General features: G+C 38.2%; 1 protein-coding gene across 3 annotated transcripts; it reads right to left on the bottom strand.

The window, feature by feature from the left end:
- Positions 1–17,839: 17,839 nt before the first annotated feature.
- Positions 17,840–103,428, bottom strand: ZFR (zinc finger RNA binding protein). Of its 3 annotated transcripts, XM_032337678.1 has the most exons (21): positions 103,280–103,428; positions 102,887–102,986; positions 82,995–83,018; positions 81,242–81,524; positions 78,841–78,985; positions 76,258–76,476; positions 69,294–69,541; positions 66,123–66,314; positions 65,363–65,654; positions 63,047–63,240; positions 61,233–61,352; positions 59,954–60,099; positions 53,908–54,070; positions 52,648–52,853; positions 51,102–51,252; positions 47,741–47,882; positions 43,052–43,149; positions 42,090–42,185; positions 24,446–24,557; positions 24,237–24,334; positions 17,840–19,377 (listed from the first exon to the last, which is right to left on the bottom strand). In XM_032337678.1, the coding sequence occupies exons 1-21, from the start codon at positions 103,314–103,316 to the stop codon at positions 19,198–19,200; spliced, it is 3,246 nt and encodes a 1,081-aa protein (XP_032193569.1). In that variant the 5' UTR covers positions 103,317–103,428; the 3' UTR covers positions 17,840–19,197. The 3 variants fall into 3 exon arrangements, with proteins under 3 accessions (XP_032193569.1, XP_032193570.1, XP_032193571.1); XM_032337679.1 differs by lacking the exon at positions 82,995–83,018; XM_032337680.1 differs by lacking the exons at positions 17,840–19,377; positions 24,237–24,334; positions 24,446–24,557; positions 43,052–43,149 and having other exon boundaries at positions 42,089–42,185.
- Between the last annotated feature and the right edge of the window lie 9,698 nt (positions 103,429–113,126).

The following is a 113,126-nucleotide window of genomic DNA, read 5'->3' as shown; positions in this document are numbered from 1 at the left end:
AACTGATTGAAAAATTCCTGTCATGCTGAGGTCAAATAATTCTCCATCTATTAATAAACACAGATGGAAGCCCTTAGACATTGAAATATTTTAATTTACACACAGTAGTTAAAGTCACTCTTTTGTCCTAATGCTGCCCTAAGCTTACTTGGAGAATTATAAATAAGAACAAATCTTAGCTCACATAGAAACAAGTGCCCGACCAAAGGCAGTGCTTCCCACAGACAAGTGAAACCTACAGCGTACTCTGAAAAAGAGGGTTGCCTCTGGTGGATGGCTGGGCCTAGCCTAGCCACATTTGCATTTCCTCTTCTTTGGAGTCACTGGAAGCAGCCTGTCCGTGAGTCTTACTCATCTTTATCTTGTGCGGGTGCACAGTAGGAATTCACTTAATATTGCCACCTAGATGAGTGAAATGTAATCAGATGAAAAGCATCCCAGCCAGCAATTGATTATTAGGTGGGGGGGGGGGAGCAAGAGTTCAACTATGTATCATATTTTATATATTATGTTATATTGCATATATATAATATCCAAGGACTAAGAGGCACGTGTTATTGAATGGCCACTTGCCCAACTTCAGTTTTAGCAAATGGTCTGGATCTGAAGATTTACCCTCTTCTTTCGCCTAAAATAGAAAATTCCTTAGCCTCTTGCCGCAGTCAGGGCTCTTTCAACCTTCCTGTGAGGTTGGTGAGTAACAGAGCTGGATCAAGAAGCATTTGGATCATTCTCAATCTTGTGGCACTACAATATGAGGGCCTGCTAGGGAGACTCAGAAATTGTAAACAAGGATGTTCTGGTAATTTCTTCCCCCACAAAACACACAACTTAAGATGGTCACGTGGTAGGGGTTCTTGGTGAGCCTACTCTATGATCTGATTCTCATCAGAACACAAGTTCATGGCCTGATTGGTTTTTAATTAATAAGGATTTAGTAATGGCTCATTCTGACTTGTCTCCCAGCCTCTCCCAATAAGACTGGAAGTTAAAAAAAAAAAAAAAAGGTTGGGGGGGTGGCACCTGGGGGGCTCAGTCAGTTAAGCGACAGGCTCTTGATCTCAGCTCAGTCTTGATCTCAAGGTCATGAGTTCACTCCCAGCATTGGGCTCCATTCTCCTGGTAGAGCCAGATAAGTAAATAAATAAATAAATAAGATCAGAAGTTCCCTAGGGCATGCATAGTTTCCTTTATAACTAGCATTTAACCATGAATTGGATGCTACAATATTAAGTAAGACTTTAGTGAGGAGGGGAGAAACAAAGATTCTCACCCATTAAGGGGTGGGGGGAGGATGGGGGTAAATTGATGGAGCAATAAGGACGGCAACTTTGCAATATCCATCAAAAACTGTATCAATAATTTCACTTCTGAAACATACAGTTTCATACATACATTTCTATATGCAACCTATAGATACATCCATACATGTGTGAAATGCCATATGCCCAAGCCTACTCATTGTAGCAACTTTGTAACAGTGGAAGTTTGGAAAAGTCTAAAGGTTCATCAGCAGGGATAGGTTGAATAAATTAAGGCACAGCCATAGAGTGGGATACTATGGAACTGTAAAAAAGAATGAAAAAGTTTTTAAGTGGAGGCTATAAAATTTTGTAAATATTCTGGGGTTAGGTGCTTGGTTTCAAGCACCTGGCTCCAGCAATTCATAGGTGTGTGACTTTCAATTAGGCATTTATCTGCTTAGGTCTCAATTTTCTTGCCTATAAAATGAGGGTCATGGAGGAGGCTGGCTGGCTCAGTCTGGATAGCATGAGACTCTTGATCTCAGGGTCATGCATTTGAGCCCCACATTGGGTGTAGAGATTACTAAATAAACTTTTTTAAAAAAAGATTTTATTTATTTATTTGACACAGAGAGAGATCACAAGTAGGCAGAGAGGCAGGCAGAGGGTGGGGGGAAGCAAGCTCCCTCCCAAGCAGAGAGCTCAGTGTGGGGCTCGATCCCAGGACCCTGAGATCATGACCTGAGCCGAAGGCAGAAGCTTAACCCACTGAGCCACCCAGGCGCCCACTAAATAAATAAACTTTAAAAATATTTAAACTGAGGGTTATGAGGATTATGATGGCATCTACCTCCTAGGATTGTTGTGAGGATTAAATAAATTAATGAATACACAGTTATTACATTGTTACATGTTGTTACATAGTCCGTGATCAAAGCAAGGGGCAAAACAGTAGACAGAATAGGCTACCATTTGTGTACAAAAGTAGAAATAAATACTGTATATACCTATGTCCTTGCATTTAGATAGAAATAAAAGGAACTATGACATCAATTGTTTTTAGAAGGGGAACGTGGTATTTGGAAGAAAGATTGAAAGAAGAGTTTTCACTGTATACTCTTACAAAATGATTTATTTATTTTAGAGAGAAAGAAAGCATGAGCAGGGGGAGGGGCAGAGTGGGGAGGGAGAGAGAGAGAAGCCTCAAGCAGACTCCCCGTAAGTGTGGAGCCCCACTCAGTTGGGGTTCAACTCAAGGGGCTCAGTTGGGACCCTGAGATCATGACCTGAGCCGAAATCAAGAGTCAGTTACTTAACCAGCTGAGCTACCCAGTTGCCCCTCACTGTGTTCTTTTATACATCTGGATTTTAAACCATCAGTGTTATTATCTAGCTCAACACCAAATTAATTTAAAAATTACACACAGGGGCGCCTGGGTGGCTCAGTGGGTTAAGCCGCTGCCTTCGGCTCAGGTCATGATCTCAGGGTCCTGGGATCGAGTCCCGCATCGGGCTCTCTGCTCAGTGGGGAGCCTGCTTCCCTCTGTCTCTCTTTGCCTGCCTCTCCATCTACTTGTGATTTCTCTCTGTCAAATAAATAAATAAATAAAATCTTTAAAAAAAAATTACACACAAACTCACACACAGAATTATCTCCTATAGGTTTTTTAGATTGGGGTGAAAGTGACATGACCTGAAATTAGCCATTTTAAAGTGAACAATTAAAATATATTTGATTTTAATTTAAAAGCAAGAGCCTTTTATATGACAGTATAACTTTATGTCTCTGCTTGTCTTGGCATTAGTTGCTAAAGCAATCCATCCATTCAGGTCTAACCTCACCACCTCTTTGACATCTTCCTTAGAGATTGTTGGAATCAGTCTAGAGGTCTTCTGAATCCGTAAGTATCTAGTATCTGTACGCTGCATTGGCCCATGAACTGGAATATGCCTGGGAATCACGACAAAAGGGCCTCCTCACCTTTGTCTTCTCTGCTAAAGTTATCCTGGGAGCTTCTCGAAGTCAGAGGAGGCCCTCTTGCGCATGTTGGCATCTCCTATGGTGCTCTCCTTGGTGCTCTGAAGAGGGTCTATCACATTGATGGAAGCCTTCAGAGCTTGCCCCAGCTACTGAACGTTCCTGAACCCCGGAGGTCTCTGGGACAAGGAAACTGTGCCCTCTACAGGACAATCTAGGAAATGCTGAGCAAGGAATGTCCAGGTCTCCCCCATTATCCAAAAGCTCTTGTCACCCCACTCCGCTTTAAGAAAGACCCCCATTAGTATCTGTTTTGTTAATGAAAAAAAATCCAAAGACAATTTTTGCTTTTAACAAAAGGACAAGTGCTTCTTTGCTTACGCCATTGCGGATTAGAATAGATTTCATAGGCATGCTTTCCTTTCCCACAGCAGGGAAAACCTGAATTCACAGCACACGTCGGGGAGGGGAGGTTCCCTCAGGTCCAGCACGGGATCAAGGGAGAAAGTCAGGCCCAGTCCCTCTCTGTCCTCCTTCACCAGGCCTCCTCAGTGCCCGCCCACTGCGTCTCAGTAGACACTGTGCTTCCGTCAGTGGCCAGGCCACCCCCAGAGGCTGCATTTGAGGAGTGAGGGTGGCGGTGTCACCAGGCCCAGAGATGTAAAACAACTTGCCCGAGGTCGCACTGATCCGTGGCGCCCTGCAACTTAACTCCTGGAGTAACACAATCTTCCTCCTGATCAAGAATTCTAACACAGGCAACTTAATCTGGTTATTTCTAAGCTTTGTCTTTGTCACTTTGAGTCTTCTAAGTCAGTCACAGTCCATTTCAGAGCTCCCTTCTGTGTGTCTTCCCTACTCTCTGGGGTGAATTAAAGGATGAGGCCCAGCGGGGCCTGGGGTGGGGCAGGGTGGGCTGCCCATCCCCCTGACCCAGGCCCGTTGTCCTGTGTGTCGCTGGTAGGTGCCTGGTTCCGGGGGTGCGGACTTGGGCCTGCAGTCCCTCAGCCCTGCCCCTGTTGCAGCTGGCTGATGTGGCGATTCCTTAGAGAAGCAGCTCAGTCCTCCACCCTGGGGCACGTTGTGCCCTACCTGGGAACGGGTGTGCCCTTTTCTTCTGTGAGACAGCCTCTCAGCAGCACCTTGGCTCTTTTCCTAATTCCTTTCTGGATCTCACTTGGGGGCCACCATTCCAAAACCCTTGGGAGGCCCGGAAATGTCAGGGGTTTTTTGCAAGTTCTCTAGGGCCTGGAAGTCCATGCCACAATTTCAACTCCTCTGTGCCTGAGGCAGTGGAGGAGAGATTGTGGGAAGGGACTCGCTCTGAAAAAAGTCGCCTGTGGGGGTGCCAGACTCCGGCCAGCTTGTCCCTTCTTTCCTCGGTTTCTCTAAGTGATGCGGAAACGGTGGGGCAGGCAATGCAGGGACACTACCTGTTTCTTACTCTGCTTTTTCTCTCCCAGGCTAGCTCTCTCCCCAGCTCAGAGCATAGGGCAGAGAGAGAGAGAGAGAGAGAGGGAGAGAGAGAGTGTGTGTGTGTGTGTGTGTGTGAAGTAGGCGGGAGGAAGCAGCAGGCAAAAAAACCTGTTACTTTGTTTGGCTCTTTCAAATTTCTCTTGACTCATTCCAGGATGAAAGAAGTCAAGATCTGGCATTGGATTCACAGATGAATTCCAGGAAAGAGGAATGAAAAAAGCTCGTTGACATCTCAGATTATTAAGACTGACACGTCATGCTTTTCATGTTGCCCAGCTATGTGGAGGCTGTGTGTCACAAAATTGAAACAAGGTATTATTTCTCCTTGCATTTTAACTGAGATCAGAACCTTCCATTTAGATGGTAGAATTTCTGGTACTCCAGCGCTGGTTGGGAAAAATTGAGGGACCTGACATCCAGGCTGCTTCTGCTCGAACTCAAAGGAAGATGACACTGAGAGAAACTTCTCTTCCTTCCCAGTTTTGTTCAGGGCTGCCTCTGGTTTGGAAATCTGGAAGAAAGGTGGGAGGGCGCCTCTTTTCCACAGAAGAAGGGCCACTGGTGTTTGGAGCCGAATCATCTTAGAAGGAAGAAGGAAGTGGTTGCTGTCATAGGGGCCAGGAGAACCTTCTCAAATAAAAACAGTCTGCGCATGCCTCCCTCCTGGGATATTTGGTCTTTGTTGAAAGTGCAGTCAGGCCTGTTTGGGGCTTGGCTGACCCCTTCCCGCTCACTGGAACCCTGAAAGGCTTTTTGTTCAGGTAGTGGTAGAACACAGAGGTTGTGAAAGGCCCGCTGTTTTAGGTCTGAAAAAGTTATCTGTCCCAAGGTGAAGATGTAATCAAAATTGTTTTTTAAAAATCCCTTTGTCCAAAGGCAAAAAGAGAATGCAAGGAATAGAAATGGCTGAGCTGCCAAGAAACATCTCGGTATTTTTACAGAGTCACTTTTCTGTTTGAGCTCTGTTAATGGCTGGCCATTTCCCTCTTCCCCTCCAGAACACTGGAGTCTATTCACCATTCATTTACCTGGTCTCTGGAACATTCTGAGGGCAGCCAAGCAAAGCACCACACCAGGCAATCTCAGGCTTTGCAGACATCTTACGCAGGTTTAAGAAACCTGAAAAGAAGTTTTGTGGCTCCACTAAAACGGTGGGTTGGGGGGAGGGCAGAAAGAGAGAGGGGAGTCAGTTCATTCTCCCCCCTCATGTGAGACAACATCAACTGAAGAGAAAATACTAGGAGGAACTTAATCTGAAACCACACAATAAATTATTATTAATATTATTATTTAAAGATTTTATTTATTTATTTGACAGAGATCACAAGTAGGCAGAGAGGCAGGCAGAGAGAGAGGGGGAAGGAAAGCAGGCTCCCTGCTAAGCAGATAGCCCGATGATAGCCCGATGAAGGGCTCGATCCCAGGACCCTGGGATCATGACCAGAGCCGAAGGCAGAGGCTTAACCACTGAGCCACCCAGGTTCCCCATTATTATTGTTATTTTTTAAAGATTTATTTATTTGACAGAGAGAGATAGGATGAGAGGGAATACAAGCAGGGGGTGGGAGAGGGAGAAGTAGGCTTCCTGCCTAGCAGGGAGCCCGATGCTGGGCTTGATCCCAGAACCCTGGGATCATGACCTGAGATGAAGGCAGACACTTCATGACTGAGCCACCCAGGTGCCCCCAAACCTCACAATATTAGAGAATCAACTCACTCATTCTTTTCCCGTTTGTTTCTTTTTTCCTTTTTTCTTTTTAAGTCATTTCTACACCCAACATGGGGCTTGAGCTCACAACCCTGAGCTCAAGAGTCCAGGCTCTACTGCCTGACCCAGCCAGGTGCCCCCAGATTCGTTTTTATTTTTATTTTATTTTTATTTTTTATTTCATTTTATTTTTTTTAAAGGATTTTTATTTATTTAACATACAGAGAGAGATCACAAGTAGGCAGAGCGGCAGGTACAGGGAGCGGGGAAGCAGGCTCCTTGCTGAGCAGAGAGCCCGATGAAGCTCAATTCCAGGGCCCCAAAACCATGACCTAACCTGAAGGCAGAGGCTTAACCCTCTGAGCCACCCAGGCGCCCCTGAATGGGCGTTTGAATGCTCTACTTTTCTCCTGGTCTCCTCCTCTGGCAGGGCAACACCGGCCCCATCCCTGAAGGAAAGGCTCTGTCCCTTGTGGTCAGGAAAGGAGCTCCCACGACCTATGATGACCTCAGAGGGAGCAAGATGTGCACCAATGGGGAGAAGTGAGCGTCAGGGCTTGGCCCCCGGTCATGCTGCTGGTTCCAGTCAGGCAGTGGCGGGAGATGAGGCTGCCAGGACGGGCTGGAGCTAAGTTTTGGGGCCCCTGAATGCCAGGCTAAGGATTTTGAAATTTATCCTTAGGTATGTGGAGCTATTGAAGACTTTTTATATCACTTTTTTCTTTTTAAGGAATTATTTGGGGGCGCCTGAGTGGTTAAGCCTCTGCCTTCAGCTCGGGTTATGATCCTAGGGTCCTGGGACAGAGTCCTGGATCGGGTTCCTTGCTCAGTGGGGAGCCTGCTTCTCCCTCTCCCTCTGCTGGTCCCCCTGCTTGTGCTCCCTCTCTCTGTGTGTCAAATAAATAAAACATTTTTTAAAAGAATTATTATGTAATAATTATTTAAGAATTACTAAGTAACCATTTATTGTGTAGCAAAAGTTATTATATAAACATAAAAACAAGAAAATCTCCTAATCCAATAGAAATAAAAGTGCCACACCGAACAAGCCATTATTATACTACATAAGGGGTAACCACTGGAAACATTTTGGGAAAGAATGGTCTGTACATATGTTTTTCCATTAAAACAAAAAGGGATAGGGACACCTGGATGGCTCAGTTGGTTGAGTATCTGCTTTTGGCTCAGGTTATGATCCCAGGGTCCTGGGATTGAGTCCCGCATTGGGCTCCCTGCTTAGCTTGGAGCCTGCTTCTCCCTCTGCCTGTCGCTCCTCCTGCTTATGGTTTCTCTCTCTTTCTCTGACAAATAAATGAAAAGAACTAAAGAAAAGAATTGTCTTAAAAAAAAAAAAAAGAATTGTCCACTCATGGACATTGTTTATTTACACTTTTTTTTTTTTTTTAAGAATTTTATTTATTTGACAGAGAGAGATCACAAGTAGGCAGAGAGGCAGGCAGAGAGAGAGGAAGGGAAGCAGGCCCCTGATGAGCAGAGAGCCCGATATGGGATTCGATCCCAGGACCCTGAGATCATGACCTGAGCCGAAGGCAGTGGCTTAACCCACTGAGCCACCCAGGTGCCCCTATTTACACTTTCAAACAAAGAAATTTATCTTACTATTTATAACAAAAGTTTTCCATGTTCATTGTCAAATCATCTGCATCTGTTGAAAAAGTCATTGAGGATAAGCAATGTTAATAGAACTTCTGTGTGCGCGTGTATAGTTAGATGCATGTATTGCGGAAGTGGACTCTTACACAGATACTGGTTTAACATAGATTTACACATGCAGTGAACATCTCAGCGTGCCAGTAAATACCTCGCTACCTCATTGTATCTAATGATCCACCAAGTGGATGTTCCATCTGTTCAGCTCTTGACCACTTAGGTAACATAATAAAAATCCTTATGCCTTTGTCCAATTCTTTTCTTAGTGGAATCACCCTAGTTATTTTCTTTAAATGTTATTCTGGGATGCAGAAATTTTATATTTTTGTAGTAAAACTCATATATCGGTTGATTTTCAGATATTCCCATGATAAATTCCAGTTGCCTGGGGTGTATATATAATATAATATAATATATTATATTAAATAAATATAAATAATATATATGTATAATAAATATTATATATAAATATATTATATACAATAAATTTATATAATATATATTAAATAAATATAATACATATTATTTAAAATATTTATTTATTTATTTGAGAGAGAGAGAGAGCACAAGTGGGAGAGAGGGGCAGAGGGAGCAGCAGACTCCCCATTGAGTAGGGAGCCAGATGCAGGGTTTGAAAGCCAGGACCCTGGGATCATAACCCATGCAGAAGGCACACACTTAACTGAGCCACCCAGGCAACCTCGTTTTTTTAAGTTTTGTTTTTTTTTTTTTTTTGAGATGTGAGAGAGAGAGAGAGTATGTGTGCTGGTGCACACACGAGCGGGGGGGGGGGGGTTGTGGGTGGAAGGAGAGGGAGAAGCAGGCTCCCCGCTGAGCAAGGACTCCGGGGCGGGGCTCCATCCGGGGATCCTGGGATCATGACCTGCGCTGAAGGCAGACACTAAACTGACTGAGCCACCCACACACCCTGTGATACATCTTGATCACTTTCTTTTCTTTCTTCTTCTTTTTTTATTTTTATTTAAGATTTTATTTATTTGTTTGACAGACAAGAGATCACAAGCAGGCAGAGAGAGAGGAAGGGAAGCAGGCTCCCCACTGAGCAGGGAGCCCGATGCGGGGCTCGATCCCAGGACACTGGGATCATGACCTGAGCCAAAGGCAGAGGCTTAACCCACTGAGCCACCCAGGTGCCCCTCTTTCTTCTTTTTTATAAGTAGGCTCCCGTCCAGCATGGAGCCCAATGAGAGGCTTGAACTCATGACCCTGAGATCAAAACCTGAGCTGAGGTCAAGACTCAGGTGCTTAACCAACCGAGCCACCCAGGAGTCTCTATATTATTCTTTATATATATTGCTGGGTATGGTAGATGAATCTCTCGTTAAGGGTTCTTCACTCTTATCAGGTACATTGGTCTGAGCTTTGTTTTTCTTTCTTTTTTTAAAAAGTAAGTTCTACACCCAATGTGGGGCTTGAACTTAAGACTCTGAGATCAAGAGTCACACACTCTACCAACTGAGCCAGCCAGCCAGCTCGAACTTTCTCTGAGCTGTTTTTATTTGGTTTTGATATCCTGGTAATGCTGGTCTCATAAAGTAAGTTGAGTTTGAGCCCCAGAAAAAATTATTATAAAGTTATTCATAAGTAACTTTATGGGATCTCTTACCCCAGCTCCTCCCACTCTCCAATCTGTCTAGTATGTTCCAGTTACCCAGAACTCCCCTTTTCAATTCTCTGGCCAGAAATCTGGGGTTTTAGTTACCACTACCGGTTACACATTTCTATGGCTGTACTCCTGTCTGTGGCTAAGCAGTGAGTTTACCTTTGGAAGATGGAACTATGGCAAATTGTTAAGCTGATGATATTTCCGTTCTTGTTTTCTCCAATCTTCCTGTCACTAGTCACGTTATAGAGTCCTCGAACTGCTGATCTATGTATTTTATCCAGACTTTATAATTGCATTCAGAGGGAGAGACAGGGAGGAGGGTGCTTACTTCAACTTACTGGGAACTGGGATTCATAAATTTGGTTTCAATTAATAATTTAGGGGTGCCGGGTTGGCTCAGACAGTTAAGCGTCTGCCTTCTGCTCGGGCCAGGATCTCCAGGTCCTGGACCAAGCCCCACTCAAGCCTGCTCAGTGGAGAGATTGCTCCCCGCCCCCTTCCCCTGCTTGTGCGCGCTCTCTCTCTCTCAAATGAAAAAAAAAAAAATCTTTAAAAAAAAATAGCTACCTTTCCACTTTATTATATACTAAGCCCTCTCTTTTTTTTGTTGTACACTAAATTTCAGGAAAAGAGAAAATTTAAGAACTCATACAAATAAGAATTTTGGCATCTACAAAATCTTTTTTCCCTTTGAGCCCATCTTTGTTTCTCTTCAACTCCCATAACCTTCTACCTCTTTCATTAAATCCAACCAAAGAACAGACAGGAAGACAGACAGGCTGCTCCAATGTTACTGTGAGATTTTCTGATTTTTGGTCTCTGCTTTATAAAATAAAGGGTTCCCTTAAGGCCATAGTTTGCTTAAATTTCAGGCCTCCTTCCCCACATTTCTCTTGAAACAATCAATGAAGGAAGTGCATTTTGTGTTTCTTTATGACTGTCCTTTAGATTTTATTTTTTAAAGTAATCTCTATACCCACCATGTGGCTCAAACGCACAAGATCAAGAGTCGGATACGCCACCAACTGCATCAGCCAGATGCCCCTATGACTGTCCTTTATAAGAAGTGTGGGACACATCAAGTATCCGACTGTATAGGAGAGAAACACATGACCACAGAATTGAAGAATTTTGGAGTGTGCATAGGTAAAATGGCTGGGGTCTCTGGTATCATAAAATCAAATGCACACAGGCCAGTCTGGTAGGCCAACTAGGGAATGGTAGAGGCTATGATACACTTTCCAGAAAAGATTTTGTCTTAAAAATTTACCCTCTGGAAGGAATAGCCATTAATCTCAGCTTCAGCTAATTGTTAGTGCACAAGAACATACGCCCCTTGTCATCGATCTTTCCATTTTTTCAAGAGAAGTCAAGTTGGGATTTTTGTGAAATCCTTAACACAGGCTGTTTTTAACAGTGTTTGGGACAAATAAAACACAGCTGTATCCTGGATCTAGTATGTAAGATGACTTCTGGCTAGGTACAGGTTGAAATGCCAAGCAAAGGAGATGGAACTCCCTCTTTTCCTAGAATTGTCTAACCATTGACCTTTCAAAAAGATGTAGCTTTGTAACTTCCTTAGAATGAAGAGGTGAAAGGGGGCTGATGGGTAGGCCTTTGGAGGAGACCAAAATTGGATTACTTAAAATCCATTGGTACACCATGTCTTAAGCATTAAAATTTTACAGCAAGAGGCTTGGCTGCAGGACACATCTATGCGAGGTTAGGCTGGGCTTTGAGGTCCACAGAACTCTCCAAGTATGTAGCTTTCTGATGATCTGACCCAATTCAAGAGATTACATTATTCAAAAGATCTTTTATTACAGAAAGGACAAGCTACTTAAGCTCAAACCCTAAGCCACGCATGTGTAATGGTGAACATAGAGCAATGTTGTGAGGATGAAATAACATACACTGTTCAGCACAGTGAGGCGGACTTGCTTCCAGGTATTTTGAGTAGAAGCGACATACTCCCACGGACGCTTCAGAGGAATAATCTAGGGGCTGTTGGCTGAGAGACTGGAGGCAGAAAGAAAAGAAAGCAAGATTGGAGTTTAGAAAAAGGCAGGATTTGGAGATAATTTTAAAATGGGAATATCTAAACCTCGGAGGATGAATGAGATCCTCAAGGCCATGTACATATACAGAAAATGCTGATGACAGAACCATGGGTGCTACTTAGAAGCAGCAGCATAGAAGGAATGTTCAGAGAGGTAGGAGGGAAAAAAATCCCCAGAACACAACCACCCAGGAATTCCAGTGCCCTGGAAAACAAGAGAAACATTAACATGTTAGATAGCAAAATCAGCATGCATTTGTCCAAAATCTTCTTTATGCCTGCATTTTGGCTGCCACGAAATAATGACCAACTTTGAGGCAACTCGCGGTGAGACTTCTATTCAGATGATCTTCAGCAGGTACATGGACTAACAATATAAAGGCATAACTCTTTTTACTGTGCTTTGCCTTACTGCCCTTCACAGATGCTGCGTTTTTAATAAATTGACAGTTTGTGGCAACTCTGCATCAAGCAGGTCTATCAGTATCATTTTTCCTCACTTAGTGTCTCTAAATCACATTTTAAAAATAATTTATTAAAAATTTTTAATAAACATATAATGTATTATTAGCCCTGGGATACAGGTCTGTGAATCGCCAGGTTTACACACTTCACAGCACTCACCATAGCACATACTCTAAATCACATTTAAAAAAAAAAAGATATTTATTTATTTGACAGAGAGAGTACAAACAAGGGAAGAGGAGGGAGAAGGAGGCTCAGTCCCAGGGTCCTGGGGTCATGACCTGAGCTGAAGGCAGTTGCTTAACCAGCTGAGCCACCCAGGCGCACCTCTAAATCACATTTTGGTAATTTTTAAAATATTTCAAACTTTTTCATTTTAATTGTTATGGCAGTCTGCCATCAGTGATTATGACTCTCTGAAAGCTCAGATGACGATTAGCCTTTTTTAGCTTTAATATTTATTTTTAAAAACTTTGTTTTTTAAAATACATAGTGGTAGGGGCACCTGGGTGGCTCAGTCGGTTAAGCATCTGCCTCCAGCTCAGGTCATGATCCTGGTCCTGGGACTGAGCCTGGCATTGGGTCCCCTGCTCAGTGGAGAGCCTACTTCACCCCAGCCCCACACACCCCTTATGCTCTCTCAAATAAATAAAATCTTTTAAACAAACAAAAGACCTAACGGTATTGCATACTTAATAGATGAATGTAACTTTTATATATACGGGGAAACCACTTTATTGTGGCATTTACTGTATTATGGTGGTCTGGAACTGAAACTCCCAATACCTCCGAGGTATGCCTGGTAATCACACCTTCAACTTGGAAAAGATTTGATTATCTTATGTACTTTCATACCTAATGCCAGGACTTTTAACCAAAATCTTAAGCAAGTGGTTGTAATTTTGAACACAGGCAACAACTTTACAAGTGACCTCTATCTATTTTACTATTGCAGTTAACATTTTCAAAAAGTTCTTTCTTCAATTGATTTTTTTTCCTATAGCTTTTTATACTTGAAGATACTTACAATCCTCTTTCCCCCACATCATCTCTGGTCCCTCCTGCTCTGTGGTTCCAATTACACGGAAATTCACTATCTCAGTCAGAGTATCACTTTAAAAAACAATGCCCAGAGGGGTACCGGGCTGGCTGTCAATAGAGCATGTAATTTTTTATTTTATTTTATTTTATTTATTTATTTGACACAGAGAGAGAGCGAGCCAGCACAAGATGTGGAGTAGCAGGCAGAAGATGGAGAGCTGGCTCCCCACAGAGCAGGGGGAGCCTGATGTGGGACTCGATCCCAGGACCCCAGAATCATGACCTGAGCTGAAGGCAGTCGCTTAACTGACTGAGCCACCCAGGTGCCCGAGTATGTAACTCTTGATCTCAGATTTGAGTTCAAGGGCCACGATGGGTATAAAGCTTATTTAAAAAAAAAAAAAAAAATGTCCAGAATTGAACACCATGGCTCTAGATATGGTGTGACCAATGCCAAGGATATGCATCTCTCATTTTGGGTGTCAGATAAAGGACAGAAGTAGCTCCTTCTGGGTTAAGTTTCAATGTTGGCTCACTAAAATTAGTTGGGATTGGTAATGTAGGTTTGAACTTCCCTCCAAACCCCTTACCTATGCATTAACATTTTTTTGGGAAGATTTTAGTTTTTGTTTGACAGTCAGAGATCACAGGTAGGCAGAGAGACATGCAGAGAGGGGGAAGCAGGCTCCCCGCTGAGCAGAAAGCCCAATGCAGGGCTCAATCCCAAAACCCTGGGATCATGACCTGAGCTGAAGGCAGAGGCTTTAACCCACTGACCCATCCAGGTGCCCCTGCATTAACATTTTTAAAGATTTATTATTTTAAAATAATCTCTATACCCAATGTGGGACTCAAACTCACAGCCCTGAGATCAAAAGTCACATGAAAGGTGCCCCAGGCCTTCTGTTTTTATCTACATTATAAAGCACACTAAATTGCACTGACAGGCAGCACGTTCCTTTTAAAACAGCTCATAGCAAAGCTCAAGGTAAATTACAACACCCTGGAGTTTTTAATTAGGAACCTGTCATACTGTATTACTCTGTATTTCTTTAACATAGGGCTCCACTGATCCGAGCCCTAGGTATGTTTTGTTTTCCCTATTTCTGAACGTATTTTAAGAGTGATTAAGCTAATGGAAATTACCTAATTGCTTTTTCATACTCTGACTCAATAGACTGTAAGGAAGCATTCACATTGTTACTCAACTGATTAAATAGTCCTGTCCAAACCGAAGACCTTATTTCTCTAATACCTGGTATTACTTGGAACTCTATTAAGAGGTGAATATAGTAGGTTTGTATTTAACATACCAGTTTAGGTATTTCTTCTCTTTTTTTAAAAGATTTTATTTATTTATTTGACAGAGATCACAAGTAGGCAGAGAGGCAGGCAGAGAGAGAGGAGGAAGCAGGCACCCCAGTTGAGGTATTTCTAAAAAATACTCAAGCTTTAGTTAGTTTTCCATTTTCACATTTTATTTTACATCTAGTATTATCACACTAAACAAGATAAAGACTAAAATTATCTAGACTACAGTTAATCAGTAAAACTGCTTAGAGAATGGGATATTATGATTTGCTAAATATCCCAATTAGCCTATTGCTATATATATATACAGTATGGCTGATAATAAAATACCTTTGATACTAAATTTAAAATACAGTTTTGCAAGGTGCCTGGCTGGCTCAGCCAGTAGAGAATAAGACGCTTGATCTCAGGGGGCGCCTGGGTGGCTCAGTGGGTTAAAGCCTCAGCCTTTGGCTCAGGTCATGATCCCAGGGTCCTGGGATCGAGCCCCACATCGGGCTTTCTGCTTAGCAGGGAGCCTGCTTCCTCCTCTCTCTCTGCCTGCCTCTCTGTCTGCCAAATAAATAAATAAAATCTTAAGAAAAAAGACTCTTGATCTCAGGGTCATGAGTTCAAGCCTCATGTTGGGTGTAGAGCCTCCTTTAAAAAAAATACATATATATATATGTAAAAATAATAGTTTTTGGACTTAAGAGTACATGATGGTCACTGCTATAAAGCACGTTTTTTTTCTTCAAACATGATCAGTGTACCACTCGCACCAGACCACCTATCTTGAAAGAAAAAAACCCTAATTTGGAATGATCCTATAGTGCTTGTTAAAACTGAAATTTCCTGAGGCACCTGGGTGGCTCAGTTAAGTGTCTAGACTCTGTTTTGGCTCAGGTCAAAATCTCTGGGTTGGGATTTCGAGCCCCAAGTTGGGCTCCATGCTCAGTGGAGTCTGCTAGAAATTCTCTCTCCCTCTGTCCCCTTCCCCACTTAGTAGCACACTTTAATAAAATCTAAAAAAAAAAAAAAGAAAGATAAAAGTAATTTCTCTATGTATACTGATGTGGAACAATCTCTAGAACTCCCAAGATATTAAAGAAAGGCAGCCAGCCACAGAATATACATAGTATGCAGCCATTTATAGAAGAGCAAAAGGGTGCACATATTCAGACCATCTGCACAGACCATGTGTACAAGGACATACAATGGATTTATTGACTCCCTCTGGGAAGGGGCAACTTACGAGGCAGAAGACATTTTATGCCATATGCCATATACTTCTTTACAACTTTTACATTTTAAACCTGTATGAACCATCCACTCAAACAATATTCTTAGGCTTATTCTGGCCCTCCTCAAGTTTTGGAATTAGGGATTAAAAATATTAATTTTTATGTTTCCCAGATAATTCTCATTGAACAGCCAAATTTGAGACCAATGTTATGAATATTATCTCTCTAGGATACTATAAAGTTTGCCCTTTTTTGGGAAAATCTCCAAAAATTAGATAGCTGTCAAATTCAGTATAAAAAGTAGTGGGTCCATTGAAGCAGCTGTTTATAACTTCAATTCATAACACACATTGACAACATAATAGCATGACCATGCAAGAAAAAAATTTTTTTAAGAAGCAGGAAAAAATTATAAAATACTGACTTAAAAAAATCAGAGATCTTAAAAAAAAATCAGATCTTTTCTGTGCTGTTTGTGCAAATTCTGCATTTTTAATTCTAACTTATTCTAAGAAACAGAAGAATAGTGGTGAAGGAAAAACAATACTAATTTGGAGTGCACTGTATAACGGGGTGGATGAAAGTAATCAATTTATTTATCATTAAATTACTCTAACATAACAACAGGGAAAGCCAGCCTGAGATGCAGAGAATAACTGATAATTAGTTGCCAAAACAACTGGTTCAAGAATGTATTAGGATGATGCCCAATACTTTTTTTTGAAGACTTTTTTATGAGAGAGCGAGCGAGCACATGTGTGCCGGAGCACACAAACTGGGGGAGGGGCAAAGGAAGAAACTGAGCAGGGAGCCCCACCCATGGCTCTATGCCAGGCAAAGGCAGACCCCTAGTTGATTGAGCCACCCATGCACGCTCCTCCCAATACATCTTTTCACTAGAATTTATAGTTTTAAGAATTATCAATATGGGGTTCCTTGGTGGTGCTGGTCATTAAGCGACTTTTGGTTTGGCTCAGATTGTGGTCTCAGGATCTCAGGATTGTGGGATTGAGCGAGCCCTAAATCAGGCTCCACACTGAGTGCCGTCTGCTGGAGATTCTCTCTCCCTCTCCTTAAGCCTCTCCCCCTGCTTGCTCTCTCTTTCTAAAATAATCTTTAAAAAAAAATGTCAAAGCAGAAGACAGTAATGAATCCAAGTTATTTCATATAAGATGGTTAATGTGGGTCTAGCCATAACAATGGAAATTAAGTCATGCAAAAACTTGGTACTGAAACAATTATTTTTATAAAAAATTTAAATGTCACCAACTGTTTATCTGGATGAAGATACCCAAAACAAATCAAAATTTTGTAACAGGCTGAAAACATGTTTAGAACATAACTGCAAGCTGAAGGCAGCAGCCTGGAAAAGTGCTGAGTATGAATTTTGAAATGACTCAATTTCAATCCTGTCACATAAGTTATTTGTGATCTTGTCAGTTAGCCACTTTGGGGTTCAATTTTCTCATCTGAAAAATATGAAATACAGCACTGTCACTTCTTGTTTAAAATGGAAAAACATGTGAAATGACCTAGCATGTCACTGGGGTGTGATGTTAAGTTCTTGCCTTCCCTAAGAGAACAGTGAGAAACAACATTCCAAAATTTTACTGGGCAAAACTAATTATTCAAATATTCAATCATCAAAAAACGTATTATACAAAACTAATTATTTGAAAGAGTAAAATGAGACCTAGAAACATTTAAGAAACACAAAACTGGGGATAGGGGTGAAAAAGACTGTCTGTGTTACACAGATAGTATATGACAAGCTTGGGAGAAAAGCCTATGTCTCCTTTTCTAGTTCTCCAGTGGCTGTCTCCTATAGTTTCTGGTCTACTAAGGGTCCAGGGAAAGATTCTAACTCCAGAAAGACACTGAGTCAATATACTATTGAATTATAATTTTTTCTGGAAATTATGTGCTCAGACAAGTAGGTATCAGGAGTAACAAGATGTAAGTACCCAAATAAGCCCGAATATGGTCATTTCAAAGCAAAAGTAGTTTCAGTAACTCTAACATAATATACATTTAAGTCATTATGTGAATTTAAGTTTTTATTTGTGTATTTCACTGTAGTGCTGTGACAACAAAATGACATCTGTGTACCAGAGCATACATACATCAACAGTAAGATGTAACTTCTCATTACACCACTGCTAGAATATTTAGCTTTTTGTAGGACACATAAGCATGTAAGATGGCCACACCAAATAATTTTCTGGTTTTTTTTTTTCCTTAGATAACCTTAATTTTTTATCAGTAATACTTTATCAACCTCACTGTTAAGAGAACTGTAAATTACCTGGATGATGGGGCATGAGGGCACAGGGGAGGAATCATTCAACTGTGTTATACTGTAATAGTTTGCTAGAGTAATCTCACACACACCAATAAGGAACTGTCATCATAATTAAGGGCTAGTTACTGTTGTTAGTTGCACAATGATAAAGTTCTTTTGAAAATATTGGTTAGCCCACTTATATATGAAAAATGCCCTTTCCACTTATGCAGAAGAAAAAAATATTCAGAAAGTTATTTTTGGCCTTGCTATGTCAAAAAGTCAACTGTACAAAGATCTACGTTTCAAACCTAAAATTATAATTTTAAAAGTCTATTAAAAACAAAAATGTCATGCATTTTTATTATCAATTATGCAGAGGCTTTAAAACTGTTGCAAGACCATATAGTATATATTAGCTTTTATACTGCTAATGCACAACTAACAGCAAACTTGATTAGATTAACAGAAATCTGTCTTAATTACACCTTTATATATCACACTAGAGACAAATGCCACAAGATCTGCAGAAACAATCAGTTCTGAGTACTTAAATGGCAGAATAACTTTTTGTGTTGTAATCCATCACATACAGAATAACAAAACAAAAGGAAAAAATTCTGCAGTTTCACGTTACAAAAAAACGTACTGCTGTAAAATATTAAGAAGGGGTAAAGGATATCACCTATAACACAAAGTAACAACTAGTGTCAAAGAGCAAACAAAACTCCTAAATAAAAATATCAAAATACACATAGCAACTGAAGCACAAATACTGCATTAAATACAGTAAAGATTTAATAAGACTAGTTAATAAAAGACACAAAAATAGGGGGTGCTAGGGCAACCAGTAAATAAAACCAAAATAATGGGGAAAACATCTGAAGCATTGTTTTTCCCCTAGTTGGGGCACAATTTTTTTTTTGGGTGTCTTTCCATTCATATAATACCTAACACTGTACATTAAGATATTAATGTCACAGAAAAACTTGGTTCTTCCATGAAATTCTTTAAATTCTTGATAAATTTTTCAAAGTAGACATTATTATGAATGAAAAACAACCAACAAATGGGCACCTGTTGTTTTTAACACTGCAGATTTACAGGAACTTTTTAAAAGTTATCATAATCTTTTTTGTCTTTTTTCCCCTCAGCTTCAAATCCATCAACTCCATCGCTATCCCTTCTTCGTTTCCTGTTGTTGTGGATGTTAAAACGTTGGCTCATTTGGGGTAATGGATCCATGCCTAGAACTTTGTGTATCTGGCGGAATGCAAGGAGTCTCAATGCAAACTGCAACAAAAAGAGCCAGAATTCAGAGTTAATTTTAAAAACCAAAATATTAATTATTAAGTAGGCTTATATCTCCATATAATGTAAAAAAGCATATTTAATTAAACACCTTGAATAATATTAAGTTTCACAACCTAAATGCTCTGTATGTTCTAGTGTTTATATTTTCAGGCTTTTCTGTACCCATGCCGTTTCTTCTTCTTTTTTTAAATTTTTATTTTATTTATTTATTTTAAAAAAGATTTTATTTATTTATTTGACAGAGATCACAGGTAGGCAGGGAGGCCTGCAGAGACGAAGGAAGGGAAGCAGGCTCCCCTGCTGAGTTGAGAGCCCAATGCGGAGCTCGATCCCAGGACCCTGGGATCATGACCCAAGCTGAAGGCAGAAGCTTTAACCCACTGAGCCACCCAGGCGCCCCCCGTTTTGGTTTTTAAAACATAAGCTAAGACATAAGCCTGGGCGGCTCAATCAGTTAAGGGTCTCTTGGTTTTGCCTCAGGTCATGATCTCAGAATCAGGAGATCACGTCCCAAGTCAGCTCCACGCTGGACATGGAACCTGCTTAAGATTCTCTCCCCTGCTCCCTCGACCCCTCCCTGCCCGACCTGCATGCATTTGCATTCGCTCAAAAAAAAAAAAAAAAAAAAAAAAAAAAGACATAAGTTAAGAAATAAGTCTTTACAAAAATTCAGTATTATGTCATTTAAAAAAACCTTGAAACTTAAACAATACACAGCAAAAGGAATGTAAATCTCATTGATGAAATCCCTCTTCAGTTTCTACCCATGTATTTTCCCATTTTTTCTGTGGATGCCCATGTGTATAGGCTGCACATGTACACACATGCACACACACTTTCCCAGGTTTACAAAAAATGGTCACATTTCTTCAACTTGTTACTTCATGAACTAAAATAAAAATCTTCACTAAAATGGTTATGTACATGCAGAAATATGTTAGGCATCAATGTCACAAGATTTCATAATACATTCATCAATTTCTGGGAATATATACCTCTTAAATTGATTCAAGGAGATGAAGTCATTTGATTATATAGCAAATTTCACTATATGGTTATAACCTTCAATGTAAATGTTTAGATTATTTTTTGAGATATAATTAACATATCCTAAGAGTCTCCCTTTTAAAGGGTACAATTCAGTGTTTTTAGTATACTTACTCAACCATAACCACTCTCTAATTATAGAACATTTTCATACCTGCACCCTCACACCCCCATGACCCAATGTTATTCATTCCTGAACCCATCCAACCTTAGGTCGTGGTAACTACTAATTTACTTTTCCATTTCTACAAGATTTGCATGCTGTGGATATTTCATATAACATCTGACTTGGCTTCTTCCACTTAACAAAGTGGCTGCTATTTAGACTATTTTTTTAAGAAAGGATTTTATTTATTTGAGAGAGAAACAGTGTGAAAGCGCGTGCGCGCGCACACGCGCGCACACACACACACACACACACACACACAAATAAATAAATAAAATCAGGCTATCAGGAGCCTGATATAGGGCTCAGTCCTAGGACCCCAGGATCATGACCAGGGCGGAAGGTAAGGGCTTAAACAACTGAATCAGGCCCCCCCCAATGCACTTGTTTTTCAGAGAGTGAGTGTGTACATGGGCAGAGAGGGATTGGGGGCGGGGTGAGGGAGAGACCACATGTTAAGCAGACTCCATGCCCATCGCTGAGCCCAATGTGAGGACTGATCCCATGACCAGGAAGTCAGGACCTGAGAGGAAATCAAGAGTTGGACACTTAACTGACTGAGGCACCTGGGTGCCCTGAGACTATTTTTAATACCTATTTTCTTCAGCTGAGATTTAGTTGTTTGTTATAATTATCTGTATGAGAATTTATTATTCTAGAACTTTACCCAATTATACAATTCCAATTCCTCAGAACTTTGCTTCATATGTTGGCTTTTGAAATCCTGAAAGTCTCCAAATCATCTGTGTTAAGGACTTGATACAGCATTCTATTTAGTCCGTAATTCTGGATTTTTGCCAGTAGTGGGTGCTTCTCTTCTCATTTAAGCTATAAGGCTGATAACCTTCTGAAGTGAGAACTAGGAATATTTATAGCTAATAGAATACTAATTCTTTATTGAGAGATTTAGAAAAGATAAAAAGAATAATGCTTTCTTCTGTATTCATGGAAAATACCCAAATATATCTGATATATGATAATGAATACTAATACATTTCTACCACAGGGATATTGCTGCTAATCATCAGCCTATTTGAATACTAGAAGTTTCTAAGTGAAAGAATACTCCAGTAAGTAAAATTAAGCATTTGAGGCTAGAGTGAGCATCCTATAACCTCTTGTTCTGTATGTATTTCTAACTTTAACAAGGAAAGATTCTGCCACACAACTGGCAATTATTAAGCAGCAAACAAAATTTGAGGACTGATACTGGAATAATTCTCAAAGATATCTTGGAATTTTAAAATAACATCAAAGAAGATTTGAGGTTGACTTTACAATTACTTTTTGAGGGGGGAGGGTTAATACCTATGGGAAAGGATCTGAATAAATGACCAAGGCTTTATCTTGAAGAAGCAACTTGTAAAGATTACTGAAGAGTAAGACTATAGAGGGGCACCTGGGTGGCTCAGTGGGTTAAAGCCTCTGCCTTCAGCTCAGGTCATGATCCCGGAGTCCTGGGATCCAGTCCCGCATCGGGCGCCCTGCTCAGCAGGGAGCCTGCTTCCTCCTCTCTCTGCCTACTTACGATCTCTGTCAATACACAGCAAAAGGAATGTCACTCTCTTTGTCTGCCTCTCTGCCTACTTGTGATCTCTGTCAAGTAAAACAAACAAACAAACAAACAAAAACCTTAAAAAAAAAAGAAAAGAAAAGAGTAAGACTACAGAAATACACAAAAATAAAGATAAGCATTATTGGGGAGTGGGGGATAGACGTACACAGAGACAAAGGAAGAAGAAAATTATTAACATGGGTGCTATAGGTCACCAAGAAATAAACTCAAATCAACATGGGTGCTATTCGTAATTCATAGAGCTTATTCGGATTTTACCAGTTATATATGCACTCCTGTGTGTCTTTAGCTTTAATGCAATTTTGTCATATGTGTAGCTTTGCATAGCTACATCACAATCAAGATATTAACTGTACCATCACCAGAGACTACCTTTACAGCCACCATTAACAATCCCTACACCCACACTCACCCCTAACTCTTAGGAGCCACTACTGTTCTCCACCTCTGTTATTTCATGAATATTACATAAATGGAACAGTGCAGTTAACTCCTTTACTTTTAACAAGGACATCTGTCACTCCTACCTAAAGCCAGACCACTTTCTTCAAAGTGACGTTTAAAAAAAAATGCCTTTTGGGGCACCTGGGTGGCTCAGTGGGTTAAAGCCTCTGCCTTCGGCTCAGGTCATGATCCCAGGGTCCTGGGATTGAGCCCCACATCGGGCTCTCTGCTCCGCAGGGAGCCTGCTTCCTCCCCTTTCTCTCTCTGCCTACTTGTGATCTCTGTCAAATAAATAAATAAAATATTAAAAAAAAAATGCTTTTCGAATGTGAATTCTTTTAGTTTTTGAATGCCCTGCTCCTAACCCTAAATTTTCTTTCCCTTAGAATTTACAAATAATTCCTCCTTTAAGCACCAAGGAAGAAAAAAAGCCACTTAGAGTAACTATCTCCATCCCCAAAAATTAAACCCAAAGAAATACAAACAAAACTTGTCTAATAAATTAATCCCTTAATATGACTTAACAATTTACTTTAATCTTGACATCTTCCAAATTATCATTGCCAGAAGAGATAACAAATCAAGAATTTAAGTCCAGTACCTAAATGTCTTAAGAGTCAATTATTACTAGTTCTCTGCTAGTTGCCTTTTCTCCCCTTAGTAGTTTTGGAATAAAAAAAACGAAAGTTATAGTAGTTTTAGATTGACTTCTTTCATTCATTCGTTAAGGTTCACATATCTTTTCCATAAATCTTTTTCCAATAAAATTATCAATTGATAATGATAATAGCCAACATTTGTTAAGATCCTTCCATACACCAGATACTGTTAATACAGTTAAACCCATTAACTCATTTAATCCTCCCAATAATCCTGCTTCAGACAGGATACTACTTTTATCCGTTTTACAGGTGAGACAGAACAGGTGGTATTCAAGCTCTGGGAATCTTGACACTAGAGCCCACACTCTTTTCCCCTCAAAAGATTTTATTTATCTGAGAGGGAGAACACACGTACAAGCTCTCACAGGGGCGTGTGGAGGGGGGCAGAGGGAGAGAAACTCAAGCAGACTCCCTGCTGTGTGTAGAGCCTGACAAAGGGCTGGATCACACAACCCACGAGATCATGACCCGAGCTAAAATGACCAGTCTGACACTCAACTGACTAAGCCACCCAGGTGCCCTGAACACACACTTTTAATTAACTACATTGGACAGCCTTTCCAGTAGCAAGAAAGACATATAAATTATAACAATAATTACCACAAACCACACAGCGTATCGCTTCTTACAACCAGAGTACATACACAGTTCCCAGACTGATCACAACATATAACCAAACTCCCACATTTAATAAGACACTGGAAATGCAGCTGTATTTTTATATTAATACGCTTCCTTCAGACATACATACTATAGTTAAATACAATTTAAGGTTATGTTAGTGAAATCTAATTAAATTATACACCCTCCAAGGGCTTACTTATGAAAGAAGAAGAGAAATGAATATTATACAGTGACTTCTTTTGAAGGACAATTATAAAAACCAAAACTTTAAGGGCAGTGGCCCAACAACAAAGCTTTGGGATGAAGAACACACTTGTACCTGTGCGCTGGATGTGATGTCTTCGCGCTGTTGGTCAGTCATTGTTGCCAAGGTATCAAACGGATCCTTCTCACAAGGATCCAGAAGTCCAGGACTACCTACAAGCAATCAATATATGGAGAAAAAGGCATTAGCATTATCCATTTGTAAAAGAAAGAGTTCTTATTCAGTTGTCAACACCCAAACATTAAGAACAAAGCAAAACTTACCTTTAAGAATAATGCCTGAAGAAATGCACTCAAAAACTCTTCTTAGTGCATCTCCTGGGCTCTGAGGACTAGAAGCACTACTGATTGCTTTTTCTACTAGTAACTCCATAGCCTAAAAATAAAAACATAAAAAAAAAAATGTGTTTAACAGCTTACAGACCAAAGGAATCACTAATTTTTTTTTTTGTTTTTTAAAGATTTTTATTTATCTGAGAGAGAACAAGAGCAGGAACACAAGCAGGGGGAGTGCGAGAGGGAGAAGCAGGCTTCCCACACAGGGAGTGCAATGTGGGGCTCGATCCCAGGACCCTAGGATCATGATCTGAGCTGAAGGCAGATGCATAATGACACCCACCCAGGCACCCCCCAAAGGAATCACTCATTTTCACACACCAGAATGACAAAATTACTTATGAAGTGGTCATTAAAAATTTTAAAAGATTGAAAATGTGACATAGAACAGATCACGAAACCAGAATATGAATCACATATAAAAATCATCAAAATGAAATAGAACAAGCAATGAATACAAAACTCTTGAGGCAACATGTAACTTACATTTTAAAAAGATACTGTAATTTATGCTTAATGAAGAAAAATGTGAAATAGATTAATAGGGTTTTTCTCGTTTCTAGTTTTAATTACTGCTGGTCTATCCTATGAAATGACAGTCCTTAACATTCTTTTTAACCCCAAATATTTTATTTATTTGAGAGAGAGCACACATGAGTGGGGAGAGGGACGGAGGGAGAGAAGCAGACTCCCTGCTGAGCACGGAGCCTGACTCCAGCCTTGATCTCAGGAACCAGGGATTACAACTGGAGCCAAAAGCAGACACCCAACTGACTGAGCCACCCAGGCATCTCAGTCCTTAAATTCTTTACATATTTAGGGCTCACATGTTTGTTCTTTAAACCTACAGTTAGGGGTGCATGGGTGGCTCAGTTAAGTTAAGCATCTTCTTAGGGCATGATTAAGTTAAGGATCGCTTCAGGGCATGATCTCAGGGTCCTGGGATTGAGCCGTGCACCGGGCTCTCTGCTCAGCAGGGAGTCTGTTTCTCTCTCTCTGCTCTTCTCCCCACTCATGTGTTCTCTCTCTTTCTCTCAAGTGAATAGATAAAATCTTCAAAAAACCAAAACAAAATAAAACCACAAAAAAACCCCTACAGTTAGAACAGGTTAATATCCCAAGTAATGAAGACGTGTTCTTTCTTTATAAACAATGTATGTTATCTAAATTTTCACTTAAATTCACAAATGAACTTCTATTATCTTTAAAGAAAATATAACTTATGCTTTTGCTATAAATTACACGAGACTCAAAATTTAAACCAGAGAAAAATGGAAGTATAGACTTAGAAAGGAGACATGAAGTGTTCTGAATGTTCTTATTAGAAAAATTTGCTTTCATTTAGATTTTAAAACTTGAGATATAATTCACATAAAAACCATTCTTTTAAAGTGTGTAATTAGTGGTTTTTAGTGTACTTACAAAGCTGTTCAACCATACTCACTATTTAATTTCTGAATATTTTCCACCACCCCCAAAGAAACGCCATACTCCTAGCAATCATTCCCATCCTTCTTTTCCTCCAACCCCTGGCAAACCACTTTCTATGTCTACAGATTTGCCCATTCTGGACATTTTTACAAATGGAACTATATAAAATGTGGCTTTTTGGATTTGGCTTCCTTCACTCAGCATAACATTTAAGGTCCACTCATATTATAGCCTTTACTGAAATTTTAAATATGACCACCAATATAACATTCAAAGAAACTGAATAGACTGGAACTAGAATGAAATCCTTAAAAAGATAATGAAGCTGAAAATACCTTAGTGAGAACCTATTTTATTTTTATTATTATTATTATTTTTAAAGATTTTCCTTATTTGACAAGAGAGCGAGAGAGCAGAAGCAGGCAGAGCAGCAGAGGGAGAGGGAGAAGCAGGCTCCCCACTGAGCAGGGAGCCCATGCGGGCCTTGATCCCTGGACCCTGAGATCATGACCTGAGCCGAAGGCAGTCGCTTAACCAACTGAGCCACCCAGGTGCCCCATGAGAACCTATTTTTAGCTGTGTACCTAAGAGGCTTATGGATATAACCTGAGGTAAAAACCATATCCACCTATTCACCCAAGGTCATCTCGCAGATCTTTTAAATAGGAAAAACTCTAAATTAAAGTTTGAACATGTGGAGACTGCAATTCCAAACAAATTAGGAATAAATTATAAGAGATGGAAATTTGAACAGACAATATACATTAACAGCTACAAAAAATGATAGCCGAGCAGCACAAGATTAAAAACAAAAAAGAAAAAAATGTAAATCACAATGAAAAAGTTTAGTTCAGTTTATTCATTAGAAAAATACAGGGAGATGTTCAAGACTTTTTTAAAAAAACAATTTATTTATTTTTATTAACATATAATGTATTATTTGTTTCAGGAGTACAGGTCAAAAAGGTTTTTTTTTTTTTTTTTTTTTTTTAAAGGTTTTATTTATTTATTTGACACAGAGAGATTACAAGTAGGCAGAGAGGCAGGCAGAGAGAGAGAGGAGGAAGCAGGCTCCCTGCTGAGCAGAGAGCCCGATGCGGGACTCGATCCCAGGACCCTGAGATCATGACCTGAGCCGAAGGCAGCGGCTTAACCCACTGAGCCACCCAGGCGCCCCAAAAAGGTTTTTCATTAAAAATTTTTAGTATCTTAAGAAATCAGCTTCAGTTACTTGATAATTCTATGAATGTATTATGAAATGTATTATGAATCTCTCTCACTTTTTAAACAAACCAAGTATTACTTTAAGATGTCTTATAAACTGTGAAATCCTTAAGGAGAGACCAATATCATTTATTTTGAGCTCCTGTGCCTACCATAAGTGGCTAACATACAGAAAATACTGAATAATAAAATGCTTAGAAAACAGAATACTTTTGAAAATAATCCTGCTTGTAAGAGAAATTAAAGGTAATAATTGTCAAAATTATTGATGCTATGCTTAAAGTACAAAACTGAGTCACAAAATATGCAACTTTTGTAAATATAGTTGATCCCGAATAACATGTGTTTGACTTGTATGGGTCTACTTACATGTGGATTTTTGTTTTCAATAAATGTATCAGAAAATTTTTTGTACATCTGTGACAATTTGAAAAGACAGATGAACCACAGAGCCTTGAAATACCAAAAGAATTTAAGAAAAAGGTATTACTATAAGAATATAAGATATAGGGGCACCCGGGAGACTTAGCTGGTTAAGCATCTGACTTGATTTTGGTTCAGGTTATGATCTCAGGGTTGTGAAATCAAGCCCAATATTGGGCTCTGTACTAGGTGTGGAGCCTGCTTAAGATCCTCTCTCTCCCTCTGCCCAACCCTCTCCGTCTCTCAGGAAAAAAAAAAAAAAAAAGGTTACAAGATTTAATACATACAACACAAAATATGTGTTGACTGTGTTATTGGTAAAGCTTCTAGTAAAGAGCAGGCTGTGACTAGTTAGAGTCAAAAGTTAGACATGAATTTTGACCTGTGTGGGGATTGGTGTTCCTAACCCCTGCATTGTTCAAGGGTCAACTGTATCTCAAACTTTTTATTAAGTACTTTCAGAGAGAAAGTACTTACGTTAAGAGAAAAGTAAGTATTAAATAATCAACTATAATCTTGGTATGCCAAGATACAGGATGTGTTCCAAGTAATTCAAAACTTTAACAAAATCTCCTTAATAATTGATCTTAAGAAATGAGAATTTATTTTTACTTTTTTTTTTTAAGATTTTTTTTTTTATTTGACAGAGAGAGCAAGAGAGCTCAAGTAGTGGGCACAGCAGCAGGAGAGGGAGAAGCAGGCTCCCTCCTGATCCACACACGTGCTCCAAAATATGAGAGTTTATGATTTATACTTGCATATAAAGGTAGAAACTAAAACCCAAGAAAGAAATAACTTATGAAAAACCAAAAGTCAATACATCAACACACACAGTAAAACTAAGTCCACTATGTGCCTTCTGAGATCACTTGCTATGAAGTGAACAATTTAAAAATACTGATTTTCTAGAACACAGTTGTTTGCCAAGCAGATATCTGTAAGTTAGGAAAGCAAAAGCAGAATACACATGGTTTATAAGCTCTGAACTGTATGCAAAGTAAAAGGACATCAAAGATACATACTATTGAATCAAAGAAATAGTATTTAAACTGTACCATAAAGGGTCTTGGTAGTTTAAGTTATTTAGAGAGAAAAGCTCTCCATATTAAATTATTTGAAATCTATGATTGTAATATTTGCTTTCAAAACCACTCAAAATCCCTCTCTGGCATTCAAGATGTTGAAGTGAGAATATGGTGGGTCCTCTGGTGTGAAGTTCCAGCTTTCCCTGGGTCTTCCGGTAGGAGCCATGATCAACTGTGCTGATAACACGGGAACCAAAAATCTGTGTATCCCTATGAAGGGGACCAAGGGATGACTGAACAGACTTTCTGCTGCTAGCATGGGTGAAATGGTGACAGCCACAATGCAAAGACAAACCAAAGCTCAGAAAGAAGGTACACAGAAAAGTGGTAATTCATAATGGCCTTTTTTTTTTTAAGGATTTTATTTATTTGTGAGAGAGAGAGGAGCTAGAGTGAGCACAGGCAGGCAGAGGCAGAGGCAGAGGCAGAAGCAGGCTCCCTGCCAAGCAAGGAGCCCAATGTGGAACTCAATCCCAGGATCATGACGTGAGCTGAAGGCAGCTGCTCAACCAACTGAGCCACCCAGGTGTCCCGAAAAGTGGTAATTCAATAATGAAAGTCATACAGGAGAAAAGATGGTATGTATCTCTATTTTGAAGATAATGCAGGTTAACAGTAAACAATAAAGGCAAAATTAAAGTTTCTGCTATCACAGAACCAGCTGCAAAAGCATATTTAGACTTGCAGCCCAGGATTTCATTCAATGCCAGCAGGACTGCATGATTTTTCGGTGTATTTGTAAAAAAATAAAAATAAAAATAAAAATTATTTGTGCCTTCCCTACCTTACCACTCAGTGAAGCCGGTTTTTCCATAATAATGCTTACTATGTGGCAAGCAAAATGCTAAGCACTTTATATGTATGATTTCATTTAATTCTCATTACTAGATGCTATTATACCCCAATTTTAAAAATGGGGGTGGTGGGGGAAACAACTTAAACAGGCTGTCCAACGTTATATAGCTAAAACATAAAAATTAGGCTGGGATTCAAACCCAGGTCTGATTTAAAATATATTTTTGTTTTTTAAAAACCCACAGTTATATTTCAATAAATATCCCATATCAATGGATTCAAACTGATATCTAGTTTCCTTGCATATTAGTTCCTTTTTTAAAAAAGATTTTAAAGGGATTTTTTTTTTTTAAAGATTTTTATTTATTTGACACATCACAAGTAGGCAGAGAGGCAGGCAGAGAGAGAGAGGAGGAGGCAGGCTCCCCGCTGAGCAGAGAGCCTGATGTGAGGCTCGATCCCAGGCCCCTGGGATCATGACCTGAGCAAAGGCTCTAACCACTGAGGCACCCAGGTGCCCCTAAAAAGATTTTATTTTCAAGTAATCTCTATACCCAACGTGGGGCTCCAACTCACTACCTGAGATCAAGAGTCACATGCTCCATTGACTGAGCCAGCCAGGTGCTCCACTGCCTAAAAATACACCTTATAAAATTGTGAAAACACAAATACTTTCATTTGGTAGCAGTATAAACAGGTAAAACCTTTTTTAGCGTATAACTGACAGAATCAAAATTTACAATAGGGAGTATTATACTTAACAAAAGCACAAAAAGGGGCACCTGGATGGCTTAGTCCGTTAAGCATTTACCTTTGGCTAGGGGTCATGATCCCAGGGTCCTGGGACTGAGCCCTGCGTCAGGCTCCTGGCTCAGCGGGTAATCTGCTGCTTCTCTTTCTCTCCCCACTACTGCCTGCTAACATGTTCTCTTTCTCTCCAATCAATTAAATCTTTTTTTAAAAAAATGAAACCACAAAAGATATCTAACACAAGAAAATCTGGTTAAATAATAAAAAGAATAGTAATTATCTCCTTCATTATAGCTAATACTTACTGAGAGCTTGTTATATACTAAGCATTAACCAATTTAAATCATCACAATCACCTTTTGGGGATAGATTTGACTATTATTCCTATTTTACAGGTGAAGATGCTCATATTAATAAATAGAATTTTATGAATACCATTACAATAAGCAACTGTATACACATTTCTACATTCCAGCTGATGTAGGCTAATACTAATACATGCATGACAGACTTCCATTCCTACGTCCATGTGTAGGATGTTCTATTTTTGTATTGTATTTATGTATAGCACCGTATTTCATACTCAACAATCTTGGTAAAAATCGTCATGTCTTGTAGGAAAGAGACTTTTAGAGCTTTCGGGGATTCAGTAGTGCACATACCTTTAAGTAGATGGTTTCTGTTAGACATACATTATTTTTAAGATAAAGTGAATGAGATGATACACTTCCAAGTGTAATTTGTGAACTCTTTTGCAAGCTAAGACAACAGTTCTTTGCTATGAAGGTCAGTTTCCTATCATTTAAAAGCTCTTCACTGGTTCTAAAAGTGACAGACAGGGGGTGCCTGGCTACCCCAGTCAGTAGAGCAGGCAGGCGACTCTTGAGTCTTGAGACTCCAGAACTCGAACAAGGAGTCCTGAGTCCCAGCCCCCTGTTGGGTAAAGAGATTACCACGGGGGGAGGGGGCAGGGTGGATGCGGGGAGGGGGCAGGGTGGATGCGGTGGAGTGAAAGCCAGGAACTCTCTTACTATACACGCTATCACCAGTAAAATCTAAATTACTCATGTTCTTAACACACACACACACACACACACACACACACACACACACAACCCCTCAAAATACATACAAAGAAATATTGAATCAGGTATTCCAACAGCTATCTGAGCACAAAGTAGAATTATAGTAGCTCTCTCAGCCTCTTCTTTGAAAACTGTCCTTTTACATTTGACAGACTGCTTTTTTTTTTAAAAAAACCAAGGTAAAATTCACATAATATAAAATTAAGTACTTTAAAGTGAGTAATTCAGTGGTATTCAGTATATTCACCATGTTGTACAATGACCACCTCTTACCTATTTCAAAACAATGCCATAATCCCAGAGTAAAACCCCATAGCCCACCCATTAAGAAGTTTCTTCCATTCCCTCTTTCCCTCAAGTCTCTGGCAACCCACCAATTTGCATTCTGTCTGTATGAATTTTGTGGGTATTTCACATAAATGCAAAAATATAATGTGACCTTTTGTGTCTGGCTTTCTTCACTTAATGTAATGTTTTGGAGGCTTATCTATTGTTACAAATCATCCTTTTTTGTAAAACATTCTTTAACCTAATCTACACTGTTCAGAAATACATATAATAAATAATAACATATTATAAACATTAAAAAATTAAGTATATGCCTTTTATAAATTATAGCACATATACTATTCCAAAGGAGGTTTAAATACTATGTCATAATTCTGATGTCAGACTAATTTGACAAGAATTCTACCTGTATTTTCTTTACTTCATTACCATGGGCTCAAGACAAAAGAGGAGCTAATTTGAGGGCAGAGTACCATTTTCAGTATTCACTGCAGTAGTGAAGGAAAGCCTAAAAGTAGGCACTGTTACTTTTTTTCTTTTAATTTATTTTCAGCATAACAGAATTCATTGTTTTTTGCACCACACCCAGTGCTCCATGCAATACATGCCCTCCTTAATACCCACCACCTGGCACCCCAACCAACCCTCCCCCGACCCTTCAAAACCCTTAGATTAGATTGTTTTTCAGAGTCCATAGTCTCTCATGCTTCACCTCCCTTTCCAATTTCCCTCAACTCCCTTCTCCTCTCCATCTCCCTATGTCCTCCCATGCTATTTGTTATGCTCCACAAATAAGTGAAACCATATGATAATTGACTCTCTCTGCTTGATTTATTTCACTCAGCATAATCTCTTCCAGTCCCGTCCATGTTGATGCAAAAGTTGGGTATTCATCCTTTCTGATGGAGGCATTAATACTCCGTAGTGTATATGGACCACATCTTCCTTATCCATTCATCCGCTGAAGGGCATCTTTCTTGGTTCTTTCCACAGTTTGGCGACCGTGGCCATTGCTGCTATAAACATTGGGGTACAGATGGCCCTTCTTTTCACTACATCTGTATCTTTGGGGTAAATACCCAGCGGCACTGTTACTTCTTTACTCAAAGTAAACTGAATGCTAATTAAAACTAAAAATAATAAAGTTCGTAAGAATCTCACATTTCTTTTATGAAAATCAAGAAAATTACTTTTGGAGTGCTTGGGTGGCTCAGTTGGTTAAGTGTCTGCCTTTGGCTCAGGTCATGATCCGAAGTCCTGAGACGGTGCCCTGCATCAGGCTCTCTACTCAGTGGGGAGTCTGTCTCTCCCTGTCCCCCAACCCAACCCTGCCTGTGTTCTTTTGCTCGCTCTCTTTCTCAAATAAATAAATAAATAAATATAGTCTTTAAAAAACAAGTTATTTCTGCTTAAGGTGATAGTATAAAGCCTAATTTCAGAATCTCTTGCCCAAACACAAAATAAATTATGTTACAACACACCCAAGCAAAAATGTAACAGTTTCAACCAAAAACAGAGGAAAAGGTCAGTGAAAGAATCTTTCCAAGGAATTGAGTGCCCTGAGTAACTCCACGGAGCTCATAACTCCGTTATCTAGAGGGAAGATGAGGGTAGGTTTGGCAGCTGAATGAAAAAAATAAAAAAGATTCACCAATAACTGCCCAACTAAGAGAAATAGATAAATAAGTCATACTGAACGCAGTTGCAGAAAAATAAATTTTCTTAAATGTAAAAACCCCTTCTACTCCCCCCTTCCTTTATCAGAAAGAGGAAAATAGAATTCACCATCCTGAAGACTCTTGCAGAAGGGAGTAAGAGAAGAATAAAAGAATCCTAATTATCCACATCTAATCACGTCTAAACAGATATTTGGCTAATACATAAGAAAGGTATAAGAAAGGTATTTAAGATTAAGATCTGCCAAAGAAGGAAGTGGTAGGGAAAAGGTATTATTAAGGGTAGCTGTAACTCTCAACAGAAGTGTCCCAAAGTGGCTTCACATACTCAAACACTCTGTTGGCTCAGGGAAATGGAAGTTCTTCCTAAAAAGGATGGTGAATAGGGAAAACAGAAAAAAAAGAGAGAGAGTGAGCACAGATTCTGCATAGGCGAAGGCTATAGGTACCCACCCTGGGTATGAAAACCAAAGCATGAAGGTATGCCAATGGAATCTACCTCACATAGAGTAGCAGAGCACATTCAATCAAGCCGCAGTAGAGAGCCCCACCTATGTCTGCAATAAGGCTGCATGCCAGCAAATCCATACGTTTAACTCTCAAAGCAGAGCTCACAGGGGAAGAAAAAGGAGAGCCATTTAAAAACGCACGGAAAGGTTCAAAGACAATTCTTGTTTGGAGCACAAAAAGATGATTTTGTAATGGAACTGAAAACTAATGAGACGAAAAAAACAAACCCAAACCAAACCAGGCACGATATCTCTATATTTGGGTGGAATACACCACAAAAAATAGAGATGAAAAGCCTATTCTCTATGGACTTTGAATGATAATGATGTGTCATCTATGCTCACTGCTTATAACAAATGCACCTCTCTAGGGAGAAATGCTGATGGGGAGGGTGTGCATGTGTGAGAGTATTAGACGCAAAAACTCTAAAAAAATATCGTCTGTTAAAAAAATAAAATAAAAAACCTGTTCTGGAAGGATCTTAGTTTAAGCTAATAAAATCAATCTGCTAGTATTCTGAGTTATAAGAGAACTTGATGAGCAAAAAACCAGTAAAATTAAAAACTAAAAGTTGAGATGAAAAGGAAGATTACAGAACTAATAAAGCATACTGAAATATAAAATAACATTATTAGAGAATAAATGAATTATAAATAGCAAAGAAGACTACGACATAGCTGAAAACCAGCTTACTGCCAAAGAGATAATCACAGGAGACACAAGAGGAAAGAAGACAAGATTTAAAACAATTACAGGGATGTCACGGTGACACAGTCAGTTAAGTGGCCAACTCTTGCTTTTGACTCAGGTCGCGCTCTCAGGGTGGTTAGATAAAGTCCCATGTTGGGCTCACACTCAGGGAACACTGCTTAAGACTCTCCTTCCCTCTCCCCAACCTTGCGCAGGTGTCCGCTCTCAAATAAATTAATAACTTAAAAAAAAATAAAACAATTACAAAGATAAAAGATATGCAGAACAAAAGCAGTCCAACATAAGGATAATGGGGCCCCTACAATAGAGAATGCTATTAATCAGACATAATGGAGGATGGTTTTCTCCCCTAACGGAAAGAAAAAGGAAATCTGCGGGACAAAATGACAAAGATTTCAATAAAATGCTGATATTGAAAAACAGATTCCAAGACATAATTTGGCTAAAGTTAATGACATGCAAAGATAAAGAAAGAATTCTTTCAACAGCCTGTAAAAAAAAGTCAGGGCCAAAAAAACTAGGCTGAACTTAGACTTACCAAACCCAGTACTGGAAGGTAGTGAAGTGAAACTAAAGATGGGGAGTGGGAAAAACTGTGACCCAACAATATATTTCTCATTGAAGTAATGGCGATTGGCAGAGCTTCTCAAACATGACAGAATTTTAAAAAACTTAAATAATTTTGATAAAAACTATTTTGATGATAAAATGTAATCAGGAAATGAAAAGGAAAAGCCCCAGTACAAGACCTGGTGGTTTGCACTGAACCATTTAAACACAGAACATTAAACAATCAGAGAATATCAATACAGAAGGTAAATGCAGTTATTTTTACATTTTTAAAGTTTAAAAAGCCCAAGTGGGTAAATGTCTATTTTCCAAGTGGAATTAACAAATTTTAAGGTAAGTTAATCAAGAAGCATTAAATACATTAAAAAATATTAATGGAACAAATGAAAGATTACAAAACAAGAAACCCAAAGAAGGATGGGGGGGGGATATAAGTGAAAAATGTCTCAGCTTTTATGGGTGAAAGTTGACAGAGACTATATATAACTGTTAACAGATGAATGAGAACTTCATATAAAACTAGAAGAGCAACAACTAATTGTCACAAAGAAAAAACATTCACATAACAAAAAGAATAAGAAAAGGAAAGAATAAAAATTAAGGTAAAGCACAGAAGAAAACAAACATAAATATACTCATGCCAGACAAATACTCATGACAAGAAAGCTAGAGTTTCAATATTAATCAATGGACAAGGCTTATTAACTCATGACAGAAAGAGTTAAACAAGGGACCCTTTATAATGGCAAAGGTTCAAATTCACAATGATGACATAACTGTATTGTTTATGTCCAGAATTATCCCTGCAACAAAACAATAAAGCATAAACTAAGGAAATAGAACCGAAATGGAAACATTAACAGAAACAGATTTTAATTCACTTTCATCAATCCATGAATGGATGAAGTAGACAAAAAATAAGTAAGGAAAAACTACAGAAGATATGAACAAAATGATTAAGCTGAACTAAGAGGTGCATGCTGTGTGTTACACCTTACTGAGAACACCTCTTTAAGGTGCCCATAGGGGGAAAAAATGCCCACAGATCATAAAAACTGTACATACTAGAGTATAAAGCGAAACTTTAAATTCCAAAAATCGTAAACAGAATGTATTTATCAGATTACAATGCTACAAAAACTAGAAATTATTTACAGAAACAAAAGTAGCCTTCCTTCAATCACACAGACTTACGATCTTCCCTCAAGGAGGCATCTGGGTGGCTCCGTCAGTTAAGTGTCTGACTCAGGATTTTAGCTCAGGTCATGATCTCAGTTCATGGGATATAGCCCTGCATTGGGCTCTGTGCTCAGCAGGGAGTCTACTTCGGATTCTCTCTCAACACCCCTCACCCCTGTGCGTGTGCACTCTCTCTCCAAAATAAATAAATAGGGGTGCCTGGGTGGCTCAGTGGGTTAAGCCTCTGCCTCTAGGCTCAAGTCATGATCTTGGGGTCCCTGGGACCTAGCCCTGCATCGGGCTCTCTGTGTGTGCTGCTCTGCCTCCTTGTGATCTCTCTCTCTCAAATAAATAAATAAAATCTTTAAAAACAAACAAACAAAACCAAAATAAATAAATAAATAAATCCTACAAAAAAAAAAAAAAATTGAGAGTGTTACTTGTCTTGATGAGCCCTGGAGGATGTATGGATCTGTTAAATCACTATATTATACACCTGAAACTAATATTAAATGCGTGTTAACTACACTGGAATTAAAGAGCGAATGAAACAAGTATCCAACACAAGAAGTTTGTAAAAGAATAAAATAAACAAGGAAAACAGAAAATTAGAGATGAAATTAGGATTAAATAGGAAAATGGTAGATCTGGCAGATAAATCCAAGGAGCTAATTCTCTGGGGAAAGGAAAAAATAATATGAAAACTAAGCCACTGCCTAAAGACGACAATACTAGGAACATTTTTAAATGCCAAAATACTGACATTCTTGTGTGTTTTAAACAATCAAAAAACCGGTGTACTTTATTTTACATACATCATTTCAAGAATAACCACCAGCTTCATGTGCGCTCTTTGACTCTCCTATCATTACCCTGCCATAGCCTATGCTCTCTTCTAATTCATTTTACACCTTTTTCTTCCTTCTCCACTCAATTTATAAAGCTCTGCCCCCTCAAAGGGATGTCTGAAGTTCATATCTTCCTCTGATAAAGAGGAAAAATAAAGTTGTAGGGCAGGGCCATCTATAGTGATGAACCTCTGGACTCCAAGAGTAGCCTAGAAAGAATGGCTTGAGAGTCCAGTATCGTAAATATCTTATCTTGGACTTAATACAATAGAAACAGCCTCAAGGGTACACAGGTGTAGAGAACTGAAGTTCCCTGCTGAGCAGAGAGCCCGATGTGGGGCTCTATCCCAGGACCCTGTGATCATGACCTGAGCTGATTCAGGTAGAGGCTTAACCCACTGAGCCACCCAGGCACCCTTATAGCACATATAATTTTGTACATTAAAAAATTTGAAGTGAGATAATACTGAACATATTTTTATATTAAAATATATAAAAAACTGGGGTGCCTGGGTATCGCAGTCGTTAAGCGTCTGCCTTCAGCTCATGGTCCTGGGGATCAAGCCCCACATTGGGCTCCCTGCTTGGCGGGAAGCCTGCTTCTCCCTCTCCCACTTCCCCTGCTTGTGGTTCCCTCTCTTGCTGTGTCTCTATCAAACAAATAAATAAAATCTTAAAAAAAAAAACTAAGAATTTAGTGAATTCTGACCACATTACAAAGAATGAAACACCCATCTGTCATTTTACTCCTATATAGCAACTACTACTGCTGGCTAGTCTAATCAACAAAGCTAAGAATTAAGAACAAACAAAATAATAATGAAGATGCTCCAAGTACTTAAAAAGCCTTGAGAGGGGCAACCTGGGCCGCTCAGCTGGTTAAGCCTCTAGGCTCTTGATTTTGGTTCAGGTCATGTCAAGGTTGCGGGATCAAGTTCCACACTGGGGTGGCATGGCAGGAGGAGTCTGTTTGAAATTCTCTCTCCCTCTCCCCTCCTTTGGCTCACATGCAGTCTCTCTCTAAAATAAATAAATAAATCTTACCTGTGCCCAAAAACCTAAAAAGAAAAACAATAAAAAAAGCAAAAAGCAAAAAAAAACCCCAAAAAACCCCCAAGATCCCCAAGAACAAAATTCTATCATATAACAATGTGAATAGCTGAACCGGTCAACTTTCCTAGGATAACAAAAGTTGCCAAAATTAAATAGGAGAGATAAAAATTAGACTAACTGCAACAGAAAAAACTGAGAAAATGTTACCCCCTTTATTAATACAGATTGGGAAATAATGTCATCAAATGACAGTAGTTTGATCCTCTAAGTGTTTCAGAATTTGGATAAAGAATAAAAACTTTCAAATTGTTTTTAGAGAGCTAGTGCACCAGTGATTCTAAATCTGAAAGAAGACAAAAATAAAACTATAAAATTTTCTTTTGTGTCACCAACAAAATTCCTAACCAGGTCATCAGTAAACGTAATAGTTCATTAATATCATTTTCGTGTATGAGAGTCACACTTGGAATGCAAAATTAGTTCAGTATGAGGAAATCTATTTGTATAATGAACAATACTGAACAGGTTGAAAGGAAAAAACTATACACTCATGTAAATAAACCTTGAAAGATTATCTGATAAAGTTTCATTTCCATTCCTGACTGTTTTTTTAACCTTAAAAAATTTTGTTAAAAAAATGTAAGCTCCACACCTAGAACTCACGATCCTGAGATCAAGAGTCACAGCTCTACGACTGAGCCAGTCAGGTGTCCCTCTATTCCTGATTCAGAATTAGTAAGCAAACTAGGAAAGGACTGACTGATAATTCTAACCTGATAAAGAAGTACCTCAAATAAAAGGCTAACCATCATGCTTAGTATACTAGTCACCTTAGAAGCATTTTCTTTATAATTAGGAACACAGCATGCATGTATTTTTTTTATTTCCTATTTATTCTAGAAGTATCAGTTAAATTAGAAAAAAGAAAGATGACAAAATGTCATTTAGGTATGATTCCAAGATTAGAAGACCCAAGAGAATCATATGAAAAAAATTATTACAAATAAAGGAATGCAGTCAGGTGAGAGGGGTTGCAAAATTAATATCCAAAGTTAACAGTTTTTATATACACAAACAATAACCAGAAAATAGATGTGAAGGGGGAAAAAGCCTCTAAAAGACAAAATACCTAGGTACAAACAAACAAAACCAAAACTTAACATGCATAGAACATATTCAAATCTAAGCAGGTACGTAAAATTAACTTCAGTAAACTTGACGTCACGTGCTCTAGGGTAAGAAGAGTCAGTATAAAAGTGATGATAATTCCCCCAACATCTATTAATTTCAATGCAGTACTTCTTAAGGAAACATCACAAGAACTTCAGAGAAACTGAACAAAGTTGTAGTCAAGTTCCTTTGGAAAAACAAATACATAAGAAAAACCAAAAAAATTCTTCTGAGCAAGATGGTGTTTAAAAGTGGGCAAAGAACAGAGAGGGAAGAATGTGATGATGAGGACACTCAGAAATTTAAATCTCTGAAGCTTCAATCATTAAGAGTTCAGTACTACAGAAGAAAACAGACTAAGGAATCAGACAACTGCAGAAATGGGCCCACAAAAAAGGAACTTTGGTCTAGGACAGGGTTTTTCAACCTCGGTGCTATCAATAACCAGTTTTGATAACTCAAAATATCTCCAGACATTGCCAAATGTCTCCTGGTGGACAAAACCGCCCCTGGCTGAGAACCACAGGTTTATAATAATGGTGGTATTTCAAACTGGGGGTTGGAAGGTGTCATTGTTAAATAAATTATTAAGTGGTACTGGAATAATTGGCAATTGGTCTAAAAAAACATTTAGCTAAATCTATTTATGATTTAAAAATTTTTTAAATCGAAAATTATTTTTAATTATACAAGTAATGTATATACATTTTGTCCTGATAAAAATTAAACATTACAGATCTCTACCATAACCATCCCTTTCTCCTACTCCTCAGAAACAACCCCTATTATAAGCTGGAATATATACTTATCAAAGCTTTTGTTATGTATTAAAAAAAATATATATGCACTTGTAGAAAATGCAATTTGATGGGGAAAAAAAGCTTTAGAAGAAAGAATGTGTGAACTAATTTATAATCTAAAATACAAGAAGATTTTTATAAGTAGAATATAAAACCCAGAGGTCATCAAAGATTAATGGATTAGAATTTACAAAAATTAAAAATTCTGATATAACAAAAATGGTAATATAACTGAAAAGCTGGAAAACATTTTTGTTACAGATAAGGGCTGATTTCTTATATAAAGATTTAATATAAATAAGAAAATGTTGAGTAACAAAGGAACTGCTGGTTAAGAGAAAAATAATTCTAAATCCAGCAATCACTCAAATTAAAAAATGTAAATAAAAAAAAAGACCATTTTACATTTATCATATTGTTAAGAAGTGTGATGGTGTCCCAGAGTTAGTGAGGGTGGGAAGGAAATGATCGATCCACCAGTTTCTGGGTGTTTTCAATGATTCAACTTTCTCAAAAATAACTGGCACATGTTCTTTGACCTTGGAATTCTAGCCCTAGCAATTTATTACATGAACTATAATACAAAAGCTTGACAACAATATAATGAAGACTTAATGGTAAAATACTGCAAACAACCAAATGTCATCAAATGGATACTAATTAAATAAAATATGGCATGTTCCCAAAAGGGAATACCATGTAGTTAATGCAAAGAATAAGGTGGATTTGACTATGCCTTTCTCAAAGAGCTCCAAGATGCATTTTGTTAAGAAAATGCAAATAATTAAATAGCATGAACACCCATGTTTAGAAAAAAATTAAAGCATTCAAGTAGCCTGGCTATTCACTTCTCTCTAACCCAACTCTGAAACCAATACATTCAATTATATTTTTGAATACGCTCCCCCAGCCAACTGAATTCTTGCTACTCAGGAACCAAAAGGGCTCAAACTTCACAGGGATACTAGTACATATATAAAAATAAGAACATATATGGTGTATATACATGTACTTTTTTCCTGGAAGTAATCACAACAAATGTTACAGATAATTTGCCATAGAATAATAAGATGACTCACTTTTTGGTGACTTTCTGCATTATTTGAATTTCCTAACTTCACATATTTCTTTTTCTTCTTCACATTTTATTTCACAACCTCTATTTCTGGAATTTTTAAATTTTTAAATATTTTTTTTTTTTTTTTTAAAAGATTTTACCTATTTATTTGAGAGAGAGACAGTGGGAGAGAGCATGAGCGAGGAGAAGGTCAGAGAGCGAAGCAGACTCCCCATGGAGCTGGGAGCCCGATGCGGGACTCGATCCCCGGACTGCGGGATCATGACCTGAGCCGAAGGCAGTCGTCCAACCAACTGAGCCACCCAGGCGTCCCAATTTTTAAATATTTTTTAAAAAAAGATTTTATTTATTTGACAGAGGGAGAGAGCGTGCACGTGCACGAGTAGGGGGAGGGTCAGGACAAGCAGACTCTCTGCTCATTGGGGAGTCCAATCCAGCATTTCTTCCCAGGATCCTGAAATCATGACCTGAGACCAAGTCAGACGCTTAACTGACTGAGCCGCTCAGGCACCCCTACATTATTAAAAAAAAAAAACCCTGTTAACAGAACTCTGCATACGGAGATTAATAGCTTAAATTTTAGTCTTTGTATTTTTATGTAAATAAAAGCCAATTAACAATTGCTGTTACCTTAAAAAATAAACATCATAAGAGCAAAAGAAAAAAAAAGAAGGAGGATAATACAAAAAGAAACATCAGGTGTAATTCTTTAAATAATAAAATCTCAGAAAGTTAGACACTCTATGACCCTCAGGATTTCTCCCTAGAAGAGGAAAGGAAGTACATTTAGCAAATGAAAATAAAGTTGACAATTAAATGTAAGAGGAGATTATAAAAACTGTGATAGTGTTTCCTAAAGATTTATTTTTCATACCATAAAGTTACATACTACTCACCCAGCTTGGAAAATCAGACCACGTTGGAACTCGCTGACAGAGGTCCCGGAGAATACGTATGATAATCACACAGGACTGCAGACCATTAGCTCTAGCCTTGAGAGCAACACAAAAACCCAGGTGAATTAATCTTAGAAATATTGAAAATAATCCCTTGATGAAAAAAAGTTAAAATACCACTGTTCAATGGAAGCTCAGATAAAAATAAAACAAAAATAACCACACTTAAAATTGGATTCAATGAGCTGCCATTTACAGCAATATTTTATGCCAGGGTTAGTATTTAAAAGCTGGTATTTTAGGTCAAAGTAAACAGATTATACAAGAATAATATTTCTTGATCCCCTGTGAACCTTGACCTGTGTTCATTTAAAACAGTAAACTTAAAAAAAAATTCTGCCTACATTAGAAATAAAAGAAAAAGTAAAGAGCTAAAAAGTTTGTCTAGGGACTGAAAGGTTAAGGAAATCTGTTTGGTTTCCCTTCTGTGCCTTTGCATGACTGCAAAGTCACTAAACCAAACAGCTGCTTCCTCACCTTTCACTCCCTACACTTATTAACTTAGAGAAAGAGGGGGAAAAAATCTTAAAACTATACACAAAGCTTTAAACACATATTCCATTATTTAAAGCAAAAGTTAATCTGCAGCCTTATGGAATATAATATATAATACACAAACATGTGATGTTCCTAAACAAGTAAACTTTAAATATAGCCACTAAAAATAAAAATAAAAAAACCCAAACTACAAAACACCCCCAAACCTAAAGTTATTGTCAAATTAATAGTAACTGCAATATGCAGATCTTCACACCCAGCTTTCTATGTTAACATATTTTCTGAGATTTAATTTAAAATAGATTGCTTGGGCAATCTTTTGAAATGTTTAAACACAGTTAAACATGTTTACTGAACTACTCTCTCATAAGGCTACAAGAAAAAAGTAAAATGATGTTCCGAACCTGGAACCACTTAGCGTGGCGTAGAGCAGCCAGAGCGTCAAGGCATTTTTGCCTGTCCAAGACGTCCGGTGGGTCTTTCACCATACCCGAGGTTACATCTAAAATGGATTGAATTGGCAAAATGCAGTGAGGAATGGGTGTTTGACCAGGTGAGCAAGACACTTCCTTAAAGTAGCATCAGTGTCACATGAGCCATTTGTGAGTTTACCAGCACTTTAATGTACCCAGAGTTATTTTCAGCAAATTTATATAACCCAATGTGAAAATCAAAAATACTTAAACTCTTAAGAAATGTAATAAATGATTTCTGCAAATAACCCTACCCACCAAAATAAAATCAAAAGGAAGGATTACTGGACACAGCGCACCAGCACAAAGACAAGACAAGAGGGAACACAAAAATCCACCTTAATAAATGAGAGTTCATGATAAACTATTAAGTTTGTTCAGTATTCTAAATGGTCAGAGGTTATTCTGGGGCTCATATAGCAAAGAACTAATAATAAATATGAAATGATCAATACAATAATAATTATGGAAAAAAACAGAGCCAAAAATATGCATTTCTAAGAGGTCAATGGTTTCTCGTCTACAGCTTTAAGGGAATATGAAATGCTCTTTAAGAAAGTTTCCATAAAATATCCCAAAGAATAACTGGAGAGGAATAATGGATATAGAAGAAAAGGGCGATAGGAACTAGCATGGTTAAATAGGATAAGTACAGAAAAAGAAGAGATGTAGTAAGAACTCTTTGATGATAAATAATAGGTATGGCCTAAAATTATAATAACTGATTTTAAATCCGATTATTATGTTAAAACAAAGGAGCCACCTAAAAAACTTGAGAAAATCTGAACCTAACTAGGACAAGAGGTTAATTTTACATTCGCGATAGAGGGCCAGCTATGTTCATCTAAACGTATCTGTAAAGTGTGTATAAAAATAACAGCATATTAGCTAATTAAGCTATTCAAAACAGCAACTAAGTCAATCTAATTCATAGCTCTTAATGATTTTAACAGTAGAAGTATTTTCTAAACACAGCATAATTACATACTAGGTGAGTCATCTATTGAATTTCACAGTCTACTGGCTAAAGTGCACCAAAATTATGGGGTATTTAAAATATAATTTAATAAATCACTGAGGTTACCAAATGAGTGTAAGGGACAAAAGAAATAATAATGATAAAAGAAGTTAAAGATGATTTTTAGAGTATTATTGCACTTTAGGCAAATTATTTAATTGTATATATTTTGTATGAGCATTCAGTTATCTTAAAAGACACTTGTCCTTATTTTGAGGAGATAATACATAAAGAAGCATATTCTAAAAATGATAACTCTATCCATTGGGCTTTCTATTCTTAGTTCTTCTCCTCAAATAATCAAATGATCCAGATTTTTCAAGACATGTTAGAAGGGCGATTTTCAGATAATCAAAGAATGCTGTGTAGCATTCTGAGAATTAAGACTGAAAGAAGAATGTGGATACTAAAAAGAAACTATCAAGACAAAATATTAGTGATTTTTAAAAAACAGTGGACAATCTCAAAACCTGCAAGACTTACTACTAAAATGAGAAACATACTGACCATAAGATATAGGGCTCTTCTGAGATAAGGAAAGAAAGGGATACAGAAAAGCACAGCTAACTAAGGAAAAAAGAAAAAAAAAAAGAAATAAAAAAATGAAACAAAAAACCACTTCTTAATGCAGGATTACAAAACTGCTTAAGGACCCTCTTTCTATTCCCTTATTTACATTACTTGCTAAAGTTAAAATGCAAATAGGTGACAACGTGCAATCTCTTTCTAAAAAAAGTTTCTGAATTTCTATGTTATTTTCACAGTGTTATAATTTCCTTTAATATGTAAGAAAATTTTTCTTTTTGCACACAAGCATTTATAACTTTGAAAATTTTAATTAATGATAGAATTTCAAAGATGCCAAGACACCTATTGCAATTTAAAAACAAATTAAGAGCTGTTAAGTAGAAAGTTTCTGTTAAATTTAGAGTGTGGATTTTTGCACCCATTTTATATTTCAAGTGGATTAACCCCTTAGGTATATTGTACTAAAAACAAAAAAATTATACTTCTTGCCTAATACCCAGTTAACAAAACAAAAATAATTTAATTTATTTAAAAAAAAAAAAGGAGCAAATTCTTATCCTACATCAATGTATTTCATAAATTTTAAGGGGTTAATCACTAGTTAGAAGACATGCTGTGTCCACACTATTTTATGATTAAAAGTTAATGGGAATATATTAATTGAAATTAACATGGTTATGTAAAATATATAATCCACCCACAACCATTTAAAAACTAGTGTGAACACTGCTCAATTCTGGAGTAGACAAAGACAAAACAAACAAAACAGCCACACAAAGGACAATAAATGCCAGACTCTGCATCCAAAATCCCTCCTTAATCAAATGGCAGGTGTGACACTGAGCTTTTGAAAACCTTGGTCAAAAATCCTTCCGATGTCTTGGCAGCAACCCCTGACAGGAATCAATCCCCTCTGCTAGAAGGCTTTGGACCGGGACTGATAAGCTACAGGTGGAAAAAAACACACACATACTTGACTTGCTGCAGAGAAGACACTGTAGCAAGGGTTAGAGCATTTCCAACATTTCAAGCTTCAAGTCAATAGTGTTTAACTGTCAAACACAGTACCATAAAGTAGATCTGACATGTGTTTAACAGTTATTTGGGCAATTTAATAATTTTTAAAAAATAATTGAAAAATAATTTTTGGTATTAAACAGGACCATTAAAGAGCTACCACACTGCACAAGGCACAAGTCTCAAGACTTATAATTGTTCTTCCGGCAAAGCCTTCCTTACCCCCTGTACTAACTCCCCAAAGCAAGCTATAGGCTTTAAGTGATTTTAAGACACAGAGCATTGGGAGCTGCAGTGAGAGAGAATACATACCGTTATTCTGCAGCAAGAAAGAAGCAATCTTCATAATGAAGCTAAAGACATAGTTTACTGCAGTAATCTGCAGCAAGGAACACTCTATCAATGTTTCTATACTTTTTGCACATCCAACTTTTCAGCTCAGTGTCTTGAGGTAAAATCTTCTAATTTTGGACTGATCATTTCTCTCACCAGAGTATTTATGAAATCCAGAACAGTAATTCTAACTCAATTCTGGGTCAGACAAAAATATAATTTTGTTTCCTTTAGAAGGAATAGGTTATCAAAGACTCTATACTACAAATGTGGTATGAACTTTAGACTTCTGCAACATAATGAAGTAACCCGATACTGCATAAATTTAAGGCTAAATGTAATTGGATAAGATGTGCTCTGAAATAGTTAAATGGTTATATGAGTGTAATTTCATTCTAAGTATAACAGCTTTTATCATATTAGAAGATTTTTCAAATCCTAAGTGTCATATGTTGCACATGAATTGAACAGATCGACTCAGGAACTGTTTTTTCCCCCAGCATATCCATAGTCAGACCTTCAATGGAAACTCATGTTCATATAAAAGATCCTTTACACAAAACCCAATTATTTTTAAGATGCAAAGCTTATACAACATACAAGTCCTGATATGATATATATGTGAAGTATGCAAGATTAGACATGCCTCCCAATGACCACATTTTAAATTAAGTGTTCTCTTTCTGGGTTGTGGAAAAGCCCAGTGCCTTAAAAAAAAATGCTTTGCTGTAAGAAAACAAATTTAAAGGGACAGTAACTAAGAGCCTACTGATACTATGTTAAACAATTTTAGTATTTAATATAAATACTATCTGTATCACAAAGAAATATTAGTGTAGACTATATAACTTCATACTCAACAAGTTAAGATGTACAAAAACAACATGAAAGGAAACAAAGTAAATTTTATCTGACCCATAAAACAACAGAACCAACATTAGGCAGACACTGACCATGCTTTTTGGCTTAAAAGCTTTTGAAGCTTTGAAAATGTTACAGAACAGTCCCTAAAGCAACATTGCTGGCACCAGCAGGATTTCATATTCTACAATTGTAAAGTAAGTTTAAAAATCCTGTACTGTACTATAACTTACTAAGCCTACACCATTTATTTTTCAGTATCTCTAGTATAATAATATTGGGTTTAAAAGCCCAAATCTATGTGCATTAGGATGCTCTGCATTCATGAAAACTCTCCAAACCAAAGAGCAACCTCAGAGAACTAGAAATATTTACCTCAGGACAAGCCAAATCCATGATTACACATATAACAATGCCTCTTAAAACATATTACAAGTATATAACCAATTTTATTTGAAACTCTCGTCTTTTTTAGAAGACAAGGCAAGAACAAGGAACTTCTTAACAGAAGTTAAATTTGTGGCCCTTTACTACCAACATTTAATTTTTTTCATGTGTCCATTATGTCAGCAAGAATAATTTTGAACTTTTTTTTTTCCAGAAATCTGAGGTTAGCAAGAAAAGAAAAAAATCAAGAAAGTCAATAATACCATGAGTGTTTTATATAAAAGTACATTACTAAAAAGAGCATTTACTTTCTGGGAAATGATCTTATTAAGCAAAACTGGTTGCTACTTAAGTCAAATCTATCAAATTCATATGTAATGCCAGCATGTTGCCTTCTAGGGCTTAATGCCATCTTAAAGAGTAGGTAAATGAAAAAAAAGTTAATAGAAAAGTAGAACGTTTAATGGCTTTCCAACCTCCTTCCCTCATGTTCTCTTCTCGAATAATTGGAGATGTCAGGGTGATAGTGACTTGCATTTTGGGTTCCACACATGAATTCAAAATTATTGCCGCTTCAGACACAGCACATTTTATATCATACTTCTCAGGACTTATAACCTATGTAATGAAGAGCACAAAAAATTAGCTAAACTTTTATATTATCAGACAAAGCAGTTTCATTATGACTCTTTCATTTTCTCACCCTCTCAAGTATTTTTACTTATTTTTAAAAGTTGTTTATTTTTTAAAAAGTCATCTTTACACCCAACATGGGGCTCAAACTTCAAACTTAAAACCTGAAGATCAAGAGTCACGTGCTCTACTGACAGAACTAGTCAGGGCCCTACCTCAATCCTTTCATAAGGAGTAGATAATATACTTCTCCTCTAAGAAGCCTTACAATAATCCAAGTATCATTCATCTCTTACCATACTTGCCTTTTACAGTTCTTTATTGAGCTAATATTTACCATTATTTGTACTAGGAGTTATTTGTATATGTCCCTCTTAGATTATAAATTCTTGAATAGAAGAAACACTGCTGTGTTTACTACTGTACCTTCAAATTGCATCTGGGTAGTTAAGTTCTTCTACATCTGCAGAATTTGAATGAAACTAAATAGATCCTTGAATTCAACCATTCCCACTGTATGTACATTGTGAAATTAACACATCTATACATCATAATTGGAGAGCAAAAAGTCTTGATTAAGATCCAGAAAAACCAAGATTCACTGTAATTTGATATAGATAAGCCCCAGTTTCCACTGTAATTTGATATAGATAAGCCCCAGCTTCTATTAATGAATGCTTTACAGAAATTACATGGAGTGTTTATAGTACAATATGTAAGTTCAAATTCCAGCTATTACTTTACCAGTGTTGTGAATATGGGCAAATTATTTAACTCCTCTACCCTGTTTCTGTAAAATGGGGACAGAAATTGTTACCTAACCTGTAGAACTAAATAAATTAACTATATAAAGCCCTTAAAACAGTGCCTGGTTGGGGCACTTAGTCAGCTAAGTCTTTGACTTTGGCTCAGGTCATGATCTGGGGGTCTTGGGATTGAGCTCCATGTTGGGGCTTTTGCTCAGCGGGGATGTGCTTGAGATTCTCTCTCTGCACCTCCCCTCCCCTAGCTCGTGTGCTCTTCCTCAAATAAATAAATAAAATCTTAAAACAACAACAACAACAAAAAAAAAGTGCCTGGTACATACTAAGTACTATAAAAATGTCAACTATGACAATGATGACGAAGAATTTTTTTTATTCAGGGTGCCTGGGTGGCTCAGTGGGTTAAGGCCTCTGCCTTCGGCTCCGGTCATGGTCCCAGGATCCTGGGATCGAGCCCCGCATCGGGCTCTCTGCTCAGCGGGGAGCCTGCTTCCTCCTCTCTCTCTCTGTCTGCCTCTCTGCCTCCTTGTGATCTCTCTCTCTCTGTGTCAAATAAATAAATAAAATTAAAAAAAAATTTTTTTTTAATTCCCTTGTATAGTAAGTACAGTCTGATTTGGAAAGGGTATTTTGCTTTTAGTCTAACTGCTTATTTCCTTAGAATATATTTCCCTACTTCGTAGTTTTATTAAGCACCTTCCCCCCCCCCCCCCCAGATTTTATCTATTTATTTGACAGAGAGAGACACTGAGAGAGACCATCAGGCAAGGGGAGTGGGAGGGGGAGAAGCAGGCTTCCAGCAGGAAAGGGACCCCAATGGTCACTGGGATCATGACCTGAGCCAAAGGTAGATGCTTAATGACTGAGCCACCCAGGTGCCCCCAAGCATCGCAATTAAGATCAAGGTATTTCTAGCAAATTATGTAATTCTCTCAAGGCCCTCAACACCCACCTCCCCTCATATCCCATTGCCCTAGCAGCCTCAACAGAGGGAAAAAAGCAGACACACAATGCCAATTCTTCTGGTTCCTAGCACTTAAAAGACTCATCCACAATGAGAAACTTCGTATCTGGAACAATGGGAACATAAAGCAAACATCATTAAGTGTTAGCTGTCAGAGCTTAAGTTCAACATTGTGGTTCACTATCCCTTTTGTTACCAGTTGCTCTGCTGTGGTCAAGTACTATTTATTCTGACTCACTGCTGTAGAATACACATGAACAATGAAATGTCAATCCTTGGATTTAGAATACCTAATTAATTTTTAAAACCAAAAAGGTTTTAAAATAAATTATATACATTAAATTATTCAAGAAATATATTTCTTGAAAAATTTATTTTAGGGGCACCTGGGTAGCTCAGTGGGTTAAAGCCTCTGCCTTTGGCTCAGGTCATGATCTCAGGGTCCTGGGATTGCGCCCCACATCAGGCTCACCGCTCAGCGGGAAGCCTGCTTCTCCCCCCCCATCGCCCGCCTCTCTGCCTACTTGTGATCTCCATCTGTCAAATAAATAAATCTTTAAAAAATTTTTTATTTTATTTAGAGAGAGAGAGAGAGAGGGTGTGTGTCGGGATGGCTGAGTGTGTGCTGGGGGTGGGGGGAGGCAGAAGGAGAGGGAGGGAGAGTCTTAAACAGACTCTATGCTGAGGGCTGAGCCCAATGTGGGCCTTGATCTCAAGACCCAAGCCAAAACCAAGAGCTGGACATTTGACTGTATCACCCAGGTTCCCCAAGGAATATTTACTTTAAATCCCAATCTGAGATTATGAGACTAATGTGTAACATTTTTTAGAATTCAATCTTAAAAAGTTTGCTTTTGTAAGACCAAAAAGGGGATATTCTACTAATTGTGAATTGCCATGATTTGCTAGACAAAGACAGAATTCCTATCATTATAAAGACAGAAAAAGAAAAATCCCAGTAAGACCAGGGAATTTCAAATTGGAAAGACTATTTCTTACTATATTTTATTAAAAACATGTATTCAAATAAACAGGCGAGAGGTTCACAGATTTTAAAAATTCAAGTTTGCTACACAGGGGCTTTGTTTTTAACAAAAAAAGAAAAAGAAAAACCATTTTCTGTCAACAACTGCCTTCTCTCTTAAGCTTCAAATCTTGGAAAAAAAAATCAGGATGAGAACATGTGCTACAATTTTACATTTTTAAATAAATTAGCAAGATGGCTTCATGTCAAATATAAGCACTATAAAACCTAAAAAGGCAAACTAGAAAATAGTACTACCAATTTGCACAACGAAGCAAAACAACAACAACACCCCCCCCCCCCAAAAAAACCAAAAAAAAAAAAACCCTCAAAAGGGAAAGTCAAGCCAAAAATTTAAAGGCTGGCTTGGGTTTAGGCTGAAGCACAGTTAGTCCTGCCAAAAACTTCTGAACCAGACAAGGGGTAAAAATGAACATTTCCATAATACTTACAGCAAGCTGTTTGGGTAGGTTTTCTGCAATACGGCTTAATAATGTCTTTGAAGGTTTCTCAGAGCACAGCAAAACAAGGTTGACATTTCTATCTCCTCGGAGAAGTAATCCTTTTGCCAATACTCCCACTCGCAAAACTCCTTTTAAAGCTCTGCGGTGAAATCAAATTATATTATGACATTTGTCTTCCCAGCCACAGCCATGATAATCTCTAAATATATAATAGTAAATTAAATAATTTTATGCTATCAACTACAGTTTAAAAATATCTAATATTTTTATTTATTTTTTTTAAATATTTTTTATTTTATTTATTTGACAGAGAGAGAAAGAGATCACAAGTAGGCAAAGAGACAGTCAGAGGGAGGGGGAAGCAGGCTCCCCGCTGAGCAGGGAGCCCAATGCAGGGCTCGATCCCAGGACCCTGAGATCATGACCTGAGCCGAAGGCAAGAGGCTTAACCCACTGAGCCACCCAGGCACCCCCAATATTTAATATTTTCAAGAAGCAGCCTTCATTTAGATAAAATATATAGATAAATAAATCAAGAACTAAGATCTCACGGGATCTTTTGTCTCACAGGACCATTTCAAAGAATATTAACATTTCTGTGTCTCATTTTACAAATCAGAATAAGAGTCATGGTTCCTTATTTTAAAATCTCATGACCCTGAGACTGAGACCTGAGCTAAGATCAAGAGTTGAATACTGGGGCACCTGGGTGGCTCAGTGGGTTAAAGCCTCCGCCTTCGGCTCAGGTCATGATCTCATGGTCCTGGGATCGAGCCCTGCATCGGGTTCCCTGCATCAGGCTCTCCACTCAGCAGGGAGCCTGCTTCCTTCTCTCTCTCAGCCTGCCTCTCTGACTACTTGTGACCTCTCTGTCAAATAAATAAAAAATATCTTAAAAAAAAAAAAAAAAAAAAAAAAAGAGTTGAATGCTTAACTGTCTGAGGCACCCAAGTGCCCCAAGAGTCATGTTTAATGTAGTGTAAAAATATTTCCAAATGGTAAAAGGAAAAATCACAACCTAAAACTTGATATGAAAGATGTTTCCAGGTGTGCCTGTGTGGCTTAGTTGGTTAAGTATCTGATTCTTGATCTTACGGTAATCAGTTTAAGCCCTGTGTTGGGCTCCACAGTGGGCCTGAGCTTACCTAAAAAAACAGTTTCCAAAGCTTAAGTTTCTTCATGCTTTATGGTCAACGAACTAAGGAAACAAATTGCTAAAACAAGGACTGAATGTGGGACAGATACAACAAAGGAAAACTGAAGAGCAGCTGAATGCAATTATGGAGGCGGCTTTGAAAAAAGACTCAAAATAGTTTTATATAAATTAAAATAAAATTAGTAAAATCACAAGGTTGGAGATTTTAACTGTGTTATTTATTTTAGCAAAAAGCAGCTAAATGCATTAAATATCTACCCAAACAAGACATGTATATTCACACCAGAGAATTTTTAGTCTTTGTAACTTTTTATTTCAAGTATAAGAAGTACATGGAAAGAAAAACAAAAAATAAGCAAAGTAACTCTGAAAACACACCTGTCTTTACCTCCCTCTTTCTTATCATCTCCCTCTTTGCTCTTGCTCTTCTCATGTTCAGACAAACTGTCTGAAACAAGTTTTAAAGCACGTTCAGTGATAGAAACAATTTTCTGAACTGCCTGTAATTCTTCCTCAGTTGGATAAATGGTTGCGTGTTTTGTCATGACATAACGGTCATCAGATGAATCAGGACGACGTAAGGGCTAGAGAAAAAAAGTTACTTCATTTAAAAGCAATGTTTCCTGGGCAAAAATAAACATATTTTTCAACTACATGTATGTTCGTCATATCTTTTTAATAAAGTCAACTATGCAAAATGTCCACTTAAAATACCTTCCCCTTTTCTACTTCAGTAAAAACAAAACTGCAAACTTTGGAAAGTTATACTATCAAGAGTCGGATGCTTGTGTATGTATGCATTTGCTTATCTCTGTATGTACACATGCTCTGCCTGAACACCGTATCTAAGGTTATGGAAATAATTCTTACTCAACTTTAAAGACTGTTGATTGTGAAAATTTTTTTGACTTTGATAAAACAGGTCTTACAAATGCTTGTTCTGTGTAAAGACAAATGAGAAAGAGAGTAAGTTAAAGAGGAGGACTTGCTGTTTCTCCTAAATGCTCTCTGGAAAACAACAAAAAATTCTCTAGTTTTGTAGTCTAAACTTCTATGGAATGCTCTTCATAAGCTGGTGTCTCTTCGTTTACACAGCTTCTATGGAACACAAACCTCAAGATGCATTATCTTTCCTACACTTTTCCTAGTACATCAACTGTTATGCTCAAGTGGAACCATTTACATACCGCTTATCCTGCACTCAATTCAGAAGCAGTAGCAGGTTTTAGATGGTCAGGTTTTGAAGAAGGAAAGAAGATTCTCAACAACAGGTAATGGGAAGATAATAATTTTGAAGGCAAAGCAGCTGCCTTCAAAAGTGGTTGCTCTTGCAAATGTCAAGAAAAACAAAGGAAAGAAAATCTCTAATGTTAAAGAACACTTAACAGAACAAAAGCTCTGCTCCTGTTTAGCTTTTACTGAAGGTTAAGAAAAATTCATGGACACTCTATGAAGTCCTTTATAAGACATGAGTTAGAAGCTATAATAAAAGGAGGAAAAATTCTAAATCAAATGTAAAACTTATACTGACATTATGAGACTATTAAATCTAAGAATTAGTCTCCCCAAACTGTTATCTTCTAAAGCTGAATCAATCTTAACACTTTTATCCCCTAAGTAAATGATGTGTACACTTACTGCAGGCCCCTGTGGCTGAGGAGGCATGCCTGGTCGGACTCCCAGAAGGCCTAATGGGCCTGGGGGACCATGAGGATAGCCTCCATCAGGCATCCGGCGGCGATCATCCCAATGGTGTTGTTCTTCCTCCATTCTTCTCCAATACATGTCCTCTTCATAACGTCTGAAAACAGAGAATGGTATTACAAACCTTATTAAAAGAAAAATACAACCCAAGAACTTACATCAATAATGACAAAAAATGCAATTAAAAAAACTGTCCCACATCAGCTTAGCTAACACCTTCCTTTTTCCCTAGTGTAACTAATATCCTTTATTTGCTTTTACAATCTACAAATACATGCGAGTATGAGTGAAAAGAGGTGAGAAAACAAAGAGAAAAGCAACACAAAATTTCATAGCCTGATGTCAAAGCCAAAGGAACAAACACTGGAAACCTCAGAGCTTCCTTCAATCTCTCCTTCTTTAAGATATTGTAAACTTAAATGCCTACCTACAGTGGCTGGACCAGTAACGTGTGTGAATGAGAAACCTGAAGCACACATTCAGGAATTTTCTTCCTGTCTAGAGAAATGTGCTCCTTCCTATTTTCTATGTAGAAAGAACCTCTTAAGACTATTTTTAATTTCCCCATTTATGATACCAGCATACACAAATTTGTCTACTGAGGAAAAACAACAGTGCAAGACAGTGATGAATGGCAACTCACATTCTGTCTCATCTGTGGGGACATATTAAGGTTGGGGAAGACTATGGTCAAGTAGAAAGCACGTCTGTTATCTAGCATTTAAATAAAAATTTGAAGGTGGGGGGAGAAAGTACATGTTCTGGCTAAAGAGAACAGCTGTTACTCAGCCCCAACTAATTAATGCCATAAGGGAATACAGGGTTCCAATCTCAAGATCATCAGGATTTTAATATTTTTCAGAATCTTTAGTGTTGGTTCAAATTAAAAATACTATGTATATCAAATGAAAACCTCCATGGGCTGAACCTGGACTGTGGGCAGTTATTGTATAACTTCTGCTTTAATGGTCATTTTCAGAATCTAATTTCTTTTTTGCTACCTCACTCTCACTTCTGTCTTTATTTTCAGCTTCAAACTAGGATACCGATAACTACGAAGAGAAATTATGTCTCTGACGCATATTTGGTAGGAATAAGGTTTTACTAGACAAATTTGTTTAATGTAAAAGAAAGAAGCACACTTCTCCAAAATCAAAAACAAAAAACACCAAACCCATGTATGCTTCTCATGTAGCTCTTTAGAAACTACCAATTTCCTCAGATTGGGAATAAGCAGTGCTTTTTTGGGTCATCTGACTTAGAAGTAGTATAGAAACATAATCCTCTGTTATTTAGGCCTTGAGAAAATGAGTAACAGGTTGAAGGCTTTGAAAAACTACACTCATCCAGTTTTGAATAGTTTATTGTTATTATTGAACACAAATGTTTAAGTTATGTAAGGGCAGGGATTTTTATCCATTGTTGACCAATTCATACTCAGTACCTAACACACTACATGCAATTTTCTAGCACATCATAGGTGCTTAATAAATATTTTATATATCAACAAAAGAGGAAAAATTCCATATCTAAGTACAGAGTTTCAAATGCATTACAAAGGCTGATCATTCACAAAAAATAAGACTGATATATTTAAACATATTAAAAAGTAAAAACCAATACATAACAGTTAAAACTATCTGATGATAACACATTAATAATAGGTTAATAGCTACAATATAGTGTCTGTACAAAATAACAGTTAAGTAAAATAAATAAATAAAACTCAGGCAATTTACAAGAGGAAATGTAAATGTTCAAACATGTAATAAAATTCAGTATGTGAAATAAAAAGTGGTTGACAAGGATGTGGAGAAAAAGGAACCCTCGTACACTGCTGGTGGGAATGTAAACTGGTGCAGCCAAGGCAGAAAACATTAAAAATAGAAATATCTTATGATCCAATAACTCAACTACTGTATAACTAACCAAAGAAACTGAAAATACTAATTTAAGAAGATATATGCACATCTATGTTTACTGAAGCATTATTTACAATAGCCAAAATATGTAAGCAACCTAAGTGTCCACTGATGGACAAACAGATAAGGAAGATGTGGATGGACACACACTGGAATATTATGCAGCCGTAAGAGAAGATGAGATCATGCCATCTGCAACAACATGGATGGACCAGAAAGTATTATGCTAAGTGAAATAAGTCAAAAGACAAATACATGATTACTCTCATATGTGGAATCTTAAAAAACAAATGAGTAAGCAAACAACCAAGCAAAATATAGAGAACTGATGTTTGCTACAGGGAAGGGGCGTGAGGGGATGGGAAAAATGAGGGAAGGGGAGCGGAAGATCCAAGCTTCCAATTATGACATGAGCAAGTCACAGAGGCATAATATAAGGAATATAGTCAGTGATATTGTTAACAGTGTCGTCTGGGGACAGATGGTAGCTACATGTGTGGTGGGCACGTATGAAGTATAAACTTACTAATCAGAATGTTGTACACCTAAAACTAATGTATTGTGTGTCAACTATATTCAAAGAAGCTTTAGAAAATTTGCCAGTAATATAATTATAATTCAAACTGAACTGAAACAAATTTGAAAAGATTTACCTTTCCTATCCCAAATTTCAAATTTGAAAACAAAACCCAACCAACCAAAAATGGATTTCATATTTCTCTCTCTCATTGGCAGAGAACTTTAATGTTGTAGCAGCAATTTTCAAAGTGTGGCCCAAGGACTCCAGATGGTCCCTGAGGCCCTGTCAGGGGATCCATGTCTTAATATTAAGACATCATATACCTCTTCCATTCTTACTCTCTTTTCAATGTATAGTGGCGTTATCCAGAGGCAGAATGTGGTATTGCAACAAAAATGAACACAGAAGCACACTTGAGAATCATGCTGCCTTCTTTTAAGCAAGACATTTAAAGGGTTCTGCAAAAATGTCAAACAGTATCATTCACACAATTCTGGTGAAGAAATAGTTATATGAAGATTAATTTTTCACCAAGTTATATTTATTAAATATATGCAATGTAATATAATTAGTCAATTTGTTTATATACATATTTTTATAGATTTTATTTGAGAGAGAGAATAAAAGAGAGTGGGTGAGCACAAGAGGTAGGGAGGGGCAGAGGGAGAAAAGCAGACTCTCCGCTGAGCACGGAACCTGATGTGGGACTTGATCCCGGGACTCCAGGATCATGATCTGAGCTGAAGGCAGCCGCTTAACCAACTGAGCCACCCAGGCACCCAATACATTTATATTTTAACAAATATAATTAAAATGTCATTCTTAAATGAATTCATAAATATTAAACTTCTCAGTTTTAATTTTTAATACAGTGAAATCTTGACAGCTATAACCCACATAAACAAAAACTATTTGGAGTCTTTAATAATTACTGAGTATAAAGGGTCCTGAAACTCAACTGAGTTTATCTTTAATATTATTCTTCAACTATATCTTCAATTATTATCTTCAATAATTATATCTTCAATTATTAACTTCAGTAATAATGGAGTATAAAGGGTCCTGAAACCAAAATATCTGAAAATAATTGAAGTTAGAGTACTCAGTATATGCAGAAGCATGGGTTTCCTTCAAACAAATATTTCTATTTCTGGAAATAATATTATTACCAACATAAAGTCATAATTTATGCAATAATATAGCCTCAAGCATGGTCAATGTAATAACCATGGTACAGAAACACTGGAAACAACCCAAGTATCTAACAGAGGAGGACACGCTATAAAGAAAATTACACATCCATATAAGAGAATACTATGCTGTCACAAAAAAGAAAATAATCCTAGCTTAATTTTTAAAGTGGCATATAAATGAAAAAAGTGAATTATAAAATGTGTACAGGGGTGCCTGGGTGGCTCAGTTGGTTAAGCATCTGCCTTTGGCTCAGGTCATGATCCCAGGTGCTGGGACTGAGCCCGTCACTGGGCTCCCTGCCTGGCAGGGAGCCCGATTTTCCCTCTCTCACTCCTCCTACTTGTGCTCTGTCAAATAAATAAAAAAACTAAAAAAAAAGAAAGTGTACATTATGCTTATTTTCTGAAATCTATATCTATATCCGTATAGATACATTTAAAATATTTTATTCATTTGACAGAGAGAGTGAATGAGTATATACACAAGCAGGCAGTGTTGAGAGAGGGAGAAGCAGGCTTCACACTGAGTGGGGAGCCCAATGTGGAGTTCAATCCCATGATCTGGAGCCCCTGAAATAATGTTTTATTTATTTATTTAAAAAAAATTTTTTAGATTTATTTATTTGACAGAGATCGCAAGTAGGCAGAGAGGCAGGCAGAGAGAGAGGAGGAAGCAGGCTCCCTGCTGAGCAGAGAGCCCGATGTGGTGCTTGATCCCAGGACCCTGAGATCATGACCTGAGCTGAAGGCAGAGGCTTTAACCCACTGAGCCACCCAGGCGCCCCAATATATTTTAAAACTTGTACAAATACTCCTAGCAGCAGTATTCATGACACCCCGAAAGTGGAAACGACGCAAATGTCCACCAACTGATAAACGAACAATGTTACATATTCTTATGATGGAATATTATTATGCCATGAAACAAAGTACTGTTACAAGCTAAAACATGCATGAATCTCAAAAACATGGTGCAGTGAAAGCAGGCAGACAAAAAACACCATATATCGTATGATTCCATTTATATGAAATCTCCAGAATAAATCTAAAGATTTATTCATTTGAAGGGTGGGTGGAGTACACAGAGGGAGAGGGAGAAGGATAAACTCCCCGCTAAGCAAAGAGCCCAATGGAGAACTTAATCCCTGGAATCATGACCTACGCTGAAGGCAGATGCTTAACCGAGCCACACAGGTATCCCCAGAATAAGTCTACAGACGGACAGTATATTGTGGTTGCCCAGGGGTATATGTAGGGGTTGGGGGAAAATAGGGAGTGACTGCCAGTGGGTTTGTGGTTTCTTCTGGAGAGGGTGACAAAAATGTTTCTAAAATTGACTGTGATGAAGGCTGTACAACTCTGTGAAACTCTGTGAGTATTACTTAAAAACCACTGAACAGTACAATTTAATTTTTTCAAGTAACCTCCACACCCAATGTGGGGCTTGAACTCATGACCCTGAAATCAAGAGTCACATGCTCTACTGACTAAGCCAGCTGAGTGCCCCTGAATTATATTATTTAAGGATATGCTGGGGCACCTAGGTGGCTCAGAAAGTTAAGCACTTGACTCTCTGATCTGGGCTCAGGTCATGATTTCAGGGTTGTGAGATCTGCACTGGGCATGGAGGCCACTTAAGACACACTCTCTCCCCTCTATGCCCCTCCTCAGCTTGCATGCACTCTCTCTCTCTCTCTCAAAAAAAAAAAAAAAAAAAGTAGTCAGTTATATCAATAAAACCAAACATTAACATATCTCTGGAAGACATGTTTTCTCCTTTCTCCTTCCCTATAGCCTCAAGCTTCTATGATAGAGGTTTCTTTTTAAAAAGCACACAATTTTGTCTAGAATCTACTAGATCCTATACTCACGATATTTCTACCATGTAACCAAATGTTCTATTTTGTTTTAACTGAGACATTTATTTAAAATATTAAACGATTCTGGGGTACCTGCCTGGCTCAGTCAGTAAAGCAGGTAACTCTTGATCTTGGGTTTTTGAGCTTAAGCCCCACACTAAGTGGAGTACAGTTTATTTAAAAACAAAAACAAAAACAAAAAAAAACCAAAATAATTTAACTATTTCTTCATGCACTTAACATATATAAGATACCACTTATACTTAATATATATAAGATACCACCAAGGCCACAGTCAAATACTAGAATAGCCAATAAGTTAATTGTAATGCATTTCTTTTCTATACCTAGGATCTTCCTGAAAAGTGAAAACTTAAGTACATCAAATAATCTGGATTGCTTTGAATGGGAGTCACTCAGAATAGCTAAGCTTTTTAGAAAGGCTGAACCACTGTCTATCATGGTACTAAAAGTTAAAGATATTACCTCATTTCCATTCTCCAGCGTTCTTCTTCTTCTCGTCTTCGCCAATACTCTTCTTTCTGCATTTGCTTCCTCATTTTCTCTTCTTGAATCTTTCTGGCTCGAATACTGGGCTTTACTTCTACTTGCAAATCTGGATTTACTTTTTTCTGTCAATACAGACATTTAAAAAATCAGTGGGACCTCTAATAATCTACACATATTATTCATCAGACAATCCCCCATATTCTTTCATCATAGAGGTTTTCAGTTGCAAATTTTTCACTTTAAGAGTAAAATCAGTAACATAAGTTATATTAGAGGAAAGATTCAGAATACATTAATAAACATTCTTCCTTCCCTCCCACCCCTAAATTCTTAATTGTCTACATTTACAATGACATACTTAGTATCTAAAAAGTACAAACAAATGGAAGAAATCCTTCCTGAACTAATGGATATTTCATTTTCCTTTACTTGTTTGTAAGCAGATGATTCTAAATGTCTGACTGTGGAGGTTAAAAAACAGACTATTTTAATTTTCACCACCTCTTTGTTTAGAAGGGAAAATATGAATCTAGTGCATTAGTCTAGGCTAATTAAAAACTTTAAATGATGTGGATTTAACTTAACATCTGAAGTGTTTCCAATGAGGAAGTCCTCATCTTAAAATTCATTTTAGTGGGAATTTTACCAAGACAAAGAAGGTAAATAGATGGAGACCTAATACTTCTTTCAAAATACTTTATGTAAAGCAATTATTTATATATACATGGTTACTTGATCCAGGCAATGTTACTTTCACTAAAAATGATCAAATATGGTCATACTCTTCTTGACTAAGTATAAAAAACTAATCAATAAAAACCAAACATCTGAATGTGAGACATGACATGCTAATGTTACCATACAGTTCATGAACTGAGTTATATTTAGATATTTTGTTTCCTATGGAAAAGGTTCCAAGCTGTGTTTAAAAAAATAAAAAATAAAAAGACAAAAAAAAATTTTAAGATTTATTTGAGAGAGACAGAGAGAGTAAGTGAAGAGGCATGAGAGCAGGAAGAGGCAGAAGGAGAAGCAGACTCCCCGATGAGCAGGAAGCCTGACGCAGGGCTTGCAGGACCCTGAGATCATGACCTAAGCTGAAGGCTTAATGGACTGAGCCACCCAGGTGCTCCTGAAAATTTTTTCAAGAGGGGGAGGGGCAGAGGGATAGCGACTCTGAGATCGTGACCTAAGTTGCAATCAAGAACTAAACATTTAATTGACTGAACTGCCCGACAGTTGAAATCTTACTCACTTTATACTGAAGTCTGTGTCTTCGCCCTTTTAAGTGCATCTCCTTAGCATTGGGATCATTAAAACTGCACTCGCATAATTTACAATGGAATCGAATTACTTTTCCCTCATCATTTCGTACCTTGACATGGGAAAAAAGAATTCAAGAATCATTACCAAAATACTATAGTTGAAGACTTCATTCATAAACCCTCAGATTCTGTGATGAATATATGTAAACAATTAAATTTGCATGTATTTGCTTTTGATATTAATTTTAATTTCAATACCTTTATCTATGTGTAAACATTTAGATTTAAATGCAATTGGATAATAATTCTCTAATAAATTCTCTAATAAATAGTGAACAACTGCTACTGGCTAGTTATTGCTCTTGCGGAGATGGAAATAAGAGAATTAAAGACATTATTTTGGCATGTAAGTTTCTGCAAAGCTTAAGATCTTATATATGTAACTTTACGGAAAATCAATGTCAATTTTTTCCCAAATGCACAACCAATTAGGAAGAGAAGTATAGGGTTATTAAGATGCCTGTAATGGATACTAGGTTCAAATTATTTGTGGAAGCTTTTAAGACTGGCTCTGAATCCAATTCTCTGAAGTTTTGGATTACTTAATTGACAAATATCATTAAAGATTAAGGTGTCCTGGCCATATACATTTCTTTAGATAACCAAACCTTACTCTCTTAAGATCTGACATTTTAAAATTGTGAACTACTTATAAACTATATTAATCCACTTTTCTATCTGGCAAAGACAACATAGTATGTAATTTTTCTTGATGGGAGGAAAAAAAAACTATTTAACAAAAATCTACAATATGTTAGGAACTATTCTAGGTACTGTTATTTAATCTTCACAATTTTGGAAATATCCAAGTTTTACAGATCAGGACACTGATGCTCAGAGAATTTACGTATGTTCTACAATACAGTGAAAGTAAAGACTAGTGCTACACCACTCTATGGTGGGCTTTTTGCCAACAGCAAATATCTATCAGTCCCCTCCAATATTCCCTCACTCTTCAATTTACTGAGTTTACCTGTAAAACAAGAAGATTTCTAATCAGCTTGACAAATCAAATAAACATGATCTGATAACTCAGCAACTTTAATTTTATACATGAAACTACATCATTGTCCAGAAAGAAATACTCTATTATTTTGTGGTTCACAATTTTTTTTTTTTTACTCTTTATAAGCCAGATACTTGAAGGATATAAGAATGCCTACCAAACAAATAGAAAGTTATCTTCTATCACAGTGATGGTGTTGGTAGGAATAAAGTTAAAAAAAAAAAAAATTATGATGTCACTTAGGCAAGCATAAGGAGCAAGAAATTTATTTGAGGGTGGAGGGGCAGAGGGAGAGGACCTTCAAGTGAACTCCCTGCTGAGTGTGGAGACCACCATGGGGCTTAATCTCCCGACCTGAGCCAAAACCAAGAGTCAATCGCTCAACCGACCACCATCCAGGCGCCCCAAGGGCATGCTTTTTAAAAACTTTTAACAAAGATTCCTGTGATATTCCTTTATAAGTAACCTAAATCTAATTTTACACATAAAGCATTCCTGCAACAAAATGAAACTTTTTTTTTGGCGTGGGGGTGGGGGGGGTGGTGCAGAGGAGAGAATCTTAAGCAAGCTCCATGCCTAGCACAGAGCCCAACATGGGGCTCAATCTCACAACCCTGAGATCACAACCTGAGCTCAAACCAAGAGTCAGATACTTAATCAACTGAGCCACCCAGGCGCCAAAAAAGTGACAGAATTCTTTCCTATACTCTCACAGTGATGGTATTCTCAAGTCAATACCTCCTCCACATAATCATGGCCCACTGGCTGCACATCACTCTGCAAAGCAGCAAGAGATGCAGGTGTGACTGGTTCTGAGACGGTGTCTGGCTTTACTTCTGGAATCTGTACAGAGGCTACAGGAGTGCTTTTAACACATTCGGTTCCTTTTAAGTCTTCTGTTTTATTTCCTGTTGACTGCAGCTTATTCCCACCTAGAGGAGCATAAAAGAATTATAGTAATTTTCATTTTTCTTTTGTAAATGTATAATCTGATACAAAAGAAATTTCAGATAAAGTTCTATTTTTTTCACCATCAGTCCAACTCCTGGTTGACATACAACAGAATTTTGAAGAACACATCAACCACTTGGCTTTTTTCTCCTGTTAATGAAATAGATACCTATATTTCTTCCCTTCTCCAACAACCAATGATCCTGTCCCCACCATGACTCTCATAACAACAAATACCTAAAAGGGGACAGCAAGTACCTAAAAAGATAGGGTCTAAGCACAATTCATGTTTATCCCTAGTTCCCTCCCAAGCAACTGGGTGATAGGATATCACCCAGTCCTGATAATATAAAAATTAGATAATGTAGCTGCTTTTGAGGTACCAACAATTTAAGGGAAGATACAAATAAATACTATGTTAAGTGCTATAACAAGTAGGAACACAGTGAGGTGGGAATGCTTAAAAACAAAACAACAAAAAAAAAACAAACAAAAACCAAAAACCAAACTCCCACCCCCCCCCAAACAAAACAAACAAACAAAAAAGCCCATGGACCCTTTACCCTCTAACATGATCCAGTTAGCAAAGGCTTCACTAAGGGTGTGTCACTTGAGCTGGGTTTTTTTTTTTTTTTTTTAAGATTTTATTTATTTATTTGACAGACAGAGATCACAAGTAGGCAGAGAAGCAGGCTCCCCACCAAGCATAGAGCCCGATGCGGGGCTCAATCCCAGGACCTGGGATCATAACCTGAGCCAAAGGCAGAGGCTTTAACCCACTGAGCCCCCCAGGTGTCCCTTGAGCTGGGCTTTAAAAGAAGACTAATTAAGTATGAATTTGGCCCAGAAGAAGGAAGAGAATGATATCTAAACAGAATACCATACACAACAATATGAAGTTTAAAAGACTATGGTAAATTCAAGGAAGACATCCCCATCAATTACTATGTAGGCAGACGTGATGACACATTCAGACTATGAAGGCCTCGAATGGATAATTAAGGAACATAGTTTTTTCCTACATGCAAGGAGAAGGCCACTGAAAAATTTTTAAGCAGGAGACTAGAACAATTTGACATGTATTTTAACAAAACGACTTTGATAAGCTTGGAGAGACTGTATGTGGTATAAAACAAAGCTCTGAGGAAGAGACTTTGAAGGCCTAACACAAGGCAGTAGCTATGAAGAAAAAACACATCTTTTTGTAGAAATACTATAATAACAGAAACAAAAGGACTAAGTAAACAACCGAAGGAGACAATGAACAAGTAGAAATAATGTCAGTAAAATTTTCCAAGTGAAAAAAGCAGCAATTTGAAGAGATTATTTCACGACATTCTTGTGACAGAATCAGACACTGGATGCCCACAGAAACCCATATAGATAATAACCAGGTAATTCCTACACCATAGCTTGAAAAGGTGGGAGTTTTGAGTTTGCCCGAGAGATTTTAAAGTTACTGCATACTGAAATGAATGAGACCACTTGTGAATACTGGGTGAGAAAAGGGAGATGAGAACTAGAATCGGAATTTTAGAAGCACCACCACTTAATGAACCTGAAGGCAGGAGACCCAAAAGAGACACCTGAGAATGGGGTGGATAGACACAGAAGAGACTTTAAGCTTTAAGGCACAGTAGTCAACTGTGTCAAATGTCAGAGGAATCACCAGTGTGAGACTGAAAACTGGTCACTGGATTTGGCAATTAGATCTTTGGTGACTTCTGACAGCAGTTTCAAAAGAGTAGAGTGCAAACAGTGGAACAGACTGAGGACTGGATAAGAAGTATAGAAGCAGACAAAGTAAGAATTAGGCTGCAGTGTGGGGAGGATTACAGTAATGAGAAAATGTCTGGGTTTTTTATTTTGTGCTCTTTAATTTCTAAAGACTATGGAAGACACAGGTAAACCAAAGGAAGAAACCATTAGAAGATGAAGGACTGATTAAAAATTCAAGGGAAAAAAACAGGTATGTGATCAAGTAAGACCCCAGAGAAGAAGGGGGTTGGGTACAAGAGCATAAAACAGAAGGGTTAGGCCTGGCATGGAGGAGAAACATCACTTTGACAGAGTTAGGAGAAACACAGAATCTTCAGTACTTGCCAACAAAGTTTATTTTGGGTGTAGATGTTTTCTTGGCAGCCATATTTGTAGGCACTGCTGATACTTTAGTGTTGGATGTGCTATTAAGAGACGAGTTTCCTGTAGTTGTAAGACCTTTCACTGAAGAAGTTGCAATTGATGAAGTATTCACAGTACAATTGCTTGCTGCAATGCTTGAGGGAGAGGCAGTTGGTTTTGAAGCAGACACAGCTGTTGAAGAAGTAGCTTGGCTAACAACGTTTGGTTCTGTTGAAGGAATGGGTTTACCAAGTTTTGTGTGTAATTTAACCACCTACAAAATAAAAGCACATTTGTGAGGAAACTCAAAAAGCATTGATTTTTAACTTTTTCTAAAAGTTTTTCTTTAGAAATCAAGGAAATTTTAAATAAAAACCCTAAAAATAAACACACAGACATCCTCTGCTTTAAACAACATAAACTAAACAAAATCCAGTCCTTTTTTGAGAACTCTGTGAATACTCTTGGATGCTCTGAGCATGACAAGAGGAAAATAATCATACAACAAATTTCCAAATGGAAGAATAAATGATCTAGTTTAATTCAAAGGAAAAAAGTCTCCAATCTTTCCCTCTTTAAGCAATGACTATTTGATGTTACCTTTATGTACATTAGCATATAAATAAGGCCTATAATCCACTCAAAGTTTTCAAGTTTTAAAGACACCTATATTTAAACCCTCCATTGAAAAAGTAAAAGAAAAAAGAGTAAGACATAAGGATGTGTGGGAAAAAACACCTACTTTCTGATGCTTAGCACCACGAATGTGGGCAGCATATGCATCTGCTCCTGTACAAGACACATCGCAGAGCTCACAACGTAACTGATTCTGAGTCCCACGAGTAGAGTTGTTGCTGCTGCTGGTATTCTGTGAGGCTTTCAATGCGGCTTCTTTTTTTTTATGTTTCTGTCCTTCTAAATGTTCTTTGTAAGTCTGTTTCAAACAAAAAGGATAAATGTTGCTTTGCTAATTTTCTATCTATATCATTTGAAATTATTCAATTCTCAAATCTCTACTACTCATTTAATAATGCGGACTCAACAACTGTAAAAGTGACTGAACAAGAAGAGCATGTGGGATTCCCTATAGATGTGATGTATCTATAGTTCTCTGTACTTTGCTTACCAAGAATACACTTATCCAACACTTTGATTTGCAAAGGACTTTTATACATAGCCATATTAACAATATAAGGTAACCACACCCAGTTTTAAGAATTTGAATCTTCTACTGCTTATGTATAATGATGGACAGAGTGACCATTCCACAAACTATTTAACTGTAGAATTAAGAGGAGAGAGGAATGTATCTGTATCGTGAAAAAAAAAAAGTTACTGAATGGTAACAAGACATTTTTATGAACAGGTATGTTTATTTATAAAACTAATTTTTCTAACTCAGAATGTGTTTTCATATAGAACCCATACCATCCTGAACAAAAGCTTATCTAAAATACGAAACAGCCAAAATTACGTATGTTTGCAAGGAAAAACAGTATTATTTAATACTAGCCAATAAAATAGTGAAACTATATTAAAAACTATCTGGGGATCCCTGAGTGGCTCAGTCGGTTAAGTGTCTGCCTTAGGCTCAGGTCATGATCCCAGGGTCTTGAAACTGAGTCCACTTTGGACTCTCTGCTCAGACGGGAGCCTCCTTCTCCCTCTCCCTCCTGCTTGTGTACTTGCTCTCTGTCAAATAGATAAATAAAATCCCTAGCAAAAAAAACAAACAAAACCCCAAAAAACAACTATCTGGAATCAGCTGATAAGAGGTAGCAGATTTATTAAAATGAGGAGGTTAATAAGGACTGCTGTTTCTTTTTCCATGAGTGGGGCCAAATAGTTCCTCTTCCGTGTTTTATTTTTAAAACTGTTCTTAAGACAGACGTATCATTAGCATAAAACTGTATATTCATCACAGAAATTTCAGAGCTGGATGGAACTTTAGAGATTACCTAAACAATGATTTTCTAATTTTTAAACAAGAGAATCCTTTCTCCAAATGAAATCTTATGCAGAAGTAGGGGAAGTTGCTCTGTTTTTGAAACAAAGAGGGAGACCTAAGACCCAGTCATCTGATTCTCCTCTCATTATCTACAGTGGCCTGGAGTGGCTCCATGAAGCAGTCTGAGCCTCAATTATTTAGGGCAAATCCTTAATAAGTGAAGAAACAAAAGCCCAAAGAAATGAAGGTCTCCAACTTGTCCAAAGCCACACAGTGGCAGAGCCAGGTCTGAGAACCTTAAACCTGAACCTTATTACTCTCTCTCCTCATGTCCAGACCTAGGTTCTAACCTACAATGCCAATGATGCTTTTCTCATTAGCCCCTTAAGGCACTGCCTCTGACTTGCAGAAGTATCCTTGGCCTATTCTTTCGTAAAGATCTAGGCACTCCAAACTGATGGTCAGCTTTACAGATATCATTCTAAATGCTACTCTTTACCTATGATCCTAGACCCATGTTCTATCATGTATTGGTACCAGATACTCAACACATCTCTTAGGCCTACATTTGCTACTCACAGCATCATCCCCTCTCAACAGCCATTGCAGAATAGAATATACTCCTTCCATGTTTAATCCTGGGTCCCTGCCCAACATTCCCTACCTCCTCCCTCTCCCCCCACCACGTAATCACAACGAAACGATTTCCTATCACACTCAAAATAGGGAGAAACAAGGTTGTAATCTAACTAGTCACATATATTAATTATTCCCTAATTTGTGTAACTCAGGGAATGCTGGTAATTGAAAATAAACTAAAAACTCAGTATTAAGAAGCAGATACAACTAACCTAGTAAATTAAGAAGAATGTATATAGATGGGACAGAGTTCTTTCAACTGAAAGGACCTACTACAGAGGCAAAGACTGTTCCTTTACCATAATATGCCTTTTATCTTCCAAACTGCTTGTCAATTCTTATATAAAAAGACATTCTTAAAGAAATTAACAAATAACGTCAGGATAAGGGTTCAACACATTAGACTTTATAAACACTCATGCCGAAATCACATTTTAAGGTATAACAATCAGGGAAAAAAAAAAAAAAAAACCTAGGGAAGAAAGGGAATAAATATTTTACATGCTTCATTAGTTGATATTTTTGAAAAAGACACTTCCCCACATCTTTCTTGTTCTCAAAGTTTCTATTCCTTCACAAAGGAAATTACACAGAAATAAGTAACATTCTATAAACCATATACAAATGTTAGCCTTATCAGAAATGTTATCCTGCAAAAAAAAAAAATGTCATCCTGCAAACTACAGATTGTTAAAAGAACTTATTTTAAGGACTTTCAAAACTGCAGAAAGACAATTTTCTTCTGCTATTTATATGCTCCAAAAAATAACATATCTGACAAAGTCCTCTCATCTTTAATTCAAGTATATAAAACTGAATTATCTCTATGGTCATCCTTTCTAAGCTACAACATTCTATTCCTATAGTCATGGACCTCGAACAAGAGCTAAGGAAATTAAAAGCCAAATGTGTTAAGTTGAAGAATTTTGTATAAAGGCTTTACAGAGCAAGCTGTGACCGTTAAAAGAAATAAAAAGTCAATCTTATCCCCAACCCTAATTAATTTAAAATTAAAACTTTTAAGTTAAAGTTTTATTTAACGGGCAAAGTATCTTTCATGAAAAAAGTATAATTTGCCCATTTTTGTTAACATAATTATTTCTAAAGTTTTTTTAAATAGAATTCTTATGTCTCTATACAAATACTTTTTTTAAAAAAATACAAATACTTCTTAAAAAAAGACTGCTTAGTGAAATATGTGTATGTGTTAGCTAAAAGCTAACAGGAAAGAAAATGTAAACCTTTTCTGTGAGTGTTAGAATATCAACCATACTTGACTACCAAAAATAACTTGAAGGCTCGTGGTAAAACATACAACATAAGTACCTGTGGTCCAGCACAGCTGATCTTACAAACATCACAATAGTGAATCTGGGGCGGTTTGGGAGGCTGTTTTGGTTTCAGTTGTTTATTTTGGAATGGTGCTTTTTTAGTAAAGGTGGTCCCTGTCCAGGCAGCTGTTGCAGCAGCAGCTGCTGCCGCCGCTGCTGCCTGCTTCTGTTGCTGTTGCTGCTGTTGGTAGTAGGAGGATGCAGCTGAATACACTGCTGCTTCATAACCTGAATAAGACGTACCTTACAAATAAAATCAAACAAAGATTATGTTACATAATTACAACAGGCCAAGTTAAATGCGTTGAACTTAAATTCAATAAATTCTGCTAGCAAAGGCAGGTTTACATGTGCATATTTACAAATAATGAGTAACTCACAAAACCTGGAAAAATTATAAGTCAATCAATAAAATTTTAACTCAACACATATCAGGTGTTATAAATATGTAAGAGTGTAAGATTTGGTCCTTGACTTCGAGAAACTTCCTAGTCGGTGGGATATGACAGTGATAAAATGTACATGGTTACAGAATCTGTTAGTATTTCCCCCAAAAGAATTCCTCTGCATACATTTGGGAAGGGCTGAATTTGAAGGAGAGTCTGAACTAGGATATTAGACAGGAAAAAAAGAAATTCATTAAAGTATATGCTTGATGACTGAGAGGACAGAAGATTTAAAAGAACAGAAAAAGGCTTTGAATCCCAGTGATTGAGTGATGGGTTGTGCAACTGATAAAAGTAAGGAGTTGACAGAAGCTGCTTTGGAGAAGCAAGGTGAAGAAACCTTAGCAGAGGTCTGTGATGTGAAGCTAGAGATCAGATGAATATGTAAGATAACAGACAAAAAATTTTGGAATTAGGAACGAAATACATTGGTTCTCATTTTTCAAAAGAAAAAAAGCACTGTATTTTCTGGCTGAATGAATGGATTGATTCTATCCATTTCCATTGTTAAAAGTCTCTAATGAATAAGCACAACAAGCTAGTTACTGATACAGACATAACTTATACATGCTGCTTATGTTCAGTGATTTATAGACTTAAAAATCTATAGAAGTTTTAAATTTGACAAAGTTACTGATTTTACTTATAAGCCTATCTCAAAACTAGAAAACTTATCCCTTTTCTAAACTGAGGTCTCTGGAAATTTGGAAGACTCCCTATTTATCGCACTACAAGACTTTTTTTTTTTTTTTTTTTCTGAAGTGGAATTGAGTGGAGCAAAGACATGTAAGGCTCAAGAAAAATATTCCTAGTTGCCAAGATGGCACAGAAGAACTACTTAAGGAAAACTCAACTTTTTGGTCTCTCAATTGCAACTGCTATGTTGAAAAGAAAAGACTTATGACCCACTAGCTCTAAGGCATCTACATACATAGGAATGAAAACATGAATTGGAAAGGTGAGGATTTAAGATGCGTGAAAAGTGAGAATCATAAGCACCTTAAAGTGGAAATATCTACAAAACAGTGCAATCAAGTAATTTGCATGAAAAGCCTTCCTAGACTTTTATATCAGGCTATTAAATTATAAAGTGCTTATAAAGATAGAAAGTACTGTGAGAAGAAAATATCTAAAAGTAAAAACATGAAGAAGCAGGTAGGCATATTAATAATAAGCATATGATCAGATAAGAAACAATCAGATAACTCATATAACTGATCAAAGGAGAAACTACAGATCAATAAACTCTTCTGGCCAGTCTTACTAATGTCCTATGGTACTTAAAAATGTGGAGGAAGACGAAATGTCTTCAAAGTGATAGGCAGAAATATGCAGTTTAAATTTCACTTCTAAAGCACCATAAATTGTCTAGTTAAAATTAACAAAGCTACTTTTAAATTTTAACTGGCTAGGACCATGATTTTTATATGAAAAATTTTAAAGATATTTTCCAAATGACTAGCTGTTGTGTACAGTAACTGTAAAAATACCACTTAAATGTAACCTCATGAATTAATGTATCAAGAAGATAAAAAGTAGCATAAGGGCAATAGCATTTTACAATGCTGGATGACCAGGACTTTCAGCTTTTTTTTAATTGAAAATCCACAGTAGGGCGCCTGGGTGGCTCAGTGGGTTAAGCCGCTGCCTTCGGCTCAGGTCATGATCTCAGGGTCCTGGGATCAAGTCCCGCATCGGGCTCTCTGCTCAGCAGGGAACCTGCTTCCCTATCTCTCTCTCTCTCTGGCTGCCTCTCCATCTACTTGTGATTTCTCTCTGTCAAATTAATAAATAAAATCTTAAAAAAAAAAAAGAAAAAGAAAAAGAAAATGAAAATCCACAGTATTCGGGGCAGTGCTCCAGACACAGTGAATTCTCAAAACAGATCTATAAGACAACTATTATTATCCTTACTTGACAGATGAGAAAACGGGCTAAGAGACTGTGAGGTGCTTTTATTTTTTTAAAAAGGATTTTATTTATTTATTTGATAGAGAGAGTGATCACAAGTAGGCAGAGAGGCAAGAAGAGAGAGGGGGGAAGAAACTCCCCACTGTGCAGAGACAGCCCAATACAGGGCTCGATCCCAGGACCCTGAGATCATGACCTGAGCCGAAGGCAGCGGCTTAATCCACTGAGCCACCCAGGCGCCCCATGAGGTGTTTTTTAAACACTGAGTTATTTAAACCATAAAAATCACCACACTAAGCTTAATATTTACAAATTAATCTTCATCTGCGTATCTGTAGTCTAAAACTAATAAAAGGTAAGCTTAACTATATAGCTTACTACTTAATCTCCTATGATTACTGGCAAACAAATGTACATTTCTCGTAAAAGCACTACAGGAAAGTAAATAGAAGGTTGAATCTCTAAATAAAAGCCTAATTTCTGAGGGCTAAAACATTTTCACTTAAAAAGTACTTTTATTAAAGGAGCACCTGGGTGACTCAGTCGGTTAGCATCCGACTCTTGATTTAGACTCAGGTCATGATCTCAGGGTTGTGATATTGAGTCCCATGTTGTGCTATGCGCTGGGCGTGGAGCCTGCTTGGGATTCTCTCTCCCTCTCCCTGACCTCTAGGGGGAAAAAAGTACTTTTATTAAAAATCCTTATCAATTAGAGGTGCCTGGGTGGCTCAACTGGTTAAACGATTGCCTTCGGTCAGGTCATGATCCTGGAGTCCCAGTATCGAGTCCCACATCGGGCTCTCTGCTTGGCAGGGGGTCCACTTCTCCCACTGATGTCTCCCCTCTCATTGTCTCTCTCTCTCTCTCTCTCAAAAAAATAAATATATAAAATCTTAAAAAAAAAAATCCTTATGGGGCACCTGGGTGGCTCAGTGGGTTAGAGCCTCTGCCTTTGGCTCAGGTTGTGATTCCAGGGTCCTGGGATTGAGCCCTACATGGAACAGAGAGCCTGCTCCCCCCCACCCCCGACCTGCATCTCTGCCTACTTCTGATCTCTCTCAAATAAATAAAATCTTGAAAAAAAAAATCTTTATCAATTAGTAAGTTACAAATTAAGTTGAAATATTATTTTTAAATACAATGTACAATATCAGAAACAAAAACCTACCATTGCAGTAGTAAATTCAGCATGTTACAAGCCACCATTTATCAGGTACTGAGATTCTAGAACTAAGTTTAATGAGATGGAAAAAACAGCTGACCTAAATTGTAGCTGATATAAAATTACACATACAGAACTCAGAAGTCCTAACAATGATTTTTTTGGATGGCAATTTCACACCATGTATCACTTTTTTTAAAAAAAGTGCATACTCTTTGACATACTGGCAATTTCCAGGAATTTAAACAACTGGCAAATTTACAAATCTTTTCATACAAGGATTATTTTACCCACTGTTGTTTCTAGTTTTTCCATAATACGAAACTTAGCACCCCAAGAAAGATACTTTAAAATATATATAGTACAACCAAACAATATTATACAGCCATTAAAAACTATGTATTTCTAAGTATAGATTCTGACTTCTAAATACCATATTAGAAAACGCAGCTCCTTTGTGAAATGGCTGACTGTTTGGGCATGAAATGCTTTAAGTGTATGTCCTACTGTGGAAGAAAAAAAGGAAAAAGTGCTCAAAAAATAATGATGCCAAGTCCAAAAGGTTCAGGAGCCAGTTTGAAAAGGATCTCATTGGCCAAAATTGAGAAAGCATGTGCCTCAAAAAGAAAAATGAAAGTAATGGATTATACTACACTGAACAAAAAATACTGAGTCCACAGTAATGCTAAAAAGAGGTGACGCTTCCTTAGAGAAGAATGCTGAGAATCAATGTAAAAAGATTTTATATCCATCATTGTAGAACTTGATTCATTTAAGAGACTTTCAAAGGATCCAACACCACAGTCAAAAGTAGTTTGGTTAACAGGCCCATAGACTATTTGGATAAGTACAAAGGGGAAAAGGTATCCTTAAAATGGAGAGATCTGGTAGTCACCACTTTAGTAAGTGATTATACCTGCCATCAATAAGGAATTTATAGCATTACTTATGTGCTCCTGATGTGATGAAATGCTGAAGCTCACTTAGGTAGTTTTATTGATTAAAAAACTGACAAAATCTAAGCATAAAGAAAGCAGATAAATCTGGATTATGGATTTTATAGGACAACTGGCCTGAACTCTTAAAACATGTCAAGGTCAGGAGAGACAAGATAAAAACAGGAGATTATTCTACATTAAAGAAAACTGAAACTAACAAGACATGACAACCAAGTATAATCCACAATCCTTGATTAGAACCTGAATTTAAAACAAAACAAAAACACACCAAACATAGAAAGCTCAGCCATAAAAAACACTTGTGGACAACTAAAAGAATTAGATAAATTCATGTTCAATTCCTTTTAATGGTATTTGCATGTGGTTATGTAATGGAATACTCTTATTCTTAGGAAATACAGGCTGAAGAATTCTAGGCAAAGCACCAGGTCATCTGCAACTTATAATGCTGACCCATTTGAAATGTCTCAAGAGATAAAGCAAATATGACAAAATATTAATAGGTAAATCTAAGAAAATGGTATATAGACTTTACACTATGTTTTTGAATTTTCTGCAGAATTAAAGTTCTCTAAAACAAGAAGTTGGGGAAAAACATAAATCAAAAGAATGATGTACCTCATACTTAATGATATGCACAAACATTCACAATCAGAAAAAAGCAATTAACAAAATTGTATGTGTCGGCCAAATTCACTTTTATTAAAAAAAACAAAACAAAACACAAACGTATATACCGAATATGTATATTTCCATGAGGAAAACGAGAAAGACATAAACCAAAATGTTAATGGCAATTGGCATCTGGGGTACATGTCCTGTGATTTAATGTTTTCTTTTTTATCTATAGTTTCTAGTTTTAAATGATGTATTATTCACATATTATAGCAGTAAATAAAAATAATTAACTAAATCCTGTGTAAGATATATTCAAGCAACTGGACAAAGGAAGAGAGAAAAAACAGAACAACACGTAAGACAGAAGCAGTAACAGGAAAGGATACTATTATACTTCTTATTTTGTTGGTGGACATTAAAAAAAAAAAAGTGTCCAGTCAGAGCTTACTGAAATTCCACTTAGAGTTATAACTGATTAATCAGATATAAATAAAAATTAGAGATAAAGAGGGGCCAGAAAAGTTGTATCTGGTCAATCCTGAATGACAGATCTAGGAATAACAACCTCTCCTCACTCCCAATTCATTTCTGCATGGTTTAACTTAAAAATCTGTGCCCACTGCTCCTTTTGGCACCCTTTTAGATAGAGACAGACACCATAACAGACCCTGCATGGCTTTTCACATGCCATTTCCAGCCTTATCTTTTAATATTTACCCCTTATATCCTGGATTCCAGCCACAAAAAAACTTGTTCCTAAATACTCCAGGTCAGCCTAATTCATCACCATATCCCTAGCACCCAGCACAAGAATTTAGCATAGGATAAAAAAATCTCTGAAAAACAGGGTGCCTGGGTGGCTTAGTCCATTAAGCGTGTGACTTGATTTTGGCTTAGGTTGCTGTCTCTGGGTCATGGGATCAAGTCCCGTGTTGGGCTCTGTGCTGGGTGTGGTCTCTCTCCCTCATCCTCTCCGGCCCTGCTTAAGCACATGCCTGCGCACTCTCTCAAAGCAAACAAACTGTGAAAAACAACAACAAAATTTTAATTCAGTAGTAGGCTTTTAACAAGCAAACTGGACTAAATAACTAAAACTGCCCATACCGCCTTAAATCCTCCATAGAACAAGACAAGGTACAGAAAGATAAATAAAATGCCTAACAAAATAAACCATACAGAAGTACAAGGTTACATGTCTACAAAAAAAGCAACATGTGATTTTAATCACTGAAATAATGCAAAATACCTTAGCTAGAAATTAGCAAAAACAGTGGACATAGGAAGATTTTAGTGATATTTCTCTTAATATAATGATTATTTAAGGAAATATGTAATTTCCTTAATAAAATAAACATATAATTATTTAAGAAAATAGAGCTACTCTGTCCTTCCAAGAGACGTATGTTATATAACAATCTTATGGATATTTACAAAGACTACCCAATATTTTCAAGATTTATTCCTGATAATAAATACTTCCCTGGTGGCTGAAATAAACAGTACAATTTGTCAGTGTTAGTCCCTGAATGTTAACCTTAAATTTTCAAATTCATTTGGAAAAGTCAGAAAAAAAAATGACCCTGTAAAATACTAGGTGTTATTTTTTCTAACTGCAATGCTAGGCCAGGACTCATGGCTGGCTTTCAAATGCCCAAAGAGAATTTTATGTTGTTCATTATCTCCTGGCTTAAAAAAACAAAAGCCCCAAATACAACTTATTATGGTCCATTTGTCACATTATACATATATATCTACACCTATCAATTAATTCAATTCTTGCTACTGGGACTAAGATTATTTCACAGAACATCAAGATAGTTTCTAATTTTGTTTACTCATTTAAACACAGTTCATCTGTCTTACCAGAATAAGTAACTGCCGTGGTACTGTAAGTAGCACTCTGGGTATAGGATGGCACCACAGTAGCAGCAGCTGCTACTGGCTGTACGGTGGAAGATACAGGATAAATGGAGAAAGTAGTGGTAGCTGGACTTGGTGTGGCTGGTTTTATGGCTGTCACTTGTCGAGTTTGCTGGGCTTGTGTATACTGAGTTGCACCTTGGCTATAACCCGCTTTGGGGGCTAAAATGGAAAAGAGATTTCAGAAAATGAGAAAGGTGAACCTCAACAGTTATTATACCAATATTCTTGAAAATTAGAAAAGTGTAAACACCAACTATAAATTTGATGCTAGCAATTTCTTCCTGGCAAAGGTTTGAAATTTTTATTACCAACTGAGTAAAATATAACCTTTACATAAATTCATTTATCATCCTTTCCCAGATGCTTTCCATGTATTTCCAAAATGGCATTTTTGTCCAAATTTACAACTAACTGAAACAGCAGTGCTACTTAAAACAGGTACTAATAGTTTTTAGGTAAAGGGGTGGGTGTATGTGTGTGTGTGTATCGAGTCAGTTAGTTTAACCTGAGGGTTATGCTTAATATTGTGAACAGAATAAAGAGCCTCAAATATGATTTCAATTCACAGTAAAAATTTTCAAAATTTAATTATATCGGATGTGCTCATATACCATTCGTTGCCTTTTATTAATTCATCTATGGTGAATGTCAGTCTAATTCCAACTCACAAAGTGCCACTGACTTAGTTCTTCAAATATCAATAGCTTGAGTGCAGCTGTTTTTAAATGGCTACCACTGGGGCACCTGGGTGGCTCAGTGGGTTAAAGCCTCTGTCTTCGGTTCAGGTCATGATTCCAGGGTCCTGGGATTGAGCCCCGCATCAGGTGCTCTGCTCAGCAGAAAGCCTGCTTCCCCCCCCACTTCGCCTGCCTCTCTGCCTACTTGTGATCGCTCTGTCAAATAAATCAATTAAAAAAAAAAAATCTTAAAAAAAAAAATGGCCACCATTCACATTTTGCTACTTTTGACCATATTCAAAATAAATGTATGCTTTAAGAAGCTTATGAACTGTTATTATCAAGCCCTAAATTAATAATTAATCTTATTAATGATCACTAAAGCATACAAATCACTTTATGCTTAGTTAAGGCACCTTAAATAGCACTTAACAGTTTATAAAACTGTTATCTACAAGTATAAAACCTGATCCACACAACACACAGATGAGGACATTTTACAAAAGGAAACTAATGTCTAAGAGCTAAATGGCTTACAAGGCACATAGTCAACATCAGAGCTAAGACTAAATCAAGACTCTTCTGACTCTTTACCACAATCTAACTCTGATAATTAACCAGAAGTTTGCTACAGATCAGTGTACCCACAAATTATTAGAGAAGAAACTATAGAAAAGTTGATCATTATAATTCAAAATATTTTTATATCACTTTTATGGGACTCACAGAAATCTCAGAAGTAGAAGTACCCCAGAGTCAACTACCTCATTTACAAATAAGAGAACAGAGATGAAAAGAGTAAAACTCACTCACCCACATTAGTGGTAAAGCCAGTACTAGAAGCCAGTCCGACTCTTTCCTAATCGAAGGTCTATCCACACTCCCATGGTCCTTCAAAAATTAACTAAAATAAAGGAACTATCTACTTCTCTGAACTCAGCTTTGTTTTAGAAGTTATCAGGAGAATCTCTATCAAAAAATCCATCTTTTAAAGACTACAAGGGGTGCTTGCATGGCTCAGTTAGTTAAGCATCCAATTCTTGACTGAGATTCTTTCCCTTTGCCCCTCCCTGCTGCTCACATGAGCTCTGCAAAATAAATAAATCCTAGGGTGCCTGAGTGGCTCAGTAGGTTAAACATGGGCCTTCAACTCAGGTCATGTTTCTAGAGTCCTCAGATTGAGCTCCACATTGGGCCCTCTGCTCAGCTGGGAGTCTGTGTCTCCCTCTCCCTGCCCCTGTCCCTGCTTGCGCTCACACACGTGTTCTCTCTCTTGTTGTCAAATAAATAAAATCTTTAAAGAAAGAAAAAAGAAACAAAGACTACAAATACGTAGGCTTCCTTGAAAACAAAGTATTTCCTGTATTTGAACCATTATATTTACTGTAATATCAGAGGCTGGAAACAGAACCAACTGTCATTACTGATCAGAAAAAGATGAATTAAAAATAAGGGCCCACAAAGGGTTTCCAATGGTTACACAAAGGCAATCAAGCAGTATGTTCTGGGCATTTCTGGCGAAGCTAAGGATGTGGCCAGAAGTTATTACCACAACTCCTATTGTACAGCTTATTTCATAGCAGAAAGAGAACTGTAAAGCTGAAGACCAGGAACAAAAATTCATCTCTGGGAGAGAAGAGCATGATTATGAATTGCCCCCACGGCCCCCTCCCTCTTTGGTACTCAAAGCACAGAGCAGAAGAAGAGAAGGACATGGCTACAATTTGCTTCTTGAGGTAATATAACAAAATAGCTTAGGTGGACTCAAAAGGGTATTTTCATGAAGCACACTGAATAATGTATTTGAGTAGTTTTCGATGAAACTGTGTATGCTAATAAAACCCACCTGTCTGATAGTACGTTTCAGCAACAGAAGGCTGAGGCTGGGCAGCAGCGGCCACAGCAGCAGCAGTGGCCGCTGGTTGTTGGTAGTACTGCTTACTGTCATATGCTACAGCAGGAGCTGTGGATCTTACATAGGAGTACGAGTCCTAAAGAAAGGGAATGAAAGAAGATCTTGCCATAAGTGAAGTGGTAGGAAAAAATCCCCAACTCTATAAAGTATAATAAAGGAAAACAAAAAACTAACTATAGACCTATGTTTAAGAGTTAAATTCAAAACAAAGGGCCATCTATTTTTGGACTTTGAAAATAAGGTCAAAACCACTTCAAGCAGCATGTTTATTTAACTTTCACATGAGAAAAAAAAATCACTGAAACATTTTAAAATAATGCTTATCTTTAAAATCCTATTAAGAAAGGGGGCATCTGTGTGGCTCTGTTGGTTAAGCGGTAGTCTTGATTTAGGCTTGGGTCATGATCTGAGGGTCCTGGGATCAAGTCTGGTGTTGCATTCTTGATAGGGAGTCTGCTTGAAGATTCACTCTCCCTCACCCTTCCCCCTGCTTGCTCCCTCACTGTGTCTCTCACACTCAAAAAAATAAATCTTAAAAAAAAATTCTATTAAATTCATAGCAGTTTTGCTTTAAAATTGGATCTCACTGTAAAGACCACCTGTGTGTTCTAAGCTTTGTGACTATTCCAGCTTTCTTTTCATTCTTTTTTATTTACTATTATTATTATTATTATTAACAACTTATTTTTTAAAAAAAGGCTCCATGCCGAGAATAGAGCCCAATGCAGGGCCTGAACTCATGACCCTCTGATCAAGACCTGAGCTGAGATTAAGACCTGGACGCTTAACCGACTAAGCCACCTAGGTGTCCCTATTTACCACTATCATTAACATAATGGATAGAAACTTCCGGATCAGGGAAAGGAAAGGGGAACACAGGTTCCAGGCAGAAGGAACACTATATATAAATCTCCAAGGCAGTGAGGATCAAGGTGAGCTGGGTGAATTCTGGCACTAAACAAAGTGAGGAGGGATGGGAAGGTATGTAGGTGGAGGCTGAAGAAGTAGGCAGGGCCCAGAGAATGATGGGCTTCATTAGCCTTATTAAAAACAATGGAATTTATTACATATCACCTCTGGACATAACGAAAACAATCACACATGGAAAAAGGAATTCTGAGTTTAGTAACAAGTTTAAAATTAAAGTTTATTTACTTATTTTTACAGAGAGAGCACAGGGAGGAGCAGCAAGGGAGAGGGAGAGAGAATTTCAAGCAGACTCCCTACTAAGAGCAGAGAGCCCACTGTGGGGCTCATCCCATGAACCCAGATCATGACCCGAGCTGAAATCAAGAGTTAGGCACAGCCAGCTGAGCCAGCCACTCAGGTGCCCCACAGCTTGCCAAATATTAATAAAAAATACTAAGATTATAATTTATATGTCAATTCATTACTTAACAAAATAAACTCATACATTAGAAAGAAAATAGAAAAACTAGGCAAAGTTCAGAAGATCCTAAAGCCAACAAAGAGAAAACAAGATATTAAAGGATTAGAACCAGGGGAGCCTAGCTGGCTCAGTCGGTTAAGTGTCTGACTCTTGATTTTGGCTCAGATCATGATCTCAGGGTCAGGAGACTGAGCCCTGCCTGCATCGGGGGGTCTGCACTCTGTAGGGAGTCTGCTTGAGATTCTCTCCTTCCCTCACCCCTACCTCCTGCATGTTCTCTCTCAAATAAATAAATAAATCTTAAAAGAAAAATAAAGGATTAGAATCAAATTTAAGTAAGTAGTAATTTAGTACCATAATAAACATAGTACTAAAGGAATTAGATCTTCATGTCCCAAATAAGACAGAACCAAAAGCAACTACAGAATATAAGAGCAGCATCAATTTCTGTTACATATGAAGAAAGATGACTTTGAGAGGAATAATGTGCAGGGAACAGAATTTCTGCCCTTGTAAAGAACCAAAAAGACACTATGTTATTGTTTGGCTCATATAGTTTAGGCTCATGGTTCCCAAAATAGGAGACAGAGGAATACCGCCGTAGTACAAACAAGGAGCATTGTCCCTATTATCTTCATTTTTTTGGAAACCCTGGTTAAATATTTAACCAGTAATTAAAGCAAATTACTTCTAATTAAAGCAGACATAGATATAAAATGGACTGGAATGGACTCTGGGGAATTATTAATAAAAACTCATTGCAAGGGAACTTAATTCTTGGACTATGCCCTTAAATTACCTAAGAATATACATGCATTTCTATCATCTGAGGTATAGTTTGGAAGACCCAAGTTTGAAAAGCACTGGCTTGGACATTATTATCATACACTGGGGTCAGTGATGGCTGCGTGTTAAGACTACTGAAACTAGTAGTTTTCTTACCTGGTAGTTCTGTGTAGTAGCTGGGGGTGGTGGTGGTGGTGCTTCCTGTTGTCTCTGGGTATAACCATAGTCAGTTGCTGTATGTGCAGTGGGGTAACCTCCATAAGCAGCAGCTGTTGCAGCAGCTGCAACAGCTACTGGAGCAGGCCTGGCAACTGCGACTGTGGCGGCTGCTGGTGCATAGGCAGCAGTAACTGTGTGAGCAGCTACTGGAGCCTGATGGACAGTGTAGCTAGCAACTGTAGTTGGATGAGAGTAGGCTACACCCGAAGCTGGCTGCTGGCTATATTGTGGAGTAGAAGAATAAACACAATACAATTTAATTTTAAAATCTAAGAGTTTAATACAATAAAAAGCACATTTTTTAGAAATTTAATTATCGACTATGAAACACCTAGTATTTGAACACAATAAGCCTAGTCAATACCACATTTGTTACTGTTGTGTAATTTTTATTCCTTAATCTTAGTGCATTAGACAGTCACGCATACTATGCTTAAAATCATGGACCATATTACAAAGGAGGGATGACAAACTGGGATAAAAAGCAGTAGTAGGAAGAAAAGAAAACTTGATGAAACTAGGAATTTAAAAAAGTATTTGTTGCTTGTAGAGTTCTTTATATTCTACAGTTTAAAAAAAATCTCTACAAAGAAATCATGTTAAAAATACTGAATTCTAACTCCAATGGTAGAGAACATTTGAAGCAGAAACTATTACTCAGTTGACTTAAATACTTCTGATACTCTAGGGTTGTAGTTCTCAACTGGGGGAGATTTTGCCCTCCAGGGACATCTGGCATGTCTGGAGATATTTTTGATGGTCAAACTGCAGAGGAGGTGGTGGTGTGTGCTACTGGCGTCTAGTGGGTGGAAGCCAGTGATGCTGTTACATATCCTACAGCGCACAGGACAGCTACCCACAACAAAGAATTATCCGAAGAATGTCAATAGTGCTGAGGTTGAGAAATCTTGCTCTAGGGCACAAAACCTACAACAGACTCTCTATTATTTTAAATAAATTACTCAAGTTACAGGCAGCGTTTCATTATACACATTTATTTCTCTCAAAAATGTAGCAGATGTTGCAAAAGGAGACCTAAGTCAGATGCTTTGCAATCATAACAATTTAAAACGCAAAGAGGCAAAAACATTTTCCAATGTAAATGAAATAAATTTCCAGCTAGTTTTCAGAGTAATGTTTAACTTTTTTAAAATTTTAACTTTTAAATTGAGAGTCTATGTTACATAAAACCAAGGCTTATAGATGTTAAGCACATGAAAGTCTATTTGTCGTTCTAGGTTCTCTAAAATGCTCAAGATTACACTTGCTAAAGCTTTATTACCAAGGCAGAAGTGCCTTCTAAAAAAAGAAGAGCCCCAACAGTTACTTAGCTGACAGGTCTTAGATGACCGTAAGTCTTAATATGAGCCAACAGTTAAGAATAGCCAAGAAAAAAATACCTGACTGAAGCTGAAGCTACTCTAAGAAGTGTCTAATTCATGGGTTATAGTACAGCATAGTCTTCCTGGTGTGCACACTACCCATACAAATATGGCATGGAATTAAAATTTGGGGCCACCACATTTTAACTGTATTAGAAAAAATACTAGTAATTACAATGTATTCAAAAGGAATCGATATGAAGCTTGTAAGTATGGCTACTATTTCACATAAAAAGTGGAGGAACATTCAGTCTAGAAGAGGTGACTGGGGAAGATATGAGAGCTGCCTTCTAATAGAAGAGACTTACTCCATGCTGCTCCAGAGAACAGAACTAGAACCAATGGATGGAAGGGTGGCAGATTTCAGCCCAATATGAAAAAGAAAAAAAAACAAAAACTTAGAACAAAGTCCAAAGAAACTCTTATAATTTATATTTGGATGAGGTTTTCCACATTTTGATATTAAAAGTAGCTAATATTTTCTACATATATGACAATTAAAAGACAGGAAAAGGGAAATTTAAATTGTAATAGTGGAAAAATTGGTTTGGGATTGACATTTTCTATGGATAATTCCATAGCCTTAAGAAAAAATGCCAGTAACGTATTTCTTCAAAATTCCTAGAACTGAAAAAAGAATTATATTTAAAATATAAATATACCAGTTCTGTGAAACTTGTATTTAACATTTACTGATAAAATTTCACACATTCAGACTACACTGCATAAAAAGGGCTTGGTTATGTAAAAATTCAGATATCTTGGATTCCTATACAGTTTCCATTCATCCCATTGCTCTTTATTGCACATCTGTTCACACTTCCTGGTCTCCAAAACTTGTCCTATAGGACAAAAAACAGAGTGGGAACAGAACAGGAATGTCAAGTCAACCAGGCAAGCTATGTGACTTATACTGGCTCTGATCCTTACGAGTCCATGTGACTAAAAAAGGGATGATGATATGCTCTGGTTTAAGCCTACTGCCCCCTCATAATCATTAACCGTATGCTCTCACACCTGTGTGTCTCAGTTTGAACAATAAATCTTATAATCTCCCTTCCCAGAAAGCATATAACACGATGTCAGTACGCTTAGCAATTACCATATACTACATGCCTAGGACTGCCTAACCTAAGTCTGATCTGTATAGTTAGATCTGCTCTGTACGGCTAGACCCATATCCTCTACCAAGAGCATCATGAAGAATAATGATCTAGTTCTAATTCCTATAGTTAAGGGCTAGGGCAACAATCTGCTGTTCAAAATAAAGATTTTCTAGTGTATTATCTTAAACCCATCTAGGAAATTCGTTTCAATCTGAAATATCCTTAGAAAATTGACTTTTATGTGATGTATATGACTAGCCTGGGTTATAGCAATTCAATTAAGTATCTAGTGGCTACGTAAATTTTCAAAAATTCAGGTCACGTCAAATTCTAATTAGTTTAAGCAAAATTAGTCTAAGATTGAAATATTTTAAACCAAGGTTTCACCTAGTTTGTAGTACTCAAATAAGATATTAAATTATATGCCTTCATAAAACTTAAGACTTAATAATGGTCACTAAATGATTTTTAAAATAAAATAAGTAAATAAAAACCCCCAATTTTGTGCCATAAAAACATCTGTGAAATATGCAAAGACTTTCATTTTCATCCAGCAGAGAAGCAGCTTCTATTTGGATAATATCCTTTGTAGATAAATTAAATCTAATAAATCAGTTTTAAACCAGGACAAATAATAATAAATTAAAAAACAAACACAAATATGGGACGAGCAAGGTTAAGAAATACATAAAATGGAAGGGTGTTTCTCTTGGGAGGAGAAAAAGGTAAATAAAGTATTTAAGGAATTATTAATATTAAAAAGTAGTAACACTTTTATATTCTTGGACTTAACCTGGAGGTTAATGGCCAGCTTTCTCCTTGCTTACCAGAAAGTGAAACCAGCCAGAGAGTCCTTACAAAATAGCTGACCAAAACCACCATTCGAAGAAAGCCTATATAAACTGCAAAAGAAATAGGAATGGTCCTGCAGGAAATGGATATCTCAATGCAACAAACAAGAATTTTCACAAACTCTAATTTGTAGTCATAAAGTAAGAACTTAACATCAGTCAGAAGATAAAGTTAAGGGATATAGACAAGATCAGGATATAAAAAACTATAAAAGAGAAGATAAATCTAGGAAGTCCAATATCCAACTAGAAGGAATTCTGAAAAGAAAAAAGCAAATTAAAGAAATTAAGAAAGAATACTTCCTACTCTGGAAGGGAGACGCATATTTTCAAATTTAAAGGGTCTACAGAGGGATGCCTGGGTGGCTCGGTTTGTTAGGCATCTGCCTTCAGCTCAGGTCATGATCCCTGGGTCCTGGGACAGAGCTCCATTATCAGGCTCCCTGCTCAGTAAGGAGCCTGCTTCTCTCCCTGCTTGTGTTCTCTCCTCCTCTCTCTTAAATAATGAATGAAATCTTTTATAAAGGGCCTACAGAGTGCAAAACAGAATGAAGGGACAACACCTAGAAACATACAGCATTTCACAACATCTCAAGGTTAAAAAAAAAACATCTTTCAAAGTCTCCAAAGAAAAAGTCACCTGCATACAACTAAACAAAAACCAGTTTAACACATACACTAGTGGTTAGAAAACAGCTGACTGAAGTCTTAAAAATATGAGAGAAAATGGTTATTAATACAGAGTTCTGCACGCAGCTAAATCACTAAGACAGAATAAAGGGTTTTCTCCTTTCTTTCTTTTCTTTTGACATTCAAGAACTGAGTTTACCTCCTATATACCTTTTCTTTGGAAGTGACATGAAGATGTACTTTAACAAAAAAATAAACCAAGAAAGAAATCATGGGGTCCTATAAATAGTGGATCCAAACCCAGGAGGGAGATGAGAGCCCAGGTCAGCAGCTATGCATCGGGCCCAAAGAAGCAGTGAGCTTGGACTCGAAGTGAAAAAAGACAGAAGCCTCCAGGAGAATGATATCCAGGAAGATAAAGAACTGGACTACAGACAGTAGACCAGAAGCTTGGAAAAACATTAAAATACAATCAAGGGGGATGCCTGGGTGGCTCAGTGGGTTAAGCCTCTGCCTTCGGCTCAGGGAGTCCGTCCCACCATCAGGTTCCTTGCTGGGCAGGGAGCCTGCTTCTCCCTCTGCCTGCCTCCTGCCTGCTTGCGTTCTCTCAATCTCTCTCTCTCTCTCTGACAAATAAATAAAGTCTTAAGATACAATCAAGGCACCAAAAAAGATTTTGGGGGAAAAAAGGTAATGAAAGACTTCAGCAGGGGCACCTGGGTGGCTCAGAGAGTTAAGCCTCTACCTTCAGCTCTGGTCATGATCTCAGAGTCCTGGGATTGAGCCCCGCATCAGGCTCTCTGCTCAGCGGGGAGCCTGCTCCCCCCACCCCCGCTTATGATCTCTGTCAAATAAATAAAATAAAATATTAAAAAAAAAAGACTTCAGCAAATATGACGTTACTCAAGAAAGGCATGATCTTGGTAAAAGACACCACAGTTAAGCAATTAGTAGGATGTAAAAATAGTAAACATCCATTTGAACTTGAACTGAGGAATATTCTTCTATTAAGTGGTACACGGTTGTAAAAATGGAACACATTAGGAATAATAATCTTAGAACACTACCACCTGGGTCCACAGTAAGTACTATTTACAGTCATAATAAAGTTTCTGCCATAATAAAGTTTTAGAATCAACCTAAATTACAGAAGATAAACTATGATTACAGAATATAAATGTTAATCGCAAGTACAACTACAGCTAAGTTGGGGGATGGGGTGGGAAAAGAAGGAAAGTAAAGCACCAGAGTTTCAAGATTCTTTTCCTAAAATAGAGAGTACTGAGATACTGACTACCTTTGTTGGAAATGGGGGAGTGTCTGAAAATAAGAGAAACAGCCATATCATTTAACTTGGAAGGAGAAATGAGAAGCATGAGAGAATATATACTAAATCTTAACTACGATTATAGGAAATCAAAATATAATGTGTAAAAAGTCAATAAATTAAGACACAGGGAAGCATATTATTTTATGATATGGAGTTAGAAATAAAACCAGAATGCATTAAAGGTGGGAGTCTCTACAAAGCGGAATTGGGGATAAGGGATTAAGAAAATAAGTGAATGTTGTTTTCATTAAAAGCCCTTCTATGGGTGCCTGAATGGCTCTGTCAGTTAAGTGACTCTTGGTTTTGGTTCAGGTCATGATCTCATCAGGGTTGTGTGACTGAGCCCCACATCAGGCTTCACGCTCAGTGTGGAGTCTGCCTGAGAATCACTCCCTCTCCTCCTCCACTACACGCACACGTGTGCTCACTCCCTCTCTAAAATAAATAAATAAAATCTAAAAAAATTCCCTTCTATACTATTTTTAATTACATTATGTATTATTCTGGGGGAGGGCATAAAAGATAATTTTCAAACTGGTTAGCTGAATGACCAACCAACCACAAATTTAAAATACTCCTGTCTAGGTATTCTAATATAATTTTTAAAAAAAGATTTTAATTTACTTATTTGACAGAGATTGCACAGTAGGCAGAGTGGCTGGCAGAGGGAGAGAAAAGCACACTCAATTCTAATTTCTACATTTCTGGTCTCGACCTAACCTATACCCAACTCTGAGCCCATTTTTAGTGCCTTTAAATTCCATTATGACCTGGATTTACATTATACTAAGGTTATAGTCACTACCAGCATTAAAACAACTATGCATACTAATGGTCTGTCCATGTAAGTGGCATCTGGTAACAGGAAAAACATTCCTATACCTCTTTTACTTTCTGTACAGCAGTGATTTTCAAAATAGGATCCAAGGCCTGCTCGGATCCAGGAGATTATCCCTTTTTCAATTACAGATTGCCTTCATATAATTTAATCCAAACAATTTATTGCAACACACTGAATGCAGAAGCAGACCAAGCACCAAAAAAAATTTAAAAAAATTTTTTAAAATATTTTTTAAAATTAGCATATAATGTATTATCTGCCCCAGGGGTAGAGGTCTGTGAATCGTCAGGCTTAAACACTTCACAGCACTCACCATAGCACATACCCTCCCCAATGTTCATAACCCAACCACCCTCTCCCTAACCACCCCCGCTCCCCGCAACTCTCAGCTTGTTTTGTGAGATTAAGAGTCTCTTATGGTTTGTCTCCCTCCCGATACCATCTTGTATCATTTATTCCTTCCCTAACCCTCAAACCCCCCACTTTGCCTCTCAAATCCCTCATATCAGGGAGATTATATAATTGTCTTTCTCTGATTGACTTATTTCACTCAGCATAATACCCTCTAGTTCCATGCACGTTGTTGCAAATGGCAAGATTTTATTTCTTTTGATGGCTGCATAGTATTCCACTGTGTGTGTGTATCCACACACACACACACACACCCCCACACCCCCACACCCTTTATCCAATCATCTGTGGATGGACACCTAGGTTCTTTCCATAGTTTGGCTATTGTGGACATTGCTGCTATGAACACTTGCGTACACATGCTCCTTCAGATCACTACATTTGTATCTTTAGGGTAAATACCCAGTAGCACGATTGCTAGGTCGTAGGGTAGATCTATTTTCAACTTTTTGAGGAACTTCCTTGCTGTTTTCCAGAGTGGTTGCACCAGCTTGCATTCTCACCAACAGTGCAGGAGTTAAGTGACCTTTCTCTGCATCCTCACCAGCATCTGTCAGTTTCCTGGCTTGTTAATTTTAGCCATTCTGATTGGTGTGAGGTGGTATCTCATAGTGGTTTTGATTTGTATTTCCCTGATGCCAAGTGATGTGGAGTGCTTTTTCATGTATCTGTTGGCCACCTGGATGTCTTCTTTGCAGATGTGTCTGTTCATGTCCACTGCCCATTTCTTGATTGGATTATTTGTTTTTTGGATGTTGAGTTTAATAAGTTCTTCTTCTTTTTTTTTTTTTTTTTAAGATTTTATTTATTTATTTGACAGACAGAGAAGACAAGTAGGCAGAGAGGCAGAGAGAGAGAGGAGGAAGCAGGCTCCCCGCTGAGCAGAGAGCCCGATGCGGGACTCGATCCCGGGACCCCGAGATCATGACCTGAGCCGAAGGCAGCGGCTTAACCCACTGAGCCACCCAGGCGCCCCAGCACCAATCATTTTAATTGAGATATTAAAAAGATTTATAAAAATCTTTGTAAAGATATAAAACAATGCCTTGTCTCCCTATTTTTGGAGGACAGGATATAGTTATTTCTTTATAGTTACATAAAGAAACTTGGGGTTAACATGTAGTAATCTTATTTTGAAATCATTTAATAAATATCTTTTAAAAAATTCTAGGGCAGTAAATAAGTATAACCAACATAAACAAAAGCTCTAGGGATCTTCGATAACTATAACTGCTTTAGGGGGTCCCAAAACCGTAAGCTTCAAGAACTACCATTTTATGATATAGAGCATTAACTCTGATTCATCATTCATTTTCCTGCTCTTTACACCTTTAAACAAAAACATTTTCTTCTATTCTGTAACAGGGAGAAGTTCTCAGGGAAAATGAGCAGCGCACATGGTCAGAGCCCGAGGTCTGTTGCTTACAACTGCAATATTCCTATCGAGGGCTCCAAATCTCCCAGTTTACCCAGTGTGCTGTTCACAAACATCATTTTCTGTGTTAGCAGACATGAATGGTATTGGGAAGCAATGGCCTACAACTCTGGGACTCCCACAAGAAACCAGCACAGAAGGTGAATTAGAAAAAAGTCCATTTTCCCTTTCAAGAGAAAATTGTAGAAGAACCTTTCCTAGCTCAGCCTTGGCTCTGGGTAAAAGGGAGAGAAATATCCCTAACAATTCTTCTTTTTTTTTTTTTTTTTAATGAGAGAGCAGTGTGCGGGCATGGGGTGGGGGAGTGGGGCAGAGGGAGAGGGAGGGAGAGAATCCTAAGCAGGCTCCACACCCAGCATGGAGCCCATCAGGGGGTTCCACCTCAGAACCCAGAGAGACCCTGAGATCATGACCCGAGCCAAAATCAAGAGTTGGATGCTTAACCTACAGAGGCATCCAGACACTCTTTACCTGACAATTCCTTTCTTTTCTTTTTTTAAATTTTTATTTGAGAGAGATATAGTGAGAAAGCACATGAGCAGGGTGGGGGGATACAGGGAGAGGGAGAAGCAGGCTCCCCGCTGAGCAGTAAGCCCAATGTGGGATGCGATCCCAGAACTCTGGGATCATTACCTGAGCCAAAGGCAGAAGCTTAACCAAATAAGCCACCCAGGCACCCCTCCTGAGACAAATCTTTATGACAAGTTAGCCTTCCCTTAGGTTTGAGTTCTCGAATTCACCTTATCTGACTAGGAAAACTCCAAGCTAACAAGTTAGTTTAGTAGATCTCTGAGCTGATAGTACTTTCACATGCCAGAAAATACATTTTCCTCTCTAAATGCTACAGTGTTCTAAGAAACAGAAGATCTCAATAAAAACAACACAACAATCCTATAAGGAAACAAGTTACTAGAAGCAAGAGTTTGCAGAATAAAAAAAAATTTTTTTTTGAAAAGCCTGAAAGCACTGGAATTATTGAATACAAAATATAAAATAAGTAACTTAAAAAAGTAAAAAAGGGGCATCTGGGTGGCTCAGTCCACTAAGCGTCTGACTCTTAATCTCAGCTTTTTTTTTTTTTTTAAGATTTTACTTATTTACTAGAGAGAGAGAGAGAGAGAGGAGGGGCACAGGGAGAGGATCTCAAGCCGACTCCTCAGCACAGAGCCCATGAGAGGCTCAATCTCACGACCTTGAAATCATGACCTGAGCCAAAACCAAGAGTCAGACACTTAACTGACTGAGCCACCCAGGCTCAGGTCTTGATCTTAGGTGTTTTTGAGTTCAACTCTGCATTGGACTCTGCACTGGGTGTGAAGCCTACTTAAAAAAAATAATAATAATAATAATAATTTTTAAAAAAAGGTAAACGATTAGACTATCAAAACTAAGACTCAGGACCATGAAGTTGATTAAAAAACAAAAACAAAAAAAACCCCCAAAAAACCAACCAGATGAATTTTTAAAAGAAAAGACCTCTCTGAAATGAAATACAGTATATAAAAATTATAATCAGAAACTTAGAAAGGCATTACATAACTGATTAGACATGGCTGACAAAAAACTTAGTGAACTAGAAAGTTATCCCCACAATTACTCAGAATGCACTCAGAGACAAAGAGATGAAAAATAATAGAGGCTTAAAAACGATGAGGATAGGATAATAAGTAATAAGTTACATCTAAGTAGAGCTGCAAATGGAGAAAATGAAACACATCTAAAAAGAGTATCTGAGATTTCCCAAAATTAATGAAAGATTAATTTGAAAGCCCCAACAAAGAGAAGAGAAGCACCGAGAGGGGAAAAAAACAAAGTGCCTAACAGAGACTGAGGACTTCTCCAAAATGAGGAAGGTGAGATTAAAACAACAACAACAACAAAAAAACCCCTGTTACTAGTACAACCATATTAAAGGACATTCTTTAAGATTTTTTTTAGGAAGAATAAAAATGATCTCAGAATGCATGTCATGTTAAGAAAGTGAAATATGAAGGCAAATTTAAATAATCAATGACTATATAAAATAATGGTATTCAACAATGATGGGTTGTGGGGTTAAAATGTAAAATACTATACAATAATAGCACAAAAATCACCAGAGGACTGATCAAAGCTAAAGCATTTTAAGTCCCTGTATTGTTCAGAAATGTAAATAAAGACAATGATTTACTTTAAACTGCATAAAGTCTTCATGATAAATTTTTAGAGGAACCACTATAAAACAGAAGCAGATGTTCAATTTCTGACCTTATAAAAGGAATGAGACAAGGTTTCAATCAAGAAAACGAGACTGCTTCTATACTCACATTGTGGGGTATGTTTCTCCTCCCCTGGAAAACATATTCTGTGTGTGTGCATCATTTTCAATTCTGGATAAAATGGCAAAGTAACTGACAGACAAAACTCTTTTTTCCTTTTCATGGCATACAAAATACAATTTGGTCTTTTCATTAGTCCAAGCTGAATGTTCAACACTGTTGGACTTTTCTATTTTCTAGGTCAAATTATGGCATTTTATGTACCTACCAATTCACAGATTTTTCTTTATACTACATTTAATATTTTATGATGTGACAAAGATGCAAAATTAAACTTCCTCAGAGAATCACCCCAAAGACAAACCATCTCTATTCTGTACACTTGATATTATATATCATGCTCCCAATACCTTTACAACACTATTCAAACAATAACTATTGCAGAATTTTAGAAGAAATTTAAATGTCTTCTAAGAACTAGAACAAATAAAATAAAATCCTACAATTTTTACTAACACATTACACTAGCAGACTATTAGTGGGTCAGGGTGGTTAAATGTTATATAATATGAAAACTGTTAAGTTTTCTTGGGATCCATAACTCATAGTATACCAAGAAAAAAAGTCATTACCATTACCTGGATCCACTGGACCTTTTGCACTTTTGTACTTCTGAAGTCATTTGACAAATTATGTACACAAGAATAAGGGATAATAATAACATTGATGATAATAAAACCTATCAGAAATCTTAAAAGCAGCAGTAGACCCTAATTTTTATTCCATTTGCTCCTGGTTTTAAAATGAACCATGTTCTCTGAACAGAACCGCTAATCAACTTTCATGCACGAATCTGTAACATTTCTCTCTCATAAATGCTGATTGCAGATTTCAAATATTATCTCTAATGAATTCTAACATCATTCTTCTGGTTTTTCTTTTTGTACCTGCACTGCCAAAATGCAATGCTTGCAAAATTTTTAAAAACATTTGATGGACTGGGGTGCCTGGGTGGCCCAGCTAGGGTTAGAGCATCTGCCTTTGGCCCAGTCATAATCCCAGAGTCCTGAGACTGAATCCTACATCAGGCTCCCTGTTCAGCGGGGAGCCTGCTTTTCCCTCTTTCTCTGCCCTTCCCCCTGCTTGTGTGCGTTCTCGCTCAGTCAAAAACAAACGAAAACCCCAAAAACCCACAAAAAACATTTGATGGCTTTAAGAGAGATAGTCATCTTTGCTCCATAACCGCAAAACATTTTCAATTTTAAGTTTGGAATGATCAATATATAATCAGTCTTTTCCTTTCTACACTATTTATCTCCTCCAAATTATCTTTGAATACATACCTGCCTTCAGCATCTATCCACTAATAAATCATATGAAGTAAATTCTGGTGCACAAACATCACAGAAGATGAAAGAACTGCTGCCATATACACTTTTAGCAAACTGAGATGTTCGAGATCTTTTCATGGAATATTACACAATGAAGTCACTCTTACTAACTGACCTGATAAAAACACCATATTTACTTTTTTTAACCTTAGAAAAACTTATCTTTCACTGACTGACTTCCCAGTTAAAAAAATTTTCACCTAGGACACTGTACCTGAAGATTTTTGGTCTGAGATCTTGCTTTTACAATCAATTTTACTATCATCATTAGTCTAGAGTGATGCTGTTTTTTTGCATTCATGTTATTTATCTAATAATTGTTAAACATCTTCCTGTCTTTTCTTCTCTGCCAATATGGACAGAGTATGGACAATTTGAATGCTCAGCTGTGCTGAAGGAAAAAACTAAAAGCTAACTATAAAGGCAGTGTCTCTACTTTCTTTCATACCATCTTCAAAGATGCAAAAATTGGGTGACTGGGTGGCTCAGCTGGTTAAGTGTCTGCCTTCAGCTCAGCTCATGATCCTGGAGTTCCTGGATGGAGCCTGGCATCAGGCTTCCTGCTAGGAAAGCCCCTTACCCTGCTATCTTGTTCTTCCTCAAATAAATAAAATCTTTAAAAAAATAAAAGATGCATGTGCTATGGTGAGTGCTGTGAAGTGTGTAAACCTGGCGGTTCACAGACCTGTACCCCGGGGGATAAAAATATATTATATGTTTATAAAAAATAAAAAAATTAAAAAAAAAGATGCAAAAGTTTGGGCAATGAGTGTCTTCCAATTGCTTTACTATTGTACCACCCTTCTAGGTAACTCCAACATTCCTCCATTTTTCTATCGTATTAGTCTTTTTTAGAGTAGTTGGCAAAAAGTGACAAAAGGAAATAATTCCCAAGATAATGAAACAGCAAAATGTTTCAAGACAGGGAAAAATAAAATCCATTTACCATTTATCATACGGTAAATCTTAGACTTATAAAAAGGATCCAGTGGATCCATATAGTAATTGGAAAATAAAATGGATTTCATTCCACTTATTTTTTTTTTAAAGATTTTATTTATTTATTTGGCAGGGAGAGAGCTCAAGCAGGGGGAGTAGCAGAGGGATAAGAAGAAGCAGGCTCTTAGGTGAGCAGGGAAACCCGACGCAGGACTCGATCCCAGCACCTGGGACCATGACCTGAGCTGAAGACAGAGGCTTAACTGACTGAGTCACCCAGGCACACTATTCCACCTTTTTTTTTTTTTTTTTAAGATTTTATTTATTTATTTGACAGAGATCTCCAGCAGGTGGAGAGGCAGGCAGAGTGAGAGAGAGAGAGAGAGAAAGAGGAGGAAGCAGGCCCCCTGCTGAGCAGAGAGCCCGACATGGGGCTCGAACCCAGGACCCTGGGACCACAACCTGAGGTAAAGGCAGAGGCCCCAACCCACTGAGCCACTGAGGCACCCCAACACTATTTAACTTTTTTTTTTTTTTTAAAGATTTTATTTATTTATTTGAGAGAGAGAGAGATATCACAAGTAGGCGGAGAGGCAGGCAGAGAGAGAGAGAGGAGGAAGGAGGCTTTCCACAGAGCAGAGACCCCGACGCGGGGCTCGATCCCAGGACCCTGGGATCATGACCTGAGCTGAAGGCAGAGGCTTTAACCCACTGAGCCACCAAGGTGCCCCACACTATTTAACTTTTAAAAATTAGAGGATTTTCTTTGGAAGACCTCTAAGGAAGAAAAAGTCATGAAATGGCAATCCTTTTAACTATGTGTAAATAAAACTGCTCAAAAATCAAACCCCACAAACGTCTGGGTACATAAAATTAATTATGTACACCATAAGTTAGATACCATAATTAAACCAAAGTACCCTTACCTTTCTGAACTCAAGAAAAATTTTGCCAGTGAAAGAAAAGCTGGTAGATACCATAAGTCAATTAAACCAAAGTGCCCTATAACTTTCTGAACTCAAGAAAAATTTCCCCAGCGAAAGATAAGAACACTCACACTAAGTGAGATGAAAGAAAACTAAAAATAGCCTCCTAACACTTAAGGTCAGTTTTTATTGTCAAATGTTTTACAAACACACCAGGAGTATTTTCAGAAGTCTTTTGATTTCATAAATGTGGGAAACGAATTACAAATGTGTAATAAGATCCTGAAATTCTTAAAAGTAGGATAACCAGATATTCTAAAAGCAATGGATAGCCACTTAAAATTGTAAGCAAAAGTGTTGTGCTGAATTTACATTTTATGATGAGCATTCTGTTTACAGTAAAAAATGGTTTGGGGTGGGTAGAACTTGGAGTGAGAGAAATCATAAAGCCATCTTCATAAATCAGAGCATTCTTTGCCCTCATCTATATGGTTACTATTTAAATGGCTTCTATATTATTTTTCCTATCAAAAAAGTAGTAGATTTCTTCAAACTTTTCAAAAACATTCTTTCCGAGTTAAAGCTGACTACCCTATCACTGTAATGCATTTTATATACTATATTTTCCAAGAAATAAAAAAAAGATTTAAAAATTTTATTTTCATCCATTAAGAATAGTGCTTCCCAATATTTTATGCCCCTTTGATCTCTAAGACCCTCAAGAATTTATATGAATACTAAATTAGACCACAAAACTTTTTTTTTTTTTAGCCCCCAGGATGAAGGTCCAAGTATGTGGACAGAAAAGCAGGTTTCTAACAAAAGATCTAGGACACAAGCAGTAAAGTTAACCTTATCCACCTCACAGTGAGGCTGGAGAAACAGGGAGAAGGCCTTTCCCTCCAGGGACACTGTGCATGCCCTAATAGAGACCACAAAACTTACTTTAAGCAAAATTTTATCATAGTCTTTCTGTAGTTCCAAATAAGTAAATTTGAGGTTTTCTATAATGGCTACCCATTAAAATTATACCTATAATTTGATAACTAACATTGCTTACTACCTCTCTTCTTCTGGTTTTTATGACATTCTCATAGCTCTTTGCCTACTCTGTATTTGTTTCTTTCTCTGGCCCTACTTTAAACACAGATGTTCCCCAAGTCTGCTCTGTTTTTTTTCTTTCATTCATTCAAAAATGTTTACTAAATGATGCATTTCATACACTTGTATATAATGGGGATCACTACCATATAAATGATATCCAGATTCATACTTCCAACCCTTATCCCTTTCCTAAGCTTCATTTCCAAACGGTCTACTGAATATAATAGCTAACATTAATGGGGATGTAATATATGCCAGGGACTGTTTCCAGAACTCTGCAAATACTACATTAATGAGTCCTCAAAACACAATGGAGAATGTAGAAGCCTCCCGGGATGCTGGTAATATTGTTTTTATTTTTATCTGGGTGCTGGTTATACAGGTATATTCAGTATATGACATCTCATCAAGCTATACTATTATATGTGCAGTTCTTTTTATATATATTGCACTTTAACAGAGAATTTTTTAAAAAAATCTCAATCCTATGAGGTAAGGAACAGTATTATCTCCAGATTAAAGATGAAGAAACTTAAGTATCAAGAGACTGTTTCTCCACTGTCAAATGGCAAGTGGTATAGGGTACCAGGATTCAGCTCAGGTAGTCTGACTTCAGACCCATCCACTCTCAATCATACCAAGCATCATACAATTCTGTCCTGGCTCAACACATTTCCTCGGTCTAAAATGATCTTCTCTCAGTGGCACCTGGGTGGCTCTGCTGGTGAAGCATCTGCCTTCAGCTCAGATCATGATCCCAGGGATGGAGTCCCAAGTCAGGCTTCCTAATCAGCAAGGAGCCTGTTTCTCCCTTCCCCTCTGCTGCTCCCCCTGCTTATGCTCTCAAATAAATAAAATCCTAAGAAAAAAAATAATAAAATGCTTTAAAATAATAAAATAATAAAATAATCTCCCTCATTTTTCTGCGTGGAAGACTATGAAGCATATCCCTAATTTCATAGTCAGAATCCTCCAATTCCCCATTTTAGTATTTCATTAAAATTCAGGTATGATCATAAATTTACATAAATGTAAACTCCTGAGTGCAGAGACTGCACATATTGTAGATACTCATTAAATATCATGTGTTACTCCCTAAAAATGTATTTTAACATACATATTATATATGAGAAGATTTATATTAAAACAACAAAAAAAACCAATGTCATATTTATTTAATCTTTATTTGTCCTCTACATGCATGAAAGCACACAGCTTTCACACAACACTCAGAAATGCTATACTCAGAACAGTGACCCTAATTCTAAGGTAAGAGTGCCAAGGACATAAATTGTCTGAGCATAGTAGGTGCACTCCACACCTTTAATCATGTACCTACTAATTCTAACACAATCTGTCAATTACTACACTTACAAGCCCCAAGCTCTGTCTTCTGGTTAACCTGATGGTGTACTTCCGAAAAATAATTTGGCTGGTTTTACAAATATGTCTATTTAAACATTTATACCTTATAATCCAACTGCTCATAATTCCATCTCTGGGATCTCAGTTTTAATCCAGTGATCTATGTCTATCCCTATACCGAATAAAGTTTGTGTATGTGGTAACATATGACCTTGCTTGTCATATTATTACAAATCTGTCATGACTACTTTTGGACAAATATTGTCTTCATCACCACCATTAGAATCTCTTTTGATCCAGTAACTCAAAAAACCTGTTGTGATTTTTACTGGAATTACATTAAATACATAGATTACTTAGGAGAAAGCTGATAAATTTTTTAAAGAAGATTTTATTTATTTATTTGACAGAAACATAGCGAAGAGAGGGGACACAAGCAGGGGGAGTAGGAGAAGGAGAAGCAGGCTTCCCACCGAGCAGGGAGCCTAGAATCACTACCAGAGCCAAATGCAGATGCTTAACGACTGAGCCACCTAGGTGCCCCGAAAATTGATAACTTGATAGTATTGATTTTTTTCACTCCACGAACCCAGCCCATCCTCATTTATTTATGTCTTCTTTTATGGGCTTTATATCCTAATGTATTTTTTTCCTTAAATGTTCTGCAAATTTCATTTGTTTTATTTCTACTTAATAGGCTTTGTGGCTATATAAAAACAAGATTTAATTTGAAATTTATTAACTCAATATTGCTGAAATAGTAACTTTACCAATTTTTGCCTAATCTTAGATCCAGAAAATCTGCTGAATGCTTATTATATCCCATATTTTTGTCTATCACTTGCAAATAAAAAATTTCCTTCCTTCCCAATTAAACTGACATGGAACCTGAGACCTATCAATTGATACTCAAATGCCTACTTTTAAAACATTTAACTTAAGATTATGATGTTCACTATATAAAGTATATGAAAGACATCAACGAAGGAGTTCCTCTAAAATCCTTATAGTATTTAAAAAAAAATCCTTATAGTATTATTCAAATACCTATACTTCATAGATAACTAACCTAGGTAAAATGCTTACTGAAAATCAGGCACTAGGGTAGAAGGTTTTATATATAATCTTGATCAAAGGAAAGTTAACTGAGGGAACAGTCTCAGAAAAATGAAGTGATTTGGCCAAGTGACTGATGGGATAGAGCCTGGATTCAAATCTGAAGTCTCAGAAGCTCCAAATCCATGCTCTTCTTGTGAGAGTATATGGTAAAGCCATTTAGGAAAGCACAAACACACACCTTAAACGTTCTATACAGGAGTATTTTGTCTCACAACTATTCTTAAAACTATTAATATCACAGAAGTATCATTAATGTAACAGCAGCAATGCTTTTAGAACATTTTCATTATTTCAAACTCATTCATGCAATATGAATCCCAAGATCTCTGATTCAACAATGAAAGAGCTGATATAATTAGCAGTTGCAGAATTTTTTTTTTTCTGTACAGCCAGTAAATTTCCATCACCATGATTGGTTTCGAAAACCTGTTCACCTGGTTTTTCACCTTCTCCGTGAGTGATTACTCCTTTTCTACCTTACCAGTGTTACTCTTATTCTTTCCTCAAGACATAGTTTTCTTACCACTACATTCAAAATAAAGTAAAAAAGGAAGAGGAGGAGAAAAGGAAAATTCATCAGCTAATCAGCCTACCCAAGTTATCTATCTCAATGATGTGAAGAGAATAATTATCTTTTAGGAACAGACATAGTAAAGATATCTCAAGAATCACTGGATGAGATGCCTTTGTAGCAGATGATTAATGTCCAGCAAACAGTCAGGATTCACGTAAACATTTACCATTTAACAATATTTGCTAAGACTCGAAGACTATGGGGGTAAAGTAATTATTCTGCATCTTTATATAATCTCTACCCTAAAGCCTTTGAATTCAATAAATACTAGATATAAGAAGGGTTAAAAAAAGTTGCAAAATGGTTTTTTCAAATCGCTAACTTTAAGCTATTTAGTGATACACTAAGTATATATAGGACAAAGAAAATTAGTTTAAGCAAAGGCTAAAGATTTAGATTACCCAGGTTTTAACAGACAAGTAGCTTGATTAGATAACGTCAAGGAATTGATGTCTAAGGCTTTCCTAAATAACAAAGGGAAACTGGCTGTTTAAAACTAAAAAAAAAGTTTATGTCCTATTAATAGCAGAATATAATGGATTACTTTATATTTATATTACATATATACATATATATACATATATACATATGTATTACATATATATATTTGTGTATGCCACAAACTCCTCTCTGAAAGAGGTTCTCTGAATGAGAACCTCTGTATCACTCCAATGAAGGAGTGAAAAAAAAATGATTTTAAGTCTATGAAACGATCAGAAAACTTTTTTTCCACTGGGGATTATCTTCCCTCACATTCTTTGCTACCCTAAGTCCTCCTAACTGTTGAAATACGTTTTCCCAAGATCACAAAATTAGATTTATCCGTAAGTCTATCTTCTCAAACAAAAAAAGGTAACTCTATTAAAGTAGGTTACATACCCAACCAAGTCCCCTTTCTGCCTCGAAACCAGCCTATTTTTTCACCGTACGTGAGATCTGCTTTGTCCTGTGCCCCACAAATTCTACCAAATACACATACATAAACACATACAAATTAATACTTTAAAATATTTTGATTTCTTCATTTCCAAGGGTAAAAAGCACATGAAAGGTCAGAAAATGAAAAGATTGCATTTGCAAGAGTGGCAAATGGGCGTAATAGGTTTATTCACTTAAAAAAAATACAAAGAGGAAGAAAAATATTCAGTAGTTGATGGAATGTGCAGCACAAAGGCTAAGTAAATGCTTATCACAAAAAGATTTAATATGCATTACACAAATGAAAAAGTTAGCTTATCTAGCGGTTAACAGTTAGAAGTAGCAGAATTCAGAGCTTTACATAGCTACATAACCAAGAAAACTAAGAAGCAGAATGCAATGAAGATTTAGGTTACTTTCAGTTATCTGTATTCAACGACAGGCATAGCAACTACACACATCATTCACATGTAAACGCTTAAAATTTCCCCAAGTCTGCATCCTTTAAATTAAAACAAAAAACCCCACAAACAACAACAAAAAACTTGCAAAGTAAGCCTTGGTCTTCCATCTAAGTTACATTATAACGATTTCTAGGCAGAAAAAAAATAAGCATCATCACTGCATTCTTTGCATATCCTTTTATTATGGCTACTTATCTTCCTTGAGCCAAAGTATTAGCAGTATTGGGCCTGGTTTCTTCCCATTAAAAGCAAACAACTTTTCATGTACCTTATCTATATAAGAGGGACACAGCACATTAAACAATTAGTTTTGCTGACATATGTATGCATAAGTAAGTATAGCCCAAATACTAGTCTTTCCTCATTAGACATACACATAACAATTTAGTAATTTGGATGGTTGTTACAGTTTACTGAAACTTGAGATTCAAAGCCAAAGAAAAAATCAGATACAGAAATTCTGTACTAATCTTCTATACCAGGATAAATTACATACATCCAACTATTTTATTAAAAAAATAAAAAGTATCTTTAAGTTGCCATTTCCTCCATTTCTGTCTGTAGGTTTGCAATAGAAAAAATACTTGGAACTGCCAAAGAACCCACTACATTTTTACTAAGTAAATAATCCTAAAATCTATCACTCTGCCCATAGTAACAACAAAAATTGCTGTGTGAAACAAGTCACATTTTTAATGGCTAAATACAGCTTTGTCTAGAACACATAGTACTTGGTAGCACAGGATTTATAGCACAGATGCTGATTAGCTATCTTGTTTCCCAGAAAAAGAAAATGGTTAGATTTTTTTCTCTCCCCACAAAAATTATTGGTCTAAAAGGTGTTTATCAAAGTAACTGACACTTTGTTAGTTTAATTATCACAACTTATAAGCCAAGAATTTAATACCTAAAAAGTCCCAAGAATTTGTCATCTCAGTCCTTTTTCTGGAACATGTCTCAAGATAGAACAGATTTGTAAAAAAATGCCACATGCATTCAAGACACTCAAAACAATTATAAAAATACCAATTTTGTAAATATAATGCATTTACACATTTTAACAGCTCTTAGAATCAATGGGGTTGTAACCATGGTATTATATTTTAATTAGCAGCAATTTTTTTTAATGATACATAAAATAACGTCACCCTTTACAAATAAATGGCATCTTAGAATTCCATGAAATCCGGCAACTTTCTCAGAATCACAGGCTTTTACCCAAGAAGATAGCCCAGTATCTCATTTTACAGATGAGGAAAATGAAAGCCCAAATAAGTATGTCCCCAACGTCATAAATTCAAGAGCAAAAAAAGACACAGAAGCCAGGTCTGATTCCCAGTGATGCCCTTTCCATTACACAACCCAACACATGAAGTTAATGAGATGAAAAAGTTACCTGGGTTTAACCAAATAGTTAACAGTTATCCAATATAATCTCTCTATAAAAAGCTTGTCACTTAGGAACCCTGTAGGTTTATGGTCTGAATCTAAAGAAAATGTCTCAGACTGACTCAAAAGCAACAACGACGACACACACACACACACACAAAATCTAGCGTGTTTTTCTCATTTGGTAAGATGTATAATGAATTACAGACACTTCAGAAATTAGAGCTTCCCTTAATGTAGAGATTTCATAGGATGCATCAGAGTAAGTCAATATAATGTCACTTGCACCTCCCCCCCAGCACCCCCCCCCCCCGCCCAGTCCTGGGAGAAAGACCCGCCAAGGGGAATTATTACCGCCCCCCACCCCCCGCCCCCGCCCCCGCCAAAACTCAATAGTTAGAACAAGGCCAGGGATTCATTTACCAGTACTAGAAACTTCGCACATCTTTTCCAGTCCACCAACTACAAATTCACAGGTGGTTGGTATGTTTACATCTCTCCCCGGAGGAAAAAAACTAAAGGAACCCAATCAATGTAGTGACACCCGCAGTTTGTTTGCACGCTTCGAGCGGAGGGACAGGAGGAGCCGAAGGAGAAGGGAGCCGAAAAAACGACACGTTATCTGGGCTCTGGGGGCCGCAGCACCGGGCGAAGACTGGCGCACGGGAGGCGTCGCGGAAGAGGCCGGTGGGCAGCGCGCCTCGGCACTCCCCTTCGCCCACCCTCTCCGTTCCCCAAGTGGGAGAGGGATTAGAGGTGGGGAGTGGACAGGCGGGGCGGGGGCCGGGGGGAGATCCGAGCCTGGCCTCGCTACCCGCCCCTCAGCCGGCCCAGCGGAGGTGGCGGCGGGGCTCCGAGGCCGCGGGAGGCCATTTTAGCTGCGGGGCCGCGGAAAGCCCCGGCGGCCCTCCACGTCTCAACACCTCGATCGTCCCTCGGTCCCGCCCTCCCCCCTGGGGCCGCTCTCCGCCGCCGGGCCGGGCCGGGCCGGGCCGGGCCCCGCGGGGCGGGAGAGGCCGCCGGGCCCGGCCAGCCTCGGGCCGGGGCTCGGGGCCGCCGGGCGGGGTCCGGCGCGGGGGCGTCGTGTCGACGGGATCCGGGCGGAAGAGCGAGCAGGGGGAAAGAAGGGAGAGGGCGGGGAGCCGTTACCTATACTGGGCCGCAGCCGCCGCCGCCGCCGCCCCGCTGTGGGTGAATCCAAAGTAGTTGCCGGTCGCCATTTTGGCATCTTCCCCCAGCCGGCTGGGCACTGCGGCGGGCACGGAGAGTCGGGTCCCATGGCGGGAGGAGAGGTGCGTTGGGGCAGAAACGCCGAGGGAGGGAAAGGGAGAGAGAGAGGCGCTGTGAGAAGCCGCCCTCGCCGGGCCAGGGCCCGGGCCGCGGCCGCCTCCCCCTCCCGCCTCGCACTCCCTCACTCACTCGCACGCCCCGGTGGCGGCCGCCGCCTCCTCCCCGGAGCCAGCCCCAACCCCCGCGTCTCCCCGCGGCCCCGGGTCGGGTAAGGGGCCGGGCAAGGACCTCGGCGGGGTACATTATACTCACCATAGGTGAAAGAAACTACAGGGCATATGGGAATCATGGGCTCGGGCTGCTGCTGCTGAACTCTGAACTCTCACCCACTGCCTCCCTCCTCTGCCCCGCTCCTCCTCAGCGGAGAACAGACCGCCACCTCCCGCCGCACTGCGCAGGCGCCCCCTGCGCTCGGCACCCTGGGAGCTGTAGTCCCGGCCGCCTTCGCGGCTCTGGCGGGCGCGTGCCGGGCCTCTGGCCGAGGCGGGCCTGGGGGAACCGGCGGGAGAAGGCGGTCTGGCAGCTAGCTCTCCACCGGGAAGTGACCGGGGAAGGGAGCCGCAACAGGGGCGATAGAGGAGAGTGCGAGGAGCTCCTCGTCCTGCCGTGGGGGGATCAGGGAGAGTGACCACAGAGAGTGACGTCGGTTAGCCTCCTCTTCTTACTTTTCACCCTTTCACTTTTTCGTGTGCAATGCTCTGTTTCAGTCCTTCTCGATTGCGCACGCTTCGTGAGAATTTGAGCTGGAGGGGCACCTGGGTGGCTCAGTGGGTTAAGGTCTGCCTTGGCTAAGGTTATGATCCCAGGATCCTGGGATCAAGCCCCGCTTCGTGGGACGCCCTTGCTCAGCAGGGAGCCTGCTTCTCCCTTTCCTCCCCATCTGTGGGCTCTCTGTCACTCGCTCTCTCAAATAAATTTTTTAAAATCTTAAAAAAAAAAAGAAAAAAGAATTTGAGCTAGATGAATTTGTACACTTCCTTATTCGCTCATTCTTCTTGTCCCCAGCCTCAAAATCGAGGAGGGAAAGACGGGGGAGGAGAGGAAAAGAATGCTATAGTCTGTTGGACTGGAAGCACAACCCCAAACATCTCTCCAGAACACCCTCTTCCCCCCACCTTCAACCCTCCCACCCCCACCCCACTGAAGTGTCGGGCTATGTCGGGGGGATGTATGCGGGGAGAAAAGGAAGTCCCTTTTACCTTCTGGGGAAAAAGGAGGAGGGTGTCAGACAAGGACCAAATAGTATAGCGGACAGTGACTGCAGCTTTAGGAATAAAGCCAGGCAAAGATAGGAGGGAGGTGCTTTTTGTAGAGTGTGGGCAGAACAGTCTCCTGAGCAGAGCCTTGAAGGAAGGGAGGAAAGAGCGGGGTAGGTACCTGGAGGAAGGACAGCAAAGGGAGGGCCCTAAAGCCGGAGTGCGCAGGAGCAGCAAGGAAGTTAGTGAGGCTGGAGCTGAGCGATAAGGAGACAGGATCTTCAGAGAGGTCCCTGCTAAGGATGCCAAATCTTTCCTGGTGAGGACGGAAGACTACTCTCCCTCATGCAAGCATTTCTTTCTTCCCTCTGCTTTCTCTCTGTTTTCTCTTTACTTTCCCCGTTCATTTCCACCCACTCTTCCTTCTTACAGTCCGTCTTCTGTTGGACGATTTCCTTCCCCCTTACTTCCTGTCTCTGAACAATGCATAAATGCTCCATTTCACCTCTTCCTCATCTTCTCCATGACCCAGACCCTCCGCTACTGGCTTCTCCTCAGTGTTTGTTTATTTACTTAATTCTTTAAAAATAATCTAACCATTTTTAAAGAAGTTTGTTTAAGTAATCTCTACATCCAGTGTGGAGCTTGAACTCATGACCGGGAGATCAAGAGTCACGTGCTCCTCCAACTGAGCCAGCCAAGTGCCCCTCCTCAATGCTTAACATGAGCAGTAAAAAGAAATGCAAAGGGTGAATCAGAACTCACTCATGAGGTTTAGGGCTTTATCCCACATTTTTATGCCATAGCAGAAACAATACTTCAATTCTTACTTGTGCCAACCAGACTCCCCCACACCTCCTACAAATGTATGAGTTCTAAGAACCTGATTTATCCTCTTACTCATTTCAAAAAAGAGAAAATGTAGAACATTGGGGGGAAAAATCAATGTCATTGTTTTTGACAATACCGATGTTTCTCTAGGCAAAAGCTTTTTGCAGTCCAAGTGTGATGCTAGGAGAAAGTGTCTCCTACACATAGGATATTAGAACCCCATTTAAAGGTCTTGAACTTCATAGAGCAATAAAGCTTTTAAGGCACTGACTGTAACTGCTTTGATAAACTTGTACTATTAGTTACTAGGCTACTTGAATAAAACTGGAGGAGAAAAGACAGGTGTTAATCACCCGCCTAAGAAGATTATTTTTAGGCCAATTTTATGCTTGGCTGCTTGGCAGGCCTTTAGAGGATGGAAGAAGGCTGCTGGCACACCCCAGTGAGCGAGCAGGTAACTAGGAAGAGGAAGGCGTGCCTCTTTGGTAACTGTTCCTAGAGTTCAGAATAAGTGTGGCCGTGGTGAAAATTGTCTGCAACAGTGTACTCTTTAAAGAGAGAATCTGTAGGAAGGGCTCAACTTACCCTTGGCATGGATTTATTCAAGGAAGGAATTTTGGGATGGGCTTGAAATTAAGAAGCCTTGGGTCCTTTTCCTCCGTATTTAGTAGCAGTATGACCCGAACACATTATTTAATCTTTCTCAACCTCTATGACAAGAATAATAATAACATCTCCCTCACAGGACTGTGGTGGCTGTTAAATGAGGTAGCACTTCTGGGTGCCTGGGTGGCTCAGTGGGTTAAAGCCTCTGCCTTCAGCTCAGGTCATGATCCCAGGGTCCTGGGATCGAGCCCCGCATTGGGCTTTCTGCTCAGCAGGGAGCCTGCTTCCTCCTCTCTCTCTGCCTGCCTCTCTGCCTACTTGTGATCTCTGTCTGTTAAGTAAATAAATAAAATCTTTAAAAAAAAATAAATAAATGAGGTAGCACTTCTATAAAACAATGTCAAGCACAGAGTATTTATGTAAAAAGAACTAGGCGGGATGATTGTGAATCCTTTCAAAATCTGCCTTCTAGTAAGTGAATGCACTATGCAAATCAGTCACCTAAAACCAAAAAGTAGGTGGCTCTGCTCTGGGAGGCTTTATGTCCCCAGTCTAGTCAACATCGTCATATGTAATCCTCTAGGCCAAAAACAGGTGAGAGACTTGATTGGAGGACGCCATTCATAACATCTGTCATCCTTCATGTCCAGAAAGGGTTGGCGCTGGAACACAAAATATTACACTTAGCTGTCATTCTCCACACTTCAGCTAGAGTGATGGGTTCAAAATGCAAATTTGATCAAATCCTTCTGTGCTTCCTCTCACTCTTAGGACCAAGCAAAATTTTCACGTGGCTTATAGAGTCCTTGCAGGCAGGCACACCAGCCTTTTCCAGCATCTTCCTCCTCCTCCTCTTCATTCCAGCTACCTTGGCCTCTCTTTACCATGCTCCCTCCCACCACAGGGCTTTGCATGTTTTGTCTGACCAGATGGCTCTTCCTTCCTCTCTTCACCTAGTTAACCCTCATGCTTCAAGATCTCCACTGGATCAATTCTTCCTCAGCCTTCTCTGACCCCCTAGTCCATCAGACCGTGATTATGCTCTCAGAGCCTCAGGCATCCCTCCTTAAGTTGCCTTTGTGACAGCTGCAATCTCGCACTTACTGCGCCATTGTTTGGTTAGCATTATTCCTGCCATCAAACTACAGCTCGATGAAGGCAGGGTGCCAGTATGGGGTGCCTGGTGATAGGCACCCAGTAAGTACGGATTGAATAAATGAACCAGGTATTGCACAGCTTAATCTTTGATGATTCAGAAGGCAGTTTCAGGAACCTGTAATGCCTCAGGGTCATCATTAAGAACTTCAGTTAGCATCTGAAGGCAAATGAGAAAACGTTAATCGGCAGATCCATTAACCACAAGGTGGAGCTGGTCTGAGAAGGCCTGTCCCTAAACTCACCCCCAATACATCTAGTCACCTTTAGTCACACCTTTGAATTGAGACCTGGTATCCTGAAAGGCCTTGTTAAAATGCAAACCTGTCAGCCAGAAAGGATAGTATATGAGCTACTCTGTATACCAAGAGAGTATGGCATGGAGAATGAGGGCTTGGTCTCTGAAGCTATATGACTTCAAATCTCAGCTCTCACTAAGTGATAGGGCTTTAACAACTTCCGAGAGGTAAAGGTCCTAGGTCAATGTGGGGTTCATTGCAACTACTATGCATGTTGGTTGGTTATTCTAACCATCTCCCATTCCTGTCACCCAGAGAAGAAGCCAAAAAATGGGATGTAGGGGAAGGGTAAGCTCAAGCCCATGATGGGACCGGGAAAGGGGTAGGGGCACAGAGGATCATGCATGAGGCATGCAAGGGGAGGCAAGGGGCAGGCTGCGTCTGCGTCATTGATTCCCCAGTGACCAAGGGAGGGAGCAAGAAGGCCAGGAAACTCACTTGGAACCTATGATGGTCTCCCAAGTTAGTTACAGCGATTGCATTTGGGGCTAACAAAGAAAGAACAGGAAATGAGGCTCTAGCTCTGGGCATGACTTGGACAGGCTGAGATTCTAGGCATTCCGGGACTTTACCAACATAGGCAGATGGTGCTAGGAGCGGACAGCACGTGGAGGACAACAAAGTCAGGCTAGGGAGCTGACCTAGATGTCAGACTGAATTTTAAGGGCCAAATGGGTAGGACAATGTTCATGATTCAAAGGGAAAGTTCTGATTTTATTACTTTTTAAAAAGATTTTATTTATTTATTTGGCAGGGAGAGAGAGAGAGAGAGAAAACAAGCAGGAGGGGCAGCAGGGAGCCTGATGTGGGGCTTCATCCCAGGACCTGAGTCAAAGGCAGATGTTTAACCAACCGAGCCTCCTAGGAGCCCTGGAAAAGTTCTGATTTTAATCAAGAGAACCTTAACTGAAGGAGGTACTCCAGGTGGCGGGGATGTGAAAGACCAGGAAGCATTCCCCTCTAAATTCTTCCATCCTCTCCCCTCCCCTCACTCCTTTCTCCTTTTCTCCCTTCCCCTCTACTCTCCTCCCTTCCCTTGGAGGAATAACCGTGTAGTCTTGGAAATGTGCTGTAGTAAGGATATTCTTCAGAATCCAATTAAGTTCTTTCTTGAGTTTTTGGCCAATGGATGGTGGGTGTTGGATAAATGGATAGAGACATGAAGAACTCTTAAAGAATTGAGGAGCAAACAGAACCATGGTCCAAGGTCAGACACTAGGGGAATCCACAGAGATAAAATGCATCCTTGATAAACACAGTGACACTGACTGGTGCAAATGGGGGTTTAGTGGAAAGATGATGTATTTCATCTCTGTTAAGAGAGTTTGTGGGGCGCCTGGGTGGCTCAGTGAGTGAAGCCTCTGCCTTCGGCTCAGGTGGTGATCTCAAGGTCCTGGGATCGAGCCCCATATTGGGCGCTCTGCTCAGTGGGGAGCCTGCTTCCCACCCCCCCGCCGCCCCCTGCCTCCCTCTCTGCCTAATTATGATCTCTCTCTCTCTCTCTCTAAATAAAATCTTTAAAAACAAACAAACAAAGAGAGTTTGTGATACAGTGGTTTCTTCTAGGGGTAGTTTTTGTGAATTCAAGTCCTGTCTGTACCACATACTAGTTGTGTAGACCAAAGACAAGTTATATAACCTCTCTGAGACTCAGTCTCTTCAGGAACTAATAACACCTTGTTCATATGGTTGCTATGGACATTAAATGAATTAATACATGAAAGGTTCTTAGAACATTGCTTGGCACATAGCAAATGCTCAGTGCAATCATGACTCCATTAACAAATCCTGAAACCATTAGCAGTCATTCCTCAGGCCCTGTTCCTCCAAGTCCCTGGCCACCACTAACCTCTTTTCTGTCTTTATGTATTTATCTGTACTGGACACGCAATATAAATGGAATCATATAACATATAGCTTTTTGTGTCTGGCTCCTTTCACAAAGTCAAATGTTTTCAAGTTTCTGTTATAGCATGTATTGCTACTTCATTCCTTTTTATGACTGAATAATATTCCATAGTTTGGATCTATCCCATCTATTTATCATTCATAAGTTGGTGGATATTTTGGTTGTTTCCTCTATTTGGTAGGAAGAATAACACTACTATCTATGAACATTTGTGATGGCTAATTTTATGTGTCAACCTTACTGAGCCAAGGGTAGCTGTAAAGCATCATCTCTGGGTGTGTCTGTGAGGGTGTGTTTGGAAGAGATTAGGGTTTGAATCACTAGACTGAATTAAGATGCCCTCATTTCTGTGACTGGGCATCATCCAATCTGTCAAGGTCCTGAACAGAACAAAAGGGCAGAGGTCTGGGGAATTTGTTCCCTCAGCTTGAACTGAGACATTCATCTTCTCTTGCCCTGGGACTTGGAGCTTCTGGTTCTTGGGCCTTTCAGCTCCAACAGGGATTTATACTATTGGTTCTGATTCTCAGGCCTTTAGACTTAGATTAAATTTCTTTCCCAGCTTTCCTGGTTCTGTAGCTTGCAGATAGATGATTGCAAGACTTCTTGGCCTCCATAACAGTGTGAACCAATTCATATAATAAATATCCTCTTATATATAATCCCTGTGCATTGGTTCTGTTTTTCTGGAGAACCCTGACTAATACAAAATTTTGCACTGACGTATTTTCACTTCTCCTGAGAGCAATTTTCTGTATACACCTAAAAAAAACGTTTCTAAATATCTCAAGTTCTCTTTCTCTGCACAGCCAGTGCCCTAATTTGTCTCTTGCCAAGGCCATTCAACAGCCTACTAATTGGTCTTTCTAAGGATCTAATCCTCTCAATTCCATTCTCCACATAAGTATCAAAGGACCTAAGATTGAAAAATGGTACTAATAATAGTAAGAAGAACTATATACATTACAATAATTCGTTCTTTTAAAAAATCTGAAGTAGAGGATTGCCTGGGTATCTCTGTCGGTTAAGTGTCTGCCTTTGGCTCAGGTCATGATGTCAGGTTCCGGGGATCAAGTCCCTCATGGGGCTCCCTGCTGAGCAGCGAGCCTGCTCCTCCCTCCGCCTGCCACTCCCCCTGTTTGTGCTTGCTATCTCTCTCTCTGACAAATAAATATACTCTTTTTAAAAATCTGAGGTAGAGACTATTATGGGTATCCCATTTAGAGATGATAAAGCTGAGTTCACAAAGCTAGTAAGGGTCAGAGGCAGGATTTAAATCTAACACCAACCTGATTCCAGAATGCCTAACCTCTGTGACATACCACCTTCTTGAAACACCTATGGCCAACACGTCTCCCCTGCTAAAGTCCTTACGAAGATTTCTGCTTGGCTAAAGTAAAAAATGGCCTATTACTTATAGCACATGGCTATATCTCAGTCATAAATTCCTGGAGTATTTATATTATCAACTCTCTATTTTCTGAAGCATCCCATACTTTGCATTTTCCTCACATACATCAAACTTGTCATTTCTTGTTCGATGTCTTTCTTTCCCCTGGGAGAGAATGTGGTAAGCACCACAGAGTCAGGAACCATGTCTGTTTTATCACTGTTATATTCCCAATGCCTAGAACAATGGCAAGAACATAGTAGGCACTTGATAACTATTTGTGGGATGAATGAGAGTAGTTCTGTTTTTCATCTCTTGAGGACAATGGTTTTATGATATGTATTTTTGATATCTCCCTCTACACTCCTCCAACTACCACCTGGCACAGTACTAGGCACATATGAAAAGTTCAACCTGTTTTAGTCCTCCCAGTTCCCTTGATACTTCAGCATGGATTATCTGCTGCCAAGTCTCAACAATAGTGCTGTAAGGGTTTCCTTGTGTTAGTAACACATTCTAAGAAATTGAAAGAACATGCAGAATTCAAAATAGCCAGGAAGAATAGCTATTTAGGGCCTTGGAGAAGAGGCTAAGCCATGCTGTGATCTTATTTATTTATTTATTTATTTATTTATTTATTTAGATTTTATTTATTTATTTGACAGACAGAGATCACAAGTAGGCAGAGAGGCAGGCAGAGAGAAAGTGGGAAGCAGGTCCCTGCTGAGCAGAGAGCCCGATGCGGGGCTGGATCCCAAGACCTTGAGATCATGACCTGAGCCCACTGAGCCACCCGGGTGCCCCTGTGATCTCATTTAAAGATTGATATGAAATTAATGAGTGATGCTGAAGGGCATATTGGTGATAGAAACTAGAATTTTAGTGTTGTTTAACTTAAACTTCTTAATGTGGCTAATGACTACCATATTGGATGGTACAGCACTAGAATCAGATGATCTGTATTCAAATCCTGACTTTATTATATGACTAGCCAATTTGCTCAACCTCCTGTGCCTGCTCTCCTCATCTATAAAATGGGGAAAATAATAATAGGACTGATGTCATAAATTTGGTGTGAGGATTAAGTGACTACATATACACTTCAAGCTAGCATTGAAGTGGCTTGGGAAAGAGGCCAGCTGACATACAAAAAATGGGTCATCTAGTCTACCTGATTAGTAGAGAGCTACTTCTGCTGGGAACACACTGTTGTGGGTATTTACATGGTGTATTAGTTTCCTATTGCTGCTATAGCAAATAGTATAAACTTCTTGACCTGCAGCCAGACATATCATTTTACAATTCTGCAGTTCAGAAATCTCAGTGGGCTAAAATGAAAGTGTCACAGGGATGCATACCTTTAGAAGGCCCCAGAGGAGAATCTATTTCCTTTTCCAGCTTCTAGAGGTTACCCCCATTACTTGGCTCATGGTTCCTTCCTTCATCTTCAAAGCCAGCAGCAGAGTATCTCCAAATCTCTCTCTGCCTCTGACACTCCTGTCTTCCTCTTTTAAGGACCCTTGTGGTATATTAGGCCACCTGGGAAATCCAGGATAATCTCCTCATCTCAAAATCCTTAACATACTCACATTTGCAAATTTGTTTGGCCGTGTAAGAGAATATAGATTAGGGGACCATTATTCTGCCTACCACACATGGGATAGGGACATTTTCATATCCAGTGACCACTCTGAAAGGTCCATCCAGGTACCTCTCCCCTGGATCTTCCTGTCACCATTTTCTAGGCTTGTTCTTTCTCAAGTCCCTGCTCAGCTGGCCAAGCTACTAGCCAGTGCTCATTAATAAATATAGATCTATGCTCAGTCTATCTTTATTTACACATGAAGTAGATAATAAGGCGTACACCTTAAATCCTCTGGGAATGCCCCCTGGGAGGATTTTCCTTTACCACTATATTTCAGGGCTACCCTGAGTGGGGCAGTAAGACAAAAATCTTCCAATTCTAGCTGGAAGCAGTACAACATACAGATTGGTCAATGATTCTTCCACATTTGCCTCTTTCATTCACTGATCATAGGGATTCCTGGTGAAGCTAACAATGACTGGAGGAAGAGAGAGCAAAGTACTAGGAGCAAGTTACAGGGTGATCCTGGGCCGCCTGGTTGTGACAGTGTATTTTGCTCCAGCCTGGTCTCAGATAAATACCACTTTTATTTTGGGATAAAAAAATATTTTATTTTAGACGTGTTTCACTTTGTAGTTTGGTGGAGAAGATAATACCCGGTTCATGATGGACAGTTCTCCTGGGTACTTGGTATCTCCAAGTCAGGTCTCTCCTGGGACCCAGAAGTCTCCCGGGCTAGAAGTAAATTTTTAGTAAATGTCATTTAATAAATTTCATTGGTTCTAATCTGCCATAGATTATAAAAGCGGCAAGGAAAATAACTCTGCCAATAATAATTGTAAGACAAAATTGATTATAATTATTATATATACATTCCAAGTTCAGAGATATTAAAATGTGAAAAACAACAGCAACAACCCACAAACCGTACATCTTAGAATCAGTAAAAGAAGATACCACCCAATCCATTCTTCGTTGTATACATAAGGAAGTAGGTCTAGAGAGGTAAGTGACCTGTCCAAGATCACAGAACTCCTTAACCACGAGGCCATTATCCAGACACATCCGACTTCTATTCCAAAGCCAGTTTCATTTCAACATAGAGATTTATTACTAATGAATAACAAC

The sequence above is a fragment of the Mustela erminea genome, chromosome 3, assembly GCF_009829155.1.
Source record: "Mustela erminea isolate mMusErm1 chromosome 3, mMusErm1.Pri, whole genome shotgun sequence".
Lineage (NCBI taxonomy): Eukaryota > Metazoa > Chordata > Mammalia > Carnivora > Mustelidae > Mustela > Mustela erminea.
Note: the sequence above shows the minus strand (reverse complement) of the source record. Positions and strands in the feature narration are given on the sequence as shown.

Excerpts from the sequence above, each read along its gene's own strand:
- ZFR (XM_032337678.1), bottom strand. The coding sequence starts at position 103,316 with ATGATTCCCATATGCCCTGTAGTTTCTTTCACCTATG. Across the intron at positions 60,100-61,232 it reads GACACAGACTTCAGTATAAA|AAAAAAGTAAATCCAGATTT; the intron begins GTGAGTAAGATT and ends CTGTATTGACAG. Across the intron at positions 51,253-52,647 it reads AAAGAGGGAGGTAAAGACAG|AGCTTTAAAAGGAGTTTTGC; the intron begins GTGTGTTTTCAG and ends ATTTCACCGCAG.